Raw genomic sequence first — 119,952 nt, forward strand, 5'->3', positions numbered from 1 at the left:
ATTCAGTTTGTCTCAGCTACTAGGGGTGTTGATGGGAGAGAGCTGGTTTCTAAGGTAACAACAGACAGGACGGTACCCCCGTTTAGGAGGCTGGAGTGCACACCTAAGAGATGACACCTCAGACAATGCGGACCTTCTCTCAGTGGGAGTCAAGGAGAGGAGCCCCTTCTCCACTGAATGCCTTGAGATCCTCAAAAGTGATGAGTGAGCAACTTTCAGGGGGTGATATCTCAAGGGACACTGAGAAGGGAGACAGAAGTGAGAGCTTAGGGTAAAATCTGGTCACTGCTTAATGGGAAAAACGACTCTCTGGAGGGCTGAGGAGTTAAACTGCTGACCTCTCCTTCTAGTTCCAGGCTCCCCAGTTTCTCCTCAATATGCCCTGCTCTTCTTTCTGATAAGGTTTTGCCTATGTGTTGTTCCTTGCTTTTTGTTTGTTTGTTTTCACCAACGCCTGCAGCATACAGGCAGCACAACTGACAGTTAAGCATAGACTCTGTGGCCAGACTGCCTGGTTCCCCAGCTCTGAGACCCTGAGCAAGTTATTTTACCTCCTTGAGCCTCTGTTTCCCATCTGAAAACAAGGATGATAGTAATAACCACCTCCAAAGGCCGCTGAAATGATTTAGTGGTTAACATTTGCAGTTTGTTTAGAAGAGTATTTACCCAGTAAGCACTATGTACATTTTGGGTGTTATTTTTTCACATTAAAATTTTATTGGGAACTCAACAGGTTAAACAGAGAAGGCAATGGCACCCCACTCCAGTACTCTTGCCTGGAAAATCCCATGGACAGAGGAGACTGGTAGGCTGCAGTCCATGGGGTCGCTAAGAGTTGGACACAACTAAGCAACTTCACTTTCACTTTTCACTTTCATGCATTGGAGAAGGAAATGGCAACCCACTCCAGTGTATCTTGCCTGAAGAATCCCAGGGACAGGAGAGCCTGGTGGGCTGCCATCTATGGGGTCGCACAGTCGGACACGACTGAAGCAACTTAGCAGCAGCAGCAACAACAGGTTAAATGATCAGGATGTTCTGAGTGACAATGAAATGATGTCTGTAACAGTTTAATATTGGTTATTCTGGCTCTCCACCAATATGCTAGAGAAATCTGAATCAGCTAAAAATAAATCACAAAATTTTCTCACCCTTAGGACTAAACAACAACTTAATTAAGCGAACCTGTGCACATCATCTTTCCACCTGATAAAGGTTGAAGAGGGATAAAAGATCACTGATAAACCACAGCATCATGTTTTATTCGCTGGGCCTGCAGAATGACTGAAATCCGTCTTTCTGAGTCCATCTTTCTAAGACGATACACTTGGTTTGGACTGAGGATGTCTGTGCAAGAAAAAGTTGCTTCTCTACAACTCACACTGTGAACCATTCAAGTTTCTCCACCACAGCTTTCCCTCAGCTATTCAATTAAATACTAAGTTTCTAGAATCTCTCTCTGCTAAAAAAAAAAAAAAAATGGTTTTTTTTTCTCTTTGCTTCTCACACCTAAAAATAAAGAGGTATAAACTCAAGCCTAAACAATCAGACTAATGGGATTTCATGCAAATCACCTAAAACCCCTCTCTGCCATAGTTTCCTGAGGTGTAAATAAATTTAACATAACAACTAATGAACAAAACAGGAATGCGCAACCTATCCCACAGCATGTTGGGCAGAGACAGTGCATTTTATTAACAGAGTTCTTGGGAAAAAGGTAAAATAATTATTAAAATAATATTTTTAAAAGTTTATTCGTGTTCTCCTGCCCAGCGCACTCTAGTTTATAGCAGTGTTCCCCAACATTTCTGGTACCAGGGGCTGGTTTCGTGGAAGACAATTTTCCCATAGATTGGGGGTAGAAGGGGGATGGTTTCCAGATGATTCAAGAGCATCACATTTATTATGCACTTTATTTCTATTATTATTACATTAGCTCCAGCTCAGATCTTCAGGTATTAGATTCTAGAGGTTGGGAACCCCTGGTTTACAGAGCCCAGGCTTGACTTTATTTAATCCATACAACCTGCAAACATCAGGTTACAAAGCTAGAAAGGGACACAGCCCAGAACAAACTCAGTTCTTTGGAGTCCTAGTCTAGTGTTCTTTTCATTCCCCAACAACTGCTTCCAGACTCCTACAACCTGGTTTGTCTTGGGTACAATCTAATTTTTTTTTCTCCCCTGAACTGAGATTTAGCAGTTCACTTACATGGCCAGCTAACTTCAGGGAGTTCTATCCTGCTAAGGCCACTCCCCACACCCCACAGTCTTCAAGGTAGTGTAGACAAAGAGAGGCATTGCTCTACAAGAGGAAAATACTTCAGTGCATTCACAGTACCATTTAACTATAGCAAAAACAACTTATTATTTAAGCTTTATATTAATAATTATTCGGAGAAGGCAATGGCACCCCACTCCAGTACTCTTGCCTGGAAAATCCCATGGACGGAGGAGCCTGGTAGGCTGCAGCCCATGGGGTCGCTAAGTCGGACATGACTAAGTAACTTCACTTTCACTTTTCACTTTCATGCATTGGAGAAGGAAATGGCAATCCACTCCAGTGTTCTTGCCTGGAGAATCCCAGGGACGGGGGAGCCTGGTGGGCTGTCGTCTATGGGGTCGCAAAGAGTCGGACACGACTGAAGTGACTTAGCAGCAGCATTAATAATTATTAATAATATATTAATTAAAAATATTATTTATATTTAATATACAGACTGACCTAGCACTCTCACAAGATCACTACTTCGGAAGTCATCTGTCATGAGCAGTATGTGAGATGTTTCCAGGAACCAGCCATAATGCCACACACAGTTCAGGCATTCAGTTTCTTTATAACCTATGCCATTCACTGGATAAAAATAAGCCTCTTAAATGCCACAAATGTTACAACTTTTAGTAAACACAGGGAAAATGACCATGAAAATTCTTGTTCTGTGAGATTCATTGGTTATCTCCTGAGAGAGGCCTAAAAAGAGATACTGAGCAAGGCAGGGATACACATTTTCCTTTTACCAAGTTATATCTGACAGAGCATTTTACAAAGTCCTATCAGAAATGGCTGGCAACAGTATACTATTAAGCATTTATTTTCAAAAACAAAACAAAACAGCAAAAATCCACTTAATCTGTCCCTTCAACATGAAGATGAGAGTCTATTAGTGAGAATGTTACTGCTTTTATAAAGAAACTCATGCTTATAGAGAACGTATTTTGAAAACCTAACTGAAATGGTTCCAAAATTGCTATTTTTTTATTTATTTTTGGCCACCCCATGTGGCATGTGGGATCTTAGTTCTCCAACCAGGGATCAAACCCACATCCCCTGCATTGGAAGCTGAAGTCTTAACCACTGGACTGCCAGGAAAGTCCCTGTTATTCTTTTAATTATCAAAAAGAATGTGTTTCATCAGTAAAATTTTTGTCTGCACACTTGAAAACTAAGAAACAAAATTTTAAATTTGTTTAAAAAATTTAAATGATACTTCCAAGGGGGTTTGAACCCATTTGCTAAAATATAAAATGTAAAACCTTCCCATCATCCAAGAAGGACTGATTGACTTAAGCTGTAAATTTACTAGTTGAATTTCAATCAAAAGTCTTTGCATCGTGGTGAATGGGACTGGAAGATGAGTATCATAATTTAATAAATGCAATCAAGAATGCACTTCTGCTTGAGTCTACCTCTTTGACAAGTATCTTTTCCAGTCATGATTCATTCCAGTCATTAACATTCACTAAAAAATATGATTTTAAAATGAACTTCATCTTTATTTTAAATAACCTTTCAATATTTCTACTCTAGAGCAAGATTTATAAGGTATGTAATAAAATATATGCGGGCTTCCTGGTGGTTCAGAGGCAAAGAATCCGCCTGCCAATCAGGAAATGTGGGTTTAATCCCTGCATTGGGAAGAGCCCCTGGAGAAGGAAATGGCTACTCACTCGTTTCTTGCCTGGGAAATCCTATGGATAGAGGAGCCTGGCGGTCTACATTCCATGGGTTGCAAAAGAGTTGGACACAACTTAGGATCTAAACAACAACGATAAATTACATGTAAATAATTGCTTAAAAATATTACATAGATTAAGGAAGCAGGGGAAGAAAAATGTTTGGTGACCACTGATCTATCACTACAGAGGAAGAGTACACAATTGGACCATTGTTTCTGCAGGTAGTATAGGAAGGGAATAAAGAAGGTCAGTAGCAATTTGAACTGTGTTGCCTGATTTCTGGCAGAACACCTGTCTTTGGGGGTTCTGGCTTATGGGTTGGTACAGATGGGGTGCAAGTCTTTCTTTTATATACCAATTTGTATCTGGTATAATTCAGGTTATTACTTTCTTTTTTCTCTTGCTATTTGCAAACAGTGATGAGTGCTGAGGTCACTCAGCTCCCTCTTTATGGATGTGTATGGGTAAATACACATATACATGTATTTCACCCCAGAACAATCAAGGGGGTGTGGAAGGGAGAGACCACAAGCAAACACACCACCGCCTGCAGGGTATTTTACAATAGCATTCACCCAGGCGCAAAGACAAAGTTCACTTAAAAAGCTTCCTTTTGGTCTTCATTATTTTTAATCATAACGCTTGGGACCTTCTGACTAATGTCATGTTACTTGGAAAGATTTAGAAACTGTGATTCTATGAGAGAGGTTATGAAAATAGAACTGTCCTTGAAAGGATTTTCCATCGAGTTCAAAAACACTTCACCCAGACTGGTAATAAGATGCTCAAACAATCGGGGCGGCAAGACCAGAAAGGTCTCTTCAGTGGGTCTAAGAAGTGAGGAGGGCCTTCGAAACGGGGAAAAAACTGTTGCAAGAGCTCCTGGCACCCAGGCAGGAGGCCGCGACAAATGTTTGAAAAATGAGAAATGAGGTGGAGGTGAAGTGAGCAGTGGCGGGGGGCGGGGAGGGGGAGCAGAGGTGACGACCGTGCACGCAAAAACTGGTCCACGTGAGGAGGGGCCTAGGAGCGCCGGGCACCGCAGCAGGGTGGCAAGGGAGGTAAAACACAAAGGTCAGGTCTTGAGAACTCAGGGCAGCAGAAAGGGGAAAAGCACCCAAGGGAAAGCAGCGAGTAGGTGGCCGCAGTGGTGACGGCGGCGGGGACTGCGCGCTGTGATTCTCGGGGTCCGGGCCGGGGTCGCCGGCGAGCTAGGCCGGGAAAAGCCGGGGATCCGGCTAAGCCCGGGATCGGTTAGGCCGCACCAAGGGCAGGGCCGGCGACTGTGGGGCCGCGGAGGGGACCGACCGAGGGCCAGCGGCGAGGGGTCGCGGCGGGGCAGGGCGCGCAGGGAGACCCGGAGAGGGGTCGGCGGGGCGGCAGCCGCGGCCGCAGCACCCGAAGGGAAGGGCGGTCGGCTTCCCACCCCCGCCCCCTGCCGCGGCGTGAGTGGGGGGGAAAGGCCGGCGGGCCGCGCTGGGAGGAGGGGCAGGCTGCGGCCCCGCCCCCGCCGGAGCGAGGGAAGGAGAAAGGCTCGCGGGGAAGGCGGCGGGAGGGCAGCTCGGGGAGGGGGCGGCCGGCCGGGCCTGCGCCCGAGCGAGCGGCGAGCCGGGGCGGGGGAAGGGGCCCGGAAGGAGGCGAGCGCGGCCGCGACGCCGGGAGCCGGACGCCCGCCGGTGCCGGCCTGCCGCCGCCGCCTTTCCTGCCTGCGCCCGAGCGCGGAGTCTCGCGGCCGCCGAGGCCGGAGTGCGGCGGTCGGGCGTGGGGCGAGCGGGCAAGCGGGGCCGGGAGCCGGAGGCCGCCGGCGGTCCCGCGCCAGGCGCGGTGGGCTGTTGCCTGCGAGGTTAGGCGAGGGGCGGAAAGGGAGGAAAAAGAGAGGCCGAGCGAGAGAAGCCAGGCGATCGGATTGTCCAGGAGGCTGGTGTGGAGGAATATCCCACCCCGAACTCAAATCCACAATAATAATCCAAACTGTTAATAATAAGGGGCAGTTTTCCTGGCCAGGCGAGAGGGAGAGCAGGGGAGAAACGGGAAGAAGCGAAAGCTCCGTTTCATGGAGGCTGAGGCAAGGGAAAATTTCGGAGCCTGGATGTGGAGGAGCAAAACAGAACTAACTCAGGAAATTGTCTTTGAGAAAAAGGCCGAACCTAGGCTGGGAATCAGGCTAGGGTAGGTGGAGAAACCTGCAAGTTTAAAGGAAAAAAAGAAGAGAATATTTTCAGAGATTTTTTTCTGGTTTGTGGTATTGCTACCATTTTAAAGGTAAAAAGCATTGCATTCAGGTGTTCTTTTTTTTTTTTTTTTTTGGTGCGATTGGCTCATTTAAAAATTTCAGAACCTTTTCATCTAAAAGCTTTTTTTTTTAAGGAAATTTATAATTTTGATTTCCCAGGGTTGCACTGGACTTGTAAGGAGTGCTGTTGTGTACATACTATTGTATGGTTTTATTTATTTTTTTACTGTGCAAATCAGCTGGAAGATTTTTTTCCAGGTGTCAGTTTGGATTTTTTCTTTTTTTTTTTTTTTTTGGTCCCTCAGTATATCTGTTGTCGTTTTAGGCATTGGAGACCAGAGAATTATTTTTTTCCCCTTTGGAGCTTGAGGCTTTTGCCAACGTAAGGACAGCTGGGAAAACTGGATTAAAAGGATGTTTTTAATCTATATTTTGCAGTTAAGATTGATATTTTGAAGGCACATTCTTTCTGTGATTTTTTTTTTTAAAGCCCACAGCGCTATCCTTGAAGAGATTTGTGGTTGGGTTTTTGGTTTTTAAGAAGGTCATAGTTTTTCTCTTTTTCTTTCTTTTTTTTTGTTTTTAAGAGAGGGGAGGGGAAAGGGGGGCTAAGAAAGGAGACCATGTTAACTGGTAGAAGTAGAATGGAGCTTCAGTCACCCGGGTCCTGAGAGCTGGAGGAAAAAGGATTGTCTTCAAGTTGGGAGGCCCTCCTCTCACCTTTTTAAAAATTGCGAGCGATTCAGTCCTGATCAAGACATCACAACTACAGGATTCTGAAACTGTGGAGACACCGAGAAACCATGAGTGTAAGGTTACCCCAGAGTATAGACAGGTAAGTTTGCTAATAATGTGGTTTTTCAACACTTACTTAAGGAATGACTGGGAAAGAAGGTGTTGCATTTTGATAAAAGATTGCAAAATAAGGGTCTGGGTGGGCTGTGGGTGTTGGTGGGGTCCCTGGGGACTGTCTGGACATGTATGTTTATGTTCCCTCTGTGTGTGTCCATGTTCAAAACATAATCTGTTTAATCAGTGTTTTTTAAATGCAAGCAGCAGACAGTGACGCAAGGAGTGGGGAAAGAGGGGGAAACGCTTTCTAGCCGCCTTTGACTTTTGCCAGGCCAGAGGCTGAATTTGAGTTCCTAACTTGCCAGTTTAGGGGTGGGAGGCGGGCACAAGCCTGGTCACGTGAGACCCCTAGGGTGATTGGGACTGGCTTTAGGTGTTAGAGCTGCGGGGGGAAGGGCCCTGGCAGGGGCGTGGGCCTCCACCGACTGGTTGTTGTGGAATGGTGGGGCTTGGTGATGGGGTGGATCCCATTTCTAGAATGAGGAGGATGTTCTTGGCCTGAATGATGGGACAGAAACATACTTTGCACCCATACAGGTCTAGATTTTACCAGTGGCTGATAATGGCCCGCAGAATGGCGTAGGTCAACCCCAGAATTTCTTCTTCTCCAAGCTTTGGGTTTAAATTAAAATCGGCCAACCAGCTAATGCTCTAGGTTTAATCTGCCAAGCCATTTTAATAAGCTTGACTCTGCAAAATGGGCCTTCCCTCTGCCTAGAGCCGGAAGGATTTGTTTTGGGCTCTTAGGCCTGATATGCAGAGGCACTGGCCGTTAGAGTCTGAGCACAGGATGTCCCCCCAACCCCCGAGTTTGCCCAGCCTCCTCATCAGTATACTACATTTTAACAACTTCGAAAGGTATCTGCCTTTTCCTTTCCTCCCCTTCTCTTCAACCCTTAGAGAACCTAGAGGGAGGGTAGTTTTGTGGGTGCTGCACTCATCCTAACTGGATGGATGGGTGGTTGGAGGACTGAACAAGCAAATGAAAGAACTGGGCCTGGGGGGTGGGGTGGGAATTACTGGAGAGATAGGGAAGAATATTTGCAAAGGAGCAATGAGTTGTTTTCTCCCTGTCCGGTTAACCTTTGATTATCCATGCTGATAATTTCTTTTTGGCAGTGGAATGTGGCCTGAAATGCATATAATCTCTCTCTCTCCCAAACACTAATCTCTGTATTGCCTCTGAGCCCCGTTTAGATTAGTTCAGCAGTCCCTAGACGGGGACCTGACTTGGCAGTGGAGAGAAGGCAGACAACCACAAAGGACAGATAGTGTACGTGACTGCTTAAACCTCCATCTCTTCCCCTTTTTGTGGCTTCTATTTAGTTTGACTCTTGTCGAGGCAGGGAGTTGAAATGGTTACATGACTGCCCTTCTCTTTTACCCTCTTGGAATTTGAGAATTAACACACTTGCCTTTTTGAGATTGGGGATGAACTGTTCCTTTGAATTCAGAGTTGTGAGAAGGTAGAAACCCAGGTGTTGAGGGTGAAAGACGGAGTTAATGAAGGTTCCTGGGCTGGAGTGAGATGCTCCTCTGGGAGTTTGGACACCCTCATAGTCTTCTCAGGGTGTGTATAGCATGGTTTTTCTGAGTGCTTTCATAGGAATGTATCTGTTTGAACCTCCCAGTATTTCCGTGAGGTAGACAAGACAGAGGTTTTCATTCCCATTTTACAGAAGAGGTGATTGAGGCTCAGAGAGGATTCCTGGCTAGCCCAGTGCCATCTTCCCTGACTAGTGGCAGAAGCTGGACTCAGATGCAAGTCTTCTAAACTGGAGGCTCTTACTGTTATCCCACCCTAAGTATTGGGTTGGCCAAAAAGGTCATTCCAGTTTTTCCTTATAGTCTTATAAACCCAAAAGAACTTTTTGACCAGCCCAAGAGATTTGTCTGCTAGTCCTGTGGAATGGGAGCGGGGCAGTTTTATTCTTTCTGGCAATAGAGTACGATGCTTTTTGGCACCCCCTTGCACTTGGGATAGTGCAGCTTTGCAGGTTGAGAGCATTCTTCACTTCCACTCCCACCCCAATTCTGGGGCTTGAGTCCCCTTAAAGGTATTTCCAGCTTCATTGGATCTTTACCCCTTAGCAGTAGGTTTGTTCTGTTGGATCTTTTGACATCTCAGGTTCGATACCCCTGTGGAGATTAAATATTTCACAGTGTTGCACAATTTTATACTGTACTGGAAGGATTGAGTGGAAGGATTTCAGACTGTTGAAGCAGGGACTCTCTTTTAGTTTGTTGATTTGCTGTGTAGGGAGCCTAGTGTAAGGTACTGTACTCCAGCAGTTTCAGAAAATTTAAATGTGCGGTTCTTGTTTACAAAGAGCATGTAGTCTAACTTGAGAAACTAGGAAAGGTATGAGAGATATAAAAGCAACACTCTCCTATAAACTCTAAAGGCAGAAATTAGGTTTTCTTTGCTCAGGTATATCCCTGCATGCCTGGCTAAGTGCCTTCCATTGGATGAATGCTCACTAAATACTTGACATGAACGAATGTTGCAGTGAATGAATATGTCAGCACGTATACGTTCATCCATTTCAGATTTTTCGAGATTCATGTGTTAATTTCAAATGTAGTCAAAATAAGGTCAATTAGAGAAGGCTTCCTTGATGTATTTTCTAGGACATAAGCAACCTGATGGAGGACCATGTCTATGAAGAGAGACTGTGGCTCAAGGAATAGAAGGCTGTGGCGAGACTTTAATCCCCTTTTGGGGAGTGACTCCTGGTCCAAAGAAACATGAAATATTCACAGCTAATCTTGATCTTGCAGTGTTAATCAGTTGTTACTGAGAGATGGGCTGAATCGTAGCTCTTCATGTCCCTTTCAGTTTTTGCCCATGGACAATTTATTGCCCATTAGTGTGTTCTCAAAAGTTTCTAAAAATGTGTTTGATATTGCAAGCGGAGATAATAATAGTGAATTATTTTTATAGGAATGATAATGAGTTTTGCTATGCCATGTATATCCATTTCCCTAGTTCTCCATGGCAAACGTTTTTGAGATGGCCAGATGGGTTAGGAGTTTGCATCCATAAAACAGCTTTTCTCTGTGCAGAGACAGTTAGCTCATGTGAGGACTAGAGCAGATGGAGAAGTGCTAGATTTAAGCCGAGTTCCTGGTTTGAGCCCTGGCATTCCCCTTAACTGTGTGACCTTGGGCAAGTCACATGCCTCCTTTGGTTTCCTCATATGTAAGGCAATAGCTCGTTTATATGAAGTGCTTTCCAGTCACAAACATTTTCACATAGCTTGTCATTTGAGGATTATACTATTTATTGCATCTTTCTCCTGGTGCTGTTGAAAGGAGCAGATCAAATCAGGTAATATTTCACATTGCTTTCTAAACTGTAAAGCTCTAGAAAATTTAGATGGTAAACTCAGGGATTTGATTTAGCTTTGGGCACGACTTTCTGAACTGGCCCCAAACAAACTAAGAGTGACCGAAAGGTCTTTCCATTGTTTTGAAGAATTTAACCGTAGCGAACAGGCTTTTTTGTTGCAGAAGTACATGAGGTTAGAAAGAAGGCATACTTTTCCAATGGTCAGGGTTGGGTGATGATAGTAGAATATGAGAAGGGGAAGGTTATTGAATCTCGTTCCCAGGAATTTTGATGAATGGGAGAGGCTTGAGCTACCTTGGCTTCCTTAGATGCGGATAGAAAGGGTTTGTTTTATGATCTCTGGCTGCTCCTTGTTTTAGAAGCATATGACTTTCCTAATTCAGAATAAACCGAGACCCAAGCAACTGTTCCTTATCAGGGATCTGAGATTGAATGTAACTTTTCCCCAGCATGTAGCCTTTTTTTTTTCCAGAGGAGGCAAAATCTGGAGTGAGGTGTATGAAGGAGGAGGGGGAAGGAGGTGGAGGAGGGAGGAAAGAAGCTTCAGGCTGAGGAATGTTTGTAGAGAAGAAAAGCTGGTGGCCTAAGCTGAGGAGGAGGTGGGGGAAAACCCTTCCCACCTCAGGCTCCCCGCTCCCACTTCAGGTTCTTGTTGAGCCCTGTAAACAAGACATACAGCTGAGTTCTACCTAATTTAGATGCTGGCCTCCCAGAACAATAGCTTCCCTGGTGGCTCAGACGGTAAAGCATTTGCCCGCAATGCAGGAGACCCGGGTTTGATCCCTGGGTCGGGAAGATCCCCAGGAGAAGGAAATGGCAACCCACACCAGTACTCTTGCCTGGAAAATCCCATGGACAGAGGAGCCTGGTAGGCTGCAGTCCACGGGGTTGCAAAGAGTCAGACACGACTGAGTGACTTCACTCCCAGAACAATGACAGGGATCCAGAGCTCCAAATAATAAGTCCCCTGAAATGCTGAGTCTTCTCCAAAATGTACCCTGGTGCTCTCCAGGCGTGAGATTAGAGATGGCAATGGATTTGCACATGAAACATTTGGTGATTAATCACCATTATGAACAGGAGCAGTCTAAGCTTACCTTCACATACTCAGAAACATTTCTGAAAGAGCACCCTTTGATGAACAAATTCATTTAGTTTTTTTTTAATAGTCAAAGTACTGTCAGAGTCCCTTTCAGTGTATTTAGGAGAATAGACCAAAAAATGTGAAGAGTTTAATGACAATGAGTTCATCAGAAATAAAAATGATTCTGTGAAGGTCACATGGCTAGTCCCCAAATTGGTGCAAAGACAAAGGAGTTCTGGAAGCTTGTAACCTCCATGGAATAGAGTTCGGAAACTTTTGGATAGTGTCCCTTACTGCTTTAAAGGTCTGGGCCTCCGCTGTATGTGAAAGGGCTTTGTTAACACTGAAGTTCCATGAAACCTAAGAGGACTGGTTTTAATCTATACTGACTGAGTCTGCTTCACATCTTCATAGTGGCACTACCTTTAAAAACCCATTTTATTGCTTTATTATTTTTAAAACTTAACTTCAAGATTTATCCTGTGGCTTGGAAACCCGTTTCACCGTGGGCTGTGCATTCTACTTTTCTCAAGTCGCAGTCCTTGGGAAAAGACTCAAGTGCAGACCTGCTTGTAGCCTCCAAGGTCACTCCTTTGCCCCATGGAGGGAAGCAGGACTGCAGAAAGTTGCAGGTTCCGGTTTGAAGAGAAAAAAGTATTCATTACTTTATGAAAAGTTGTGTTAGATCTCTTGTGAAAGGAGACGTGGAGTTCCGAGGGAAGACCCCACACCCCCCCCCCCCCAGCATCTGAGTAAATAGATGAGTAAATTAGGGTAGCCAGCCTCTCCGATTTGATTCGGTCTACCTGTTAGGTTCTTTGAGCCTCTGAAAACATTAATGCCTGTGCCCTTTCTTTCAGTGAGCCAGGACTTTTTTTCAGGAACCCTGTCTGCCTTCCTGAAAACCAGTGAAAAATGAAAGTTTGGAAAAAAAAAAAAAAACAGAGAACAGAGTGGTCTGATGAAATGGGAGGGGAAATGGAAGAAGTACAGTGATGTAGAAGTGTAAGGAGGGGCCAGAAAATCTGTGGCCCCCAACAAATTTGGGAGTCGGATTTGGAAGACATTTTCAAGGCCTGGAAAAACAGCTGGATTTGTGGCCCTAGAGCAAATGAACAGACTTGAGGGGAAAATCACAGAAGTCTTAGGTCTTAAGGGATCCTCTTCTTCACTCTTGACTCCAAATAGGCTATCTCTTGAGGTGGTTCAGAAGGTTGAGGGGCTCCCATTTTCACTGATCCCCTGTGGTTCCATGAGTTGAATACTTGAGCGTTCTTTTGATTACCAAATTTTCCTTCAGTACATTTTTTTTTTTGGCTGAGCTGCATGGCTTGCGGGATATTAGCTCCCCGACCAGGGGTTGAACCCAGCCCTGACAGTAAAAGCGCCAAGTCCTAACCACTGGACCACTAGGGAATTTCCTCCTTTGCTATAATATAAGCCCACCTTCCTGCCTTTTACTTCTGATTTCAGCACAGGCCCTAAAGTCCCTTGTATCCCTCTGTCATCTTTAATGACTTCTTCAAGATCCTCCTCTTTCTAAAGGATAGCAAACGAAGCTGTGGCTGTGTGAGAAAGGAGCTTCGAGAAGGGCAGAGTGAATGGCTTCATTCAGCCTTGATTTTCAGCACTTTCTTCTCCAGTATTTAAAGCTGCCATAAAATGGTGCAGTGAGATCTGTAGTCACCAGTCGTGGCCTGGCATCAAATCACGGAGGAAACAGGACCAGTCTGACAGCCTTCCAGATGCTGACCTGTGATCAGAGGCACTTAGAGGCAGTCAGTTGGATGGCAGACAGTTATCAAATAGCTCCATGCTCAGCTCAGTGCTTAGTGTTCTGGTAGATAATTTGCAAGAATGTGGAGCTTACATTCTTGTTGGGAAATGTAGTTAATGAAGCAACATGAAACAATAAAAAGATAGCACATCATTGCTGACTCTTGATGTATTCCAAAAAGGTGCATTCAGAGACAAGGAAGAAGTTGGTGCTAATGAGAACAGCCAGGGGAGGGTTAGTTAGATAGTATTTAAGTCAAAGGAAGAGAGGAGGCCGTTTCAGACAAAGGGAACAACCAAAGCAAGGTTCTGGTGTAGAAGCAAGCATGAAGGTGGCCTCAGGATGGTAAGAGGGTTGGTCTTTGTAGAGCAGAGAGAAATTAGGTTTGTGTAATATATGGTGATAAAAAGAATGTTTAAAGAAAGAATTCTGATATTATGTAAATGAGAAGACAGCAAAAGATAATGGGAGAGCAAAGAAGGGCAGGATTTGAAAGACATTTTGGAAGGAAAATCAACAAGGTACGGTTGTTAAGGCTGAATCAGATTTGGTTCCGAAGTTTTGGAGACTGGCTCACTAGAAGGGTAGTGCTATTGCTCAAGAGAATAAGACCATCATTATAAGTCATTCCACCTCCCATGCTGCTGCTGCTACTGCTAAGTCGCTTCAGTCATGTCTGACTCTGCGACCCCATAGACGGCAGCCCACCAGGCTCCCGCGTCCCTGGGATTCTCCAGGCAAGAACACTGGAGTGGGTTGCCATTTCCTTCTCCAATGCATGAAAGTAAAAAGTGAAAGTGAAGTCGCTCAGTCATGTCTGACCCTCAGCGACCCCATGGACTGCAGCCTTCCAGGCTCCTCCTTCCATGGGATTTTCCAGGCAAGAGTACTGGAGTGGGGTGTCATTGCCACCTCCCAGCAATTCACTGAACACAGCATATCAAATGATACTTATCTTGCTAAGGCCTTTAGGTTAGGCTGTTTCCACCAAATAGTATTATTTATTTATTTACCAAATAGTTTTAAGAGTTCTTCTAAAGGAAGGGAGAGAAGGGAGTGAGTTCTTTGAGATTCCCTTAGGAAATGCGTCATGATTTGAGAAGATTAACATGTATTTGAAATCCTGATTAATTAATCATACCCCACTCACAGCAGACAGTAACAAGACCTACAATTAGTGAGATGCGGGCTGAATTGAAGAAACCATGGATCCTAAATTGCGGAGTTTGGGCTGGAAAGGAAAGACACTGAACAAAAATTTCCAGCACACACACACACACACACACACACACACACACACACACACACTCACACACACACATACACACACGCACACACACACACACGATCTCCTTGGGACAGAACTCCAGGGCTCAAGGGCTGTCTCTGCAGAAACCCCCCTAGTAGCATGATTATAGAGAGGACGGGACTTGAAGCTAGAAGGGCTTTGTGTGAGCCCCAGCTCAGCCGCTAACTGGCTGTGAGATCAGGACAATTTGTGTAAAAGCGTTTGGTGAATTCTATAGTGCCAAACATATGGTTAGTGTTGTTGAGGCATTTGGTTTGGCAAGGAACCCAGATTGGTCTGAACTCTGCTCATTTGCCACTGGAAGACCTGTGCTTAGGTGCTGAGACCTCTGCTGATTCTAAACAGGACTGACAGGCATGGCTCTGGAAACATATGGAACAAACACAGGACGTACTAGTTAAAACTCAGATGCAGAAGGTTCTGTCCCAAGGAGATCCTTTTTTTGTGTGTGCTGGAAACTTTTGTTCAGTGTCTTTCCTTTCCAGCCCAAACTCCGCAACTTAGGATCCATGCTTTCTTCAATTCAGCCCACATCTCACTAATTGTAGGTCTTGTTACTCTCCCCTACGATCCCGCTTCAGGTAGGCCAGTCTGTTTCCTAGACCGCATCACTCTTTCCACATCTTTATATGCATCTTATCTTTCTCTTCCCAGCTCTCCTTAATCTTAGTTTCTTCAAGGAGGCCTTTTCTGGTTAGTATCATCAAACTCTATAGTACATTTATATTATTCAACATTCCTTTTGCACATCCATATAGCAAGTCAACCTTTCCTGCCTTTTTTAAAAAAGTTATTTATTTTTGGCTGCACTTGGCCTTCGTTGCTGCGCATGGGCCTTCCCTGCAGGGGGCCGCTCTCTAGTTGCTGAGCTCCGGCTTCTCTTTGCAGTGGCTTCTCTTGTTGCAAAGCACCTGCTCTAGGCCACACAGGCTCAGTACTTGCGGTGCCTGGGCTTAGTTGCCCCATGGCATGTGGAACCTTCGCGGAGCAGGAACAGAACCTAGGCCCCCTGCCTTGGCAAGTGGGTTCCTAAACCTTGTGCCACCAGGAAAGTCCCTCTTAAACACCTTTCATATGTTGACATAAAATACTTCATGTCAAGTTCTAGCAGAATCGCTAGCACGTGGTCTACTGTTACCAATAAATATTGGGTGCTTTTCCATTCTCTGCATGCTTTGTGTTGGGTATTGTGTCCTATCCTGTTTCTTGGGGTTCAGAAGCAATGTCTCTTCATTTTTTCATTTTTCTAGATGGTCTTCTAGTGCCTGGTAGAGCTCTCTTTATGAGTTGTGTTCCTCCCTGCAGTTACCTGACTTGAACTGTAGCTCATTCTTGACATTTCCAGCTCCTTCCATGCCTACTCAAGGGATTTCAAGAAAGCAGTACTAAACACGGCTTCCCAGGTGGCTCAGTGGTCAAAAAAAAAAAAAAAAAATTAGTCTGCCAATGCAGGAGACACAGGAGACTCGGGTTGGATTTCTGGGTCCGGAAGATCCCCTAAAAAAGGAAATGGCAACCCATTCCAGTATTCTTGCCTGGAGAATCCCACGGGTAGGGGAGCCTGGCGGGCTACAGTCCATGGGATCTTGAAGAGTTGGACATGACTGAGCGGCCAGCACACACTCAACTGGAAACATCGCTGCTAGGCCTGGAGACCGAGAGTTCCATGTTCTTATTGGGCGTGAAGTCCTGGGCATTTGGTATTTCTTTTAGGGCCAGAGCAGCCTTGAAGTTGTTTGCCTCTAGCTTCTCCCAGCTCTCAGGGGATTTCCCTCCTGGCCGCCTGATTTCAGAGCTGCTGTTCGCTGCAGGGGTCTGACGGCACTGGCCTGCCCTGCCATTGTCCTGCCTGCCCCAGGCTGGCCCCATTCATTTCCCAGAGCACAGCCCTCAGAAGCTTTCCTCCAAGAGACTGCTGCTGCAGAGAAAGGCCACTGTTGTTCTGGGGGGAGGTGGCTGGAGAGAGTGTAGTAAATAGCTTTGTGAATGGGACCTTGTATGAGGCTAGAACCGCAGACCCTTTTCTCCTCAGAGCCCTAGGGATGGGGGCGAAAAGCCACTAGGACTTCAGTGTGTTCACAGAAACAGGGTCTGAGGTTTAGGAATACTCGTGCTATCCCTCAAATAGTGGCATTGGTCCATTGAAGAAGTCTTCACTGGCTGGTGCCCCTCAAGGCACTAGGATTCAATATGCGTAAGTTGCTTACCCTGCCCTCTGGGGAGGCATGAGAGAACGGGAGTTGTAGGATACCACCCTGAACTCTTGGGTGATATTAGTTGAGGCACGTGGGAGACCATCAAGAAGCTATGCTGGAGGAAGTGACCTTTAATTGAGGCCTGAAAATGAGAGCCAGGCTTGAGTGAGGGAAAGTCTAGGCAGAGGGAACAATGTGTACTGAAGACAGAGGGCAAGCAAGGGCCTGGAGTGGCAGGAGCTGAAAAGAGCTGTGGTCTAAAGAGAGGCGGTGGGCGGGCGGTCTTAGTCATTCATTCGTGTCCGCCTCTTTGCAACCTCATGGACGGTAGCCAACCAGGCTCCTCTGCCCATGGGATTCTCCAAGCAAGAATACTGGAGTGGGTTGTTATTTCCTCTTCCAGGGGATCTTCCCAAACCAGAGATCGAACCCAGATCTCCTGCATTACAGGTGGATTCTTTCCTGCTGAGCCACTAGGGAGGCACTGAGACTTTAGAACAATTAATTAGATGAAACAGGAGAGTAGGCAGGGAGCTAGGATGTAATCTTCCTTGTTAGGGGTTTGCACTTTATCCAGAGGACAGTGCAGGACCATGGCAAGACAAGTAGAGAGTGACATGGTCAGATATGCTTTTAAAAAACAACAAGATCACCCCAACTGCGATGTGGATCTTCACACTGAAAGAATGAAAGAACAGAGAGAGGGAAGACAAATTAGGAGCCCTCTGCAGTAATGTGGGCAGGAGGTGAGGGTAGCATCTACTAGGGAAGTGACAGTGGAGATGGAGAAAAATGAAGACTAAGTGGTTGGTTTTGTGAAGGAGAGTTGAGGCACAGATGGCAATCTTATTCTTGGCTTGGGCTGCTGGGTGGTACTGAGTAGGGTCTTAGTGGCAGCATGCAGTATCTTTGGCCCAGGGACTCTTGAGTTGTAGCCTGCAGGCTTAGTTGCCTCAAGGCACATGGGATCTTAGTTCTGAGACCGAGGAAACCAGGGGTGGAGCCTGCATCCCCTGCATTGGAAGGTGGGTTCTTAACCACTGATCCACAAGGACAAGTCCCTGGGTGGTACTCTTCAGTGAAAAGGGGAACTCAAGAGGAAGAGTATGATTGAGGAAAGGAGTCCCTTTTGGGCACGATGAGTTTGAAGTGCCTGTGGGTGATCACAGGGAAGGTGTTAAGCCGGCCAGCGGCTGGTTACACGGGTCTGGAGGTCAGGAAGGTGTGCGGGGCTGTGGTCATCAGTGTCTGGACAGAATAGTGGAAGTGGGAGGTTGTCCAGGGACAGGGTGTAGAGTGAGAGGAGAGCCTTGGACAGAACCCTGAGGGGCACTGCTTCAAAAGGGAGGCAGAGGCAGAGGATCCCCCACAGGAGACTGGTGGGGAGTGGCAGCAGAACAGCAGCCAGGGCGGCGTGGGATCTCAGAAATGGGGGGGGGGGGCGGCAAGTGCTCCCGGGGGGCAAAGGGTGGAGAGGAGAGAGAAGCGTCTGGATTTAGTAACTAGGAGGCTTTTCATGGCCTTGGGGATGGGGGAGGAGCCAGTTTGGAATGAGTTTAAGAGGGAAGAGGAGGTGAGGAAAGGGTGATATAGTCTGGTCAGTTCCTTTGTGAAATTTAGTCAGAAAGAAGAGGAAAAAATGTAGCCCATTAGTCTCCATTAACAGGTCTTTGAGTTCCTTTTTTCCAGGTAGAACTAGGTCGTTTTTCAGTCAGAGTTTGGTGTACATGTAGAGTCAGCCATGGTAGAGGCAGGAGGGGAGATGTGTGACAGGATTAAAGGAAAGATTAGAGTCAAGAGAAGAAGTCAGTTTTTAAAGTAGGAGAGAACACAACTGATAGAGAAGGATGGAGGTTTTAGGGCCAAGATAAGAGTGCCATAATGATGGCGCTTCTTTGTATTTCTGCCCTATGATGTGGAGTTTGTAAAGTGTTCTTGGTCTGTTATCTTTTTGAGATAGTCTAGGCAAGTATTTGCATTCCCATATTATAGGTGGGGAAACAAGCACAGGGAGGCTTTAATGACTTGTCTAAGTCTGTAAACTAGTAAGTAATGGAGTTGGGATTTAAAAAAAAAAAATCTGTGCTTACAGAGCCCTAGCCTCGTGCTCTTTCCATTTTCCTGTCCCCCTGACCAAGCTCACGGTAAAAAATGTGGGCATCTTTGAGGGAGCCAGACATCAGGTTTGCTTGACACAGATAAAGGGTGCCCTCCAGGAAGATAGATTGGTTGATCAGGAACCAGTCTCCTGAGAGTGTAACCTCTTCCCGGTAAGCTTTCTTGTCCGTGGCTCCCTGGTAGGACCTGAGGTTTGCATTCGCTGTTCAAGAGGAAGAAAACTTCCCTCCTTCTCTGCCTCCTGGTTGGTTAATGATGGGGAAAAAATGGCACTTAGGGGCCAGGTAAGTTCAGTGACATTGGGAAGAATAAAATCTCAGAAGTGACTCAGCATTCTTTCACTAAGCAATGTGGCACCTTTAAGCTACTCAAGGATCTTATCTGTGTGTACCCTGTGGTACTGTGTAGTGAATGGATGCTCAGTGAAGTTTCACTAAATGGATAGATGTGTGTGTGTGTGCCTGTGCGCATGTGTACACAGTCCAGTCTGACTTTTTTGTGATCCCATGGACTGCAGTCCATAGGCTCCTCTGTCAGGGATTTTCAGGCAAGAATCCTGGAGCAGGTTGCCATTTCCTTCTCCATGGCATCTTCACAACCCAGGGACTGAACCCGAGTCTCTTGTGCCTCCTGCCTTGGCAGGCAGATTCTTTACTACTACCCCACTTGCAAAGCCCCCTAAATGAATGGGTACGATTTTTTAATTAAAACCTTTATGATATATAACTCACATACCATCACTACTTTAGGATATACAGTTTAGTGGGTTTTAGTATATTCACAGAGTTATGCAAACATCTCTATTATCTCATTCCAGGAAATTTTCATCACCCCAAAAGAAACCTCATACCCCTTAGCAGTCATCCCCCTCACCACCCTGCTAGCCCTAAGCAACCAGAATCTACTTTCTGTCTCTGTAAATTTGCCTATTCTAGACATTTCCCCTACATGGAATCATATAATATGTGGCCTTTTGTGCCTGACTTCTTCCACACATGATATTTTTCCAAGTTCATCCATCTATATTGGAGCATATATCAGTGTTTTATTCCTTTCTATGGCCAAGAAACATTCCATTGTATGGATATACTGCCTTTTGTTTATCCATTCATCAACTTGTGGGCATCTGGGCCCCTTCCACTGCTTGGTTATGATGCATGATGCTGCTGTGAACATTTGTGTGCAGATTTTTGTGTGGAGGTACCTTTCCATTTTCCTTGGGTATGTACATCGGGTGGGAATTGCTGGATCATATGGTATCTCAGTGTTCAGCATTTTAAGGAACTGCCAAACTACTTTCCGAAGTGGCTAAACCATTGTACATTCCCACCAACAAACTGAGAATCCAGTTTTCCCACATCTTCACCAGTGGTGGTTTTGCTGTCTGTCTTGATGATAGCCATCCTACCAGGTGTAAAGTAGTGTCTCATTGTGATTTTGATTTGCATTTTCTTAATGACTAGTGGAGCTTCCCAGATGGTGCTGATGGTAAAGAATGCACCTGCCAACGTTCGATCCCTGGGCCGGGAAGGTCCCCTGGAGGAGGGCATGGCAATCCACTCCAGTATTCTTGCCTGGAGAATCCCTTGGACAGAGGAACCTGGCAGGCTACCGTCCATAGGATCACACAGAGTCAGACATGATTGAAGCGAGTACACATGCGATGACTAGTGATGTTGAGCATCTTGTCATGTGCTTGTTGGCAGTTTGCATATCTTCTTAAGAGAAGAGAAATGTCCGTTCAGATTCTTTGTCCATTTTTATTTGTCTTTTCATTGTTGAGTAATGGATAATTTTTTGCTAAGTCACCTAACCTCGCTAGGCCTCACTCAGTTTCATCAGTTGTAAAATGGGAAAGTTGGATTTGGTCTCTGAGATCCCCCCCAACTCTCATGTTATTTAATCTGTGGAACTTCAGTCACTCTTTTAAGGTTCTGCTCGCCAGATTGCAGGGTAGACAGTTGTTAGGAGTATGAATTTTGTGTCAAATAGACCTGGGTGTCCTGTTACTCAGTCCCTCTCAGCCTCAGTTTCTCCTGTTGGAAAATGAAAAAGTATTTTTCTCATAGGTTTCTTGCAAAAAATTAAGTAGTTTTCTTGCAAAAAACTAATGCATGTAAAGTGCTTAGCAAAATCCCTGACATAGGTAAGAGTTACCGGGTGGTACTAGTGGTAAAGAAGCTGCCTGCCAGTGCAGGAGACACAAGAAACACGGGTTCAGTCCTTGGGTTGGGAAGATCCCCTAGAGAAGGAAATGGCTACCCACTCCAGTATTCTTGCCTGGAAAATCCCGTGGACTGAGGCGTCTGGTGGGCTACAGTCCTTGAGGTCACAGAGTCGGATGCAGATGAGCACACACACATCTCCTTACTGCCTCACGTCTTAGTCTCCAGGTGGATGAGCCAGGTCCTCATTGCTTAAGTATGACTCACCTGTCCTGATCACAGAGGCCCTGCACAGCTCAGTGTTGTTCAAGTCATCCATTGCTGCATAGCAAACCACCCCAAACAGTGACTTAACATAACATTAATTATTTTGCTCACAGTTCTGGGGGTTGACTGGGTTGAGCTGAGCAGTTGTTCCCAATTGGAATCTCTCACCCAGGTGGAGTTATATAGGGCCCAACCTGGCCTGGGGCTGCAAAGGTCTCTTCACTATGGCCTCTGTGTTGGGAAGACTCAAACAGCTGGGAGCTGAAACAGCTGGAGCTCCTCCACTCTGTGTTTCTCTCTCTCTTTTTCTCTCTCTGGAATCTCCAGATTCTCTTTCCACCTGGTGGGATTGGGGTAGCCAGACTTCTTAAAGAGTGACTGCAGGCTCCCAGAGCAGGCGTCCCAAGTCGTTTGCAGAGGCTGCATCCCCCTTTACAAGCTAGCCTCGGAAGTCACTTCATATCAGTTTGGCCTTACTCTCATGAGCTGAGGGAGTCACACAGGCCTGGCCAGGATCAGGGAAGGGAATAGACTCTGCTTCCTGATGGGAAGTGGCAAGAGCATGAAGGATGGGAAATTTTGTTGTGGTTACTTTTGAAAAATTCAATTTGCTACAGTTACTTAACTTCTTTACGGTTAATTTTTGTCCCTCCTGTCCTTCAAATACCAGTTCAAAACGTCCTTACTAGTGAAGTCTTACCTGACTGATTCCTTGATCAGGTTTCTTCTTTTTCCTGTATCTCTCACCATATAAATTGCTGTTGATTTTTTTAATGTGACATCTGCTTATCTTTTCTGTCATCTATAAATACTCCCATAGTACGTACAACTGGACTCTGTACTCTTTAAATGGTGTCAGGTGAAAGTGGAAGTGAAGTCGCTCAGTCGAGTCTGACTCTTTTCGACCCCATGACCTGCAGCCCACCAGGCTCCTCTGTCCATGGGATTTTCCAGGCAAGAGTGCGCTGCCATTTCCTTCTCCAGAAGTGGTGTCAGCTAGTGCTCTAAATTCTCCAGTTGGGATTTTTCCAGTAACTTTAATCGGTTAGTGTTCAAGTGTTGACTGATTCTCTCTTGGTTAAAGGTTCTTGCAATTTTTCAGACTAACTGCTAACTCTGATCCATCTGGCTTTTTAGGGAAATCCAAGTTCTGCACCCTTTTGTTCTCTCATAGGACACTACATCCAGCCGTGTAAGTATGTAGAAGAGTGGATAGGGAAAATCCGTAATAACAGCTGGCAGGTGTCCAGTACTTTACTTTTTTTTTGAAGAGTGCTTTAACAGTCGTTCTGATACACACTTATTACAGTTATTGTTCTCCTTTATGTATGAGAACACTGAGGCCCACGGGAGTTGAGAATTGAAATCACCTCTGTAGTGAACCTAGGTCCCTGGCTCTAAATCCTGGGCTTCTTCCTCTTGATTGAGAAGCATGTCTGGTCTGGCCGTGCTGTAACACTCTTAATCACCCGGAGCTCCAGGGAGCCCCGCAGAACTCATCTCAGAAATGAGGACTCTGGGACTGAGTTGTGTTTTCCTCCTGTGGTCTTGCCTCTGCTGCTTTTATTCTTCATACCAGAGATTGAGTTGCTTGGGAGCCCTGTGAGCTTGGTTACTTTGGAAAGGGCGCTCCCAGTTGGGAAGTGTATGTGTGGGTGTCTGCGTGTGTTTGTTCCAGGAGGAGGGTCTGAGACATAGTGCTTACAGGACAGGAAGCACAGAATGATAGGAAAGTAGCTAGAGAAGATAGAGAAAGAAAATCTCTCAATTTAACTGGTTAAGTTTAAAGTTGTCTTGTCTTCAGTTGGGAGAGTAATGTCAGCTGCAGAACTGATGCTTTCTCTGCATCTGACCCTGCTGGTGATTTGCCTCTGCCTCCAAATTGATACTTGTGTCATCAGGGGCTCTTCGATAAGAAACTGCTTCATTTCATTTCCTGTCTTGGTAATCAAGTGCTTGCGGGGTTTTATTAGGGTGCTTTCGGAGGAACTGGGACACAAAGCAGGCAAAGGATGAGAACCACTTAATATAATAATCCTTGCAGTACGAAGCATGTATACAGTGTTTTACTCTTCAAAGCACTTTCCGTCTACTGTTGTGCTTTAGCCCCACTGTGTACTTGTGGGGAAGCGCCCAGGGCGTGAGGGGGGCATCTCTCTTAAGTTGCCTTCATTTTCCTCTCCTTCTCTCCCTCCTTGGCGCTAGGTTCCCCCAGGACACATTGTTTTGATTGCTTTTTCCAGCTTTTGGAATTGCCTCCTTTCTGATATAGCTTATCTCCTGTCTTTCTCATGAATGGAGTGCCTTCCCTTCCTGGTGGTAATTAACAGGGGAGCCTGCTCATCTGTGTGGCCATCCTGTTTGTCACTATCAATCTCATGGAGAGCCTTTTATATGAAAGCTACAAGATTAGAAAATAGATTGGCTGAGGCACAAGGATTACCAACTCAGAGGGCTAAGAACCCGCAGCTTCAGGAGGGCATGGAGGAGGGGTGGTAAGGAGGGAAGGATGAGAAGCTAGCTGGCAGCATGAGTCCTACTGGAATCTGAGGCTCTTCTCTCCCCTCTCTGCCAGACTTTCCCCTCGTCTCATACCCATCAGCATTTACTCCTGCCCCATTTTATGTGCTCATGACTCTTCCAGATGCCTTGGGAAAGAGAATGGAGACAAGTGGTCCCTGACTTCAGGGAACCTAAAGGCTGCTTGGGAAGACAGCTGCAAAGACCTCGGAACCCTTAAGCAGCATAATACTTCACTAGAATGGGGAGTAAAGGCATCTTAGCCCACCCGCCAAGGAGCTTATTGGCGAAGGAAATGGCAGCCCACTTCAGTATTCTTGCCTGGAGAATCCCATGGCCAGAGGAGCCTGGGAGGAGGGGCTGCAGTCCATGGGGTCGCAAGGACTCGGACACGGCTGAAGCGACTTAGCACGCAAGGAGCTTACTATTGGTAGAGATAAGGAATCTCCTCCGCTTTCTGATCTTACCTTCAGGTCTTATTTGGCAGTTCACTGACTTCCAGAAGAAATGTTTATTGATCCCAAGTTGGTATGTCAGCATTGTGCTAGAGGTTATAGGGATTTAATATTTATCAATAGATATTTTACCTAAGGTATGTGTTCAAAAAATAGGAAATGAGTAATAAAGGAATAGTCACTCTGGATGCTAGAAGTGACATACCTGATATCCTCTTTAAGAGATTTTCTCTGTTATTAAGAATAGGTGTTCAGGAGAAAAGCAGGAAGGACTATTAAGCTATTGCAGAAATCTAGGCAGATGATGGGCATAAACACTGTGTCAAAAGTCTCTGTGGTTTTTACTGTGGCATAGATGCAAACATCTTTTCTCCCCTTAGCCAACACACTGTGCTTTATTTTTTTAAATTATTTTAATCGGAGGATAATTACTTCACAATATTGTGGGTTTTGCCATACATTGACATGAATCAGCCACGGGTGCATAGGTGTCCCCCCCATCCCTAACCACCCCAACAAGCCTCCCCCCCCACCCCATCCCTCTGGGTTGTCCCAGAGCCCTCGCTTTGAGTGTCCTGCTTCCCGCATTGAACTTATACTGGCTGTCTATTTTACGTATGGTAATATACATGTTTAATTGCTAGTCTGTGGTTTAGTAAATGCTAAATCGTCCCACCCTCGCCTTCTCCCACAGAGTCCAAAAGTCTGTGCATTGAACTCCAAAGTCTGAACTCCAGAAGCCTGTTCCTTACATCTTTGCCTCTTTTGTTGCTATGCGGATAGTATCATCATTACCCTCCTTCTAAATTCCATATGTATGCGTTAATATACTGCATTGGTGTTAACTCTTTCTGATTCACTTCAGTCTGTATAGTAGGCTCCAGTTTCATCCACCTCATTAGAACTGACTCAAATGCAATCCTTTTTATAGCTGAGTAATACTCCACTGTGTCCATGTACCACAGCTTCCTTATCCATTCGTCTGCTGATAGGCATCTAGGTTGCTTCCCTGTCCTGGCTGTTATAAACTGTGCTGCGATGAACACTGGGGTACACGTGTCTCTTTCAATTCTGGTTTCCTCGGTGTGTATGCCCAGCAGTGGGATTGCTGGGGGTTTTATTTTTAAAACTGAGCTACAATTAACATAATATAAAATTAACCATATAAAATGTATAGTTCAGCGGCATTAGGTACATTCATAGTGTTGTATAACCATCACTTGTCTCTAGTTCCAAAATGCTTCATCTCCCCAAAGGGAAACCCCTTACTCATTAGCGGTCATTCCCTATTCTCCCTTCTCCCCGACTTCTACAAATATCTTATAGTTGGGAATAGGATAGGTTTCAGTGGGGTTTTGTTTGCTTCCCCCATATGTCTTATCTTTAATTATCTTTATTGGTCAAAGATAAAAAGGGGATTGTTATAAATGTACCTTAAAGTCAGATAAAAAATACATTCTATGTAAAATACATAATAGGCTGGGCATCTCCCATACCTGCAGACAAGATTTTTGAGGATTAGTGAACTAGCTGATTTAATTGCTACTTCATCTAACCTTCATGACCTCACAATCCACAGCCGTTTATTTGTATCATAATAATCCCTTGTGTTTGTGCATTACTTTGCAGTTTTACAGTTTGAGTACTTTTGTACATACGCCTTTTTTTTTTAAATAACAGCTTTATTGAAATACAATTCACATGTCATAAAATTCACCCTCAAGTGTGCAACCATCACCACTGTCTAGTACCGGACATTTTCATCACCCCAAAAAAACACCTCACACCCATTAGCAGTCGCCCCCCATTCCCCTCTCCCCACAGCCTCAGGCAACCACTCATCTACTTTCTGTCTCTACAGATTTGCTTATTCAGGACAGGTCATATAGGTGGAGTCATACAGTATTTGTTCTTTCGTATCTGGTTTATTTCACCTAGCATATTTTCAGGTTTCATCTATGTTGTAGCATTTATCAAACTCTTACTCCTTTTTATGGCTGAATAATACCGTATTCCATTGTGTATATGTACCATCTTTTTATCTATCACCTGCTGGTGGACTCTTGAGTTGTCTCCACATTTTGGTGCTTGGTGAATAATACTGTTGTTAACAGTGGCACACAGGTATGTTTGAGTCCCTCTTTGCAGTTCTCTTGAGTACATACCTCACAGGAGAATGACTAGATCATATGATGGCCCTGTATTTAGCATTTTGAGAAACTGCTGAACTGTCTTCCAAAGTGACTGTGCCATTTTTACATCCCCACCAGCAATCTGTGACGGTTTCTATTTCTCTGTATCCTCTCCAGCACCTGTCATTATAATCCCATTGTTTTGATTTGCATTTCCTTCATGACTAATGATGTTAAGCATCTTTTCGTCTGCCTGCTCATTGTGTATTTTCTTTAGAGAAGTGCCCTATGCCAACCAACCTTGCATTCCTGGGGTAAGTCCCACTTGGTTGCGGTGTATAATCCTTTTTACATGTTGCTGAATTCTGTATACTAATGTTTTGATGGTAACCTTTGTACACAGAGTGTTATTTAATCTTTGGAACAGCATTGTGAGATTAGGGTTCTCATGAAAAAAACTAAAGATTAAATTAAGCAGTTTTCCTGTGACTGCATAGTGTCAGGAATAGAATAGGAAAGCAAGACTTTTTGAATTCAGTCTAATTTTCTTACCACTGCTTTACTTTGCCCATCTTTTTAGCATAGATAACCAACAGTTGTTTTTGGACTGATTTTTCTTTTTTGAAATCCTATCATGGTCACTCAGATTTAAAACTCCCATTACATGGCCACACAATTAAGGCTTAATGTTAGATGCATTTTGAATGATAATAAAATTTATATCGGTGGTGGTTATTAATTTGACTTTAAATGTGTCCTTGTCAATGTCTCTTTTTAAATGACAAGCATTGCCGAGCAAGGATGCAGGTGTGATTCTTCTTTCTTTTTTAGCGCTCAGCATGCGCTGTGCCCAAATAAATACTCAGTAAAGGCTCCAGGACTGGAAGGATGCATCTATGTAGCGCCCCTCTGAAAGCATCAAGAACAGCATACTCTGCTGGCCTAAAGTCCTGGTGTCCTCTTGAACAGTTCTCTTCTATCTGAGCTGTGTACCCCGACCACACCTGGCTCTCTGCCTCCTTCCTAAATAGCAGCTGGAACATCAGGGATTGTAATTGCTGAGAATTTAGTGACAGAATCTCAGCATTATCTTTTTTAGCGCTCAGCATGCGCTGTGCCCAAATAAATACTCAGTAAAGGCTCCAGGACTGGAAGGATGCATCTATGTAGCGCCCCTCTGAAAGCATCAAGAACAGCATACTCTGCTGGCCTAAAGTCCTGGTGTCCTCTTGAACAGTTCTCTTCTATCTGAGCTGCGTACCCCGACCACACCTGGCTCTCTGCCTCCTTCCTAAATAGCAGCTGGAACATCAGGGATTGTAATTGCTGAGAATTTAGTGACAGAATCTCAGCATTAGACCTTTGCTTTTTTCATCTTTTCTGATGTGTACATAAGCAAGCTATAGCACATTCCACATTGAAGTACAAGCATTTAGAGACCCAGAAAAGCTCCTCTGGCGCGCTAAGGAGAGTGAGTGGGGAGCATGTGGGCAGACGTTTACTTGTAAGTGTATAACACTGGTGGATATGTATCAGTGCTTTTGAGTTCTGATTGTCTACATGTAGTTCAACTGTTCTATCCATGTCATCTGGAGAAGGCAATGGCACCCCACTCCAGTGTTCTTGCCTGGAAAATCCCAGGGACAGGAGAGCCTGGTGGGCTGCCATCTATGGGGTCACACAGAGTCAGACACGACTGAAGTGACTTAGCAGCAGCAGCAGCATCCATGTCATCATTGTAATTTATTCTTGCCACCTGTGAACGCCTTTGCTCCTGCTCTAGTATAAAGTGAGGGGAGAGGAGGAAGAATGTTTAACGTTAGTCAGAGCCCAACATCCCTAAGAATATATCTTCTGTAAAACAGGGCCACATGTTAAATTACAAAGGGAAATGAAAATGCTTTTTGGATTATGTATTTTTGCTGATTATTTGTGCTGCCTCTCCAAATGTGGGTATTTGGGACTTGCCTGTGCATCAGTTGATTAAGTAATCATTTGTTGTATAAACAGATAAAATTGAAGAGTGTACATATTGTGATTTTCTCCTATTTTAAGTCCAGAAGCCATTGCCTCATTTTAAGGTCTAGCAGCACTGTGACACGAATACTAAACAGAAGGTCTTTGGACAGACTTGTGTTACCAGTTAATAGAGGCTGCCTGCATGTCTGTCATTGAAAAGAGCAGTGTTTAGTTTCCAGTGGACCCAGAATATTTTCCCCCCACTTAAATGTCTTTGTTGATGCGTTGTTGTTTTGTTTGTTTAATAGTTTTGTTCTGGTGTATTTGGTCCACAGTCAGTGCACACATTTAAGGTGCATAATTCTATGCATTTTGACATTGTGGACATCTGTGACACTGTCCCCACAGTCAAGAAAAGGAACATACCCATCAGCCCCCAGAAGTTTCCTCGTGCCCTTTTGTAATCTCATTCATTCTTTTCTCTTCCTTCCCATCCCCAGGAAACTGCCCTTGGGGATTTCTTTCACTGTAGATTAGTTCACATCTTTTATAACTGTATAAGTGGAATTAATTATATTTTATGTCCCTCTTTCTTGCCTGACTTCTTTTCACTCAACACAGTTATTTGAGGTTAATCCATGTTTTTGTATGTATCAATAGTGTATTCTTTTTATTGCTAAATTTTATTCCATTGTGCTGAGTTTTAATCCATCGTATGGATAATTTGTGTATCCGTTCTGTTGATGGACATTTGGGCTACCACAGGTAACACTGCCATAAATATGTATGATCCTTGTGCCGACACCTGTTCTCGTGTTTCTTCTGTGAACCCTAGGAAAGGATTGACTGGGTTGTATCTTAAGAAACTGCCAAACAAAATGAAAGAAAAGAAACTGCCAAATTGTTTTACAAAGTGGTTTTACAGTTTTACTTTCCCACTGGCAGTGTATGAAAGTTCCAACTGTTCTGTGTCTTGGCCAGCACTTGGTATGGTCAGTCTTTTTAATTTTAACCATATTAATGTGCATGTAGTCGTATCTTACTGTGGTTTTAATTTGCATATCCCTGATGACTAATGATACTGAACATTTTTTACGTGCCTGTTTACCATGCATATGTCCTCTTTGATAAAGTGTTTGTTTAGATCTTTTGTCCGTTTCTTAATTGAGCATAATTGCTCAGTATTAACTCAATTATTAAATTGTAAGAGTTCTTTGTATATTCTAGATACAATTTCTTTGTCAGATATGCTTTTGTAACTATCTTCCCCCAGTGACCTACTTTTTCATTTTTGTAACAATGTTTTTTAAAATTTGTTTCAGATTTACATGCAGCAAAATAATGTCTTTGAAGAGCAAATGTTCTTAATTTTGAGAAATCCAATATATCGATTTTTTTGTTTTATAACTTATACTCATTGCATTTATTAAGTAAATCTTCTCTAAATTCAAAGTAAGATTTTCTCCCAGAAGTTTTATGGTCCTGACTCTTACATTAAATCTATGCCTTACTTTTAATTATTTTCAGTAAGGTGTGAGATAAGTGTTGAGGTTATTTGTCTCTTTTGATGTATGAATGTCTGGTAGTTCTAGCACTGTTTATTGAAAGGAGTGTTCTTTCCTCACTGAGTTGCCTTGGAACCTTTACTGAAAATCAGTTGATCATATATGTGATCTGGACTCTACTTTGTTCCATTAATCTGTCAGTAACACTGGTTTGGTTATCATAATTTTATAGTCTTGGTATCAGAAGATACAAGTTTTGTAACATTCTTTTATTTTCAGAATTATCTTTTCATTTCCATGTAGGTTTTTAAATCAGCTTGTCAGTTTTTACAGAAATGCCTTTTGGAATTACAGTTGAGATTGTGTTGAATCCTGTATCAGTTTGGAGGATTGACGTCTTAACAGTATTCAGTCTTTTGATCCATGAACACTGGGTGTTTCTCCGTTTAGGTCTTTAACTTCTCTCAGCAGTGTTTTTTAATTGTTAGTGTACAGGTGCTGCCCATCTTTTGTCAGATTTACCCCTAAATATTTCATGTTTTGAATGCCACTTTAAATGGCAGTTATTAAATGTCAGTTTTCAGTTAATTTTTTGTCCATATGTACAGATACGGTTGGGCTTCCCAAGTGAGGCAATGGTAAAGAATCCACCTGCCAATGCAGGAGACGAAGGAGATGCAGATTTAACCCCTGGGCTGGGAAAATCTCCTGGAAAAGGAACTAGCAACCCACTCCAGTATTCTTGCCTGGAAAATTCCTGGCACAGAGGAGCCTGGCGGTGTGCAGTCCATGGGGTCACAAAGAGTCGTACACGACCGAGCGACTGAGCATGCACACAGACACAGTTAATTTTTGTGTATTTTCCCTGAATCCTGCTACCTTGCTAACCTCAATAATTCTCATAGCTTGTTTGTTAATTCCTTAACATTCTAGAACCAGCTTGTTTGATTCTAAATCATATTTGTGTATAATGAGCTGGCCTCTTCATTTTTTAAAAATTTTAATGTATTTATGGCTGTGCTGGGTCTTCACTGTCACAGATGCTTTCTTTGTATAGTTGCAGTGAGCGGGGGCTACTGTCTGGTTGCAGCACACAGACTCGTCACTGAGCTGGCTTCTCTTCCTGCAGAGCGCGGGCTGCAGGGCTCCTGGGCTTCCACAGGCAGATTCTGAACCACTGGTCCACCAGGGAAGTCCTGCCTCTTTATTTCTAATCTGTATGTTTTTTGAGTTTTGGAGGAAATCTAGGAGTTTATAACTTTTCGCTAGGCATGTGAAGCAGATGTTGGATTCTCCCTCCCTAGGAATTCTTTAAAAATAAAAAGGAGATTATTAAATCCTCCTATCCATTCCTTTATTCATCCAGTGAACATTTAGTATCCACTGTGTATCAGTCAGTATCTAGTGACTGACAGAAGAGAGGGAATTATAAACAAGTAATTTTTTTTTTTTAATTATTTGTTTGGCTGCCCTGGGTCTTAGTTGCAACATATGGGATCTAGTTCCCTGACCAAGGATTGAACCTTAGCCCTCTGCATTTGGAGGCTACAGTCTTAACCACTGGACTACTAGGGAAGTCCCCCTAAACAGGTAATTTTAATTTAACAAATAAGTGTAGTAAGTGCCATAGTAGTTACGATACAGGAGCTTCAGTGCAAGGTGGTTCAGAATCAGGGGAAAGAATGAACGATCTCTACAGGCCTGCTGCTCTGGATGAGTATGACTGACGAAGGAATACTCAGAGACCACTGATAGGAAGACATTTAAGCTACACTCTCCTGAAAAATTAGATACCTCCCCATCCTGATTGTTAGTTGCAGTTCGCCCTCCGTATCCTTGGTTTTTGCGTCCATGGGTTCAACCAACGTTGGATCAAAATTATTCAAAAAAATAAAATTCCAGGAAGTTCCAAAGAGTAAAACTTGAATTTGCTGTGCATCAGCCATTATTTGCATAGCATTTACATTATATAAGGTATTATAAGTAATGTAGAGATGATTTAAAGGATGCGGGAGGATGTTAGGGGTTATATGCTGATACTCTGTCGTTTTATATTAGGGACTTGCGCTGTTATGGATTTTGGTATCTGCCAGTGTGGGTAGCAGGTGGAAGGGCCCTGGAATTAATCCCCCATAGATACCGAAGTACAGCTGTACTTAACTTTATTATTATTGAGAGTCTGGATGGACTGCATCTTTATCTATAGTTCTTTTTCTCTTTCTTCTTTTTTTTAATCTTAACATGAAGGCAACAGTCTTTGCTTCCAGCCTCAATCTCACTGACCAGGAGCGGTGGGAGTAGAGATGTTTGATGCCATGGTTCTCTTCTACTCGTGTATTTCTGGTGTGCTGGGTCTTTCCTGCTGCCCAGGCTGTTTCTGTCGCTGCCGGGCTCCCCTCTAGTTGCCTCTCACTGCGGCGACCTCTCCCGTAGAGCACAGGCTCTGGGCATGAGGGCTTCGGGCGCGGCGGCTCCCTGGCTCTAGAGCAGGGGCTCAGGGGTTTTGGCACATGGGCTTAGCTGTGCCGTGGCATGTGAATCTTCCCTGACCAGGCATGGAACCTGGTTCTCCTGCATTGGCAGGCGGATTCGGGGAAGCCCAATATCATGTTCTTAATACTAAATTATGCTCTGTATTCTTAAGAAACCTATGGTTTGGTACTATTGCCCCATTTCTGCAGTTTGTTTTTTTTTTTAAAGCATTTTAGCATGTATCCTATTATTTTTTAAAATTCTCATAGCAACTCCTGAGGTCTTTGCATTTCACCTGTCATATGCATTGAAGGGGAATTACGCTTCTGACTTTGTAGCCCCAGCATATTTCCCAGAATCTGTTGAGTGGGAGGTGCTAAATAGACACTGGTGTGTGTGTGTGTGTGTGTGTGTGTGTGTGTGTGTGTGTGTGTGTGTTAGCATAATTTCTCTTTAGTATAGTTGTCATACTTTGGGCTCCTCTAAATAATATAGGATTATTCCCTTTTTACGGATAAGGAAACTTTTCCAGGTCACCAGAGAGTAAGTGATTGCAGCTACTTTTTCTTTTTGGTAGATAATTTGGTATTTTATTGGTTTGCAAAGTGATATAATTTAAGAAATACTAACAGCATTTTTCATTTTAGATGTGAGAAATTATGCTTATCATCATAGAGGAAGACTAAAAATTTAAAAGATCCACACTCCTTACTTGTTTCCAAAACCTTGGCAGGCGTGATCTCTTTCTTCCTGTCACCTTTTTGCAAAAAGAATCTCTCGCTTTCCTGAACGGAACATTCCCAGAGGGGAGGGACCAGCATAGGAAAGCGACTGGCACATGGTAGGACCTGAGTGAACAGTTGGCTGAGTGAGTGAGCGCACACAGCTCACGGTGGAAACATACCCGTCGGGCCAGTGCACTAATAATCTGGCAGCCGATTTTCCCTCCCGGTGCTGCTTCTCCTTCAGGGCTAAGAAGTGAGCCGCACATGCGTGTGCTGTGTGTGTTAAGGCCCTCTGAGAGCTTATGGTTGTTAACACTCACACCCAGTGCCTTGCGGAGGGCTGCAGTGCGAGTGTGACAAGAGGCCTTGCTGCAGGAATGAAGAAGATGCCCCCTGCCTCACGGACTGTTAGACAGCTCAGCGCAGGGTGAGTGCAGCGCTGCGGTGTGCGCTGCAGGTAGGGGCGCAGGGCAAAGAAAACCGACCCAGTCAGGGGAGCAGTGAAATTGCTTGTCTGTTTTGTTTTGTGTTGTTTGTTTGTTTAAAAACTAACACAGTGTTTGTTGTGTACCAGGCACCGTTCTGCAATTTGCACGTAATAACTCCTTTACTGCTCATAACAACCCTGCAAGTTAGGTACTGTCAGTGTCCTCATTTCACACTGAGGATGAGGAGCTCACACAGTTGGTAAGTGGTGGAACTGGGATTCAGATCCAGGCTCTGTGGCTCTGGAGTCTGTGCTCCTAAGCACAGTGCCATTTGGTCTCTTGTAAGTCCTAAAGTAAAGGCGGGGAAGGAATGAGAATTATAAACATTGGTATCAAATGGGCAGGATTTTTTGTTGAACTGCGTATGTGGTTAGAAGGAAGAGTCAGGGTTGATTGGTGGAGTATCTGTGTCGGGTGAAAGAGAGAAGACAGGAGGAGGAGAGAAATGGGATGTACAAAGATGAGGGTTTCCGTGCTTTGAGTTTGAGTGTCTGTAGGTCACGGTATCTCCCAGAAAGTTACATAGGAAAGTCAGAAACTTGAGAGAGCCTGAGGGCTGAAAACAAGCTTCGGGAAGTCATCAGTGTGACAGGGGCTGCTCAAAGCACTGGGATAGACGCTGTCCCCTGTGAGGAGAGCGCAGGCCCGAACGAGGGAGATCAGCACTGTCAGGGACAGAGAGAAGTCCAGTGAGGTGAGATCTAGAAAAGACACCTTCAGACTTCCGGTTACGGGACTGTTAGCAGTTCAGGGTTAGCAGTGTCACCGAAGACCATCTCACCAGCGTCTGGAGGCAGAAGTCAGATTACAGTGGGTTGGACAGTAAGTGGGAGGTGAAAACGTGAAGAGAGTATGTGTAGACTCCTCTAAACTTTCCAGAAGTCTGGATCAGGAAGGAAATTACTTGGTAAAAGCTGAAGGAGCTTTAGGGCAGAGGAAATACTTTTTCTTCAGGTTAAGGGAGCTTTGCATAAATTCATAGGTTGAGCTCGTAGAGCCAATAGAAGCAGAGGAATGCTGAAGATTTAGGAGAGGAGGAGGGCCTGAGGAAACAGAGAGGATGGCGGGAGGGGCCTCGTGAGAGGGTCCTGACTAGTGGAAAGCAGCTAAGGTGTGTGTGAAGGCCAATTGAGGAGCTCACTAGTAGAAGTAGGATACTGAAGCAGATGCCTAAGGACTCTGGTTATTTCAGTGAGGTCAGAGGAAAAACAATCTCATGTCAGACTGAGGGCAGACTTCAAATATGGAACTTGAGGAGCGCCATAAATGTTTGGAGTGTTGGTGGAAGGGATGTGAAAGAGAGAATTGGCCAAGGCTAGTGAAGCCCTGGCTGGAGGCACTAAAGGCCTGGCAAAGGCTGGAGACCTGGGGTCTGCACTCAGGACCACGTGGCAGTGTGGTCATTTTCCCATCTGAGTCCTCCTGACGGACAGTAGGTGCAGAGGCCACAGATGGGAGCTTTGCTGCAGTGCTGGTTTGCTGGACAGATCTGAAGGAGTCTCGGGGGTACAAAGGATTCAGGATTGTGACTTTAGGTGATCAACTACAGGAGAGAAGCCAAGAGGCGACTGACACCAGAAGGAAAATGGAAGGGTCTGGTGAGGTCACTTACAGTGGAAAGAGCAGACCTAGCAGGACTGAATGGGAGCGAGAGTGAGGGGAGCTGGCGTTCGTGTCCTCGAAGATGGAGCATTCTGAACATTGTTAGGCTCCAAAGTGTGTAGCTCTGGGACTGAGTCGAGGAGGTGGAGTGGAGATGAAAATCATAGAAATTAAGGGATAAAAAAAGAAAATATGTTCAAGGAATTCAGTGTGTTGTAAGAGACCCATGGACAGAGCTTTGCTCTATAGAGTAAGAGGTGCTACAGCCGAGGGAGGGGGAGTGAGCGACTGCTGGAGAAGAGACAGGGAAATGCTTCACCAGAGCGTTAACGTGTGTTTGATATAAAGCTTGAGGAAGGAGCAGGAGTTCGCTAGACACGCAAGGAGTGAGCATGGCGAACATGGCTGGGCTACTTAGAGCAGGAGAGGGAAAACCAAAATGCCTGTGCCTTGGAAATAAACCCACCCCTTGGACAAGGCTCCTGATCTGTGTGGGTTGGGATGGGAAATGCAAGGAGTTGGAAACAGGCCCAAGTACAGGTGATGGGAGGGAAATGGAATTCAGTCCTGGAAATAAACACGATTTCTCTAGACTAGAGCAACCATGGCCAGTGGTCCAGGCCTGTAGTCAGTTATGGGTGTTCAGCACTAGATAGCAGAGCGTACGGAGAAGGCAGTGGCACCCCACTCCAGCACTCTTGCCTGGAAAATCCATGGATGGAGGAGCCTGGTGGGCTGCAGTCCATGGGGTCGCTAAGAGTCGGACATGACCGAGTGAATTCACTTTCACTTTTTTCTTTCATGCATTGGAGAAGGAAATGGCAACCCACTCCAGTATTCTTGCCTGGAGAATCCCAGGGACGGGGGAGCCTATTGGGCTGCCGTCTATGGGGTCGCACAGAGTCGGACACGACTGAAGCGACTTAGCAGCAGCAGCAGCGGCAGCAGAGCATAGGATTAGGCGTCCACATAATATTGACCTGTGACATCCACGTTCCCTCTCCCATGTCACTGCCCCATCAACCCCCCAAAAGGGCACCCTTATCTGAATGAAGGCCCTCAATGACTGCGTCAGACAAGGAAGGAGAATCTGACTTGTGTCTTATTTTGCTTTTCTCCATGAAAGCTAGCAGTGCTTTCTTCATACACGTTAGGCACTCAATACATTTTGTTGAATGAATGGCTCAACAATTATAATGATAGTGATGATGGTGATGATAGTAACTAAAACTTAAATAGCATGTACTGTATACCAGGCACTGTTCTAAATAGTGTTCAATAGTTAACAACAATACTGTGAAGTAGATTCTCTTTTTCACCCAGGTTCAACATAGATAACTGGGCAAAAATATCAAACTGATAACTAGACAGAGAAACTGTTTACTCTGGATACGTGAAGGATAGGTGTCCATCTGGAGTAGAGTATGAGAGAGGAAGGTAGGCAACTCATCGTGGGAGTGTTCTAGGAAAGATCTTTGCTTCTAATGAGTGAGACCAGGAAAAGATAGGGATGGGTGGCTCTTTGGTTTATTTACTCTGTTGAGATATATTTCACATCCCGTAAATTTGCGCTTTTAAAATATACAATTAATTGGTTTTTAGTTTGTTGACAGAATTGTAAGGCCATCACCACAGTCTTATTTTAGAATCTTTTCTCCCCAATATTAGCAGTCATTGCCCTCGCCCGCTGCCCACCCTTTGCCCTAGCTCCAAGAAGCCATGAGTCTGCCTTCTGTCTCTATGAGTTTGTTTTTTCTGAACATTTCACATACACGGAATCATACAACATGAGGTCTTCCATGTGACTGGCTTCATTCACTTAGCATGTTCAGCCATGTTGTAGCGTGTATCAGGGCTTCATTCCCTTTGTTATCGCTAGTTAATATGTCACTGTGTGGATACACCAGCTTTGTTATCTCCTTACCATTTGATGGACATTTGGCTTGTTTCCTCTTTTCAATTTTTATGAACACTGGCTGCTATGAACATTTGTGTACAGCTTTGTGTGTAAATATATGTTTTCCGTTCTCTTGGGTATATACACCTAGGAGTGGAATTGCTGGGTCATATGGTATTTCTGTGTTTAATATTTTGAAGACCTGCCAAGCAGTGTCTCAACGTGGCTGCACTGTTTTACATTCTCACCAGCAATATCTGAGGGTTTCAGTTTCTCCACATCCTCGCCAAGGCTTATTATTTGCCATTATTTTGGTTCTAGCCACCAGAGTGGGTGGTGGGTGTGAATTATTGTAGTTTTGATTTGCATTTCTTTAATGACTAATGATATTGAACATCTTTTTTTGTGCTTACTGGCCACTTGTATTTTGTTAGAGCGCTGTCTATTCAGATTTTTTGCCCATTTTTTAAATTGAGTTGTCTTATCTTTGGTGGGATTACCTCAAGCTCAGTCAGCAAAGAATCTGCCTGCTTTGCAGGAGACCTGGCTTTGACTCCTGGGTGGGAAAGATCTCCTAGAGAAGGAAATGGCAATCCACTCCAGTATGCTTGCCTAGAAAATGCCATGGACAGAGGAGCCTGGGGGGCTACAATCTATGGGATCACAAGAGTTGGACACAACTTAGTCAGACATGATTTTTTTTAACTGATGATTTATATGAGTTTTTAAAAAATATATTCTGGTTACAAGTCCCTTATCAGATACGTGAGTTGCAAATATTTTTTCTGTGGATTGCATTTTTACTTTCTTGTTGTCCCTTGAAGCATAGGTTTTTAATTTTGATGAAGACCAGTTTATTTTTTCTGTTGTTTCTATTGTTGCTTATGCTTTCAATTTTATATCTAAGAAATCATTGCCTAACTCAGGATCACAAAGATATACTCCTGTTTTCTTCTGACAGCTTTAGAGTTTTAGCTCTTGCATTTAAGTCAGTGATTCATTTTGTGTTAATTTTTATATTCAGTGTGAAGTAGGGATCCAACTTCATTCTTTGGCATGTGGATTTCCAGTTCTAGCACCGTTTATTGAAAAGACTGTTCTTTCTCCATTGAATTGTCCTGGCACCCTTGTCAAAAGTTGACTGTAAATATGGAGATTTAGTTCTGGATTCTCTGTTTTGTTCACCTAAATGTCTGTCTTTATGCTGGTCCCATTCTGACTTGTTTACTATAGATTTTGAAATTGGGAAATATGAATCCTCCAACTTTTTCCAGGCTTCCCTAATAGCTCAGTTGGTAAAGAATCCACCTGCAGTGCAAGAGACCCCAGTTCGATCCCTGGGTTGGGAAGATCCTCTGGAGAAGGGAAAGGCTACCCACTCCAGTATTCTGGCCTGGAGAATCCCATGGACTGTGTAGTCCATGGGGTCGCAAAGAGTCAGACACAACTGAGCAACTTTCACTTTCACTTTTCACTTCCAACTTTTTCAAGATTGTTTTAGCTGTTTATTTTCATGTGAATTCTAGGAATAGCTTGTGAAGTTCTGCAAAAAAAAAAAAAAACAAAAATGACTTGGAACTTGGATAGGGATTATACCAAATCTATACATCAATTTGTGGAGTATTGCCATTTTAACAATCAAATTTTTTAACCCACAAACATGGATATCTTTTCACTTAATTCCTTTCAATGATGTTTTTTAGTTTTCACTATATAAGTCTTCCACTTCTTTTGTTAAATTTCAGTTCAGTTCAGTTCAGTCGCTCAGTCGTGTCTGACTCTTTGGGACCCCATGAATCGCAGCACGCTAGGCCTCCCTGGCCATCACCAACTCCCGGAGTTTACCCAGACTCATGTGCATCGAGTCGGTGATGCCATCCAGCCATCTCATTCTCTGTCGTCCCCTTCTCCTCCTGCCCCCCAAAAGCATCAGGGTCTTTTCCAATGAGTCAACTCTTCGCGTGAGGTGGCCAAAGTATTGGAGTTTCAACCTCAGCATCAGTCCTTCCAATGAACACCCAGGACTGGTCTCCTTTAGGATAGACTGCTTGGATCTCCTTGCAGTCCAAGGGACTCTGAAGAGTCTTCTCCAACACCACAGTTGAAAAGCATCAATTCTTCGGCACTCAGCTTTCTTCACAGTCCAACTCTCACATCCATACATGACCACTGGAAGAACCATAGCCTTGACTAGACGGACCTTTGTTGGCAAAGTAATGTCTCTGCTTTTGAATATGCTATCTAGGTTGGTCATAACTTTCCTTCCAAGGAGTAAGCGTCTTAATTCCCTGGCTGCAGTCACCATCTGCAGTGATTTTGGAGCCCCCAAAAATAAAGTCTGTTTCCACTGTTTCCCCATCTATTTCCCATGAAGCGATGGGACCAGATGCCATGATCTTCGTTTTCTGCATGTTGACCTTTAAGCCAACTTTTTCACTCTCCTCTTTCACTTTTCATCAGGAGGCTTTTTAGTTCCTCTTCACTTTCTGCCGTAAGGGTGGTATCAGCTGCATATCTGAGGTTATTGATATTTCTCCTGGCAGTCTTGATTCCAGCTTGTGCTTCTTCCAGCCCAGCATTTCTCATGATGTACTCTGCATAGAAGTTAAATAAGGAGGGTGACAATATACAGCCTTGACGTACTCATTTTCCTATCTGGAACCAGTCTGTTGTTCCATGTCCAGTTCTAACTGTTGCTTCCTGACCTGCATATAGGTTTCTCAAGAGGCAGGTCAGGTGGTCTGACATTCCCATCTCTTTCAGAATTTTCCACAGGTTCTTGTGATCCACACAGTCAAAGGCTTTGGCATAGTCAATAAAGCAGAAATAGATGTTTTTCCTGAACTCTCTTCCCTTTTCGATGATCCAGCAGATGTTGACAATTTGATCTCTGGTTCCTCTGCCTTTTCTAAAACCAGCTTGAACATCTGGAAGTTCACAGTTCATGTATTGCTGAAGCCTGGCTTGGAGAATTTTGAGCATTACTTTACTAGTGTGTGAGATGAGTGCAATTGTGCGGTAGTTTGAGCATTCTTTGGCATTGCCTTTCTTTAGGATTGGAATGAAAACTGACCTGCCTCCAGTCTTGTGGCCACTGCTGAGTTTTCCAAATTTGCTGGCATATTGAATGCAGCACTTTCACAGCATCATCTTTCAGGATTTGAAATAGCTCAACTGGAATTCCATCACCTCCACTAGCTTTGTTTGTAGTGATGCTTTCTAAGGCCCACTTGACTTCACATTCCAGGATGTCTGGCTCTAGGTGAGTGATCACACCATTGTGATTATCTGGGTCGTGAAGATCTTTTTTGTACAATTCTTCCGTGTATTCTTGCCACCTCTTCTTAATATCTTCTGATTTCTGTCTTTTATCGAGCCCATCTTTGCATGAAATGTTCCCTTGGTATCTCTAATTTTCTTAAAGAGATCTCTAGTTTTCCCATTCTGTTGTTTTCCTCTATTTCTTTGCATTGATTGCTGAGGAAGGCTTTCTTATCTCTCCTTGCTATTCTTTGGAACTCTGCATTCAAATGGGAATATCTTCCCTTTTCTCCTTTGCTTTTTGCTTCTCTGCTTTTCACAGCTATTTGTAAGGCCTCCTCAGACAGCCATTTTGCTTTTTTGCATTTCTTTTCCATGGGGATGGTCTTGATCCCTGTCTCCTGTACAGTGTCATAAACCTCCGTCCGTAGTTCATCAGGCACTCTATCTATCAGATCTAGTCCCTTAAATCTATTTCTCACTTCCACCGTATAATCATAAGGGATTTGATTTAGGTCATACCTGAATGGTCCAGTGGTTTTCCCTACTTTCTTCAATTTCAGTCTGAATTTGGCAATAAGGAGTTCATGATCTGAGCCATAGTCAGCTCCTGGTCTTGTTTTTGCTGACTGTATAGAGCTTCTCTATCTTTGGCTGCAAAGAATATAATCAGTCTGATTTTGGTGTTGACCATCTGGTGATGTCCATATGTAGAGTCTTCTCTTGTTAAATTTATTCCCAGGTATTTTATTTTTCTGCTATTATTAAAAAGGAAATGTTTTCTTAATTTCATTTTTGTATTGGTCATTGCTAGTGTATAGATATATAAATGTTTTATATCAACTTTGTATCCTGTGACCATTTATTCTGTAGTTTTTTTGTGGATTCTATAGCATTTTCTATATACAGGATCATGTAATCTGTGAATAGAAATAGTTTTACCTCTTTCTTATCAATCTGACGCCTTTTATTTCTCTTTCTTGCCTGATCGCCCTGGCTAGAACTCCCCATTCAGTGTTGAAAGGAAGTGGTGAGAGCAGGTATCTTTGTCTTGCTCCTGATCTTGGGGCAAAGGCAGTTGGTCTTTCACCTTTGAGCATGATATTAGCAGTGGTTTATTTGTTTGCTTTTGAGGGAAGGGTGAGATAGAATTTAATAGGTGCTCCAGGCAGCAACTTCATGTTGGGAGAAGGTAAGAGAGGTTCAAAGTGAGAGTCAGCCGCTGAATGCTGACCTGGGAAGATGGCATGCTCTTATAATGGGATGGAATGGCTCAGAGCTGGACCACTTAGTGTCTCGCAGACTTTGCAGCCAGGGAGACTAGCTTTACCCTTGTAAAAGTTTTCCACCAGCTAGCTTAGACTAGCCAATGATTTGCATTGATCAGGAGTCCCCTTGTGTTTAGGTCAGATCATGGTCACTTGGGTTTAGAAGCTAGGAGAAACAGAAGGAGGGCGTTTATCCCTTCTGGCCGCCCTGTAAGAGCTTAGTGCAACACCAGTGACCTCAGGATCGCTCTTCTTGAAGAGCCCCGTCCTCCAATCACTGTATTTGTTAGTGCTATTTGTATACAGTTGGCTCTTTGTGGATTTGCTCTTAACTTTTCTCTTGCCTTAAGTCTCTTTTGCCTTTGTCTTCCTAACTCCTTAAGATTGTAAATTTCCCAAGGATAGAAATCATGCCTCTACCTTAATAATAATGCCTCAGATGTGTTACTCACTTCTGTGTACCAATAAGTAGTTATTAACTATTGATAAAGATAAATATGATCATAAATACAAAGATTTCTGAACTGTTGGGAAGTTGGTAATAGTCAGGGAAGCCTGGCATGCTGCAGTCCATGGGGTCACAAACAGTTGGACACGACTGAGTAACTGAACTGAACTGAGGAAGCATATTAAGTGTAACTCCCATTTTATACTCGATAAGCAAACTTTTGAAATGAAGAGGTTCCCTGAAAGTCATGATTTTAAAGTTTAATATACACCCACTTGAGTTCCTATATATGTGCAGGAGTATTAGTTCTAAACTGCCCAATAATTTATTTCGGTTCATTCTACTTACCTGTAGGTGACATACCAGGCAGTCTGACTTTTCACTTTCTGGGGACTTAGTCTTTACTCCCAGTCCTGAGTGCATCTTTGTGACTCAATAGCAGCTAGGAGGAAAAGTCTTTGAAAGCTAAGCCTTGCCTTGCCTGTTGTTTCTTTCCCCACTTTGCAAAGGCATGAAGCTGGAGAGTAGCTCTCATTGTATCTCTCCCAGAGGCAAAGCCGTCGGCTCCAAGTGTAGAGTGAGAAGCTCTGAAGAGTTGAATAAATGATGAGGTAGAGACACTGAACCCATTTTTCCAGCTTCTCCCAGTGTTATTATCTCCAGAATGGCCAACACTCCTACACTGATGTGCAAACACGTTCCAAGGCCTTGGGGTAATAGAAACGTCACCAACCTGGGAAAGGAGCCCTGTCACTAGAGGGCCCTGAAAGTTCAGTTAAAGGCTTCTGACTCGGCGTAGGCTGCCATAGCAAATACCGTAGACTGGATGACTCAATGGAAATTTATTTTCTCACGGTTGTGAGGACCAGGCTGCCACCATGTTGGGCTCTGGCAAGGGCCCTCTTGCTGGCTTGTAGACAGCCAGCTTCTTGCTGTGTGCTCACACGGCCTTTCCTTTGTGTGTGCTCTCAGAGAGCAACTCTCTGGTGTCTTATCTCATAAGGGCACAAACACCATTATGAGGGCCCCACCCTCATGACCTCATTGAACCCTCTTTACCTTCCAAAGGTGCATCTCCAGATACCATTACACCAAGTGTTAGGGCTTCAATATAATGGTTTTGAGGGGAATATGGACATTCAGTTCATAACAATGGTTCTGATCCTCGGTTTTCTTGTCTGTGAAATAAGGATGTGGAGATTCTTTCCAGCCCCTTAACATTTATGATTCTGTGAGAAGCGCATTTGCATTATCTAGTTTTTAATTATATTTAATGCCCCCTGCTACATTCTTTCAGGCAACTGAGAATTGAATGGGTTTCGATTCAAATGGAGTTAGGTTTATTCTTTAATAAGTATTTTTTGAGCATCTGAGCATCACCTTGGTACCAGGAACTATTGTAAGCACTGAGACTGTAGCAGTGAACAGAGACAAAAATCCTTGCCTTCCTGGAGCTTACATTGTAGGTGAATTAAATAAAAAATAAAGCAATAGTGTATTAGGTAATAATTGCTAAAGAGAAAAAATAGGAAGTTATCAGAAACCTGGGGTTACAGTTTTAGATATGGTGGTTGGAGAAGACCACCTTCAGTTTTCAGTCGCTCAGTCGTGTCCTACTCTTTACGACCCCATGAATCACAGCACACCAGGCCTCCCTGTCCATCACCAACTCCTGGAGTTCGCTCAGATTCACGTCCACCGAGTCAGTGATGCCATCCAGCCATTTCATCCTCTGTCGTCCCCTTCTCCTCCTGCCCCCAATCCCTCCCAGCATCAGAGTCTTTTCCAGTGAGTCAGCTCTTTGCATGAGGTGGCCAAAGTACTGGAGTTTCAGCTTTAGCATCATTCCTTCCAAAGAAATCCCAGGGCTGATCTCCTTCAGAATGGATTGCTTGGATCTCCTTGCAGTCCAAGGGACTCTCAAGAATCTTCTCCAACACCACAGTTCAAAAGCATCAATTCTTCGGCGCTCAGCCTTCTTCTTCACAGTCCAACTCTCACATCCATACATGAGGTGGTATATGAATCAAGAGGGAAGAGAGTGTGTTTAATTCTGCATGGCCAGGACTTCCCTGGCGGTCCAGTGGTTAAGACTCCACGCTTCCAGTGCAGGGGGCACAGGTTTGATCCCTGATCAGGGAACTAAGGTCCCACATGCTACACGGTGAGGCCAAAAAAAAAAGCAATTAATTTTGCACAGCCACTTTGGAAACTGAGACCTTCCTCAGGAAAGCTCCTAATCCAGAAATCCTGCAGCAATCCTGGTTCTTGATTGCCAGCTGCCCAGTTCTCTCTCCACTAACCCTTCTCCCCACCACCCCATCATCCTGTTTTGTGCCAGACACTGCACTAATTAATGATTTCACAGCGTTTTTCTAAATCTCAACCCAAAGACTGTAATAAGAAGTTCCATTTAACACCCCTGCTGTCAGAGACAGGGAGAATCTGGCAGGCTTAGAATCTGCACCAACTCCTGAGCTAATTTGAAGTTTAAATAGGTCTGCAACTCCTTTCTCTGCCTTTCTGAATGCTTTTCCTCTTTTGCTTTCGTTTTCCCTTGCCTTTTCCCACATCTTTGCAGTAGCCCTCGACCCCAAGTCTTTTTATTCCGTCATGTCTTGCTTTACTCTTCCCTTTCTTTTGTGACTTCCCTACTGCCTCCCCTTCTTCACTTTGTTCATCTCATGTCTGTGCTTATTCCAGCTCTAACTCTTCTCTTCTGCCCTGTATCCTTTCCATCCTCTCATTCTCCCCGTGTCCTGTGATATGTGCAGAGAACAAGGTGAGGAGCTCTCTCCTTTCTCCACAGAATAAGTCACATCTTAGCCTATCCCTTTATCTTCTCTTCTTAGGGGAGAAATTCTAACACAGGTTGGTTAGGATTTAGAGGGCTGCTTAGTCTTGGACAGGCTGGCCCTGCAGGAGCCCCATCCTCACCAAGCCTGTGGCACAGGCCTCATGCTACAGGTCTTGGGTTGCACTTCATCCTCTGGCTCTGGCCGTTGGCACACTTAGCGTTAGTGGATTATGGGGATGGTTTCACGTACCAGTCAGATCACTAACGGTCCAGCATGATCCAGGCAAGAAGGCACCTGTCGGTGGTGGAGCCATTCATTGCTCGCTGCCACCTTTCCACGGCCTTTCTGACCTGACACCTGTCCAAGTGCCTCTTGACTTCCCCTGTGTTACCAGGGATGGGAGTCCTGAAGCCCGTTCCAGAGCAGCCTTCTGCGCCAGAAGGCAGGCAGGATCAGAGAGCTGTCCCCTTCTTGCCCTCAGAAGCTTTTCCTCTAGGCCCTGGAAGGAGTGACAGAGAAACGAAATCCTACCATTTCTACCCTGCGGTTGCGGTGCTTTTGATGGGGTGGATCCTTGCTCCCTCCCTCCCTCCCTCCCTCAGTCCAACTTTGTCTTCAAATCAGAATCACCCCCAGGATTGGAAGGAATCTTGGCAGGCGTCTGATTGATCCGACCCTCTGACTCTTAGCCCATGTAGCTGTGTGGCTCCATCTTGAATGTCTCTAGTTTCTCTTTGGCTGTCTGGTCCCTTAGATTTGTGACTTTGTCAGCGGCCATTTGTCAGCTGGTTCGCTAAACAAGTGGATTGAACAGTGCTTTGTAGAATCCTGTATTTCGCAGTGGATGCAGTGTGTGTGCGTGTGTTTCTGTGTGTGTACATATGTGCCTGTGCAAAGAAAAAAAAAAATCTATTTTATCCAGGTGGCCAACAAGGGGGGAAAGAATGCAAAAATATTTCAGAAGTGGGAAACACGGTCTTTCCTCACAAGGAATTTACAGCTTAGTTGGGGAAACCAGAGATGTGGAAGTATATTGATTTAAGAATACTTAGAAAAAGAGTGTCAAAACAAGTGCCATTTAGTGCACAAGTCAGGTCTTTGTAGAATGAATTCCAGAGATGCGTTCATCTTTGGCCATGCTGGGTATGTCAAATATAACCTAAATGGTTTGAATGGCTATTTGTTTTTCACTGAGGTTGTTGTAAGTAACTAACCAGTAATACAGAGTGAATTTATGAGGGCTGAGGTTGTGCCTGCCTAGGGGGAGAGGCTGGTTAGGAGAGGCTAAATCAAGGAAAGCGTCTTGGGGTTAATATGTTTTAATTAAGATTTTGATGGGTGGAATTTGGTCGGTACCGGGGCCTTTCTCAGTTTGCTCTGTCAACCACAATTCTGGGGGTTCTGGACGGGCCTCAGGAAACTGCCATGACAGCCTTCAGGCCTGAGCCTTGAGCTATAACTGTTCAAAAGCCTTCTAGGATGTTGAAGTCCACTGCCTGTCTGGGATGCAACCCCATCCCTATCCTCTGCCCGATCCAACATTCACTTTACCTGCTGAGAGTTCCTGCAGGTGATTCTGGGGTACTCAGACTCACTGGAAACCTTCAGTGTGGTGGGGACAGGAGGTGCGGACAGCCCTGAGGCCACTGGGAGCAACAGGGGACAGTGTTCTTTCCGTATTGCTGTATCCAGAGCGCTCATCAGAGCCTAGCTGAGCAGATCTGCCACCCAGGCAACAGACAGTGGGCCCTGGAATGGGGAGGAAAGGCGCTGCGCAGAGCGCCCTTACGCTGGAGTTTGAAATAATCCGTACCTCAGTCCCACGTTTCAGGGTGGAAGAGCAGCACGTTTAGGAGAGAAGGCAAGATCTGCCTTCTTTCCTGTGTGCCAGGATTAGGAGGTAGTCTGGGAGGGGTAGATGCCCTACAAGACTCTGCTAGGACCTTAGAGGTAGGAGAGTTCTAGATCCCTTTGGCCTTCTAATGTCATCTTTTCTCCATCTCATCTCCAGCCAAGATTGTTCCATCTGGAGAGACTGAGGTTACTGTTTGCCATTCCACAAGATCCCCTTCATTTTCACATTTGGGAGGGTCTCATCTTCCCAGCATCATCCTTCCCAATGTCATCTTTGTGGGAAATAAGGGATGGGATGAGGGGAGGGGCCTCAAGAGTGCTTCTCCTTCTGTGAAGATTACTTCAACTCTTGCTGCCATTCAGCATTAGTTACATCCATGAGATGGCTTCTTTCCCCCTTAACCCCACCCTTCTTCGGTTTCCTGGAAATGGAGCAGGGCTGGAAGAAAGAAAGGATGGAAATTCCCATTGCATCTCTCTCCGCTGAGCAGTGGTTGAGATGGGATTTGGATGAGGGGGATGGGAGAGGCAGAGAGATGGAGTCAGCCCTGGAGGGAGAGGCCAAGAGACTGCTGAGCCGATGGTATGGGCCTAATTACTCCTCTGCCTTGAGCTTGCCTGTAATTGTGGTTTCTGGGAGCCAGCGCGTCCTGGAAATCTGCTGGAACAGCAGAGATTTGGGGTTTCCGCCTGGGATGGAGTTGAATTTTCCACTTGGAACAACTTGCCCAGCACTCGTTTTTGGTTGGGGGGCAGGGTGAGTCCCTAAAGCTCTAAAGGGGCAATTAGGATAGTCTTAAGGACCCCAAGTCTCAATTCCTTTGGAATTGAGAGAGGTGTATTCTGAAATTCTGGACATTTTGGAAAAGTGTAGACAGGCAGCAGATAGCCAGCTCTGGTGAAGAGCTCTATCCGTAAAGTTAGGAGATGGACTCTATTCCTGACCTTGGGTAAGGGACTTAATGTCTCTAGACCTTAGTTTCCCCATCTGTCATTTGATTGGAACATCTGTCTTTTTTTTACAGGAATTTTCCTAAATAATAGATGAGGAAATGCTAGACTAACATAAGGGAGCAGCTTAAGTCCCTTTCCCTGTGGTGGTGGTGATAGCAATAGCTAATGCGCATTTTGTGTATTTATTGTGTGCCCCGTGCTGAATGCTTTAATGAATAGCACCGCATAATCTCACAACAATCCAGCAAAGTAGTTCCTAACCTCTGCTACCGATGGGAAAACTTGAGGTTGAGATTAAATATCTTGCCTGAGGTCATAGAGCCAGTGTCAGCGTCAGATTATCAACCCAGGGATCTGATTGCCAAACCTGTGTGTTTGGCCGGCAGGAGTATAAATGGTAATCCACATCGTGTTCTACACTTGTGCCAGGAAAAACCCAGAGCCAGCCAGGCTTAGTGAGGACTAAGCTATTGGACTGGGAGGCTGGGAATCTGAGTTCCAGGACTGGCATGAGCGATCATTAACCCTGGGACCTCAGGCAAGTCCTTTATCTTCTCTGAACTGCAGCTTCCTCATCTGAAAAATACATATGTTCAGAGTTCTAAGAATCAGATGAAATACCACTTAGCACTACACCTGCCACCTGGCATATGCTTAATGTTGGCAGAATCTGAGTTCATATATATGAAAAATAAGCAGCCAATCTCTGTCATCTCAAATCTGTGATCTGAGATTTCAGGGGAATACTGATGCAAGTTAAGGATAGATCTAGGGCAAAAACAGTGTTATGGTCACTAAAAGCAGGGTAGGGATAAATTAGGAGTTTAGGATTAGCAGGTACAAACTATATAAAATAGATAAACAACAAGGTCCTAGGGTAAGCACGGGGAACTATAGTCAGTATCTTGTAATAAACCATAATGGAAAGGAACGTGAGGCAGAATATCTCTATCTGAATCACTTTGCTGTATGTTGTTGTGTCTTGACTCTTTGTGACCCCAGGGATTGCAGCAGGTCAGGCTCCTGTGTCCTCCACTATCTCCTGGAGTTTGCTCAAATTCACGTCCACTGAGTCGGTGATGATATCTAACCATCTCATTCATCCTGTGCTGCCCTCTTCTCGTTTTGCCCTCAATCTTTCTCAACATCAGGATCTTTTCCAGTGAGGTGACTCTCCACATCAGGTGGCCAAATATTGGAGCTTCAGCATCAGTCCTTCCAATGAACAGTCAAGGTTGATTTCCTTTAGGACTGACTGATTGGATCTTGCAGTCCAAAGGATTCTCAAGGGTCTTCGCCAGCACCACAGTTTGAAAGCATCAATTCTTCAGCTCTCAGCCTTCTTTATGGACTAACTCTTACATCCATACGTGACTACTGGAAAAGTTATAGCTTTGACTGTACAGACCTTGGTCTGCAAAGTGATGTCTCTCCTTTTAACCTATGTCTAGATTGGTCACAGCTTTCCTTCCAAGGAACAAGCGTCTTTTAACGTCATGGCTGCAGTCACTGTCCACAGTGATTTTGGAGCCCAAGAAAAGAAGATCTGTCACTGCTTCTACTGTTTCCCCTTCTGTTTGCCGTGAAGTGATGGGACCAGGTGCCATGATCTTAGGTTTTTTTTTAATATTGAGTTTTAAGCCAGCTTTTTCATTCTCCTCTTTCACCCTCATGAGAGGAACGCCTCTTCACTTTCTGCCATTAGAGTGATATCATCTTCATATCTGAGGTTGTTATTTCTCCCAGCAATCTTGATTCCAGCTTGTGCTTCATCCAGCCCCGCATTTCGCATGATGTACTCTGCATAGAAGTTAAATAAGCAGGGTTACAGTATACAGCTTTGTTGTACTTCTTTCCCACTTTTGATCCAGTCAGTTAGTTGTTCCACGTCTGGTTCTAACTGTTGCTTCTTGACCCTCATGTAGGTTTCTCAGGAGACAGGTAAGGTGGTCTGGTATTCCTGTCTCTTTAAGAATTTTCCAGTTTATTATGATCCACACAGTCAAAGACTTTAGCATAGTCAATGAAGCAGAAGTAGTTTTTCTGGAACTCCCTTGCTTTGTCCATGATCCAACAAATGTTGGCAGTTTGCTCTCTTTGAAACCTAGCTTGTACTTTGCTGTATGACAGAAAGTGAAAGTGTTGGTTGCTCAGTTATATCTGACTCTGCAAACCCATGGACTGGAACCTGTTGGTCTACTCTGTCCATGGGATTCTGCAGGCAAGAATCCTGGACTCTGGGGGGTCTTTCCAGCCCAGGGATCAAGCCTGCCTCTCTCGTGTCTTCTGTATTGACAGTCAGGTTCTTTACCCCTAGCGCTAGTGGTCACGTTGTAAGTCAACTATGCTTCGTTTTTTGTTTTTTTTTTAAAGGATGGATCTATGGCAAAGTAAAACGGATGGTTAGAACTCTTCCTAACCTAAGAGAGCAGAACAGTAACAGAGAACGGTTTCTGAAGTTAAACCATTTGGGTTCAAATACCAGCTCCATCTCACTCACTGGACACATGAAATTAAGCAAGTTACTTAACCCCTCTGTACCTCAGCTTCTTACTGTAAAACTGCCACATTAATAGTACCAACTCATGGGGTGATGGTGAGAATTAAATAAAATAAATAAGAATGGCTAATATTTATTGATCATTCTTACTGAGGCCAGGCCCTGGCCTAAGCATTTTAATTTTACACGTTTTAAATAATTCAAGCCTAACAACAGTTCCAAGAGCTGGGTCCCATTACTATCCCCATTTTAAGGATGAGGAACCTGAGGCACAGGTTCAGTAACTTGTCGGGTCACATAGCTAACAAGTGGCAGGATTTACAGCATTTACATCTGAGCGAGGGGCTCAGAGCCTGCAGTGCTAATCATAGGCTTGTCTCAGTAAGTGCTTGAGGAACATGCTAGCTGTCATCACTGTAGCCATCACTGAATATCAATCAGTTACTTCACAGTATTTGCTAAGTATATGCTTAGTACCGTGCTAGATATTGTGGGCTCTGTCAACAAAGAATGTAACAGCATTTCTGCTCTTAAGTTTATTATCTGTTTGGAGGGAGACATGATGAATATGGATGAACGAATCTGGAAACAGTCAAGCACTAAGTGACAGGGTATGGACTCAAAATGCAGCATAAATGCACTGAGTAATGAAGAAGGTCACTGGAGAAGTAGCGCTATTAAGAAGAAAGCCTCCTAGAGAAGCTAGTACTTGACTTCAGCCTTGGAAAACTGGACCAGAGGCAAGGGTGCTGGGGCACTGGAGTTTTTTAAGAGTTAGAACTGCAAGGTCAGTCATTCACCATTCAACACAGTTTTGTTGAGTATATACTATGTGCCTGGACAAGATCAACGCAAGCGCTCCGTTGCCGTTGTTTCTCTCTTAATCAATCCAGGTTGGATTCCTAAAGATTGTGTTTTGGAGACTGGCAGTTTCCAAGCTGAAATACTGTTACTGCCGCTGCTCGAGGTGGTCCCTTGTTGATGTAATAAACCCTCATTATAATATTATTTGTGCCTGGATAGAAGAAGAGTGTGCTTTCCAGTCCCCGGAAAGGAGCTGCAGGGACCATCCGGTTCATCCATTCCTTTCTCCGTCACTGCCCTCTACACGTGCACACACGTACCACCACACTCTTTGCTTATAAGGAAATTAAGGCTTAGAATTAGGATTATAATCCAAAGGTCCAAACCCTCAGGACATTTTATTTAAAATACCTTACACTGCCTGATAGTAAACTGAGCCAAATTACGTGCTCTAAAATGTAGCTGCACATGCTTAGCATTTCTGCTTACCTACAGAGAGGGTTACAGTTCCATCTCCCAGCGCCAGGTATTTTTGCTTCTGGTGTGGTGGTGTTTGGGCCGAGCTGCGTGGCTTACAGGATCTTAGTTCCCTGACCAGGGATCAAACCCAGGCCCCCAGCAGTGGACGCACAGAGTACTACCACTGGACTGCCAGGGAGTTCCCAGTAATTCTTATTTTCTTAGTATATCTTTCACTGTGGTGCAGCCCCCCACCCCCACCCCAGTATGAAAGGTTTCATTCTGTAGGAAAGTTATAAGAGACAGCACTTACTAGAAGTGGTACCAGCCCTTGCTTTAAAAACCCTTGTCTTGGGGACTTTGTTGGTGGTCCAGTGGCTAAGACTTCATGCTCCCAATGCAGAGGGTCCAGGGTCTGATCCCTGGTTGGGGAACTGGATCCCATATGCTGCAACTAAGAAGTTTGCATGGCACAACTAAAGATTCGGCATGCCTCAACCGAAGATTTGGCATGCCTCAACTAAGACCCAGTGCAGCTAAATAAATAAATAAAAGATAAAAAGCCGTGTCTTCCCACAAAACGGTCTGGCATCTCCCCTCAACAGAAAAGACAGTGGCTGGCTTCCTCTCTTGACATGTACGAGCTAGACCTGCAGACTCGAGAAGTGCCCGTCCAGCTGGGCAGAGCCAGGAGAGGGTTCCTTTGGTTTGTGGCCTGCCCATTCTGCCTGTTAGGCAGGCATATGCCTGAGTTGGTTGCTTGGAGTTGTCTTAGGCCAAGTTTGTGTTTTAATGCCAGTGGCTTGTCCAGCCATCCCAGTCTCACTGGTCATGACGGGAGGGAGTGAGGGTCAGAGAAGTCCAAATGGATCACTTGGCAGTGAAACTGCGAGGAGAGCGACAGGGGGTCTGGCTACTGGGGAAGCTGACTCAACGTTTCTCTGGCTGGCTTTCTGTGAGCTTCCTAACCAACTATGTCTGTAAAGTATCCTTTGTGGAGCTCAGGTTATTGGTTGAGGGGCCCAGGACAGGTGACTGGAGATGAAGTGCTAAAGAAACAAGAAGACAATGAGTCCTTCTTTGAGAACAAGTATTTATTAGAAAAAACACAGCATACTTGAGTTCCCTTTTAAAGTGGTATGGAGGCAAGGGTCTATGTGTTTACGTTGCTGTCGTTCAGTCGCCAAGTTGTGTCCAATTCTTTGCGACCTAATGGACTGCACTGCACCAGGCCTCCCTGTCCCTCACCATCTCTTGGAGTTTGCCCAGGTTCATATCCATTGAGTCAGTGATGCCATCCAACCATCTTACCTATGTCGCCCTCTTCTCCTTCTGCCCTCGGCCTTCCCCAGTGTCAGGGTCTTTTCTAATGAGCTGACTCTTTGCATCAAATGGCCAGGTATTGGAATTTCAGCTTCAGCATCAGTCCTTCCAGTGAATATTCAGGGTTGATTTCCTTTAGGATTGACTGGTTTGATCTCCTTGCTGTTCAAGGGACTCTTGTGTGTTTATAGCACAAGTCAAATGCTTAAGGGCTGCTAGTGCTAAGTCGCTTCAGTTGTGTCCGACTCTGTGTGACCCCATAGACTGCAGCCCACCAGGCTCCTCCATCCATGGGATTTTCCAGGCAAGAGTACTGGGGTGGATTGCCATTGCCTTTTCTGGCTTAAGGGCTAGCAGGATGCAAAGAATAGGAGTGGTCATCATTCAAGAGTTAGTTGAGGAAAAGATTCTGGATGGAGGGGAGTCTCCTGGCAGTTTTTAGAAGGAGAAACAGGAATTTGTAGGGAGCCTGTTGCAGGCTGGAGAGGAACCTCCCCCACCCACCCTTCTGTCCTCCCGAAGTCACTGGCTAAGAATGTGGAGGTGATGTTCTGTGATGTTCTGGGTCTTCTCCCCCCATTGCAGTTGGTAGCTTAGATGCGGTGGCTAGGTCTGCGTCTCCCTTGTACCTCAGTGGAAGAAGAGGACACCCACCTCCTTGAGGAAGGAGGGGGATTGCAAAGAAGAGCACATGCTCTACTGTCAATTCAGGTGGCCCTTGCTAGTTACTAATTTTATGGTTTGACCTCAGCAGTTTGAAAATCAAAGACTAACTTTCTTCTGCCATCAAGTACTTTCCCATCAATTGTGTTTTGAACTCAGGAAGGTGAAACCACTAGTTTAAAGCCCACCTTAACAAAGTAAATCACAAAGGTGAATCTTCTGAGACAAATGGCAAAAAAAAAAATTTTTTTTAAGCAAAATGAAGACTTCTTGGATTGGCTGTTATTCTGGGTTGTTCATTTTATGATTTGTCTTTTTTATGCCAACAATTTAAAAAATTGACTCAAATAACACTTCTATTTTTATGATGTATAAAGCAAGGTATCCCTTGCTTTAAGAAAACCCAGGCTTTTGAAAGTTTGTTTTGAAAGTATTAGCATCCCCTTCAGGAGGATTTACTTCAGAACACATTTGTTTATCTTTCTAGGAAAATTTTAGGTGAAACGAGATATACCTGTAGAGTGATTTTTGATTTACAAATAGTTTAGTTATCACAGCTGCCTGTGAGGAGTGCAGAGCATGGCCTTCCCATTTTGTCAGTGTGAGAGCTGAAGCTTGAGGTGTTACGTGGCTTGTCCACCGTCACACAGTAGGCTTGACGTAGGGTGAGGAAGAAACTTCATTCCTCTTTTCCACTCCACCCTCCTAAGCCTTGAGCCTCATGACAGATGCTTACTCTTTATCTTGTGAATTCTAGGCTTTGCTTTTTATTCCTTTGCTTTTGTTAAAATTGGGAAACCAATAAAAAATATTCTTAGCCATCTTGTGGGCCTTACCAGTACAGTTCCTGAAGTGCTTCAAGACGATTGCTGGTGAGGCTGTCTACTGGTCTTTCCCAGTCAGATGAATTTAGTTCTGCCTGAGCCCCTCTGCTACAAAGACCTCATATGCCAGAAAAGCACTGTGAGAGACAAAGAATTACATGATGTTAGTACAGGAAAGGACGAGAGGTACTGTAGTCCGGCCCCTTCATTGCAGGACATTGATCAGGCCAACTTAAGCTCATGTCCTCACTCTGCCATTTAATACCTGTGTGTCTTTCACACTGTTTAACTTCTCTGAATCTCATTTTCTCATCTGTTAAGAAAAATAACAATGCCTACCTCACGAGGTTATTGTGAGGATTAAATGAATACCTGTAACATATTAGGTGCTTATTCTATATAATTTTCTTCTCATTTTTCAAGGGTAAACAAAAAAAAAGGGCAGATTTGACCTAGAGCTCACATGTCTAGACTGTCCGTCATGCCTTCTCGATGCCTTGGCCTGCTCCCTCCCTGCTACTGTGGCAGCATCACTGATCTCCTTCCTTGTGCCCCCGCCCCAAACACGTGCACACGCTGGGTCTTCCAGAGACTTGTTTTCGTTATTATCTAGAGTTTCACAGCTAGTGAGTGGCAGCATTGGCGCTGGGATCCAGGTCTCCTGGGTTTTCTCTTTGTGTCCTGAGGCACATTGTTTTCATCAGAAGTAACGTCTGAAGGATATTTAGACAAAAGCAAATGAATGTGAACTAAATAAAATAGTGGTAGGTCCTTTGCTTCAGAGGAGATCTGTGGGATGGTTGCCCCTGCATTAGATAACTCAGAATTTGTTTGTTTTGTGTTAAGTCTCAGGATATGATGGCTTTGATAGTAACTTACTAATTATGTTTGACTTAGGGTCTTACAAATGACAAGAATAGCGATCACTTTTTGAACATTGCTGTGTGCCAGGCATTGTGCTAGAGACTTCACATACACGACAGTTGCAGTTCTTACAGCAGACCTGCAGGACGGGTAGCTAGTATTCCCACTTTGTAGATGAGAAAACTGAGTTTCCCAGGAAGTAATTTTCCCTCAGCCACATGAGTGATCAGCAGCAGCCAGGTCGCATACCCACTCTTGTTTAACTCCGCACTCCCCCCACACTGCTCCTCAGTGTCAGTTTGAATTCCTGGGCATAACCCAAGCACTGAGCTTCCTCTGAAGGATATGTGACAAATTAGAGACATCAGTTGTGTGCGTATACCTGTGCTGGTAGAGCCTGGGGGGCTAGTGGGATGTGGGTTCTGAGTGAAGAGAAGGGTGCCCAGCCAGGGTCGTGTGGCACTGTTCTCTGCTCAGCGCTGCCCATGGCCGCCCCCCAGAGTGGGGCCCACTGCTTCCTCCCAGGGGCTCCAGAGACGCTGTGGCGCGCCCGCAGGGGCTTACAGTCCAGCACACGCGGAGAAAGGACAGCACAGTGTACACAGTGCTTAGGCAGAAAGGTGGGCCGTGTGCTCTGAGGGGCAGAGAAGTTTGGGAGGCCACCTCTGGGCCGGCTTCTGGCTTCCTTCGAGTGGTCTGAGGGATAGGAGGCCCTCCGTGGGGGAGACGGCACAGTGTGGCGAGGCTGGGCCAGCGCCGTCCAGTAGCAAGAGAGTGCAAGCATTTGTGTCGTTGAAAATTTTCTAGGAGCTGCCTAAAAGGCAGGAGAGAGAAGCTGGTGAATTCATTTTAATGTGTATTCCATTTAACTCAATATATTAAAAATATGTTATTTCGACATGCAGTCAATATAAGAAGGTACTCACTCCTGAGGTCCGCTGCCGGCAGCCCATTCTCAGTGGTCTGTCTCCTGCGTTTGCTGTTGAATTCCAGCAGTTGGGCTCCCATTCAGGTGTACTCTGTGTCTGCCCCATCCAGGCTCTGAACCTCCAGCCTTCGCGCTTCTCATCCACGCTAGTCCCTGCAGTCAGGCCTGACTTTTTAGAGGCTAGGTCTGACCCTGTTAGTCCTTGCAGAAAGCCCTCAGCAGCTCCCCTCTGTAAAGAATGGAATCCGTAACCGGCCCTAACCTTTTCCTCTGCCCCTACACTTGCTAACGTGAGTGTGTTGTTTTAGTTCCCAAAGCCTTTGATGTTCCTTGTGTGCTGCACGCAAAGTTGCTTCAGTTGTGTGACTCTGCGCCCATTTGGACTGTAGCCCGCCGGGCTCCTCTGTCCGGGGGGATTCTCCAGGCAAGAATACTGGAGTGGGCTGCCATGCCCTCCTCCAGGGGATCTTCCTGACGCAGGGATTGAACCTGCATCTCTTACGTCTCCTACCTAGGCAGGCAGGTTTTTTCACCACTCGAGCCACCTTATCTCACTGAATTCTCACAGCAGCTCTGTGAGATAGGCAGAGCAAGGCACACGAGTTGTCCGCATTTTTCAGGTGGAGAAGCTAAGGCTAGGAGAGTTTGAGAGGGCTTCCTAAGGTCCACCAGCTCTTCAGCGGTAGAACCAGGATGAGAACCCGTGTCTTTTCCGTTTTCTCTCCTGCTCACACCTCTTGTCTGGCCCTTCCTGCTCTTCTCCTCCTGTGGTGCATTGACAGGCTCACCAGATATGCTGTGCTCTCAGCCTCGTTCTGTGCCGCAGCTTGTCGCCGTTTCCTCCCCTAGCACCATGACCTTGCACAGCACAGCTTCCCACCGGAGTTAGCCTCTCCGCCTGCCTCCCGCTCCAGATTCCTTTTAAAAGCCTGTCTCCTTTCTGATTCTTCCTTTGGCCATCCCCTCAACCACATCTACTTTGTAGTCACCAATACCAACTTAACATGCATTTTCTTTTTTTTTAATTGATTTATTTTTCACTGAAGGATAATTGCTTTACAGAATTTTGCTGTTTTCTGTTAAACCTCAACATGAGTCAGGTATACATATGTCCCCTCCCTTTTGAACCTCCCTCCCATCTCCTTCCCCTCTAGGTTGATACAGAGCCCCTGTTTGAGTTTCCTGAGACATACAGCAAATTCCCGTTGGCTCTCTATTTTACATATGGTAATGTAAGTTTCCATGTTACTCTTTCCATACATCTCAGCCTCTCCTCCCTTCTCCCCATGCCCGTAAGTCTATTCTCTATGTCTGGTTCTCTATTGCTGCCCTGTAAATAAATTCTTCAGTACCATTTTTCTAGATTCCGTATATATGTGTTGCTGCTGCTGCTGCTAAGTCGCCTCAGTCGTGTCCGACTCTGTGCGACCCCATAGACGGCAGCCCACCAGGCTCCCCCATCCTGGGGACTCTCCAGGCAAGGACACTGGAGTGGGTTGCCATTTCCTTCTCCAATGCATGAAATTGAAAAGTGAAAGTAAAGACGCTCAGTCGTATCCGACTCTTAGCAACCCCATGGACTACAGCCTACCAGGCTCCTCCGTCCATGGGATTTTCCAGGCAAGACTACTGGAGTGGGGTGCCACTGCCTTCTCCAATATATGTGTTAGAATACAGTATTTATCTTTCTCTTTCTGATTCACTTCAATCTGTATAATAGGTTCTAGGTTCATCCACCTCATTAGAACTGACTCAAACACATTCCTTTTTGTGGCTGAGTAATGTTCCATCGTGTGTATATACCACAGCTTCTTTCTCCATTCATCTGTTGATGGACATGTCTAGGTTGCTTCCATGTTCTAACTATTGTAAATAGTGCTGCAGTGAGCAATGGGATGCATAACATGCATTTTCTTGTTTGGTGGATGCTTCACTGCCTGTGTACAAAGCTGAATTCTGGAAATCTGGGAGACTGGAAGACTTTGTGAGCTTAACCAGTTCTTATAGCCAGGTTGATGTCACTCCCTGCAGTAAGTCCGTAGAGAGGCTGTCACCTTCCTACTTCATTTAGCTTTGTTTTGCAACCATGAAACTGAATTTAACCCTAACAAACATGTGTTATGAGGTTACTCAGAGCTCTTCCTTTTGATGAGGTGTGTGTGTTTACAATATTTTGGTGTCTAGAAGATTCCTTTGCGTGTATTGTCTGGCTTCATCCTTCAAAATATATTTATTAAATGTCTACTATGTACTGTGTTCTGAAGCTGCTGTGTGCTCTAGAGAATAAGAGACAGTGAAGTTTATCATTAAATGAGGAAAGTAGGTATTAAACAATCAGGAAAACACCCAAATAACTAGTTACTGTTGAGTTAGGCATTGCAATGGGAAATTTCGGGGGAGATTCAGCTTATTGAGTATCAGAGAGAACTTCACTGAAAAGAAGCATTTGTTTACGGAGAACCGTGAAGAAAGTGTGAGTTAGCCTGGCCGAGGTGGGTGAGGAGGCCCCTGGGTTTGGAATGTAGTAAGCAAGGTGGGTGTGGGTCAGGGTGCTGAGTGACAGGAGGTGAGGACCTGCCAGGCCCATGCTGCGGGCTTGGAGCGTCATACAAGGACAGTGGGAGACCACTAAAGGGAGGTGTGCATTCTAAGTTATCTTTTGAAGAAACCCCTCCCAGCGTGTGTAGAGAATGGTTGGCTTCTGGAGGAGTGGAGGCTAGAGGAGATGTGAGGAGGCCAGTTGTTCTTCTACCAGTGTGTGTCAGGGCAGAAGTAGGTGGATCCCCAAAATAACGGTGAAGAAGGGCAGTGTTAGTCACTCAGCTGTGTGTGCCTCTTTGTGACCCCATAGACCGTAGCCCCCCAAGCCCCTCAGTCCATGGGATTCTCCAGGCAAGAATACTGAAGTGGGTTGCCGCTTCCTTCTCCAGGGGACCTTCCCGACCCAGGGATCGAACCCAAGTCTCCCACATTGCAGGCAGATGCTTTTCCGTCTGAGCCACCAGGGAAGACCAGCATCTGTCAGGAAGGAGCAAAAGTAGGTGGATTCCAGAAATAATGGTGGGTAATATCAATAGGACTTCATGGCTGATTAGACTTGAGGGAGTGTCAGAGACAGCTCAGGTTTCTGGCTTGAGCAACTGTGTGGCCCCGTCTCCTGAGGAGAAACCATTTGCCCAGGAGCCAGGGTTAGGCTTAGGCTGGGGAGATTGATTTCGGTGTGAACATTTTAGCTCCGAGGGATTGGTAACAGGGATTTGGTCCTCCCAGTCACCCTTTGAGGAAAGTGTCATTATCCACATTTGTTACTGAGAAACTGAGGCATGGAAGGTCGGGTGACTTGCCTGAAGCTACACGGCCAGGAAAAGGCTAAGTTGAAGCTGGAGCCCGCAGTTTACCCCTGAGGCTATGCTTTCCAGCCCTTACCGCACGGGCCGCATGCTAAGTCTGAAATGGGGAACCAAGCTAGGCAGCCCTGTCACACCCCAGTTCTCTGTCTCCCTCCTCCACACACACTGTCTACCAAGTGATCTGCTCTGATTATTCAACATGTCCCCAGATCTCTTGTTCTCCAGAATGCTTCTAAAAGTGGAAAGGAGAGCTTTCCTGGCCCTGCCTAGGATCAGAACACGGCGGGAGTCGTTCCCACTTGTCCGTGTGCTGTCCACTCACTCTTGTCCTGTTCCCCTGACCTCTGACGCATACTGAGTGTAGGTCACCCGAGCTGGATCTGGGCAGAGAACGCAATAGAACTGTTTGCAGAGGACTTCGCACTTCCAGAAACTTAGCCAACATCACGTCTTTGACCCTCACTTCAGCCCTGGGAGAAAGGAGGGACATGTGCCTTCCCTAAAAACACATTTTGGATTACGTGTCCTCCATGCGCCGGGCACTGTGCTGGACCTTGGCTGGTGATGCAAGGTTGAGTAAGATGCCGTCCTTCTTCTCAAGGGGTTTAAGGTCTAATAGAGAAAGCAGAGGGCGTGGTACAATGAGTGTCTGTGTGCGCTCCGTCGCTCAGTTGTATCCGACTCTTTGTGATCCCATGGACTGTAGCCCACCAGGCTTCTCTGTCTGTGGGGAAATCAACCCTGAGTATTCGTTGGAAGGACTGATACTGAAGCTCCAATACTGTGGCCATCTGATTCGAAGAGCCACCTCATGGGAAAAGACCCTGATGGTGGGAAAGATTGAAGGCAAAAGGAAAAGGGACTGACAGGATGAGAAAGTTGGATGGCATCACTGACTCAGTGGACATGAGTTTGAGCAAACTCTGGGAGATGGTGAAGGACAGGTAACAACGAAACACGGGGAAACCAGGTGATAGACTCAGAAGCTAAGGGACTTGTTTTGAGAGTTCCTCGAAGTTACGGTCCTCTGAATAAGGAATCACTTGAAATAGTATTCACGCCACAGACCTGCTGAGTTGAATTCGTAGGGTTGAAGCCTCACATAATTCATATGCTGCTCGTCAGCTAGTTAATGATCCACTTGAGATGTGAGCCTTCTCTGGCTACATTGCCAGACTCTCCCACTCCATTTTTCTGCTCTCTACTTTTACAGAAGAATTGACATGTGAGGAAGTCAAGTGGGTGGTGGCCCACAGTGACTTAGAGACAGAATTGGAATTAGCACCTGAACTTCTTGATTTCCAAGCCCAGCCCTTTTTGGCAATATCATTTCAAGTCTTAACTTTGCACTCTGGTTCTGATTGAAACCGCTGCTTTTATTTGATCTGTACCCTTTTCTACGTCTAAATGTCTTCAGTTACATAAGCTGTTAGTGAGCATTTGTGTCGTATTCTGTCAGCAAGGGCTGTCTGCACACTGGCCTTTTTTCTGTACTATAGGCATGTGCTGTGTTTCCAGTCTCAGACCACAGGGAAAGTTCTACCCAGAGGCAGAATCCTTAGAAAGTTAGGGTGCCAGGAAGCTGCCTAAAGCTCCACCCTGGCAGATAAGGGAAGCCAGACCAGTAAGACCAGGTCAGGGTTCAGAGAGTGTGGACTTTATTTAGATCTAAGGTCCTGGCGGGGTAGCTCTTTCCTGGTTTACTATTCCTCACTCTGGGCAGGGATTCAAGATTACTTTGCCCCAAACTGAAAACACCTAGGTCAGCCTATGTATAGTGTGCCCTTTATATCTGTCATGTGTTATAGCTTTATATACATATATTTATATATGTATTATGTATCTATATTTCATGTATATATCTTGTCACACATATTCGTCTGCACATGTGAGGTGTATATATGTGTGTTTATACATTGTATGGGGTTCCCTGGTGGCTCAGACGGTAAAGCGTCTGTATGCACGCAAGCATGTAAAAAGGAAAATAAAGCCCAGTAAAGACCAATTGGATCTGCATTTGGGCATAGCTTTTTGTTTAGGAACACAGACCCTGCAGTCAGATCAACTTTATGCACATTTTATCTTTGCTTACTTAAGCTCCCTGTTCACTCACCTGAGAATGGAGATGTGCTGCCTGCCTCATCAGGCTTCTTATGGTTATTAAATAGGATAATGTATGTCAGATGTTTAGCACAGTACCTGGTAGGTAATAAGAGATAATTATTATCACAGAACAGGGATATTCTCAGCCTTGTGCTCATTCTCACATTTGTGGTGGGACGGGGATGAGGATGGAGAGACCAGCAGTCTTCCGTCGGAAGGGGGTGCTGCCACGCAGCTTCAGCCAGTTGTCACTGCATGAGACTCGACCCAGCAGTGCCAGAACTTCGGCCTTTTCAAGAAAAAACAGAAACCTGTATTTTTAAAGATGAAATTGCCTGATTTTTAAAGTTTTTAGCAGTTAATTTTAAACATATATATACAGATCAGTCATTAAGTCATGTTTGATTCTTCTTGACCCAATGGACTAGCATGCCAGTCTCCTCTGTCCTCCACAATTTTCTGGAATTTGCTCAGATTTATGTCCAGTGAGTCGGTGATGCTATCTAACCATCTCATTCATGCTCTGTCGACGGCCTCTCCTTTTGCCTTCACTATTTCCCAGCCATCAGGGTCTTTTCTAGGTGGCCAAAGTATTGGAGCTTCAGCATCAGTCCTTCCGATGAAAATTCAGGGTTGATTTCCTTTAATATTGATTGATTTGACTTCTTGCAGTCCAAAGAAGTCTCAAGAGTCTTAATTGGAAAGCATCAGTTCTTCGGTGCTCAGCCTTCTTTATGGACTAGCTCTCCCATCCATATATGACTACTGGAAAAACCATAGCTTTGACTATATGGACCTTGGTCTGCAAAGTGACATCTCTGCTTGCTAATATGCTATTTAGGTTTATCATAGGTTTCCTTTCAAGGAGCAAGGGTCTTTTAATTTCCTGGCTGTGTCACAGTCCACAGTGATTTTGGAGCCCAAGAAAAGAAAATCTGTCACTGCTTCCACTTTTTCCCCTTCTATTTGCCATAAAGTGATGGGACTGGATGCCATGATCTTAAGTTTTTTTCAGTGTTGAATTTCAAGCCAGCTTTTTCACTCTCCTCTTTCATCCTCATCAAGAGGTTTTTTAGTTCCTCGTCATTTTCTGCCATTAGAGTGGTATCATCTGCATATCTGAGGTTGTTGATGCTTCTCCTGGCAACCTGAATTCCACCTTGTGAGTCATCCAGCCCAGTGACTTCACATGATGTACTCTGAATGGAAGTTAAATAACCAAGGTGACAATATTCAGCCTTGTCGTACTCCTTTCCCAATTTTGAACCAGTCAGTTGTTCCATGTCTGGTTCTACCTGTTGCTTCTTTATCCTTGTACAGGTTTCTCAAGAGTCATGAAAGGTGGTCTAGTACTCCCATCTCTTTAAGAATTTTCCAGTTTATTGGGATCCACACAGGCAAAGGCCGTAGCAGTCAGTGAAGCAGAAGAAGATGCTTTTCTGGAACCCCCTTGCTTTCTCCATGATCCAGTGAGTGTTGGCAGTCTGGTCTCTAGTTCCTCCGCCTCCTCAAAGCCCAAAGTGCACATCTGTAAGCTCTCAGTCCACACTGGTGAAGCTGAGCTCAAAGGATTTTAAGCAGAACCTTGCTAACCTTGCTAATATGTGAAATGAGCACAACTGTGATAGTTTAAACATTCGTTGCCATTGCCCTTCTTTGGGATTGAAATGGAAACTGACATTTTCCAGTCCTGTGGCCACTGCTGTGGTGGTGGCAGTTTGACTCTTGCAACCCAGTGGACTGGAGCCCGCCAGGCTCCTCAGTCCATGGTATTTCCCAGGGAAGAGTACTGGAATGGGTTGCCATTTCCTTCTCCAGGGGATCTTTCCAAGCCAGGGATCGAGCTCGTGTCTCCCACATTGCAGGAGAATTCTTTACAGCTGAGTCACCAAAGAAGCCTAGTGGCTACTGCTGAATTTTCTAAATTTGTTGGCATATTGAGTGCAGCACTTTAACAGCATCATCATTGAGGATTTTAAATAGCTCAGCTGTAATTCTGTCACCTCCACCAGCTTTGTTCGTAGTGATGCTTCCTAAGGCCCACTTGACTTTGCACTCTGGGATGTCTGGCTCTAGGTGAGTGATCATACCATCATCATTATCCGGGTCATTAAGATCTTTTTTTTTTCACTTCTGCTCTTTCCTCAGCTATTTGTAAAGCCTTCTCAGACAACCACTTTGCCTTCTTGGATTTCTTTTTCTTTGGGATGGTTTTGGTCACTGCCTACTATACAGTGTTGCAAACCTCCGTCCAAAGTTCTTCAGGCACTCTGTCTACCACATCTAATCAGTCCCTTGAATACACACACACGCACACCCCCCCATATCCATAGTTGTTCGGGCGTTCTCTCTACCACATCTAATCCCTTGAACACACACACACACCCACCCATCCACACACAAATACCATAGGCCAGCAGAATGATATGTGGGCTGGCCACCGCCCTTCAGCTTTGCTGTCTGAAAGATCACCAGCCTTTTCTTGCTTCATCACACACCCTCTAAGCTCGGATGAGGAGGCTGTTTCTCCTTATTTTCACAGAGCACCTGTCCTGTGTCTGCTGCTGGGGAGCATACTGGGAAGAACACCCTGTAACCTTTGCCCTCTGGCAGGGCTAACACACCAGATGCTCAGGAGCAGGGAGGAACATCTGTGTCAGAATGTGGGTTGCATTGTAAAGAAAAGGATGAGGAAATGGAAGATTTCTGGGAACTGATAGGGAGTTTCTTTGAAGGTCTATTAAATGAAAAAAGCAAAGTGTAAAAAGTGTAGGATACTACCTGTTGTGGAAACAAGAGAGGAAAATAAGAATATTTATATGTGTTTGTTTAGTTTTTACAAGAAGAAACACAGAAAACCAAAAACAAATGGAAGTGGTTTCCTGGGGAGGAGTGGGATGAAGGGACAAGGACACTTCTGAATGTGCCTTTTAAATTGCATTTTGAGTTTTCAACCATGTAAATGTTTGACAGATTTAAAAAATAAATAACCCTGAAAAAGCAAACCCTAAAGTTAAGTACAGATATAAACAGAAACCTAAGGACTTCCCCGACGGTACAGTGGTTAAGGCTTCATGCTTATCCTGCAGGGGATGCAGTTTGGAGCCCTGTTCAGGGAACTAACATCCCGCATGCTACACAGCGCAGCAAAAAAAAAAACACGAAACCTAAATGCATTTCAAATTGATAGCATAAAAAATTCATCCAAAGTGACTTTCACAAATAGTACTGGCTGTATATACCTAGTGGGATACAGTCTAAGGAGGAGAAGAATTGCAAACTCTAACCTCTGCCAAGTTTGCCGTTACTGGTGTTACCGGGATAGTAAGTCTGGAAACAATCTTTGATGTGTAATGGAGAAGAGCAGATGATTATATTATAATAAATATATAAATATATTACTGTTGTTTGTGAACAAGGTTCTCACTGTGGGAAAAGAAAGATAAAATACGGAATTGGGGATGGTGAGAAAGAACCCTGTAGTGTTGGAGTCAAACAAGATTTCCTTGTAAACTCACAATTTCTTAATATGTCCTAGCTCTGTCCATTGAACGGGCTGGGAACCAGTGGCAGCTTAGCAACAATGAGCACCTAGCACCCAGTCTTGTTTCTACACACATTTCCTACTAAAAGGAACCAGGGCTCCTTAAAAAAATGTTTGAGTCCAAGTCTGACATAGGGAATGTACAAGGTGAGCCTGGAGTGTTTTTGTTGTTGTTTTTTGTGCCAGAAAATAAGGCAGATGGTGACACTTTAAAGGACACAGGAGCTGGCTTGTAGAAGCTCCCACCAGCCAAACTGAGATAACTTATGGCAGCCCACTCCAGTACTCTTGCCTGGAGAATCCCATGGAGGGAGGAGCCTGGTAGGCTACAGTCCACGGGGTCGCAAAGAGTCGGACACGACTGAGCGACTTCACTTTCACTTAACATTTTTAGAAAAGCATAATGGATTCTAATGTATTTGCATTGGAGGGAAAAAATTCGTGAGTTCATAGCACTGTTTCAGAAGAGGGATAAAATGACCTTCTTTACAAGATTGCCGGCTAATAGATGCAGACGGAATGATAGACTTAGCAGAGTGCCGTTTTGCAGCCACCAGTGCGGTAAGTGGTTCAGGCAGGGACCTTTTGGGCTGTCGCCCGCCGGGCTCCTCTGTCCATGGTATTCTCCACGCAAGATATACTGGAGTGAGCTGCCATGCTCTCCTCCAGGGAACCTTCCCAACCCAAGAATCAAACCCGAGTCTCCTGTGTCCCCTGCATTGGCAGGCAGGTTCTTTACCCACTGAGGCATCAGTCAGTCCCCAGGGAGCATCAGTGGGTAATAAAACTGTTGTGTGGGAAGCTGTTGGACAAGAGGATGGTCGTACAGTCTCAAAATAGCACTCCACCCATTTCCCACTAGTTTAAGTGGGAAAGTGTAGTTTTGCCATTGAGAAATCTTAGGAGCACCAGCTCACCTAAGTAATCAAACCTATGCTCACCAGAAATGGGCGAGCTGTGCCACATCGGATACCCAACACTCTTTTAGAATGCTCAATTCGACCCTGATCCTAAAGAGACAGACAAATCTGCTATAGGCCGTTCAATAAGGCAACCGGCCTGAACTCTTCCGTATGTTGGTGTTAGGAGAGAGCAAGAAAAGTAGGTTGGGGTGGGGGAAAGGGGGTGATATTCTAGATTAAATGAATCTAAAAGCTATGAATAAATGCAGTTCTAAGATCTGTGACTGGATCCTGTATTGAGGCAGTTGGGAACAACTGTATAGGCGATTAATAAAAGAATTAGGGAAATTTGAATACAGACCATATACTAGATAATATTATATCAAAGTTAAACTCATTGGGTTTGCTGTTGGCATTGTGGTTATATAGAATTTTAGGGGTCCTAGGGGATATGTGCTGACATAGTTAGGGGTAAAATGTCGTGTCATCTGCAACTCTCAAATGGGAAAAAGTGTATAATCATAAAAAGATAAAGCAAGTGTGACAGATGTTAATTGGTGAATCTACGTGAAGGGTATGTACGTATTCATCATGCTGCTCATTTAACTTTATTATGTAGGTTTGAGATTTTTCCCAAAAAATATTGGGGTAAATCAAATGCTAGCTGCAGTGGTCAGGGAAGGCTTCATAGAATCAATGCCATTTGACCAGAGCCTTGAAAAAGGAGGAATGAAGAGGAGAAGGGATGGAGGCCATGATAAAGAAGAGGCAAGAATGAGTGCAGCATCTTTTAAGGTCCAATAGAGGCAGGACAAAGTGAACAATAAGAGTGAATTTGAAAAGGTACTTGGATCCACTTGATGAAAAGCCTTTAATAGTAGGTGACACACATATCTGATCATATAGAGAGTAACAAGGGAAATCCTAGGTTCTTGATCTGAGGGGACCCAAAGAAATAGTGTTTAGGAAAGTTAGTCCATTGTGGTAGAATACTGGAGGAACTGGAGAGTGTAAACAAGAGCTGGGTTTTTTTCTTCTTCTTCTTCTTCTTGTTTATTTTTTTTTTAGTAATTTGAGGCAGTGGACATATGGCTTAAAGTGATGGATAGCAATGATAATAAAAAAGGAACGAGCAACTCTGGGAAACATAAAAGGACGTAGCAGTCTCTGACTGGATAAACATGGGGCTTAATGAGGAGTTGGATCAGCAGGTCTGTCTCAGTGATGCCATTTAGAGGGCCACACATTTGGGGGAATTTCTCTACTTTCCGGGGCCTCCTCTGTTCCCATCGGGTTTAGGCTGGTTGGAGTCTGATCTCTGCTGCTGAGTTTTAACGGGAGTGTCATCACGAAGGGGAGAACCCGCATGATAGTCTCGATCTGCTAATACAAGCATTTCTCCCTCTAATTCAGAAGTGGTTTTTCTTCCTTTAAGCTCTAAAAGAGGGGAAAAAAAACCACCCTGCACCTGTTACAATTATGTTGTAATCCCCCTTGTCCTCCACTGTCTCTGCCCTATGCTGTGATTTTTTTTTTTTTTTTTTGAGAGGAACTTTCCATGGCTGCTGAAATGATCCTTGTCTTTGCCCCAACAGTCCTTTACAGCCAGGTGCATAAACCTTGGCCTAGTGTGCCCTTAGTTACGTTGAACAGTTCACAACCCAGCCCAAATGCAAAACCAAACCAGGTTAAGTTACCAGACCATTCATTCCTTCTAAGCTTTAATGTGGGCATAGGAAACCAGTCTCTCACAGAGCCAAGCAGAACAAGGCAAGGAGGAAGCCCAAGCTGTGCTAGAATGGAATGGGTTTCCTCCTGAGGTAGTGAGCAGGGAGGAGTTCAGGCCCGTTCTGGGTAACCCAGTGGTGGGATGCGATGGATCTGGCCGAAGACAGCAGATGAGCAGCTGTCTTAAAAGTTTACTCTATGAATCCCTCGCTGCTGCGGGAAGTAGTTCTGCCCCTCCGCGTTTGTACTGAAGTTCTGCGTGTTCGCCTCATCCATTCCCTGCAAGTGCCTGTGTCTTATTCATTTCTGTACCCCTAGCACCAGCGTAGTATCTAAAGCAGCACTATCCAATAGAACTTTCTTCAGCGAAGGAACTGTTTTATTCTGCACTATTCTATAAGGTAGCCACTAGCTGAAGTACAACTGAGAAACTGAATTGTAAATTTTGTTTTAAATTTACATATCTGTGTGGCTAGTGGCTATTGTATTAAATAACACAGGTTTGGATTCTGAGACTCTCCCTCCCCCATTTTATTGAGATCTAATTGACAAATGCTGCTGCTGCTGCTAAGTCGCTTCAGTCGTGTCTGACTCTGTGCGGCCCCAATATAGCTCTATCTAATTTTAAGATGGACAGCATAAGGACTTGACACCCATGTGTTGCAAAATAATTACCACAGGCATCTTCCCTGGAGGTCTAGTGGCTAAGACTCCATGCTCCAAATTCAGGGGGCCTGGGTTCAACCCTGGTCAGGGAACTAGATCCCCCATGCAGCAACTAGGACCACCCCTCCACACAGCCACAGTTAAATAAAACGATTACCACAGTAAGTTTAGCTATCATTCAGAGATTCTAGGACATTTACTCAATGATAAGCTAAGTTGAATCTTTACCTTAGATGAGGAGGTGGAGGTCAGGGTGGGGCATGATAGACTAGAATAATTTGAAGATAGCCAGAAGTTGTAGCTTCTGAAAGTTTGCCTTGTCTGGTTGACAGATGTAGTAACGGGGAGGAGAGAAGAAAGAACATCTAGGAAGAAGGAGCAGTATGTGCCACACGTAAGATGAGGCACGGGAGCCAGAAACCATGGCAAGTGAAAGAACAGGGAAGAGCGGGGACCGCGGTCAGGACAGAGCGCTTACCGTGTCAGGCATGGGGTGTGCTGACCAGCAAGACTGCCGTGACCTGGTGGACCTTAAGCCCAGAGACAAACGGACAAGCAGTCCCATTGGGTGTTCACGCTGCAGTTAGGATAGGCACTGGGAGCTGCGGAGACGGTGGAGGGGCCAGCTAACTAGTGCTTCCTCTTCGCTGCCGCGTCCGTGGCCTTTCTCCCAGGTGCAGTGGTGAAACTCGAAAAGGTTTCAGTCAGCAACGAGGTGCAGGTGAATCTGCAGTGTAGCAAGCTGGACCTGCTGCACTGTGGCCGCCTTCCACCCCGGGTTCTTCTTAGCCTGCTAGTGGTTTTTCTTCTGAACCAACCATCCCCAGTGTCTTGTCTGGTTTATGTCTTGTTTTGTTTTCCTTTCTTCCCCTTCTCCTGCGTCACTCTCTCGTGGGCCCCACGCTTTCTTCTTCCTTGATGTCCTTCTGTCTCTGATCAAAGATCAGCCAGTAAAAAGCAGTCTCACCTGTCCAGGTAAGTGGGGTGCCAGGGTGAGGGGGGAGGAACCGCCCCCTTTTATATGTGAAACTTATGTACTTGTATTGTATGTATTAGTTGAATAGTTAATACTTTCACATGACTTAGAGTTTAAACGGTAACAAATGAGAAGATAATGGAAAGATTCCAACTCCATCCCTTTGCCCCGGCAGTTTTCTCCCTCAGAAGCAGCCAGAGATATATGTTTCTTTTGTACCCTTCCAGAGATATTTTGCACGTTTTATATATATATGTAAACAAACACATAAGCAAATCATTTTCTTCTCTCCTACCATCTACATAATTCTGCATCATGTATTTTTCAATCAACAACGTTTCTTGGAGACCATTCCTTATCATATATAAAGAGACCCCTCATTCTTTTATAGACTGAAGGCTGTGTCATTATATTGATATCCTGCAGTTTATTTAACCAGTTACCCACTGCGAACACTTAGATTCTTTGCAGTGTTTTGCCTCTGCACAAGGGCCTCCATGAAGACCCTTTTACATAGTCATTTGCTGGATATGGCTAGGAGACGCCCTCTGAAGGGGCAGCAACTATTGATTAGGAACTGGCAGCTCAGACGCTTTTAAAAGGAGAGGCATAGTAAAGCTCTGAGCTTCTCCTGTTCCTGCAGGGTCCTGTTATTAGATCTGGTTTGGTGATCCCTGGTACTTGGAGATTTTAGGGCTGTAGTAGTTTTTAAGCAGGGTGCCCTACGCTGGCTGTAGGAATGGGATTGGAATACTACCATGAAACAGACCCGATTTCTGTTCTCCGTCGTACACACAAAATAAATGGAATCTCAGAAGCTTGGGTCATCATTCTACTCCACCTTTCTAGAAAAGTGTTCAAATTGCCAGTTACCCAACTAAAGGCCTGGTCACCCTCCTAGAGACACTTGCTTTGGAGAGGGACGAGGAGACGAAGCTAGTAGCGTGAGGACTAGTGTCTCTGCTCCTGCCCCTTCCATCCTCGGCTGTGCCCTGCAGGCCTGTGTGTGTGTTTTTGACCCTCCCATCCTTGGCTTGCAGTCTCCCCTTCCTCGCAAATCATCGCCTAAAACTAACTAGCTGTTTGTTTTTTCCTATCTTTTTCTCGCATTCATTTTCTCCGCCGCGTCCGTTCTGTTCCATCAGCCCCATTGCAGCCTGGTAAGACCCACCACGTGTGTGTCTGTGCACACCCTGTTCTTGCTATTGTCTCTTTGTCTCCTGACTCCAGGAAGGGCTATTTCCCTTGACGCCTTGCTGGGTAATAAAGAGATCATGTCTGCTCTGCCCGCCTAGCATTCCAGATAGGTGGTATTGCCCATGGTGCAGACATGGCCAGTCTCCCACCAGATGGAGCCGGGGTACAGAGTGAGAGGGTCAGTCTCTTGTTACCCAAGACTCAGGGCCCCTGTTGACAGAGCTTCCTTCTGCTACAAGGGTGGTCCCTCCCTGCTCACTTCGTTGATGTGCTTTTCTTACTCTTTCTCCAGGTTAAGTAGCCTGTCTTTGGGAGATTCAGCACCTGAACGCAAGTCCCCTTCTCACCACCGCCAGCCCTCTGACGCATCTGAGACAACAGGTAACCTTCTCAGGGCATCAACACATCGGCACAGAGGTGTTCACCCACACAGACAGACCTGCATACCCTAGATACGAGACGACTGAGCCTTTATATTGAGCTCATGATGTGCGCAAGGCATTGTGTTACGGTTTTACCAATTGTCTTATTCAGTCCTTTTATCAGTGGTAGAAAGTAGATTTTATTGTCCCTCTTTTACAGATGAGCTGAGACACAGAGTGGTTAAGAAATTTTCCAAGTGTGCAAACTTGTAAGACACAAAACCAGGACCTGAAACCAGCGGGGTTTTAGCACTGGAGCCCCTGCTTTCTCCATTAAAGGAAACAGCACCACACACCTTCACAGTGTACAGTACCTAACACATGCCCACAGGGATGGAGTCTGTGGGCAGTTACAGCCCGCTGTCCTGCTCCCTACATTCTGTGTGTGCTTGTGGCAGAAGGGGTTTGCTCTAGTCATTTATCCTTCCCTGCATTTTGGCACAGGGCCAGCCCTCAGTTGCCCCCATGAGTTATCCATCTCTGCAGAGTCAACACACACTGGTGACCCACCTTCTGTATTCGCTGAACGTGATTGAATGGAAAACTTCCAGGGTCACTTAGGCTTCGGTCCCAGGGTTGCTTCTCTGAGACATTAGTCTTCAGCCTGGAGTTGGCCAGGCCCCTTTTTTGGCCAGCGCCACCCAAACAAGCCTAAAAAGAGAAACACGCACAAGAGAGACGGACATCTCAACACCTCAAGAGGGGAGTTTCTTGTATAGAATACAGAGTAGGTGGCAGGGCTTTGTCGATTGCTGAGAGGGCTTGCATTGCAAGACTGTGTTTGGACAGGCTGCCTAGGGAATCTGGAAGGGCTTTCTGGAGGAAGAAACGCACTAGGGCTCTGCTTGTTTGGCCCTGGCTTGTGTGCAGTGACTTCCCAGTGACAGACCCAGCTGAAGCCCCTGCTCCTGCTCCCCTCCTGCCAGGTCTTGTTCAACGCTGTGTCATCATCCAAAAGGACCAGCATGGCTTCGGCTTCACAGTCAGCGGGGACCGCATCGTGCTGGTGCAGTCTGTGCGGCCTGGTGAGTGTTGTGTCTCCCTCGCCAACAGTGGACAGTTCTTAGAAAGTCACCGAGGATGTGACGGTGCTGTAGGACTTGGAGAACTTGCATGTGCTTTTACTAGAGGACTGAGCGTCCTGTGGCGTGCACGGTTCATTCTAGAGCTGGTTCCCTGAGCGCGTCTGGGGAAGCCTCCACAGTACTAAGCGTTTCTAGGGATCACACTCCTGGCTTGATTCCCTGTTGGAATTGTGAAAAAGGCAAAATAGCCCTCAGGTCATCAGGCAGGTCCCTGACTGCCCTCCAGGGGAGCTCCTCGTCCCGGGTTGGAAGATGCCATGGAGAAATCGAAGACCCACTTTCCTCTTCTCACCTTCCCATGACCTCGCTCCAAGCATAGATGGTTGCTGTGCTGCAGCAGTTCACAGTTGAGGCAGGCACTCTGTTCCAGGTGTCTTTACAGATACAGTTACACTAAGTAATAAATGACTGAAAGATGTGTGTTGGACAGTACACAAGAAGAAGGGGTGCTTGGAAGGTTGTGTTGAGCTAGTTTGTTCGAAGCATAGTATCTCCCTTCTTATTAGTTTGGGGAGCCTTCTTAGAAAGGAGATTTCAGGAGTAAATCGGATCTGATGGAAAATCAGATTTCAGGAGTAGTTTGAAAGATGGCCATAGAGAACACGTTGCCGAGACGGGAATTTGGTGGGAAGACAGTAGAGAGTGGGAGGGCATTGTAAGCAGATCAGTTGTGTATGGAAAAGCTTCAGGTACTTCAGAGCTCTGTAATGTCCGGTGGTAGAATCACTGCTGTTAAGTGACGCAGATTGAAGACTATGAGCAGGAAGGAGATGGGAGTGGTGAAGGATATGAGGCAAGTATCTCCAAAAAGAGTGAACTTCATTGTAGCAAATGGGACTGGGCTTGGCAGCACTGGACATCCCAGGCAGGAAGAAGAGTACAAGGAAAGGGGTAGGTAACTGGCCAGCATTTTCCTCTAAGCAGAGTGCAAAATGGAAAAGATATGTGCTTTATATAACTTTGGAAGAAATATTTGGAATTTATTTCTGTGAAAGGTGAAAAGAAAATTTCAAATTCATGACCAAAATGAGGTATGTGGGCCATACGAGGATATAAATAATTAGCACCCCTTATGTTTGGGAGTTAACTTTTATCAGGGGGAGGTTTGTTTTTCATATCCTAGGATAGAACTCTGAAAAGAAACTTCTTTGCTTCCGTATTCTCTCAAGGTTCCTGAACTAGGGTGAGAGAGCGCGTGGGCCTGCCGGTAACTTGTACTTTGCCTCTGTGATCTCTTTGATACAGAATGTATGAGGATCCGCTCCAGTGAACTATGAGTTCAGGGCTCCTCCAATTTTTACCCCCGTCTTAGGCCTGAGCAGAGTCAGACTCAGAGAGGAAAGAACAAAAGGATGGCTTGCAGTGAAATATGAGTTTTGGAAAATATGCGTATGAATGTGTATTTTGGGCAGGAGAGAGGAAGAGACCTCATTTGGATTGGCATCGAAATCACAAGAGCCACAGCGCAGCTGCTATTATCTTTCCCAGAGTGTAGGGTTCTCAGGCCACTGCTCCCCAAGTGCAGTCTGTGCTCTGCTCCGTCAGAATCACCTAGGCCCTTAGGGTGATGGAAATCCTCATTCCAGGGCCCGAGTCCCGAAGCGCTGGGTCACCCTTTCACAAGGGGGCCAAGCAGTATGCTTTCTGACAAATTCTTGTGGTGATTCTCATGCTTACTGAAGTCTGCAACTTCTCTAATTCCTTTACTCTGAAAAGTTTAAATTTTTTTTAATCTCTAAGTTATTAGTGTTTCGTGCATTCAGGCAAAATCACTCTTCCTCTCCACCTTGAATTTTTAGATGACAGTGTAAAAGAGAGTTTTCAAGCTAGTACTTTTCCCACAAATAGCACACTTTAGATTGGGTAGTCTGGGTCCCAGTACCGAAAATCCAAATTGGAATGTAGTCATCACTGTAATTTCTCTTTTTGGACTAGAAACATATAGATGTGCTTTGTGGGAGTTTTGTTTTGATCAGACAAATGCAACTTATGGATTTAATGATCATCGGGGTAAATTTACAAAAATCATAGTTTTTATGCTTCTCACAAACTTATTTCAGCAGAAGTGTTTCCTGTGCTTTCTGAGTACTACTTAACTCATTTAAAACAACATTTTGCCCTCCACATCCGTGAGTTTCGAATCTGAGAATTCTACATCCATAGATTCAACCAACTGTGGCTCAAAATTTCCATCTGCAGTTAGTTCAATCATCAAATGTGAAAACGGAAGGTATTGTACTATGCTGTCTTAAGTAAGGCACTTGAGGTCCTAGAATTAATCCCAGTGGATACCCAGGGATGACTATACATGGTGGTCAGATCCGCTGTGGCTGCAGAACCGTTTTTTTAACAGAAAATAAAGCATTATCTTCCTTAATGCTAGGAATACCCAGAATGTCTTTATGAACCTCTCAGGGCTTAGGGACCATGATTTGAAAACTCTTGTTGCAATTCTTTTCTCATATTCCTCTTAATAATTACTTCAACAGTTATTTAATACGGTAAACTCATTCTTCCCACTGGATAATAGAAATAGACTCTTATTTGATCTTGGAACATATCCAGACACATTCAAATAAAACACACATTGCTCTCCCCGGAGTCTGGCCCTGCCTCTCCGCCAGTGTGGCCTGGCGCTCAGAGGAGAAGTCTGCTTCTGAGCCAGGTGGCGAGAAAAACAGGAGGTGTGACCTCAGACAGTCCAGTCTAGCTCAAAGGTAGTTGTGGCACACTGGAGCAGAATAGGATACGCACCCAACACGTGAAATACTTAACACAGAGGTGAGAAGAGATTTGAGGGGGAAGAAGAGATTTGAGGGGGAAGGTGATTTGGCAGGTTCATGGGTGGAGACTCAGTGACCTCTGGAAAGGTGGTGGGTCTCCTCTGACCAGGCCTTCTGCTTCCTCACAGGAGGTGCAGCCATGAAAGCCGGTGTGAAAGAAGGTGACCGGATCATCAAAGTGAGTGAAGTTCCCTCTCTGGGCAACCCGCCCCCCTGGCGGGGGAGGGGGAGTGCAGGGTCACTTCCGGCCTTGGCCTGTCCTGTGCACTTCCGTTTTCATAGCGTCTGTCATCAGCCACTGACCAGGAGGGTGGTACCGTGAGAATGAGTGGTACAGCGTGACAGAGAGTGGGGACTAAGATAGCTGGGTTCCATATTCTAGGTCCATCTTGACTGTGACTAAGCTCTATGACGAGCTGTACTGTACTGAAGAGCCCTGATAAATGGCTCCCTGAAGAATGGCTTTGACCTCGGAACACGGCCCCCTAGGCTCCCACTGCCATTTCTCAGTCGCGTCATTTGTCCCCCAACAGGTGAACGGCACCATGGTGACCAACAGCTCACACCTGGAGGTGGTGAAACTCATCAAATGTGAGTTGGAAAGAGGTGCCAGTGAGAGAAAGTCGGGGAGCAGATGCACGGGGGCCACGGGGGGAGCGGGCCTGCTGACCCAGCAGGGTTCCTCTGTAGACGTGGGAGGCGGCTGAAGTCTTCTTCTTGGCCTGATCATCATAGACTGCCCCGGTTCCCTCCTGTCATTTCAGGTGGAGACGCTATTAATCTCTCGTCTGACATGTTTATTTTTCTGCCCGTCCTTGTACTACCTTTTAGATCATGTTCTCCTAAGACCAAGTCTCACTCAAATACCACTCACTCCCCTCTCCCAGTCCTGGGAAACAAGGGACTGGGTGGGCAGCTCCCTAGTACTTGTGGGTGGGGTTTTGGTTGAGGCCTCTGCCTGAGGAAAGGGAGGGAAAGGAGCCTTGTGCTGGTGCAGGATGGAAGGACAGGAATTAGAGAACAGGTGGGGCGTTAACCATGCGGAGAGCTTGACCTGCAGAATTACAAGCGTAATGGAAGGAGAGGGGAGAACTGCCTCCTTTGTGCCTGAGTGTCTGCTGCTGCAAACAGCACCACTTGAGCAGCCCTCTGTTTGTCTTCCTCCAGCTGGGGCCTATGTTGCTCTCACTCTCCTGGGCTCTTCGCCCTCATCCGTTGGTGTCTCTGGGCCCCAGCAGGACCCAGCCCCAGCAGGAGCTCCCCGAGTCGCCCCCATGGTCCCCCCACCGCCACCTCCTCCACCTCTGCCACCTCCACAGCGCATCACGGGACCCAGACCTCTGCAGGTAACGGTCCTCCTGCTCCTCTTCTCATTCTGGTGTCCCTTTAGAAGAGCTGCCCTTGGATTGGAAGCAGGTTAAATCGAATGGCATGCCAGTAGGAAGAGACAAGAAAAAGAACTATATGAAGGCCATCAAAAAAGTGGAACAAAATGAGAACTGCATTAAAAGGGCGTTTCACGCCGTAGTGTCCTCTTTCCATGTAAGTGCATGTGCGGTTTATCAGGCAGCGGCATGCAGTATTTCCTCTGTGTGTGCAGGACGCTAAAGAGGCCCTTTGAGAGTATTCCTCTCCATCAGGGCGAGGGTGCACACCTCCAGGCGTGGTCAGAGGAGTCTGTAAAGACTGTTAGCAGTCACTGTTGCAAAGGGGTGGAATAAGTCAAGGAGTAAAGGAGAGGCTTCCTGGGGAAAAAGATGGCCTGGAGGAATGAAATATGGAGCCCAGTCTATAGGGAAGAGAATCAGGAAAGAGCAAGACTACTAGGGGGAGAACCCAAGGACCTGGATAACCTGTGTGAGGAGTTAAAAAAGGACTAGAGGCAGATAGTAATAGGGAACAGGATTTTCCGATTGGAAAGAAGACTGACCAGCAAGTCCCGGAAGACTTTAGAGAGCAATTTGATACCAGATGTGATGATAGTCAGGGTTTCTAGGAATGTAGGCATGAAACCAAAATAAGATTTCACGTTTATTGAATTCCAGTGAGATAGTGAGTGTTATACAAAACATTCTTACAACCCAGGCTGTCCCGTCATAGCTCTCCTTGCCTAGGAATCACCTGGTGGAGGAGACTAAAGCTGTTGATTGGGTCCCCAACTCTCACCACCGTCGTGTTTTCCACTCTTAGGATCCCGAATTTCAAAAACATGCCACCCAGATCCTTAGGAATATGCTGAGACAGGAGGAAAAGGAGTTACAGGTAAGGTCGCTGCTGCGGGTAGACTGGCCATTGCCTTCATGAAATAATACTTTATCAAAGCAATCTACCAACGTGTACAACTTAATTTGCAGGCCATACGCTATCACAGGAACCTTAATGTCAAACCTCAGGACCTCTAAAGAATTGTCATAGGCCAGTGGAATCTGTTAAAGCGGATTTGACCGATGCAGAGAGATTTCCAGGCCTGGGCAATGATGTGCAGGGAGAACAAGAAGTTTAATTTGGGGGAAGGAAACGACCAGATTCTGGTAATAGCTGTGGCTTACAGCGAGCTCCTGGCCCCTTCATTTCAGTTCTGTTGTGCCCGCTGTATGTAAAGCATTGGTTTAATTCCTAAAAGATTAGATAGTTCTTGCCCTCAACATGTTTACAATCTCATGGGGAAAATTCATATTACAGTAGGAAAGAGAATGGGAGGGACAAGGAAGAGAACAGATTCTTATTATTAATTAATAATGGGAGATGTGAGGGAAACTTCACTGAGAAGATTGTATTTCAGCTGGGCCTTGAAGAGTAGGGCTTCAATAAGCAAAAGGGATGGGGAAGAGAATGCTGAGAATGGACAGCATAGCTCCAAGGCACCAAGACATGAAAACAGACTCATTTACTTAACAAACATTAAGTTCCTGCTGTGTGCTAGATACCGTGTGTGCTGCAGTGGAGTTGGGGACCAGTGCTAGGGACGAAGGTTAGAATGGTTATAGAGATAAGGAGAGATGAACCTTTCCTTTCAGGAGTTTCTAATCTGGTAGAATATCAGTGGATGAATGAAGAGTTGCATTGCAGTATAATAAGTGCTGATACTAATATTTTGACACATGTCATAGAGTAATCAAGATAGTGTGGTACTGGTATAAGGATAGGCCTGTAAATCAGTGAAATGGAATTCAGAGTCCAGAGATTAACCCATATATCTGTGGGAAAAGTGTCAAGATAGTTCAGTGAAGAAAATACAGTCTTTTCAACAAATGGTTCTGGGACAACAGGATATCTGTGCAAAGAATGAGTTTGGATTCTTATTTCACACAGTAAGTAAATTTAAACACAGTAATAAAATTTAAGTCAAAATGGATCAAAGACTTAAATATAAGAGTTAAAACTATTTTTAAGGACTATAAAACTCTTAGTAGAAAACATGGGTATTTATTCCTTGATAAACCACTTGGACTAAACAGTGGTTTCTTAGCTGTGATACCAAAAGCATAAATAACCAAAAAAAAAAGAAAAGATAAATTAGAGTTTGTCAAAATTGAAAGCTTTTGTGCATCAAAGGACACTATCAAGAAAGTAAAAAGACAACCACAGAAGAGGAGAAAATATTTGCAGCTCATATAGGTCTCAGTTCATTTCAGTTCAGTCGCTCAGTTGTGTCCAGCTCTTTGCGGCCCCATGGACTGCAGCACGCCAGGCCTCCCTGTCCATCACCAAATCCCAGAGTTTACCCAAATTCATGTCCATTGAGTCAGTGATGCCATCCAACCATCTCATCCTCTGTCATCCCCTTCTCTTCCCACCTTCAATCTTTCCCAGCATCAGGGTCTTTTCAAACGAGTCAGTTCTTCACATCAGGTAGTCAAAGTGTTGGAGTTTCAGCTTTAGCATCAGTCCTTCCAATGAACACTCAGGACTGATCTCCTTTAAGATGGACTGGTTGGATCTCCTTGCAGTCCAAGGGACTCTCAAGAGTCTTCTCCAACACCACAGTTCAAAAGCATCAATTCTTCGGCACTCAGCTTTCTTCACAGTCCAATTCTCACATCCATACCACTGGAAAAACCATAGCCTTGACTAGACGGACCTTTGTTGGCAAAGTAATGTCTCTGCTTTTCAATATGCTGTCTAGGTTGGTCATAACTTTCCTTCCAAGGAGTAAGCGCCTTTTAATTTCATGGCTGCAGTCACCATCTGCAGTCCCAAAAAAATATTTTGGAGCCCAAGAAAATAAAGTCTGACACTGTTTCCACTGTTTTCCCATCTATCTGCCATGAAAATATAGTTCTGCTGCTGCTGCTGCTGCTGCTAAGTTGCTTCAGTCGTGTCCGACTCTGTGTGACCCCATAGACAGCAGCCCTAGTACCTGAATACGTAATACTTAAAAATCAACCCAGTTTAAAAGTTAGCTAAAGATTTGAACAGACAGTCCAATAAAGAAGACATACAAATGGCCAGTAAACACATGAAAAGATGCTCAGTATTATTAGTCACTAGAAAGAGGCCAACCAGTGCTTTGAGATACCACTGCACACCCACTTGGATGGCCAGAGCCAAAATAACAGTTGTTGGTGAAAATGTGGAGAAATGTTTGTTTATATTTTGTCTCTGTATTCACTATCCTACTCTACTCCCACCGTTGATGTGAAAATGTAAAATGGTGCAGCCAGTTTGGCAATTCTTCAAAATGTTAAACACAGAAATACGATCTGTCAACATGAACCTAAGTATATACACAAGAGAATTCAAGGCATAGAACCTCTTATGTGAACATTCATAATAGCATTTATTAATTGCATAATAGCCAAAAGGTGGAAACCACCCAGGTTCTCATTAACTGATGTGTAGATGAACAAAATATGTTCTCCCCATAAAGTGGGATATTATTCAGCCATATAAAAGAGTGAGGGACTGATGCATGCTTTGATATGGAAGAATCCTGAAAACATACCAAGTGAGAGAAGCCAGACACCAAAGGCCACATATTGTATGATTCCATTTATGTGCAAGTCCAGAAGAGGTAAATCCGTAAAAACAGAAAATAAATTAGTGGTTGCCAGGAGATGGAGGAAGGGAGAAATTGGGAGTGACTGCTTTCTTGTAGGGTTGAAGGAAGTGTTCTGGAATTAGATAGTGGAGATGTTTGTACAGCTCTGTGCATATACTAAAAATCACTGAATTATATATTTTAAATGGTGAATTTATGTGAATTACATGTCGATAATAATTTTAAAATGATTTAAATTATAAAGAGGAGGAATGATTAATTATACAATGATCAGAGAAGGTTCATGAGACGACACTTGAGGTGGGCTCAATCTGTTTCACTCTGGAAAGTGCTTTGGGCCTTCAGTAACATGATGAGCTTGAAGTTTATTCTGAAGGCAGTGGGAAGTGATCCAAGGATTTGAGTAGTGGAGTGATCATATCTTCAAAACAGTGTTCTTTAGAAAAGTATAGTAAGTGGACTGACACATAAGGAAACCTTCTCGGAGGCTGTTACAGTACATACGAAATGTATCAACTAGAAGGGAGAAGTAAAGGAGAGGAAAGAAAAGACAGCCCCAAGTTTGGGTGCCTGGATAGATGGTGACGCCATTGATGGAGTGAGACAGAGGAGAGGAGAAGGATTTAGGGGAAAGAAATGGCGGTCAGCTTTGGATGGACTGAGTTTAAACCAGCCATGGGAGGTTCAGGTAAAAAGACCATCCTCCAGGCACATGGAGATAACAAGGATGAACCTCAGAAGAAAAGATTGGATTTTGAAATACTGATAGAGATCCGGGTAGCCTCAGCATACAGGTGGCAGTTGAAATTGGGGACTAGATGATATCACCAAGGACAGAGACGAGGAGAGAGCTGAGGGTGGAATTTCAGAGCTCCTGTGCTTCTGTGACACACTGCGTCAACCTCTAAACAGCCGCTGCTGTATTTGTATTTTAATTATTTGTTTGTCCTCCTCTATTGGACTGAGTTCCTGAAGGCCGGGACCATGCCTGCGTTGGCATAGTCCTCCTGCACAGCTGGCACAGGGCCTGGCGTGTGTCAGCTCTCTCTAGATGTTTGCAGAGCTGCAGGCTCGCCTAGATTTAAGAGAGGAGGCAGGGGTAAAGCTACAGCTGAGGGGAGGGGTGTGACCCAAGTCAGTGTCAAGATGAGAAGTCAGAAGGGGACAGCATTTTGAGGAGGTGGGTATTTAAAGAGCTCTGGAGGGAGGACTAAGAAGAAGTCACTGGATTTCAGAAGAGCATGGTGATGGGAGGAAGTAAACTGTGTGTGCTGGTGAGTGATTAGAAGACTAAGAAGCCTGGGCTCTACATAGAGACTCCTGTTGGGAAGCATGTTGGCTGTAAAAGGAGGGAGAAAAGAATGAGGCGGTGGCTTGAAGACTGATCAGAGTTGATGGAGAAGGTTTTGGTGTAGTAGTTTGTTTCGTTTTAGGACAGGAAACTTGAGCTTTTTTATAAGATGAAGGGAAGGAGCCATTAGAATGAGGAAACTTTGAGGATATGTAAATGATGCCCAAGAGGAGCCCGAGGCTGTTGGAGGCCCTAACCCTGTACAGGGATTAGATGGGGTTTCTCTTCTAAGGCAGAGGGTAAGGGTAGCTGCGGATGCTTTGAAATGGAGTGAAGTTGGGAACATTCTTACCAGATGATATTATCTGCAGAGACTAAGAGGAGGGCTGAGGGCTTGAGAGGCATGGAGATGAAACAGTAAGTATGAGGGGTTGCAGGGAGGTTCCAGATGAGTTTGGAGAAAATGTGCCCCCAATGTCTATGTAACTATTTAACCTACCAGCTTCACTGAGCACTTCCCATTATAGTAAAATAATAATAGCTGCCGTGCATTCAGTCAAGTAGCTAGGCACGAGACCTTCTGCTCAGCACTTTACATACATAATCTCATCCATAGCCTACATCCATCCCCAGAGGCATGTACCACATCTCCATTTGATCTATGAGGACGTAGTCAAGCTTGCCCAGGTCTACACAGCTAGTAAGTAGAGGTGCCAGCGTTCAGAGGCAGGCCTCCCTGACTGCAAAGCCCAGGCTGTGTGCTAAAAGGATTCTAGATAAGTGTCAGTGGTTCCCAGATGCAGGGCTGGGGAACGGGGGTGCTGGCTTCCTTGGTCCACGCTTCTTCGTCTCAACTCCTGTGGTTCTCGCTGTGTGTATGTTTCCTCCTTAGCATTTTCTGTGTGTGCTGGTCTGGCCAGTCACTTGAGTTGCAGACTCCTGAGTTGCAGTCAAGGAAGACCTCATTTAGCATGTAGGCCTTAAGAGCAGGTCAGATCAGGACCGGCCTCTGTCCTGTCTTCTCTCTGCCATCGCCTCCTGTGCTCTGTTCTTACCACGTGTACCTCTTCTTGCTCCTGCGTGATGGTGAAAGGACACACACCTCCTCAGAGGCAGTGATCTCCTTTCTCTCCCCTTTGTTTCGGGATAACTGCCTACCCTCCCCACTGGCGAGTCGCCCATTCTCTACTAACCGCTCCTCTGCCTTTTCCCCTCCTCCTTGTCCTCCTCGCCCCCGCCCACCCCACCCCCAGCGTATCTGTGAGGTGTATAGCCGGAACCCCGCCAGCCTGCTGGAAGAGCAGATCGAAGGCGCCCGGCGGCGAGTCACTCAGTTACAGCTGAAGATCCAGCAGGAGACTGGTGGCTTAGTGGTGAGTGACGGCAGGCTTAGCTCTAGGAAGGGCTCGTGCAGGCGGACGGAGGGGAGTGTGAGGGAGGAGCCTAGGACAGAGGCTGCCCGAGTCACACAGGACCCTGGGGCTGAACCACTGTGTGTTGTGTTTCACAAAGCAGCAGAGGGCAGCAGCTCCTCATTTAGCACCGTGGAGACCGAGCGCTGTCCTGAACCTTGGGACCCCATGAGAAGGGGTAGCCTGTTTCTCGCCCTCCAGCAGCTTACAGTTGCAACGGAAATGGAAAAAAAAATGCAGTAAATCAGACGGCCAGCTTTAATTTGCTGATTATCCATCCCCTGCTGGGTAGTTGCCTCATACCTTAGGTATATTCCAACACTAATCTTACCCATTATTCATCTGGTAGCTTTTCCTGTCACCTCGCCCTCCAGTAGTAGGTCTTCTCAAAGTAACGCGAGCATTTTTAAAAGTCAGCCTAAGTAAAGGGACCCCAGGCAGTTGAGAGGGATCTGTAGCGGCAGCTAACCACACTGTGCAGGAAATCCTAAGGAGGAGATGCTTCCTTATCTGTCCTAGTCAGGGACTTGACGCTTCATTAGTGCCTTACTTCTGTCCATCAGGCCTTCATTCTTTGGGTAAATAAGTAACTCTCCAAACACTTTTAAGATCTCCGAGAACAATATTTGCCAAAATCAATAGAAATTATTTGAGGATTATGCACTTTATTTTTTAGACCGTCCAGATCAAAAAAGTCTGAGAAACGCAAGCTGAACAAATTTAAACTTTTACTTTCTGAAGAATTTCTCAGTATCACATGGTTGATAGAAGCTCAGGTTTAGGATTTAGACCATCTGGATTCACCTCCCAGCTATAGTGCTCACCAGCTTTAAGACTCTGGGGCAGGTAACTCAGTGAGTCCCTGGGAGGGGACTTCCCTGACAGTCCAGTGGTTAACAGTTCACCTCCCAATGCAGCGAGGGTACAGGTTCAACTCCAGGTCAGGGAGTTAAAATCCCACATGCCCTGTGGCCAAAAAACCAAAACATGAAACAGAAGCAATACTGTAACAAATTCAATAAAGGCTTTACAAAATAAAAATAATAATCCCTGGGCGCCTTGGTGTCCTCATTTATGAAATGGAGATACGGCAGGATCTGCCTGATGGCGTTACTGTCAGAATTAAAGGGTGCCCTCAGGACGGGGCCAGTGTGTGTCTGCTGCTGCCGCTGCCTCTGTGCTCACATGCTGTGTAAGTGATGAGTCTGAAACACTCAGCTTGGAATCTAGGGGTCTGAGCGTCAACCCTTGCTTTATAGTTTACCTGCTGTGTAGCTTGGGCAAGTTACTTAAGATCTCTGGGCTTCTGTTTTCTCATTTATAACATGGGAGTACTATACCTGCCTCCGAGTTGTTTAAAAAAAAAAAACTAAATGAGATATAGACAAGAGTGCTTCATAAACAGTAAAGCATTAGCAACATTATTCCCTCCGCAGTGGCTGGTCAGCCTCAGGCCAATGCCTGTCAGTCTTCAAAGATGTTAGAGGCAGAGGTTTGCATCCGCAGGAGCTTTTCATACTCCTTGATGGTTCGGAAGTTCTTTCAGAGACGAGCCCAACTGAGGCAGTAGATGCTTTGAGGTCCAGGGTGAGAAAGCAAGTAAGTTTTTGGAAATTTTATCACTAGTAAAGCTCCCTTTTCACCATTAGGGGTCACCATTCACCTTAAATTGTACAAATGAAGCAGTAGCTGTTCTAACTGGGCATTTGTAAGGCGATGAAGCAGAAGAGGCCACTAATTGTAAGCAGATGTTATCTGCTGAGACTGAGGGAAGGGTTGATTGGAGGAAAGCAGTAGGGGGAGAGGTTCACAGCATCTGCCCTCCCTCCGGACCTCTCTTCTTTTTAGGACATACTCCCAGTCTATGGGGACGCCAGCCAGAGATCGTCGGAAGGTGAGTCCCCTCAGCACCCCTTTTTTCTCTGGCACATCTCTAGTTCACACCTCTTATCTATCGTCCCCTCCCTTTGGGGCAAATTCAAGGGGGGAAGTACAGTCCCTGCCTCCAAGAAATAAAGTAATAAGAGAAAGCAGTCCAGGTGACAGGGAAACAAATGTGTAACTCATAGCCCTGGATAGATAAGTGCCGAGGAGATGCTAGAATGGTGGTGGTCTAGACAACAGCGTGCCTGCCAGCGCCTGGCAGCTCGGAGCCCAGGAGATGCTGTCATGAGAAGAAATGGATGGGAACCAGGAGAGGGTAGGGATGAGCTGAGGGCCAGGACTTGTTGGGAGGTAGAGCTGTGGAGGATTATTCTGGAAGGTGACAGGGCCTGGGCACAGGTGTGCGGATAGGGGAAAGCTAGATATCGAAAGTCTCAGGAGAGCTAAAAGGAAACTGGGAAAGACAGGCCGGTGGCAGCTTCGCCCTCCTGCCCTGGGCACAGGTTCCTGGAATAAAGGCCCTTCTCTCCCCCAGGCCACAGCTCCTTCCTTACCGTGTAAACTGTTTCCTTCCCAGGCCGACTCTCTCTGGATTCCCAGGAAGGGGATAGTGGCTTGGACTCCGGCACAGAACGCTTTCCTTCCCTCAGCGAGGTGAGTGCCAAGACGGGGGTTGGGGGGGAGCCCCATTTAAAACCAAGCGTTCAGTGTTCCTTCTCTGGGCGTTGATAGGTTCTCTGCTCACCACATGCACCGAGGCCTCTAGCTTGTCATCTGGGCCCTCTGCTGTAGTTCTAGTTCCAAGGGTTTTAGTTCTAAAGCAAAAGGGGGGTTAAATGCATCCTATATGCAAGATCATCAAATCTGGCTTCTGTTTTATCATAGTCAACTCTGTTATATAGAGTCAGGTGGAGAGAGAGGCTGTAGCATTAATCGTAGCAAGCCTTGTTTCAGTGTAAGAGAGCAGAGACAGAAATTCTGCACAACAGTAACTGGACCAAAAACACATCTCCACCTGGCTGCAGATAGCATCATCTCAGGGTAATACAGCAGATCCGGCCTAATTGGAAGTGGCGGCTCCTCTTCCTTAGCCATAGATCTTTCACTTGAACAGCTTGTCTTCTCTGGAGTGGTCAGAAGAGCTTCAGGCTTTGGCCTCAAAGGTGGGCTTCTTGGTGTTCTCAGGCTGCATATATTAATTGCAGACATGAACTGGGAATATAAAAATTGGAGTGAATGAAAGAAGTCAGAACAGTGTTATCAAAATACTTACTTAGCCAGCTTAATGAAATAAGTAAGCAATTGAAAACATGTGTAAATCCTGATTTTAAATAATGGTTGAAATTTTATTTCTTTACTGCTCCTTCCCGTTTGTGGGAATGTGATGAATGTATGTGGAAGGCTCAGTATGTCGGAAAGACACCAAGGGCTAGGAGGGTCCTAAATAAGCCTCAGTAGGCATGCCCCCTGCTGGCTCCACGCCTGGAAGCAGGGGGCCTAGCGGGTAGTGGGGTGAGGCTGCCTGGGGAATACCGCATTACTGACTATCCGATCTTCAGCAAGTCTCGGAGCCCCTCCAAGGCTTAGTTTCTTTGTGCGAGAAGTGGGAGGAACAGTAGCTTCTACCTTGGAGGGCTGCTGTAAGCATCAAATGAGGTAATACACAACCGAGGGCTACTATAATGCCAGGCACAGAGTAAGTACTAAATTTTTATTAGCCGATGAGCAGAGCCCTGAGGATCTCCTGGGCGAGTTTCTTTCTCACGGAGTCCTCTGTTCCTCTAGTCCTTGGCGAATCGGAACTCGGTGCTGTCAGACACTGGGCTGGACAGTCCTCGGACCTCCCCTGTGACCGTGGCCCGGCTGGCGCAGCGCCACCGGCGGCAGGGCTCCGACGCACCGGTTCCCCCCAGCACCGACCAGGTGGGTGACCAGAGCCACGCTGGGCTTTCTCCTTTCCGTCTTTTCGGACCTGGGCTCCCCACGCATGGCCTAGGATGATCAGACTGAACCCTGTTTAGAATGACTAAAGGACAGATAGTGAAAGAAGAACCTGGTATAAATACATACACAGGAGAACGGCTGTCTTGAGTTTTGGGGTGAAGAGTCAGTGAATACATCTGTAGGGAAGTGATGTCCAAGGAACAGATTGCTGCTCTTTATTTTATTGTCTGTATAGAACAGGAAATAGATTTGTTCAGTGTTTCTCCAGAATAGTAACTTTCACCCTTCTGTTTCTTTAGCAAAGTTCCTTTCTTGAGCAAAATCTTATTATTTGGCACCCTGATATAGAAAACACAGTAAAGCTCACTACCTGGAACTTTTCCTAATCAACCACCCCACTTTGGCCCCCGACCGCAGGAGTACTTCTCTGGAGCCCTAAGGTTCTGCAAAACCTGATTTGAAAGCTACTACTTTCAAGGGTAACTAGGTCCAGGGGGAGATTTCAGGGAGACAAGTTTTGGCTCCATGCAAAAAGCTTGCAAAGAATCTGAGCTGTAAGACAATGGAATGGTCTGACTTGAGAGCCAGGGAATTGCCTGTCATTGTTCAGACAGGAGCTCAGTCATTCCCTGTTAGAGACATTGGCAAGAAAGCTCTGAGTTTTCTAAAGCCTCTTAAAATTCTTTAAAGGTTCTTAAAATTCATCTGCTACCGCCGTAATTTTTTTCCATATCCTCATACTAACGGTATAATGTTACTTAATATTTTTCTCTATGCTGCTAAGTCACTTCAGTTGTGTCCGACTCTGTGCAGCCCCACAGACAGCAGCCCACCAGGCTGTCCCATCCCTGGGATTCTCCGGGCAAGAACACTGGAGTGGGTTGCCATGTCCTTCTCCAGTACATGAAAGTGAAAAGTGAAAGTGAAGTCATTCAGTCATGTCGGACTCTTAGCGACCCCACGGACTGCAGCCCACCAGGCTCCTCGGTCCATGGGATTTTCCAGGCAAGAGTACTGGAGTGGGGTGCCATTGCCTTCTCCGTTTTAAAACTTAAGTTTATTTTTAAAGGAAATCTGCCGTTACCTTATGTTGAACATCAGACACGATCTGATGCTCTAGTTCTCCCTGTAGAATAGGGTGTAGTTACTTCTCAGGTCTTGGAGGGGGAGCAGGGAAGTGGATTGCGCGTGTATTGAAATGCTTAGTGCACCAGCTGCTGTGCTATTTCCTTTAGGAAAAAAAAAATTCTAACTTAATTGTCACCACCAGAAAAGGAGACAGGCATGAGAATCTTCATTCAGTGAGAGGCTGAGACAGAGAAAGGCTAAGGGACCATCCAAAGACTCAGCTTGCTAATGGCAGCATCAGACTAGAATTTGGTTTTCCTGAGCCCCAGTGCAGAACTGCCTCCTGTCCTGGATGCTCTTTGAAGACCTCTCCCACTTCTGCACACCCCACCCCACCCCCGCTTAGCAGTACTACAGGGCCAACCAAGGAGGTCCGGCGCACATCCTGTTCTTAAAGGAAGTTTTACTTTAGGTGGCTAATAGGAGCAGGTATGGAATAATTGGTCCCAGAGTCCTTTTCCTCCTCCTCTGAACTTGTTTCAACTTGGAAAACTATTTAAATTGTCATTTTTGAGTGATAAGAGCACATATAGTATAATTCCAGTTGCTTAATAACAATTTATGTTAGTAAGAACACAGGTGCAAACGTATACCATCCATGAAACTGTCAGCAGCTAGAAGGTAGAATCATAGGGAATTCAAACTTTGTTATATAATTCTGCAATATTTGATTTTCTTAGGAAATGGCAACTCACTCCAGTATTCTTGCCTGGAGAATCCCATGGACAGAGGAGCCTGGCGAGTTATGATCCACGGGGTCAGAGAGTCAGACATGAATAAGCGACAGAACGCACCCACAGCTACCTCTACAGTGGGTTCAGGATGAGCTACTCAGCCGCTGCTTTCCTTGGAAGAGGCTGACAAGCTCTTAGATCGAATCCCCAGCAGTTTTCACACCACCTGAGTACCACTGCGATAGAAACCCCAGGTGGCACTAATGGTAAAGAACCCACCTGCCAATGCAGGAGACATAGGAGACACAGGTTCCATCCCTGGTTCAGGAAGATCCCCTGAAGGAGGGCATGGCAACCCACTCCAGTATTCTTGCCTGGAGAATCCCATGGACAGAAGAGCCTGGTGGGCTGTGGTCCATAGAGTCGCAAAGAGTCAGACACCACTGAAGTGACTTAGCATACACGCACACATGATAAATATATTCTGCTTTTGCAATCAGAAAAACTGTAAGGTTTGTAAAGACTTTAAAAAAATAAATCCTTCTCCCAAACATGCAAAAAGCTAGTGCTTTCAGATTTCACTAGAGAGCCAAGTAGAGCCAGAAGCGGTCATCCAACACGCCCTGGAAATCCTGGACCTCAGGGGAGTGAGTGTCAGGGGAGAGGAGGATACTCAGGGTGTGTCTGAGGAATACAGGTCCAGCACATGAGGCCTGACTCTGCAACTTCAAACATGCCTTTATAATTGGGTGCTAGACTCTGATCTCTAGATGTATCCTGAGTCTCTCGTGTTCTATACTCAGTCATTCTGACCGCAGAGTCTGTAAATATCCAGGAGAACAAAAATGAGTGAGGAGTATTGGGGAGGAACTGTCAGGAGAAGTCTCTCAAGAAGGTGGAATAGGAAGGTATCTTAGACCTGAGAAAAAGGAGGCATGAAAAGTGCCTACTCTAGACGGGTTCCAGAGCACAGCCCTCGTTGGGGAATCACTGAATATGAGGGAGAGTAAACTGAGTGAAAAGTATAGTTGGGACAAGAGCTTTGAGAGCTCAAGTCACCTTTAGGAGAAAGCCTAAACTGAAGCATCTGAGAAGTGTGCACAGTGTGAAATCTCTCATAGACCTAATTGGTGGCGGAAGAGGGGAGGCTAGAAAACCCATGCTGAGAAGCTTGCATTTTAGACAGGATGTGGGGGTTTGGCCCGGGAAATGATGGCAATGATGTTGGAAAAGGATCGGCTCCATCCCCTTTCACTCAGGGAGGCGGAGAGGGACCACAGGGCTCTCCTCCAGCAGAGGCGGAGGGCACCCGGTAACTGTGGAGGAGCGCGTGGAGGCAGTGGGTTTGGAGGCTGTGTGTCTGGGGGGTGGGGGCTGCTGAGGAGAACAGCAAAGCCCCCAGCCCACCCGTCCAGCAGGAGCTCTAGGTTCTTGCTTTGCAGGCTGACACTCCCTCCTCAGATCTTTCACAAACAGGAAGTGAGCACTTTCTCTCGCTTCCCATCTTCATAAGTCACGTGACCAGGCTTCTCTGAGTCTGCCCTGCCCCACCCAGGAGCAGTTGCCTTCCTGCAAGTAAAAGTCATTGATTCTGTCCTCTGAGATTTGGGGAAGGTGGGGAGGTGCCGATGTGGAGCAGCCCTATGTGGCTTTCCTTGTCAGCCCTATGCCGTCCCTGAGCAGACTCCACCGCGGAGGCCAGATTCCTGTCCTCTGCCCTCTCATGTCTGCAACTTGACTCTCTCCCCCAGGGTGTAGATCAGAGCCCAAAGCCTTTAATTATTGGCCCAGAGGAAGATTATGACCCGGGTTATTTCAACAACGAGGTAACAGTTTCCTGATTTTTCTCCTTTCATCATTCTCTGTCATACCCGCCGCTCTGCACTGGCACCAACTGGGAGGGAGCGTGGGGGAGGGAGCCACGCTTATCCGGCGGGGACCACGGGAGCTGAGCTGAGGCAGGCAGCGCCCTCCCTCTGCGCCCTCCAGCCCTGCCCATCCTTCTGCCTTCCAGAGCGACATCATATTCCAGGACTTCGAGAAACTCAAGTCGAGGCCAGCTCACCTGGGGGTTTTTCTGCGGTACATCTTCTCTCAGGCGGACCCCAGTCCCCTGGTAAGTCGCAGGTGTCTGTCTCAAATGAATGCTTGCTTGTGCTTGGCCTCTGTCCGTGCGCTCTAGATATGGTCAGTCAGATCCGTGGGCACGACCCAGCGTCACGAAGACAAGACAAAATAGAAAAGAAGGGGCAACCTAGGTGAAACGGACTCTTGCTGCTAGCTGCATCAATAACACAGGGAGGAGGAGGGAGGGCTAGATTAAGAAAGCTGTCATTCTGAATCTGCTTGGAAGAGATGGTCTTTCTGGGTGTTTTGAATGAAGGTGGATACAGATGAATCATGGGGGATTTAAAGAGCACCCCTTGTAAATATACAGTGTTGCCACAAGAAAGCTTGGCAGACAGGCAAGGTGATAAAATGTCTTCAGTCTGAAGGTGATGACAAAGAGGATCGATCATGAAGGGTGGAGATCAGGGTCCCCGGCGACAGTGCTTTGAGCCAGCAGCCTTACCAGGTTCTGTCATTCTGCTCAGCTGCTCATAAAGGAAGGGAGAGGAAGGAGAGAGACTGGTGTCGCTTGTTCTCCAGAATACGCTTCTTGCCCTTGGCACGCACTGCCATCTTTCCTTTCCGCGGCTGTCTCTGTTAGAAGCCAGAGTCAGCATCCGACTGCTCAGCAGGTGTTCTGTGAACACCCACGTGTACGTCCCGAGCATTCGTGTCTCAGGAGCGTCCCTGAGGGAAGATGAGGTACAACAGAGAGAAACACAGGCCCTTAACAACAACAGATGAACAAATACGAGACAGAATGTCACGTGAGGAGAGGAGTCAGAGTCGGGGAGTGATCGTGTTGGGGGAGGCGTGTGCACACCAAGGGAATGATCAACCACAGGTTTCTGAAACACTCTCAGCCAGGGCTTCTCAACCTCATCACCACTGACCTTTTGGGGTGCTGGCGTGTGCATTGCAGGATCTTAGCTGCATCACTGTACTCCACCCACTAGATGCCAGTAGCAGACGTAACAGTCAAAAATGCCACTGGACATTACTAGGTGTCTCCTGGAGGGCAAAAAGACTCCAGATTGAGAATCACTCTAACCCATTTTCTCTCTCCTAGCTTTTTTACTTGTGTGCAGAAGTTTATCAGCAAACAAACCCCAAGGATTCCCGAAGCTTGGGAAAAGACATCTGGAATATTTTCCTAGAGAAAAATGCGGTAAGGCAGTCATAAATTGGACTACAGTTTGGTTATATTGTTTCGACCACTCAGAAGCAGAGGGAAAACTAAGCAAAGCATTCAGGCCAAATTTAGACAGGTTCTTAAAGAGGATTCCTGGGTTCTGCTCCTAGCTGTAGTCTCTAAAGTTTGATCTCCTCTTGTACCTCTTTTGTTCCACATGTGGCAAGGTAGAATGCACATTGCCTCTCTCAGAAATGTTTAGAGAAGAAAAGAACTTACATCATGTCCTAATTGGTTTCCTCTGGATCAGTGCCCTGGTTTCCTTCAACTCTCCTTGCCTTGCTCATCCCTGGGATGAAGACATCAGATGATAGAAATCAGTGAGCCAAGAGGCGAGCCCAGATTGCTGAAGCTCAGCCTGGCTTGCTCTTAATGCCCAAAGGCAGGGTTCAGAGGGAGGGGACCCCAGGGCGTCTGGGGCAGATGAGCACCCTGCCTCTGGACGTAGCCCCCAGGGATGTGTCGGGGTTACCTGGTGGCAGTGCCCTGGCCTGCAGAGGGTCGTTCCCATCTTGGACTTTCTACTCTGATCAACTAAAGTAATTCCAAAATGACTTTGTTCATCTGGCAGTAAGCTACTAAGACTAATGAGATTGGGAAATAAACTGTTTTTCCTCAAGATTTTTATTTTTGTTCCCTTTAGCGGGTCTTGAGTAAGGAGGTTAGAGCTGCCAGTTGTTCCCTGTTGGTTGTTAGGGAACCGCCTGAGGATCGAGCTGTCAGGCACTTGTAGAGCAGAGCCAGGCAGTGCACTCATGGGAAGACTTGGTAACAGAGGCCAGCTCTCCTTTGGGAGTGAAAGAAACGGGAGGCTGTCAAATCGCCTCATAAATATTTCTCCCTCGCGGCTAAACTGGTCCCAGGTCACTTTTTTGGACCTTTCCATTCTATGCACCCTGATGTCCCTGAAATAAGAGTGGGGAGAGTACAGGGGCCACCCTAGAGTGTGGCCCTAGCTTGCCTTGCCACCTCAGAGTCCACTTCTCACATCACTAGCCTAGAATTCAGTTGGCGGGAGGTGAGGAGGGCGTGGTGGTGCAGGGAGAGGGGAGCGCAGGTGATGTTCCGAAGCCCCTCCGACCCTGCGTGGCACCGCCCACCTCCGCTCGGGTGTGTGTGTGGACCTCACCACTTCTGCCCCCACCTCTGTCTTTCAGCCTCTGAGGGTGAAGGTCCCAGAAATGTTGCAGGCCGAAATTGGTAAGTTGGCTCCTTGGTCCGTTCGTGTCCTTTTGGGTCCATCTTGTGCTGGCCCCTCAGGATGGGGCACGGGGAAAGGAGGGGACGCACACAGTCTGTGCCTTGGGCAGCTGTTCTCAGATTGGAGGAAATAGGGACAGTTCCTCCTCGCAGTCGTCCATGGACACGCACAAATAGAGGACACACCCTGCCTGGGAACTTGTCATGGGGAGTCACGACTTCATCAGGAGACCAAGGTCTTTTCTCCCAGCCTTCCCCGTGACCTGTCTGGGCCTCAGTTGGCTCAACTGTTCCAAGAGGAAATTGGATTGCTAGACCTGGTCACTCATCAGGATCCCTTGGGGAATTCTTTCTTAAAAACACAGAAACCAGGGCCTCAGTCCACCCCACCTGCAGTCAGAACCCTGGAGTGTCTTTGTTCTTTTGTTTTGCTCTGCTGGAGCTGCTTAAGTGACGCAGTGAGGAGCCAGTGCACGAGCTGGTCGCCCTGCTGCCCCCACTCAAGTCTGAGTAGAAGAGCTGAGGGGGCAGTGTGGGGAGGATGTCAGTCTGAGAGGCGAATCCCAGGAGCTCTCTAGAGGGTAGGAGTTTGAAACCGCCCTCGAAAAGAGGCACTTTCCAGGCCCGGGTGGCAGGAAGCTTGTGGGCACAGGCAGAGGGCGAATGTAGGGACAGGAAAGGCACCGTCCAGTTTCTGGTGGGCAGCTGGGGCAGCCTTGCTTTTTCAGCTTTGCGAGCTGGGCCTGGGGCCATGGAGGAAGACTGGGCCTCTTCGAGGTTTGCCCTAGATGTCAGAGCACAGCGTCTGGACACATCCAGAGACGAGCTTTAACGTTTCCCCACTTAATGAGTGTAGAACACCCCGGAAATACTTTTGTCCTTCGGGCTTGGACATCAGGATTCCAGTCCTGAGTTGAGAGACCTGGTAGGTCCAGGCCTCCGTTGCCTTAGTCAGCAGGAGGACAGAACAGCAGCTTGCCCTCTGGGACCACAGGGGACTTGGAGGTCCTGAGCTGATGCAGCCTCCTGCTCCCCACCGCCCGTCCCCGTGCTGTCTTCCCTCTGCCCGCCACAGACCTGCGCCTGCGAAGCAGTGAGGATGTGCGCGCGGCTCTCTGCGAGGCTCAGGAGGCGGCCGTGCCCGAGATCCAGGAGCAGATCCACGACTACAGGTGCCCGGCGCCCCCTCCTGCGCCCTCCCTGCCTCCTCGCCCCTTTTCTTTCCCCTGGTGTGTGTGCGCGCGCACCTCACTCCCTGTCCAGTGTTGAACGTTGGTATACATTTGTTTCTCTCTGTGTGTCTGGCTCAGAACAAAGCGCACCCTGGGGCTGGGCAGCCTATACGGTGAAAACGACCTGCTGGAGCTGGATGGGGACCCTCTCCGTGAGCGCCAGGTGGCCGAGAAGCAGCTGGCTGCCCTGGGAGACATCCTGTGAGTCTCCAGTACACTCCCACCCCCAGACATGCTGCACAGATTGATGTGGTCCATGGGTCTGTTCCCCAGCCTCTCCCCCTCTTCCGTTTCTTGCCTGACCCGTCTTCCCACCCTCCTGCTTCATGTGCCAGGCTGGGGCTCCTGGCAGTAATCCAGTGGTTGTGACAAACCACAGGCTCCAGGAACGCAGGGAGCTTTCTGCGCCCTTCGGAGCCTCTCCCTGACGGTTCTCCCTTCTTGCTCGAAGGTCATATCTGGCGCTGAGTGTGAGAGCTACACTGTGATTCTCCGGGGGATGAAGTTCCTTCAGGAGGCAGATGGCTCATGGGAAATTGAACCATTCTTAACTAAGTGCACCAGAGTGCTGAAGTAACTGAACTTAGGCACTTCTGGAACACCTGCTGTGGCTATCTCTTTCCAGTCCTGTTTTCTGAACGTGTCCCAGGCTCCTAGAATGACGTTGTGGGGATGCCCCCAGGCGTAGACGTAGATTTTCACCCCGCTACTGCTTCTCCACTCAGTAGCTCTGCGGCTTGTTTCGTTTTGGTCACACCATGGGCATGCAGGGTCTTCATTCCTAGATCAGAGATCTAACCTGTGGCCCCTGCAGTGGAAGTGCTGAATCTTAACAGCTGGACCGTCAGGGGATTCTGAGTAGTTGTCTGACCTTGATCAAGCCATTTCATCCACCTTGAAAGTGAAAGTTTTAGTCATTCAGTTGAGTCCTACCCTTTGAGACTCATGGACTGTAGCCCACCAGGATCCTCTGTCCATGGGTATTCTCCAGGCCAGAATACTAGAGTGGGTAGCGATGCCCTTCTCCAGGGGGGTCTTCCCAACCCAGGGGTCAAACTTCAGTCGCCTGCGTTACAGACAGATTACTTAGCGTCTGAGCCACCAGGTCTCATCTAAAATGACAAAAGTTGGGCTAGATGATCTCTGCTGATATTTCAATTCAGCAAATATTCATGGAGTCCCCACTGGTGCTAAGCACTGTCTGGGCTCCTGGGATACATCAGTAAACAGCAGCGCTTCTGGAGCTTATGCTATCGTGGGAAGAGGATGCAGTGTATAATAAGTAAACTGTACCTAGTGCAGGCTGAGGGAGGTCAGGAGCACCTAAGCCAGTGGGTTACGATTTCAAATAAAGCCTGATCCAGGAAGAAAACGGGGACATCCTCCTTGGAAACGTCTTGGGGGATGAGCACCCCAGGCAGAGGGAACAGCTAGGGCATATTTGAGGAACAGTAGATGAGTGTGGCCAGAACAGATTGAGAAACTCAGTGCTGACATCAGAAGTAACTGGAGGTACAGCCTCGCAGAGCCTGTTGTAACTGCTTTGGTTTTTCTCTGTCGGTGAACAGGAGCCACTGGAGCGTGAGGCTCGAGTGTGGGTGGAGGGTGGTGGGAGAGCATGGAGGGGTTCCAAACAGGGAAGTCAGCCACTGTAGCTCACACAGTAGGGCTCAGGCCGGAGCCTTGGTGATGGGGGCTGTAGAAAGAGGTCAGCTCCAAGTGTGTGTTGACTGTAGAACCAACAGGAGAAATTTCCTAAAAAATGATGTATAGGATGTGAGAGGAAGGAAAACCAGGGGAGACTCCGTAGTTCTTGCCTAACCAACTGAAAGGACAAAGGAGCCATCAGCTGAGTTAGGGACCGCTGTTTGGGGGACATTTTGGTGGCAGAAGATCGGGGGCTCAGTCTTGCAAGTGTCAGAAGTCTCAGGTCTTTGCAGACATCAGACTGGAGATGTGAACAGGCAGCTGAGTGTGTGAACCTGGCGTTTGACAAGAGGTCCGGGTTGGAGATGAGACTAGATGAGGCCCTGTGGGGCGGGCACAGTCTAGAAACAACCCTTGGGCCTCAGCCTGAGTCCTTCTGGGCCTTCGTTTCCCAAACCACAGCCAGGCGATGGCCGCCACCCCAGTGACCCAGGGGCGGAGGCAGAACGCAGCCCAGCCTGTTCTGAGATCGTCGGCACCACAGAATTGCATGAAATGATTACTGACAGCACAGGTACCCTACTTACAGCGGCTCCTGTTTAAAAGAATGAAGCCTTTGGCTCATTAAATGGATGTATAATACTGACTCATGGGTTATTTTGAGTGTAAATATTATACATGTAAATAGCTTAGAATCGTGCCTGGCCCATAGTGAGCACGCAGATACTAGTTGCTGTTGTCATTTCTCTCTTGTAAATGGGTCCTGTGAATCAAGTTTCAAGGTATTATCTCTGCTTCCTCACCTTCTTTCCTCTTGCCTCAGTGCCAGCCCAACCCTTCTAATTTAGTCCTAGGTAGACACGAAGAGGAGCCGCTTCCTCCGTAATAGCTGCAGAGGCTGAAACAGACAGCAAGCAAGAGGCTGTATTTGCCACAGTCCCCGTTCCTTTTAGCCAGAAGGATACCATCATCACTGTCACTCTGCTGAGTCTCTCAGAGGAGTGAGAACCCCCACCTTCTGAGCCCCAGGCTGGCTCCAGAGCTGAGAACAGGGGTCTGAGTCTGACCTTTCATCAACCAGCTCCCCTCCCAGACACCCTCCTTTCCTCTAGGAAAGGACTTACCTTCCTCCCAGTCTTGCACAGGCGGACGAGCCTCTGTCTTTGCAGTCTGAGTCATTTGTTCTCTCTTTTGTTCCAGGTCCAAATACGAGGAAGACAGGAGGTGAGTGAGTCTGTAAGGTTTCGAGGTGGAAGGAGTGGGGCTGAGCTACTGGGCGGTGCGTCTCTGCCAAGGACAGGGGACTCCCTAGCGTCAGAGCTTAGTTCCCACGTGTCTGTGTCACATAACACAGGGGTGGGTCACAGGTCCAGGCCTGACTGCCAGGAACGTGGGCCTGCTCTTCAGTGTGAGGACGCCAAGCTGCCAGCACCCCCATTCCTGGCCTCCTCTTTTCCACCCACATCAGCCCTGGCTCTGCCTCCACTTCTTTCTCGTAAACCGCCGAAAGAGGGAGCGGTGATAGGATCAGCCTGTGTTAGCAGTACCTACAGAGGGGAGCTGGGGTACTCCGTCGGCACTTTTTTTTTCCCTTGCAGCCTTTGTTTCTCAGCAGCCAATGTTAGAATGAGTATGCATTCCTTGAGCATACATACACACATTTCATAAGGGAGAGAAGATGGGGATAGAAGTCTTGTTTCAGAGAGGAGGAAAGCCAGGGCTGAAGCATTTGCTTCACTGAATCCACAAAGTGGATAATCTTTCTACTGCATTGAGAGACAAATACATTTTTAAACACAGAACTCTGGACAGTTTCATTTCTGGCAGTTGGAAGCAACCTGATAGATCCTTTCTGTTCTTTACTCCTTGTACTTGGGGTGGGTGGTGTCAAAGGCAGCTTACCTGGACTTGCCGGGGCCGGGTGGCTTTTCTTCCCGTCCCTCTGCCATCCCAGCCTCGAGTATATGCCTGAGGACCTTAGCTATGGGCTTCCACCGTCCTCCAGGCATGCCTGCGGCTTATTTGCTTTTGTTTTGATGAACTGATACGTCCTTCCACTGCCCACTCTCCCTTGGTTGGGAAGAGTTCTGCATAGGAAAAGAATTCTGACTTCTTCTGGGAGTCATGCAAGTCAAAACACCACCACCACCCCACGCTCACACTCACCCTGCCCGCAGAGTCCCAGCCCTTCCACCGGCTTCCCATTCACCGCCTGCTCCTCTCTTACAGCGGCCCCATGGGCTTCGCCCTCAATACCTACATGAGCCATGCAGGCATCCGTCTTCGAGAAACACGACCTCCCAACACGGCTGAAAAGGCCCAGTCCGCTCCTGACAAAGACAAGTGGCTGCCCTTCTTCCCGAAAACCAAGAAGGTGACGGAGCTCCCGAGACAGGAGCATCTCTTGGCGAGATCCCTGCACTGAGGCAGCCGGGGCAGCCCTCTCCGGTTGCCTGGCTCGTCCTGCTGCCTTTGGACACGGAGTCATTGAGAATCGCCAGACTAGATCTCTCTCTCCCTCCCTCCAGTCCCTGGCCAGAAGCAGATGTGCTAGTTAGGGTATAAGCATGAGTCTTCCACCAGCTGCTTGTTTAGGGCCAATCTTAAGGGAAGTGGCCAGGTGATCAGGGCCCAGTCTGGCTCCCAAGGCCTTCTACAAACCCTAGTGTTTCTTGTCTCAGCAGAGCAGCAATTCCAAGAAAGACAAGGATGCCTTGGAGGACAAGAAGCGAAACCCCATTCTCAAGTACATCGGGAAGCCCAAAACCTCTTCCCAGAGCAGTGAGTATTCGGGGAGCAAAGCCTTGGGCAGGGGCCCCTGGCCCTTCAAGGCCAGCACGTTAGCAGGGCCTTCCTGTGCCCTGGGAGCCAGAGGCCTGAACCCCACGGTCAGCTTCCTCAGTGCTCTTGCATCCTTGCCGCACCCAGCACAGGCTCCTGAGGCGCAGGGACCCGTTCCAGAGCCACGGAGCTCGCGCCGGTGCCTAGGTCTAGGAGCTCAGAGATACCGAATGGCCATGCAGAGGGGTATCCCCGCCTTGGAAAGACTGCCCTGTTGACAGTCAGGGCCTCCTTCATCCTCACCCATGGACTTGTCTGTCCTCCTGAGGGCCTGTGTGTTGGGAGCAATTATAGGCCCTTGATGGAGGGTTTCAATGACTGTTAAGCTGAACTGAGTGGAAAGAGGGCAGGTTTGGGACCCAGAGGCTCCCTCATGCCGTCAGAAACCCAAACCTCCATGGATCCTGTCACCGATCTCTTCCCAGCTGTGTGTCGTTTGTCTGGACGTTGCTGCTGGCGCTCCCAGTTATTATCTTAAGATCCCCATGTTAGTCTTGGAAATCTGGGAAGGACCGTGGTGCAGGCCTCCTGCCTTTCCTGAAATGGCTGTCTGAGGAAGGCGGGGAGGAGGGGGCTCTACTAGACCAGTCCTGGTTTTTGCCACTACCTTTCATTTTTCCAGCTTGATGTAATTTTTATTTTGACTCTTCAAACATTAATTCGATTCTTCATGGTTTGCTTTTGTTTTTGTTTGTTTTCTTTTAGCGTTTTATATCCCCTTGTCCCCTGTGGAAGGTAAAAGGACCATTTTATTTGGGTTTTTCTTTTCATTAGCATTGAGTTTCCATTATCCAAGTCCTGTCTGCCCTCCTTCCCCTCTCCTTCATCTTCTCCCATTCTGCCCATCCTTCCTCCCTTTCCGCACTCCATTGCTCCTGTGTGTGGCTCCATGCTGCTAAAGCTCCCCAGGACAAGCCCCTGCCAGGGCCTCCTGCCCTCACGCTGGGCACAGGAGTCTACTGCCTGATGCAGGGTGGGAGGGGCCGGGCCGCTGCCCCCCAGGTACAGCTCCTCCTGGCGGTGCTGGCAGAGGCCAGCTCCTGGGCCCTCCCGGATGTTCCTCGACCTGAGGCCTTTCTCTCGTTCTGTCACCTCCCTGTGGGTGGCTCCAAAAGTCCAGGCTCTGTGTAAGTGAGGGGAACTCTCACACTGAAATGTCCTGCACAAGCTCCCCAGGTTTTCGTTTTCAGTTGCTGTAATAAAATCCTCATTTTTTGAATGTTATGTGGGGTTTTTTTGTTTGTTTTTTTAGCTAATAATGGGTCTTCAGCAGTTTTACCCTGAGGTATTTTAATTTCTGTCATCTCCTTTGCTTAAGCCCTTCTGTGCAGCACTTGCATCTTTTCTGGCTCTTTAAAACTTTGCCAGTGTCGCTGCAACACTTAAAAAGAATGACTTTAATGTATGTATATTAGAGGACCTAATATCTTCTAAAATCTGTGTATTTTTAAAAATAAATACATATATAATTAGCATTAACCCAAAGAAACTTAAAACCTGGAGCCAGACAGGTTCTCTTCCCATCCATGAAGTCCATATGCTTAGATTTAATTAAGTGATTAATATTCCCTAGGTTTGGTAGTAAATCAAAGGGAATAAGAGCAGTGAGATGCAATCAGAAGTTTAATCAATTGCTAGAATTCACTTTATATAAAATGACGATTTAGAATAATGATTTTCAAAGTTATTTTTAAAGTTAAATCCCTAGCCTTGTTATGCTATTTTAAACAATAAAAATAGAGAATTATTGGGACAGGGGGAGGGGGGAGTCTGTAAAACAATGGAAAAAATGAAAGAATGGCCTTGAAACCCAGACTTTTATTTCTTAGCACATACTTCCTCCCATCCCCCCTCCTTGAGGTGGGCATGAGGTAAGCAGCATGCCTAAGACCTGCCCCGGCTGCTTGCTTTGAGTCAGCCTGAGAGGGGCCAGGAACACCCAGGGTGGAGTTGCTGATCCCAGGAGCAGGATAAGGATGCTGGGTATTCACCATCTCTTTGAGTCAGATCTTTCTGTTGTCATCGCATGATTTGATTTGATGTTCTCGAGTTCCCAGGACATCAGACAAATGTGTATGTGCATCTGAAACCAAACACCCACCAAAGCTAGAAAACCTTGTTTACTGAGAAACTTGCCATTTATGATCATCAGCTGTTAGCCTGGTTTATTAGTTAATGTATCTGATTGTTAGTGACATATAATTCACTTTTACTTTGTTTCGTTGTTATTCAAAGAATGGAGGAAGGAGAGCAAAGGCTGCTGGTAAAAACTTTGCTCTTTTCAAAAATGCGTTCCTTTCAACGTGTTTTTTCCCCTGTTACTCTGGGTTATCCAGTTATATCAAATCTCAGGGCCACACCTGTACCTTGTCTAGGGTGTAAGCTAGGGTGTAACTATATCCCAAGAACTGGGCCTTTTCCAGGTGGCCCAGGGGAAGGGGAACAATGGGCTCTGCCTGGAGTTGCTGTGTTCTAGGACGTTCGCAGGCTCCCGCATCATCCCCCAGCCAGGGATGCTCCGGGCTGTGGCTGCACAGCTGCCCCTGGCTCCTGCAGTTGCCCCGGGGCCCAGGTACACATTCATTCTGGGACAGGCAGCTCTGACTGTAACCTCCAAAATGAGAGTAACGGCAACAGCCTCGACTCCTACCACATACACACAACCTCCTATTCTGCAGTTTCAGAAAAGCGTTGCCTCTCTAAAGGGTGTGGATTGGTGAGCTTTGAAGAGCCCAGTTAAATGTTTTCCTGTTTCTTCTGGCTTGGAAATTTTCTTATGAATCTCAGGTTTAGATCCACAGGGAGATTTAGATTTGTGTATGTCAATGGCAGAGTCTCTGGTTAGTACAGATAGGATCAGGGCCTGGTGCCCAGGGATATTTGTCTTGCCTTCTGCATCCCACTTATTTTTCCTATTGGTCCAGGCACAGTGGCATCTTTAGCCCATCTCTTGTTCTGACAGCCTGGACCTGGAGCTTAGCAGATCCTCTTTGAAGATGGGAGCCACTGAGCCCCCAGCCTGAGCTTTCTTCTCCAGGGTCTCCATGTGGTAATACCACCTATGCCTTTTTGCTCTTACCTGCCCTCTCTCCTTGGAACACAGACAGCTCTCTTTTGTCTTAGCTTTGAATGCCAGAGCGTGACATCTGTCCTTCTGAGACCCACTCCCCACCCACCACTGGTAATGAAGTGTCTGATTCTTTAATGATAGAGGTGAAGAGGCAGGGGTGGAGGCAGAAAGAACAAGAAGGCAAGTCGAGAAAAAACACAATGGCGAACTCTAAAAGTGGTATAAATTTGAAAAGTGCTTGGTATAATTTGGCAACCTGGCCAGATTACAGGTAGATGTGTTTTTGGTCTTCCTGGATATTTTTTAAGCCTGTATATGGCTCTTGGGAAAAACCTAGAAATCTAGTAACGATTCTTAAGTGTGAGAGTCATTGTAATAAAGAATGTGCAAACCAAAAGAAATACGCAGCGCAAATGTATTTCCAAAGCCTCTCATTTTGCACCTGAAGAAAGAGTAACCCCAGAAAGGTGGGGGCGCTGCGTGCGCCACACCCCACAGTGGAAGAGCCAGAACTCTCACCGTGTCTCCTGACTCTCAACCCCATACTGTTCTCATCCATGCTTACTCATCCCTGTCTTCTGGGCTCGAGGGGAGTGAGGGCCCTGAGGAGTCGTCCCTGAACCGAAAGCAGAGTATCTTTCATTATCTTTCTGCTTCCAGTCAAACCCGGCAATGTGAGGAACATCATTCAGCACTTTGAGAACAACCAGCAGTATGACGCCCCGGAACCCGGGACACAGCGCCTCTCAACAGGAAGCTTTCCCGAGGACCTGCTGGAGAGCAACAGGTAACAGTGGCTGGACGGGGCCTGCTGGCTGCCCAGAGAGGGGAGCGCTGGCAGGGTCAGAGCAGGGCTCAATGCCAGCTGCTTTACCCCCCACTATACTGTAGGGCTCCCGCTGTAGCGCCCTCTCCCTCTCCCCCAACCTTCCTGCCTGGGTGTCTCCAGAAGAAGACATACTGTGTGCTGGTGGTAAGGCCAGCAGGCGAGAGAGCAGGGCCCCTGACCTTCTGGCAGGAATCACGTGCCTTTAAAATTCCTTTGGACTCACTCCCTGGCCACTCAGCAGCCTCCACACTAAGAATGAGCTCGATTGTGTTACAAAGCGACCAGTCAGGAAACCCTAAATGACACAGCTAGAGAAGAGTCCAGGTTAGGGGTGGGGGTGTGGAGGGGGCTGGCGAAGGGGAACCTTGGAAAATAAGGAAGTTGAGTTAAGACAGTCTTTGGTGCCCATGAAGAAGAGAGCTAAAGATGAGGCTCTGTTGGGTGCTATAAAGGCAGATAGCATAATGGGCATCAGATATCCACCTCACCAAAGAGATACAAAGGCCATTGATTCAAAATGAACTGTTCTTCTAGAGGAACAAGGGGAGCGGAGGCTGTGGGATTGCTCACGTTCTCCATCTTTGGCCGGGTTCTAGGAATCCTTCTCTAGCACTGGCACGTCCTCTTGGACTTGCTCTTGACTGACGTGACAACCGTCAAGTTAGGTCTAACCTTCTACAGCCAGCCTTAAAGTAAAAACTGCCTGTAGTCAGAAACATCCTTGCACCTTCCTTAAGTCACACTTGAGGCATAATAAATGTGGTCTGTGTGTACGAAACTAGTTCTTGTGTACACTGCTGAGATGCACTATACGCAGGCCCAAAGGCATGAGTCAGCCTGCACAAGCAAACCATTCATTCTACCCCTGAAAAACTAGTTATCAGAATTCCTGCTTGTGCGCAGGGCTACTCCGTTCTGTTTATACTAAGCCTCTACAAGCTTAATATATGTTAAAAGGTTTTGCCATAGTGAGAATTAACAAAGATTTAGGCAAAATAAAGGTTAGATTTGTGCCGGGGTCAGAGCTGAGATCCCCTGGAGAAAGAAGCAGCAACCCCCTCCAGTATTCTTGCCTGGGGAAGTCCCCTGGACAGTGGGCTACAGTCCATGGGGTTGCAAAGAGTCAGACAAAACACCTAAACAACAAAACAACAACAGAGGTTGAGTTCTAATATTATTGAGTAAGTTAAGTATACAAATTATATGATTGCTGAGGTAGGTGTGGTCTTATAGATGTGTCAAATACACAATTATAAGATATATTGTCAGCACTTTGAGGAACTATTTGAGACCATTTGTCAACGTATTCTTTAAGTTGTTAGGTAAATTTGCCCTGAGACATTGGTGAGGATCCTAAATCCACTCTTAGCAGAAGCATTTGGATTTGACGATTATAAATTCACCGGCAGTCTTGGAAGAAATGACATCAGCAGCATCGTGTGTCAGAGGTTTTTGTAGAAACTAAACAGGTATAGTGAAGTGAAGTCACCCAGTCGTGTTCAACTCTTTGCGACCCCATGGACTAGTAGCCTACCAGGCTCCTCCCTCCATGGGATTCTCCAGGCAAGAGTACTGCAGTGGGTTGCCATTTCCTTCTCCAGGGGATCTTCCCAACCCAGGGATCGAACCCGGGTCTCCCACATTCCAAGCAGACGCTTTAACCTCTGAGCCAAAAGAAGCCCCCAGTTCTAGACAGCAGTAACCTAGGAACTTTTGGCTAGAGAAGGGTTGTATGCCTTCCTTCTTCTTGGGATCGTTGCTCACTTCTGGGTACTTGAAAGAAGCCCCAGGAACCTCATTGCACAAGGTTTGATGAGACGCTCAAGTGAACCATTGTAGGGCACTGGCGCAAGTGTTTTGAGGTAGTCTGTGTTGGCATTGTTCTGACAGGCTTCAAGGAGTGAGTTCAGTAGGGGATCAGCTGACAGTATGGATTCTGACCCTGCAGGCAAACCATGGGGACCCAGAGGGGAGTGGCATTTGGATCCTTTGGCAGTTCAGAGAGACTTGATGAATGGAGACCAAGCCATTTGGCTCCTTCTCTGCAGCAGTCTGCTGTGCTATTAAGAACTCTCCAGACTCCCCAGGCCTTCTGTGGTCCTAGATGCAGAGCAGGAAATAGATTAGCAATAATGTCAGCAAAGAACCAGCCCAGCAGGGCCATGGGGGGAGGCGCCATCCTGGGGCAGCTAGGGGTCAGAGGTGCCAGCTGTCACCGGGCTGATGCACCGCAGGACTTGGAGAAGAGCAGCACCCAGTCGCCAGCATCTCAAGCCCCACAGACGCTCAGTGAGCAAGAATGGCAGGCCAGGGAGCAGGTTTCTGCCCATCAGTAAGCATGCCCCTGAAGGACCCTTCCAAGCTGCTCTGCTCCGAGGGGGCTGGAAGCCTAGAAGGGATGCTCTCAGGATAAGAACAGAAGAAATCCACAATCCACATCACAACTGGAGGCATGGGAATTCAGATAGACTTTTCTGACAGTATGGAGAATGCTAAAGAGTACGTTCAGGGGGTGCTTGTACTTCCTTCTTAGAAGCAGAGTCCATGGTGGGCACCAACCCATTCCAGAGCAGAGGGCCAGGTGGGCCGGCCAGGAGATGCCGGGGGCAGGGAGGGTAGGACCTCATGGTTCCTGGTGTTAGACTTTGGTGTCCACAGCAGCCTGATGGGGACTCGGGGTCTTTGGCATCCAGATACCCCACAAGTCTGATTCTGTTAAGTCCCAGATTTTAGCTTCCTTTGGGGATCCCTTTCTGATCAGTCAGGAAGAAGATGAAGGCTTCCCTGGTGGCTCAGTGGTAAAGTATCTGCCTGCCAGTGCAGGAGACACGGGTTCGATCCCTGCTCTGGGAAGATCCTACATGCGGCGGAGCAGCTAAGCCCGCGGGGCCACCACTGTTGAGCCTGGGAACCACAGGTGCTGAGCCCAGGTCTGAAGCTCCTGAAGCTTGCATGCCCTAGAGCCCGTGCTCTTCAACAAGGGAAGCCACCACGATAAGTAGCCCACGCACACTGCAGCTAGAGAAAAGCCCGCAGAGCAACGAAGACCCGGCACAGCCAAAAGATCAATAAATAAAAATTTTTTAAAAGAAATAGGAAGACGAGAGGCTCTGTCCATCGAGCCTCGCTGGGGAGAGGAAGGAGTCTGTAGTAAAAGCGGTTTGTCACTGAGCAGCGTTTGCCACCGGGAGTTTGGGCACATTGGGTCTGGTGTTGGGAGTGGAAGCCTACAGAGCGGAGGCAGGCCCTGAGAGGGAGTAGCCGGTCAGAGCTGGTGAGAGGTGAGACGCCACATCTCTTGCTGTTTCCACCCAGTTCCCGCTCAGAGATTCGCCTGGGCCGCTCTGAGAGTCTGAAGGGCCGGGAGGAGATGAAGCGGTCCCGGAAGGCGGAGAACGTGCCCCGCTCTCGCAGCGACGTGGACATGGACGCCGCCGCGGAGGCCGCCCGCCTCCACCAGTCAGCCTCCTCGTCTGCCTCCAGCCTCTCCACCAGGTGGGCGGGGCTCGGGGAGGGCTCCGCCCACTGGTATCTCGGGGGCCAGGCAGCAGAGGGTGGCTGAGAGTTGACATTCTCTCCACAGGTCTCTTGAGAACCCAACCCCTCCCTTCACCCCCAAAATGGGCCGCAGGTGAGTGATGGGTGTAGCAGCGTCTCTGTTAGGTGTCCCTGACCCAGCTGTGCCTTCTGCTGGCCTGTTGGTGGTGCAGCTCCTCTTCCTGGCCCCCTGGTTTCCCAGGGCCCAGGACAAGCAGATTGGGCAGGAGAGTGGGGAACACACCCCACGTTTGACCTCTTCCTCCGTGTGGCACTGAGCCGCCACCTCTTTTACCCCAGGAGTATCGAGTCCCCCAACTTGGGGTTCGGCACAGACGCCCTCCTCCCTAACCTGCTAGAAGACGATCTGGGCCAGCTGTCTGACCTGGAGCCAGAGCCAGACACCCAGAACTGGCAGCACACAGTGGGCAAGGACGTGGTGGCCAGGCTGAGCCAAAGGGAGATTGACCGGCAGGAGGTCATCAATGGTGAGACCAGCTGCCTCTCCCTACTTCCACGCTGACTCGTGTGGTAACAGGTGCAGAACACCTCAGACACAAAGGGTGGTAGAGAAGAGAGGGTGGGGCCTTAGGGGCACAGCCAGCCCATGCTGTGATTCCTGTGAGGACCGCCTGCATCCTGGCCTTTAGGAGAGGTCCCAGTATAGCCTTGCTGATGGCTGTCCCGCTGTCTCTCTGGCCCTCCTTATTCCTGCACCTGCTCAGAGCTGTTCGTGACCGAGGCGTCCCATCTGCGCACACTCCGGGTCCTTGACCTGATCTTCTACCAGCGGATGAAGAAGGAGGGCCTGCTGCCCCGCGAGGAGCTGGCCCGGCTATTCCCCAACCTGCCCGAGCTCATCGAGATCCACAGTGAGGAGCCCCCCACCCGCCCCCGCCCCTGGCCAGATTTCTGCCCACATGCCAGGACCCCCGAGCACACAGCCCCTGCCTCTCCTCTTTGGTGGGAGAACCTGATGCCCAGCCTGAAGCCAGCATTCCAACTCCCCCACGAGTGAAGTGGCTGCCAGACCCTGCCCAGACGACACAACCCTCAGAGCCCTCTTCCCCCGTCACCAAGGGCCTGGCCATGCAGCTCAACCCCAGGTGCTTCTGTCTTCTCTCCTTGCCCCAGATTCCTGGTGTGAAGCTATGAGGAAGCTCCGGGAGGAGGGCCCCATTATCAAAGAAGTCAGTGACCTCATGCTGGCTCGGGTATGGCTGCCCAGGCCCCGGGGAGGCCTTGGAGGAAGAGGGGGAGAGGTTCCAGGCAGGGGTGTGAGGTGGGCTATGTGGTGTCCCTTCTCCCTGTCAGTTTGACGGCCCTGCCCGGGAGGAGCTCCAGGAGGTGGCCGCACAGTTCTGCTCCTATCAGTCCGTCGCCCTGGAGCTGATCAAGACCAGGCAGCGCAAGGAGAGCCGGTTCCAGCTCTTCATGCAGGTACACTTGGCCTCTGCTTGTCGCCACTGAAACCAGCCAGTCCAGTCTTAGTTCAGTGAGGCTGAGGGGGAGAGTTTACCAGGTCGACCCATGATCTCCCAGACTGCCCCGCTGGCCCCCAGCTCCAGGCACCCTGGCCTCCTCTCTACCAGGGTCGGTGACCAGCAATTCTGCTCCATCCACACCATCCCCGGCCCCCTCTTCAGAAACACTGACATATAACTGCTCTCAAGACAGAGACACCAGACTTGCCATCAGATGGCCCCGCTCACCTACTAGTGCCTGTATTTACTCAGATGGATCTCAGTTTTTTTGTCTATAAAGTGGGAATCCTTGCTTTACGTGGTTTGACCATATCCCTTTCTTGGGCTGTTGTCTCCGCCCGCCCCCCCCCCCCCCCCCCCGCTCCCCCCAGCTTTTTCCTAAATATCAAAGCAAAAAGCTGCCACCACCATTTCTGAGTGACTCTTCTGGAATTAGGACCTATTTAGCATCTGTCCCATCCTGTGGGTCCTGAGCCCACAAGCCAGCTCCTAACCCGGGCTGCCGTCTTCCTCTGTGTGCCCTTCCATGTAGGAGGCCGAGAGCCACCCTCAGTGCCGGCGACTGCAGCTGCGGGACCTCATCGTCTCCGAGATGCAGCGGCTCACCAAGTACCCGCTGCTGCTGGAGAGCATCATCAAGCACACGGAGGGTAGGGCCCACGGGCGCCTGGCCTGCAGCCCGGCTCGGGCACAGGCCTGCTCTGTGGCCTCAGCAAGGCATTTGACCTCTCTGGTCTTGAGGGTCTCCATCCCTGTGTTCTTAGGGTCAGTCTCAGAGAAGATAACCACTGTAATGTGCTTTGGCAATAAATAAGGTGCTCAGCACAGGAGGAGGTACAGGCTGCCGCCGGCCTGTGTGGGGCCTCTGTGCAGATGGGAGTGAAGCCTCTGATGATGTGGGGTTGGCACACAGGGCACCTTGGCTCCTCTGAGGGGCATGATCCTGCACCAGAGGTTGTGACTGGATTTCAGTCCCATTCATGCCCCTTGCTGGACTTCTCTGGGGGCGTTGCGATGCACAAAAGATACAGCCGTGCATGGTGAGTTACTCCAGAGGAGTAGGGGACCAAGCTGAATAGGGAGTATAGCCCCAGGTCGTCACTGTCCCTGGGATCCCAAGCACCTTTCACCACCCTCAAGTTGGAGACGTTGGCATCAGTGTGGAGAAGTGGGAAGGACCCGCAACACGCTGTTCTTAGAGGGAGGCACCATCGCTCCCTTGGTCCCCATCCGTGTCCCCACACCTGTAGAGCCAGTTGTAGCTAGGCAGGAATTCCCAAGAGCCATCAGTGTCTGCAGAGCAGGGGTCTGAAGCCTATGGATCCTCAGAATATGTCATCCTTACATTTGAGGTCCCAAGTTGGCCAGGTGGCATATCTCCACCATGCCCGTGATGTGTGACTAGCTGGCCCCGGTGGCCCGCTAACGTGGGTCAGTAGCCAGCTCCTGGCAGGCTCTGGCAGACTCACCTGGCAGGAGCTCTAAAAGCCCCTCGTTACCCCGTGGGCAGGCGGCACCTCCGAGTACGAGAAACTCTGCCGGGCCCGGGACCAGTGCCGGGAGATTCTCAAGTATGTGAACGAAGCGGTAAAGCAGACAGAGAACCGGCACCGTCTGGAAGGCTACCAGAAGCGCCTGGACACCACCTCCCTGGAGAGGGCCAGCAACCCCCTGGCAGCAGAGTTCAAGGTCAGGGCCCCACAGGCACACGCACTCCTCGGGCCTCCTCAGGAGCAGCAGTCCGCTCAGATCTGGAGAGTACTGGGGGGATGAGACCTGTGCCCATTTGTAAAAGGACGTGTGATGAGAGCCCTGGAATCACACAGCACCGGTTACTGTTGTCACCTTGTCCCTAGATAGACAAGGCAAACAGCCCGACTACAGAGGCTGGATGTGAGAACTCAGCCTGGGAGAGGAGGAGGTGGGAATAGACTCAAGGTAACAGTGAAGGCCGTGTGGGAGGAAATGAAGCTGAAGGCACGGGCAGGACCCCCTTAGGAGGATCAGCAGCGTGGGGTAGGGGGTAGGGAGACCCCCGCCAGGGCCACCGGTGTATCCCCTGGCACAGCACGTGGCCCGTGACCTTGCAGTTGCCTTTTTACTTGTCTGCATCCCCCACAAGAGCGTGAGGGCAAGGGACTAGTTATTGTTCACGCCACCGATGCCCAGCACCTTAGCATAGAGTCTAGGTTTTCAGATGCTTGTTGAATGAATGGTGTCTCTTTAACAGAGTTTGGATCTTACAACCAGAAAGATGATCCACGAGGGGCCTCTGACCTGGAGGATCAGCAAGGATAAGACCTTGGGTAAGCGCCAGGGGCCTGGGGCCAAGAGGGAATCTAGGGCATCACCCGGGCTCTTCCTCTCTGGATCATCAGCCCTGTACCTGGCGCTCTTAAGGTAGCCGGGAGGCAGCTCCAAACACCACTGGGGTTGAGAGCTCAGGGCACCTGGAGCACAGCATGGGGAGGGAGGACCAAAAACTAAGCCGGTCTCCAGACTCCAGGGCTTCGCAGACTCTGAGGACGACCATCCAGGAGCCTCTGGTGTCCCAGGTGTTGGGGAGGGCGGAGCAGGCCGCGGGCAACCCCTCACCAGCCCCGCCCTCCTCCAGACCTCCACGTGCTGCTGCTGGAGGACCTCCTGGTGCTGCTGCAGAAACAGGACGAGAAGCTGCTGCTCAAGTGCCACAGCAAGATGGCCGTGGGCTCCTCAGACAGCAAGCAGACCTTCAGCCCCGTGCTCAAGCTCAACGCTGTGCTCGTCCGCTCGGTGGCCACAGGTACCCACAAGGAGACGGCCCCAGCTGGCCCAGGTCCCAGGCCACGAGCCCTGGTACTCACGTCCAGTGAGCGCTGGGTGATGAGCTTACTGGCCTGCCTGTGTGACTTTCCTTCTACCCTGACTCATCTAAGCAGGAAGATGTGGTTCAGTATGGGGTAGGGTGGGGATGAAGGTGGACAGCCTGGTGCAGGCAGGATGGGATGTGAGCACCGAGGGTGGCCTGAGGATGAGGAAGCAGAACTGGGCAGAGACGAGTAGGACACGCCTTCCTGCTGCAGGAGGGACAGGCAGAGTTCACACCCACAGGCCAGAGCCCAGCCCCGTGCTCGGAGCACGTTAGTGGGAAGCGGAGCATGTACAAGAAGGGCTCTGGGCTCGCTTTCCTCAGCTGTAGCGTGGGGAGTGATGCAATGCCTGTCTCTTGGGGGAGGTGGAAAAGGAAGATGGGTGTGATGTGGTTTTATAACCCTCAGCCCTCACCGTGAGGAATGCGGGAGGCAGCGGAGGAACCAGAATGGCCTCCCCTTCTGTAAGTGGAACCCACTGACCTAGGTCCAGCTAGCGCTGCATTCTCCATCCGGTTGAGGGTCAGGGTTTCAAGTCCACACTTTGTCAGCCGACCCAGGCTGCAGTCATGCCTCTGCCACCCCCAGTACAGACCCTTCTGCTTCTGTCTTCCGCACAGATAAACGGGCCTTCTTCATCATCTGTACCTCTGAGTTGGGCCCACCTCAGATCTACGAGCTGGTGGCTTTGACATCATCAGACAAGAACACGTGAGGATTGCTGGGAAGCGGGGCAGTCCTGCGTAATTGCCATCCCCGTGGGACCAGGGCGGTGTGTGAGGACTTGGACAGTGAGACCAGGACTGGGCCCAGAGTGGTTAGAGGATGGGGCCTTGACGCAGAAGAGGGAGATAAGACAGACACAGAGAGGCTCTTGGGATCGCCATCCCTGACCCCATGAGCGGCCTGTCCGAGGAAGGAGGCGCCACCAGCAGTCTTCCAGCCAGCCCGCTGCGCCTCTCCTTCCTCTGGCCCCCTCCCTTCCCTTGGGTGGTTCTTCTCTTTCTCTATCAAGTGTTTTAAATGCCCGCATTCTTCAGAGGTGTTTGCCTCCAGAACTCTCATCTCCACCCCACGGCATCCACCCGCCCGTGTTCCCGACAGTAGCCAGCCTCAGTAGTAGCCTGTCTGACCCAGAGGCCAGAGACAGCTTGGGTCCGACAGTTTCTCGGGGCTTTCATCTGTGACTGCGGACGCCGCTGCCTCTTGGGAGTTACGTTGAGCGAGAACAGAAGGCAGAGTGCAGAGCCTAACAGTGTCGGTGCTCAGCAGTTGGCAGCTGCGAGTAACATAGACCCGCCCCAAGTGGGGCAGCCAGTCAGAACTGCACGGGCGGTGGGCCCACCGCTGGGCAGAGGGTCCTCAGGGCAGGTTCTGGCAAAGGGCCTCGCAGCTCTGACTCGGGGTTGGTGGGGGAGACGCTGCTCCTCTGTCATCTTGTCGCCACCAGACCTCTCTTTTCCTGCCGAGCAACAGGTGGATGGAGCTCTTAGAAGAGGCTGTTCGGAATGCCACCAGGCTCCCCGGAGCTGCCCCGACACCCATCCACCCCCCGCCCCCAGGCCCCCAGGAGCCAGCCGACCGGAGCCCCACACCCAGCAGGTGCGCAGCCCTCCAGGCCCGCTCACCATCCCCACTCCAGGCCACTCATGTGCTGCTTCTGAGCACTTCATCCCTGGGCTGGACAGCCTCAGCTGCCAGGTGTTAGTGGGCAGGCGGAGTAAGGCACGCCTGCACCTCCACCTTCTGTCCCTGCCTGGCCTTCCCCGCATTGCCCTGCTCAGACTGTGCCTGAATTGTGGGTGTGAGGGGGCAGAGTGCACCCCCCCTGCTCTCCAGGTCGCTCACCAGACAGCAGGTCTGAAATCTAAGCCACTGCCTTCTTGGGCCCTGCTCCTGCATTGCCCCTGTGAACTCAGGCGGCCAGAGTGGAATTTCATGACGTGGCCCCCTCCCGGCGGCAGAGAGCCAGAGTTCCAGGCAGTCGGGCCTCTCTCACCGTGGCGGTTTCTCCCCGCAGGGCAGGACCGGACGACTCCGAGGTGTTCCGTGGTGAAGCGGAGCCTGAGGCAGCCCCGGGAGGTAAGTCCCTGAGCTGTCTCTGTGGGGGCCTAATCCAGCTCACTCTCTGTAGGCACAGGTAAGGAGGTGGCTGGGGTGGTGGGAGAGAGCTATAAAGGGCCATAAGAACAGAGAAAAGCAGGAGGAAGGAGGGCTGGAAGAGGAAAGAACAGGCTCAACTGAACAGAGCTTCCCCCTGAGGAGGAAGAGGGGGCAGTCGGGTAGAGTGGCGGCTCCTAATGGAGAACGGGATGCTCTTAGAGATGTGCTGGTATGGGAATGCTGAGGGTAGGGGTGGGGAGTGGCGCTCAGAGGGCTGAAGATACAGTTAGTAGGATGGGGTCAACAGGGGCACGAGGGTCCCCAACAGAACTCTTGTTGAGTTTTTAGTGTGAGGTAACTTACCACCTCAAGTTTAGAGAGGACTCTCCGTGAGCAGGCCCCCTGGCTGGGTCTGTGTTCGCGTCCCTTCTGCTGGAACGCCTCTCTTAACTCCCGCCCCACTTCAAGTCTTCGTGCAGATCGATTGTCAGCTTTGCACCTAGTGCCTTCGTTGGCCACTCGGCTTAATACCAGCATTCCTGATCTCCCATACCCCCGCGTGAGGTTTTTTCTTTCCTATCGCACTTCTTAGCTAATTCATGTAGTTAATTTACTTATTTTCTTTTTCTCTGTGTTCGTCAATTAGAATTTAAGTTCCACAGGGCAGGGATCTCTGTTTTTTTCTGCTGATGTGTGCCAGGAGCCTGGCACGGTGCCTGGCCATGATTGAGGCTCAGTAAACACTGTGGAATGAATCAGGCAGTGTTCCTAGCCCCTTGAACCCGAAGCTGGACCTGGGATCAGCCTGTACATGCCCTCCCTCTTTCCCTGCTTTACACTGTCCTCCCATCCGAAACAGGCATGGGGTGCCAGCAGAGGGTCCAAGCGAAGCACTCGGCCCTGCTGGCAGATGCTGAGCAGGAGGGCAGCGTGGAGGAAGAGGAGCTGGGGGCGCTGCCTCACTCTTCTGCCTCGCTGGACAGCGAGCACAGGGGAAGCAGGACGAGGGACCCCATCCTCCTGCCCCTCCCAGGCCCTCTGTTCATGGAAGGACTCGCGGACGCAGCCCTGGAGGACGGTGAGTGCCTCCTGGCCCTGGCTGTCAGCCCACAGTGCCCCAGCAGCTTGGCCAGTGTCAACAGGCCCGTACCCCACTCGGCCTGCTCAGAGGCTCGCCCTGAGTTGTGCTTGAGCAGAGAAGGATGCAGAGAGACCGTTGTTGTTCCTGTCCCCCCACCCCAGCCTTCAGCCCACCCCCCAGCTGGTTGGCCAAGGTCCCCCAGCTCCACCCTGTGACTGCAGAGGCAGTGTCACTGGGGTGGGTGGGGAGGGAAGGGAGCAGCAGCCCCCCACCTCCTCTGCACCCACCCCCGCCATGGCCAGGTGTGCGGTCCTGTGTCCAGGAAGCCGTCCCCCCGTTTCCCCTCCAGTGGAGAACCTGCGGCACCTGATCCTGTGGAGCCTGCTGCCTGGTCACCCCACGGACCCACGAGCTGCTGGGGAGCCCGAGGACGACCTGACCCCTACACCCTCCATCAATAGCATCACTTCGCACCCCTGGGACCCAGGTTCCCCAGGGCGAGCTCCTACTGGGGCTGAAGGGGACAAGGCCCCACTCTCGGGGCCAGAGTGGAGCCAGCCAGGGCAGGAGGACATGGCTTTGCGTTCTCTGGAACAACTGCCCCCAAGGACCAGGAATTCTGGGATCTGGGAATCTTCCGAGCTAGACAAGAATCCGGAGGAAGAAGCTTCAAGCACAGAGGGCACAGGAAGTTACAAAGTTGTAAGAAAAGGTAAAGTAAGTTGGGGTGTCCCCTGGGGGGGCACATGGCCAGCTTTGCTAGGGGAGCATTGAGTCTTCCAGCTGGCTGCTTCCCGCGCCCCTGTCTGGAAGCCCTGTGTGCAGAGGTTTGTCCCGATCCTGGGCAAGATGACACGCTGACATCGTGTAAAGGCTTTGGGGTCAGACAGCCAAGGTGCAGAGTCCTAGCTCCGTTACTTAATACCCCTGTGACCCTGGGAGAAATTCTAAAGCCCCTCTGGACTTCATTCATTATGAGGATATCACTGTGGCACAAGTCAGCTGCCAATAAGTTTCTGCTAGCGTTCTTTACTGCTCTTGCAGTCCTAAGGAGAAGTGGGGTTCTTCTCAAGGTCTTCATCCCCAGAAAGACACAGGCAGAGGGCTCCAGCCGGTAGCTTTAGAGAGCAGCAAGGAAGCGCTGATGTGTGAGGCAGAGGCGGGGTGGGTCTGGAGGCAGAGCCAAGAGGAGGGGCTGCAGGACAAGGCTGGGGAGCCGTGTGAGACTGGGGGGCTCTGGTGAATGAGCAGAGAGCTAGGTGGCCCTGGTTTTAAGACGGCAAAAGCCAGGACTGGCTGGGACGGGGGTCAGGGCAGGTTTGTCTGGCCAGAGCCCAGACGACAGAGGGAAGAGTCAGCTGAGGAGAGGGCAGCCTGGTCTGAGGAGTGCAGCAGGGGAGGAAGTGAAGCGCAGGGTGCTCTTGAGGGGTGGGGGGCATCCACACCAGTGCCAGGGGGTCTCCTTTCCTCCCCCAGTGCCCAGCTCTGCCTCCTTTTCCAGGAGCATTTTTCTCTCCACCTGCCCGAGGTCTGCGCTCTTTCCTGGGTTTCTGGGACCTGACCTTCCTTCTCTGTTCTCTGGTGAATTGGTGAATTGGTGGAGCGGTTCTCTGTAGCTCCGCGGGGTATAATCATGTGTGATCGTGTGTTTACTTTGTTCTTCCTTTTCTCTTTTTCTTCACCCCCCCCGCCCCGCCCCACCCCATACCCGCCTCTTCTTTCTCCCTCTCCTTCCTGCTCGTCTCCCTTCCCTTTCCTTCTTTCTCGGTCTCTGCTCTTCCTGGTGGTGGTGTTGGTGCAGCGGAGGTGGCAGGCAGCAAGGTGGTCCCTGCACTACCAGAGAGTGGCCCGTCAGGGCCTGAGCCACCCGAAGCAGAAGGCGGAGCAAAGGCTGCGGGTAACAAACCTCTCCTTGGAGCCAGAGGCAGGCAGGGCTGGAATGGGAGCCCTTGAGGGCAGAGCTGGGCTTCCGGGGTTAGACCCCTGCCTGCAGTCACGTGGACATGCACCACTATACACACTCCCTCAACTGTCTGGAATCAGAGAGAGTAGGCCGTGGGCCTCAAGGTGGGGGGCCAGACCTGTGCCAGCCCCTCTCCGAGAGCTGCACAGGCCCCTTTCAGAGCAGCAGAGTGAAGCAGCTGTGCTGAGTCACAGGAGGTGGGGGAGGTGAGCGCAGTGTCCTTAGCCTGACCTTCTGAGCCCCCTCTCCCCCAACACCAACCACCACACTAGTCAGTGTCACTGTGGGAAAGGGCTTGCGAGGCCTTCCAGGCTCCTGGACATTTACCTATGCTGACTGTCCTGGCAGGGACCCTTGGCATCTTTCTCTAGCTGTCCCTGACCCCCTCTGATGAGTTGAGGTATCTCAAAGATCACGAAGTAATTGGCCACTGGGGAGGGGGCTGTGTTGAAGTTCAGCATAGCCTGAGATGGGGCAGAAGAAGGAGGTGCCCAGCCACCTCTTTCAAAAGCACCTAAAGCCCTTAACCCCCTCTTCACCCCTCCTTCAGGGAATGGGGGCCACTGCGGTTTCCCGGAATAAACGCAACCACCCTGCCCCTTCTCCCTTGACCTCCACCACTAGCTCCTTAGTCTTCCCCTGGTGTGGGCCCCACTGGGCAATATCACCATCTCGAAGGTTCTCAAGGCGAAGGGTTTTGGGAGACTGGTAGGCAGCTTGAGGCCAGCCTGCTCGGAGCTCATGTGCAGAGGCTTCCCTGGGCCCATGGGTCAGCCTGGGAGACACTGAGGGAGCAGAAGACGGCTTAGACTTCCTCTGTTTCCCTCCTGATCTCTTTGTCTTGCTGGGGACAGGGAACTGCTTTTACATCAGCATGCCGGCAGGACCCCCTGACTCAAGTACTGACCCGTCAGGAGCACACACGAGCCCTTCCCAGCCCGACGGCCTCCCTGCCTGGCAGACAGAGCCTCAGCCCCCACTTCAGGGAGGCCATGGAGATCAGAAGCGCCCCAGCCGCTCTCCCCCAAGTCTGGCCCTCAGGGATGTGGGCATGATCTTCCGCACCATCGAGCAGCTTACCCTCAAGCTCAACCGGCTCAAGGTAAGGGCTCGGGTCCCCAGAGCACAGTCCGTCCCCGAGACCTGTCACCCACAAGAGCCGTCTCCGCAGGAGCCCTACGTCCTGGCCTGGGGCTCTGGCCTCAGCCCGCCCGCCACCCCCAAGCACAGCCTCTTCCCCAGAGGGGCTGGAGAGCAGATGTCCCTCTGCTCCTCTTCCAGGACATGGAGCTGGCCCACAGAGAGCTGCTCAGGTCCCTCGGGGCTCAGTCATCTGGCGGCACCACACCTGTGGGCAGTTTCCACACAGAGGCAGCTAGATGGATAGAAAGCTCCCTCTCCCCTCCAGCCAAGGAGCCCCCAGCCTCTGACTCCACGGACAGCCGCGAACTGGGGCCCTGTCCGGAGGACGGTGAGTGAGGTCCTCTGGGGTTGGCGGGGTGGGTGCGTGGAGAAGGCCGTCGGCTCCTGAGGAAATATCACCACACAGCTATGAGAAGATGGGGGAGTTCTGAGAAGGGGTCCCGTTTTTTTCCCCCCTCAAGTACAATTCATTCACTCATTTCCTCAGCTTCAGGAGGAGGAAGCTCCCCTAAAAGTGGGAACCTTGGAACTGAACCCTCTTTTCTCCTTGAGTTCTGGAGATAACCAACCAGGAGGAACCTAGTCTCACGTCCGAAACCCATCCTTTATAAGTGGTTCCGAAGCAGATTCTGTGGGCTGGGGCCCCGGCTGTGCTCCCACTAGGCAGGCAGACCCATACCTACTCATGGGTTTGGGGGCAAACAAAACAGAAGTGGGATTCAGCAGACAGCCCTTTCCAGGCCCCACGGGAAACTCTGAGGTTTCTGGTAGAGAACGCCTGTCACGGGAGGATGGCACTAAAGAGCTGCTCTCACAGGCCTGAGGACTGGCCAGGAGAGACGCGGGGGAGGGCCGTCTCGGAGGCCAGCTCCTCACCGCCGTCCCCACTCCCCACAGGCCCCACTCCAATGGAAGACGGCACGGCAGACACAGCCACATCCCCAGGACCGTAGCTGTCGGAACCACTGAGTCCTCACAACCCCACTCCTCCGCTAGGGACTGGCCTGAGGCAGGGCGCAGGGTGGGGAGACCCCAGACCTCCTGCCCGGTAGAGGCGGTTGAGGAGAAGGCTTCAGCCGAGACCCTGGGGGAGATCCGCATGTTGCTTGGTCTGCTCAGATTGGAGTCAAGTGTCAGTGTCTTTTCCCCCCTCCCTTCAGCCCACCCCTCCAAGGCCTCCTGTCTCCTAAGCATGCAGACTGCATCTGAAAGGCCCCCTCGCCCCCACGTGCTTGTGCGCGCCTGTATGTGTGGGTGCCCTCAGACGAGCCAGTGCGAGTGCGAGTGTGAGGAGCCAGCTCCGGTGTAAATGCACTTTCTCCTTCCCCTCCTCCACAGGACCCCAGGCGGGGGGGGGTGTCTCCGCCTCCTCTTTGCCACTTTGGTCTCCTATAAATATGTATGTATTGTATGTGTATCTCTGCGATTGTAAATAGCTTCACCCTGTTTTGTTTCTGATCCTGGAGCACTGGGGGCAGTTACACAAGGGCTGCTTAGGGAACAGGAGGTTCACTTGGGCCTCCTAGTTAGCGGCCCAGCTCCAGGATCAGGGCCCAGAGGTGGAGCCATCCCTGAGGCCTCCAGCTTCCAGCCTCCTTGGCCCGGTGCTGAGCTCCTCCCTCCCTCCCAGGACTTCTCATCTTCAGGGGAACTTCTTACCCCACCTGTGTCCACCCTTCCCCACCCTCTCCCTGTAGAAAACCAGTGTATCAGGTACAGAGCTGAAAACTGGGCCCCAGGACGGGGGGTAGGGGGTTGAATGCTGGAGTCCCTAAACTAACCTAGGACCATCCCCAGGGGCTACCACAGCCTTGGCCCCCATTACCACACCCACTCCACCCCCCACTGACTAATAGAATATACACACTGTGCTAGGTGTATATATACATATATATATATAAATATATATATATAATATATAAAATATAGATATGGAAATGACTGTTTTGCTGTTAAAATAATGTATACTCTTTTATTTTCTTCCTTTCATGGTTAAGTTTTTTTTTTTCTTTTTTTTAAGAAAAGTTAAATATTCTTCAACTGTGGTGGTATGTGTGTGATTCTTGGAACCACTGTGATCAAAGATACTGTAGTTATTCCCTCTGAGACTGGTTAGCATTGGATAGAAGGAATGGAACGCAGCCCCCAGACCCAGGCCTTGCCATATTCTCTCCCGAAGCTCCAGGGTGCACTTCCTGAACTTCAGTTGGGCAAACCAAGTGATACAGCCCCCACAGCTAAGACATACAAAGACACTTATCTCAGTTTAAACACACACACACAAAGGAGCAGTGGTCCCAGAGTCAAGAGCCCTCATGGGCTGCCCTCAGTGAGCTTTAGGACTTTAAAGGCAACACAAGGGAGGGTCATCTCAGAGGCCTCGCCAGATGCTGTCCGAGTCCTCTGGCAGGCTCTGACACCCTCCGGAAGCAGCTTGTCAGACACGGCCACGCCCCCAGGACTATAACCATTCAGACCTCCTCTCTTGCTCTCATTGTTGGACTAAGGGACAGATTCTCTTTCCCCTCTGTTTTTTTACCTCCTAAACCCAACATAATGCTGAGTGCTGACCTCAGGAGCTTACGGTCTGGTTGGGCATCAGAATGAATACGTGACCCATTCTTGATAAAGTGTAGGGATGAGGACATGGGCTGTAAGGCTCCACGCAAGCTTTAGAAGGCTTCAGACTTACCTCAGTGTTTAAACTGAGATAAGTGTCTCCTGCTACGCACAGGAGAGGCTGGGATGACAGGTCATCGCCAAGCACCTGTGATGTCCTCAGCGTTGCAGATTCAAAGAGCTGCTCCTGCACCCTGCTCCCTTCAGCAGCCAGCTGCCAAGAGGCCAAGCAGCAGTGCTGGCGGCTGGAGGCAGAGAGGGGACTGTGGGGGCCACAGAGCCTCACAGAGAGCAGATCTCTGTTGAGGCAACAGAAAGCGGAGTGGGGGTCGAGAGGATGTGACCAGGTTAGACGTGCTCAGAGGTGAAGAAGGACACTTCTCGGGCAGCTCCCGGAAGAGTGAACATCAGCTCCCCAGAAGCCAGCCCTGGGCTCCGGAGGCATGGTCAGGTCATCTCGGTGGATGCAGCACTGAAGGGTGGAGTCAGGGCCCCCGCCTCTCCTGCCCCGGCACCGTCTGGGTGGCTCTGGTTTCAGGTTGCTGGCGGCAGTAGGCAGTGTTGTCAGGGTCCACGTTCAGCGCTCCGCCTCTGCTACAGACGTGATGAGGGACTCAGCACCCTCTCCAAACAGAGCAGCGCACTAGCTCAGCATGCTTTCACAAGCTGCGCCCTTGCCTCTCCAAACCAGTCCAGAGGGGAAACGGGGTCGGAGAAAGTGGAATGGTGGAGCCTGGGCTCCATGCTTCTGCCCCACCCACTCTTCCCTCCCACTGTGCCTGTTGGCTGCTCTCCCGAGACTTTTCCTTCTGCCTCTTAAGTCCAGAGACACTGCAAACCCTGGCATATCACATGTCCTCTGGTGGTGGAGGAGGGGGCGACTATAGGCTGGGCAAGCAAGAACTAGGTCCTGAGGAGGTGGGAGAGCAACGCCCCTGGCCCGCCACAAGC

The 119,952-nt window shown here is 47.8% G+C and overlaps 1 protein-coding gene across 4 annotated transcripts; it reads left to right on the forward strand.

The window, feature by feature from the left end:
- Window positions 1–6,268: 6,268 nt before the first annotated feature.
- On the forward strand, window positions 6,269–118,263 carry ARHGEF11 (Rho guanine nucleotide exchange factor 11). Of its 4 annotated transcripts, none has more exons than XM_052638280.1 (40): window positions 6,269–7,024; window positions 70,770–70,858; window positions 71,826–71,924; window positions 74,896–74,945; window positions 75,301–75,358; window positions 75,935–76,113; window positions 76,958–77,029; window positions 82,314–82,433; window positions 84,321–84,366; window positions 84,934–85,010; window positions 86,142–86,279; window positions 89,854–89,928; window positions 90,117–90,218; window positions 91,281–91,379; window positions 92,561–92,603; window positions 93,679–93,775; window positions 93,914–94,036; window positions 96,683–96,706; window positions 97,712–97,856; window positions 98,164–98,263; window positions 102,054–102,180; window positions 105,538–105,717; window positions 105,806–105,853; window positions 106,060–106,247; window positions 106,485–106,631; window positions 106,894–106,973; window positions 107,074–107,199; window positions 107,776–107,893; window positions 108,754–108,932; window positions 109,474–109,549; window positions 109,858–110,025; window positions 110,713–110,803; window positions 111,569–111,694; window positions 112,113–112,174; window positions 113,055–113,273; window positions 113,626–113,988; window positions 115,078–115,173; window positions 116,094–116,341; window positions 116,521–116,710; window positions 117,280–118,263. In XM_052638280.1, exons 1-40 carry the CDS (start codon window positions 6,993–6,995, stop codon window positions 117,333–117,335), a joined length of 4,656 nt encoding a protein of 1,551 aa, XP_052494240.1. In that variant the 5' UTR covers window positions 6,269–6,992; the 3' UTR covers window positions 117,336–118,263. The 4 variants fall into 4 exon arrangements, with proteins under 4 accessions (XP_052494240.1, XP_052494241.1, XP_052494242.1 ...); XM_052638281.1 differs by having other exon boundaries at window positions 98,167–98,263; XM_052638282.1 differs by lacking the exon at window positions 115,078–115,173.
- Window positions 118,264–119,952: the final 1,689 nt, after the last annotated feature.

Source organism: Budorcas taxicolor, chromosome 3, assembly GCF_023091745.1.
Source record: "Budorcas taxicolor isolate Tak-1 chromosome 3, Takin1.1, whole genome shotgun sequence".
NCBI classification, from domain to species: Eukaryota; Metazoa; Chordata; class Mammalia; order Artiodactyla; family Bovidae; genus Budorcas; species Budorcas taxicolor.

Bases quoted from the DNA above. Each gene is read 5' to 3' on its own strand.
- ARHGEF11 (XM_052638280.1), top strand. From the start codon at position 6,993: ATGAGTGTAAGGTTACCCCAGAGTATAGACAG. The intron at 105,854-106,059 runs GTGAGTGATGGG...CTTTTACCCCAG, and splicing joins ACCCCCAAAATGGGCCGCAG to GAGTATCGAGTCCCCCAACT. The intron at 110,026-110,712 runs GTACCCACAAGG...TCTTCCGCACAG, and splicing joins CGTCCGCTCGGTGGCCACAG to ATAAACGGGCCTTCTTCATC.